General features: G+C 33.5%; 1 protein-coding gene across 2 annotated transcripts; it reads right to left on the reverse strand.

Moving 5' to 3' along the window:
• Window positions 1-16334: 16334 nt before the first annotated feature.
• LOC110113551 (protein PIN-LIKES 6) lies at window positions 16335-78486 on the reverse strand. 2 transcript variants are annotated; one of them, XM_020846187.2, is made up of 11 exons: window positions 78247-78486; window positions 77537-77794; window positions 76163-76242; window positions 75603-75727; window positions 73754-73875; window positions 71950-72201; window positions 60735-60794; window positions 43103-43203; window positions 23867-23919; window positions 17325-17519; window positions 16335-16597 (listed from the first exon to the last, which is right to left on the reverse strand). In XM_020846187.2, the coding sequence occupies exons 2-11, from the start codon at window positions 77723-77725 to the stop codon at window positions 16476-16478; spliced, it is 1299 nt and encodes a 432-aa protein (XP_020701846.1). In that variant the 5' UTR covers window positions 77726-77794; window positions 78247-78486; the 3' UTR covers window positions 16335-16475. The 2 variants fall into 2 exon arrangements, with proteins under 2 accessions (XP_020701846.1, XP_020701845.1); XM_020846186.2 differs by having other exon boundaries at window positions 77537-77859.
• Between the last annotated feature and the right edge of the window lie 27718 nt (window positions 78487-106204).

The raw sequence follows: 106204 nt of genomic DNA on the forward strand, positions 1-106204 counted from the left end.
TTAGTAAAAAATAAAATAAATTAAAATTTAAAAAATAATTTTAAATTTAAATCTTTTTACTTAAATTAAGGAAATATTTAATATTATTTTAAAAAAAATTTATTAAATCATTTAAATAGTTAAAATTTTAATCATTTTAATTAAATTATTTAAAAGCCGCCATAAAACAGGAAAAGCTGTCGGAAAGAAACCATTGGAAAAGTTATGTCATTGTCTTTCATCATAAAATCGCTGGAAAGCCGCCGTAAAATTAACTGTCGGAAAGCCGCCGTAAAATTAACTGTCGGAAAGCCACCGAAAAATTCCGCCGGTAATGCGTGATTTTCATGTAGTGAAAATAAGTAATTTTTAAGGCATGAAATTTAAATAAGACAATCAAGCCACAAAAATATATAAATCAAATATAAGAGCACATGTAGCCAATGTTGCTTAATTATAACCCAAGGTTTGCAAAAATTAAAAGTGATCGGGGACTGATCCACTGACAACAACCCAAATTATAATCCTACTGAATGACGCAAGTTTTAAAATGTGATATTTTTCTTGTCTCCACTTCTTCAGCTCTTTTCTTCGAGCTCTTTGGATCTAACGGGTCTAGACCTTCAAATGAAAAGATCTCCTCCCTGAATGGGTGTTTATTTTCTTTGTTAATTTTAAGTCATCCTAATATAGTTCTTCAAATAGGGGGAACTCCTCCCCAAAGGGGTTTCTCATTCCTCTTTAGATTCCAATTTGGATATTAAAATATCCTACTTTAAATTACTTTTACAAATCTTTCGTATTTAAATTTACATATGAAAATTTACAATATTTCTAATACAACTGACATGTTATCCTAAGCAGTTTATATATAAAATCATCAAAAATCTCAAGCATATATATATATATCATTGCTCGAATTTGATCCAACACATTCACTTGGCCATACTTTTCATTTTTAGGGAACAAGGTATTTAAAATATCTATAAAAAATTATATTTTGCCCCCTTTTTATACCCTGTATTAGCATGGTCACCTGCATAAAATTTTATTAGCATCGAGAACAATCACAGCTTAGGAAAATATTGCACCCATCATATGTCACAGTACATGTAGCATGTTAAAAGAAACATCACATCATATGCAACATAGATCAAAACAAATCACAACAAAAAAAATTGTATTTATAAAAGGATATGATAGTGGCCTAGCCTAAAATTTGGATTTGTTGTCCTATCAAGTCATTTACATTGTTTGAGTAATGATGTGTGGTTTTGATGTATTCTAAATGGAATATTATTTTAAGTTTTCTAATATATTTTTTTGTTTATTTTAGGTTGAAATAAGACTTAGTTTGAGTTTATGTTTGATTTTTTAATATTCATTTTAGGATAAATTTTAGATCTTAGAGTTGGCTAATTATTAGTTCTCTAAAGTCTTAAACTCAAATAAGGTGTTTTAGTCCTTAAGCCTTAAAATTTAATACCCTTATGCTCTACAAAATGGAATCTACATAAGGTATGAAGGCTTTCATTTGTTAGTGATTTATTATTAATTATTTATATTGAACATTAACTACCTTTATTTTAACCAGGGTCGTGAGGTTTATTTCACCATACATGGGGCTAACTTAATAGTTTTGTTGTCTCGGGTTACCCAATAGTTTATATACTTTGGGTTTAGGTTTGATTTAGTTTATTGATTAAATTATCTAATTTTGTAATCATGTTGTTTATGACTTATGAAGCTTGTGATTTATGGTTTGCATTCCAACAAATTCATTAGTGGTGATGTTACAATGGGCATGAGGACCTAGGGCCTCCTTAGGACACTTAGCCCCATAGCTCATTGTAGTCTATCAGAAAAAACTTCATTAATGGAATGTTGGTTATTCATTTGAATATATAATCCAATTTGATTGATTGGATTAGTGATTTATTGAAAATTTGATTATTTTTTATTTTTTATATTTTTTGGAATATTTTAATGCATTAAAGAAGAGTCAATTCCTTAACTTTTTAATTTATTTTAAGTTATGGAGTTTTTATAATTTTAATAAATATTAGTCCCTAAGATGATTAAAATGCCATTGAGTTTATTGGATTTGAATTTTTATATAAATAGTTAAAATTTTTCAAATTGGGTGTTTTATTGAATTAAGGTTGACCAAAGTGTTGAATTTTTAATTTTTACTGAATTCTAGAAATTAGACATTATTCATAAATATTAGACCCAAGGATAAGTACAACTTCTTTGAGTTTGTTGAATTTAAACTTTTTAATGATTATTTATGAATTTTTTAAATTTGTATGTTTAATAGAATTATTTGGTTGAATAGTTAGAAGGATTTTCTTAATTTTGTACCAAACTAATTTCAAATCACTTAAAATTTTCCCCAAATGATAGGAATGACTTATGTGAATGATTCAAGTGTTTAAAATTTATTATTATTATTTATTATATTTCATTTTTTATTTAAATAATTATTTAACTTCATCGATTATTAAATTATGATCAAACTTGAAGGTTTGGCATAAGGCTTTTATTTTTCTTAGATAGGGTTTCAATTATGAACATTTTAAGACCTGAATTGTATTTTTTTTTATTTAAGTTGAATTTATTATATTTTTTTAAGTTTTAGGACCCTTAAAGGGCCTAATTTTATTTTACTTAATTTGATGGTCAAATCAACTCAAACATAAATGAAATTAAAACATGTGGTTTATGATGTCACTAAACTCAATAGAATTTCCTAAGATTTATCAAAATTTTCTTGAAAAACCCCTTAATTATTTTACCATGGTATCACTCACTACAGAAAATTCAGACATTACTGGTGGTTCATGATAGATTTCTAACGGATATGTAAAAAACCAGCGGCTTTCCGGTGGTTCAAAACCACCAGTAAGGAAATTATTTTCGAAGGCCTATTTTTGACAGTTTTAATTACTGGCGGCTGAGACAGCTGGTAATTTTTGGCGGTCATAACACCGATGACTATCTGTTAATTACCGGTGACATACCGGCTGTCCAAATCATCGGTGTTACTGGCAGTCAAACCACAGATTATCACTGGTTGACTGTCGGTGACTGCTGGTAAATTATCGGTTAATCACCGGTGGCTTACTGGCTGTAAGAACTGCAGGAAGAATCGGCGGCTAAATAGCTAGATTATCGTTGGATAATCGCCAGCAATCATCGATAAACCATCGGTAAATACCGACAGCTTTAGTAATTTTCTAGCGACGATAATTATGTTGAACACCATATTCTAAAAATTTAGACTCTTATAACATTAAAAAATTAATAATTATTGGAAAGTCAGAAAGTCACAATAGTACATCATCACCTCTCTTGTTGAATTGTGATATCTCTTAACTTGACTTTCAAAATTTAGCTATTCGGCTCTCAATTTTCATCAAGCTAGTCCATTATTGTTGGGTTATTAGACCTACAAGATTGTCATATAAACTCAACTCATTCTCTAAGAGAGTCTAGATAACTACCATAGGACAAGACTTTAACAAACTCATGCTCAATCTTAATTAACCTACTTAAAATCTAGGTTGAACCTCTAACTTAGCATTTAGAAAACCTCATAGTTGATCTAACTTCATGTGACCTTAATGAAATTACACTAATATTATTGGATTAACACTACTCATCTCAAGTTAAGACTCATTATAGTCCTATTTTGAGCTATCATAAACTAACCATATGCCCTTTAAAGACTCATCTTGGGTCATTTAGTTCAACGGACACTCAACATTACTCTCAATGTTAGTAGCCCCTAAAAACATATCAATCGCCATTAGCTTGACCTGTTAACATGAGACAAACCCAAGTTGACATGACACTTAATTTATCATTAATCAAGTCAAATATGCTTGTATGATTGATAGTTAATATAGGGACTTACCCATATATCTCAATAAAAAAAAATCAACATTAGCTTACCCATTGATCTTTATTGTATTAATTTTACTAGGCCTTAAATAAATTAAATTTGTTTGGAATATCTTTGATTTATAAATATGATCCCCTTTAACCCCTAACCAAATATAGGTCAAATTAAAATGTCCCAAACCTAACCTTAAATAAGCCAATTTATTCCATGCTAACGATAATTCATCTCAATAATCATTCTCATAATATGCTCAATTTAATAAGCTAAAAATTAATACAATTGTTTAATTTGTTAAACATTCTAATAACACATTTACATGAATCTTACAAGGCAATTAGCATGAGGTGTTGAGTTTATTTTGCATATGCTAAGAAAAACAAGCATTATGGTGCATAAGGGAGCATTCCTACCCATATTAAGAAAGATATGCTTAAGTGTAACATTGCATCTCAGATAAAATCAACCTATATATGCCAATAAAGATGTGAACAGGCCTTCATGGGAGCCATTATAGTGACGTTAAGAAAGGCAGGCATAGGGTCTTTAAATGTGCATTTTTTGCAAGTAAAATACAAAAAAAATGGGAGGCATCTCTAGCAAGCTATAAGGGCATCCATGGTTGATAATTGATGGTCTTAGCTTAGTAAGAGAGCAAAATACATATCCTAATAACCAATGTTCAATAAAATTAAGAGAAACATGGATAAAAAAGTGCATTACTTTGTTTAATAAATAACCCTAATAAGAGGTATACACCACAAAATTTTTCATGGTTTACCCTTGTCATCAATTTCATAACTTTTAAAATGTTATTTTAACTTTCCTCACCCTATCTTTTGCAATCCACAATCTAGAGTCCTTTTTTCATGAAATTTTAACAAAAAAGTCTTAGTTTTGGTTTCATTTTCTTTATTTGTATTATGTTTCAAACCCAACCATACATTTCATTAATCATTACATGTAAGCATGGCTAAAATTATCAATTTTAGAGATTTTTTTAAGGGACTAGTTTATGATCTTTTATCAACACAGAGAGACTTTTAACATATGCAATGACTTAATTGACCCATAAAAAATCTAAAGGGCCTAAATGTTGACCCGTTTATAGAACCACAAATTACATCAACCTACCAAAATTTAATCTTGCTCCATTTGTCATAAAGTAGATATAAAATTAATGCCAACAATAAAAAAATAAAGTTATTTTAAATGAAGCCTTAAAGAGGACTACTAAAAATGATTTGATGATGGTTTATTCACATAAACCTTAAATTAAATCCTTATTTAAAAAAAAAAGATATATAATAATTTAATAATAACTAATTTATAATATTTTGAATAACAAATATCTCAAAACTCTTAAATTGAGAGAAAATTTTCCTAAAAAGTGAGAGAAAACTAAGGGGATGGTCTTCATTTTTAATTATATATATATATATATATATATTATGCTTTTACGTTAGGTAGTCGACAGTCAGCATAAAACTTATCGAATAATCATAACATGAAATATTTAATACATTTTTTTAATATTAGGTCTTTCTCTGGAAGTAACACATTGTATGATTTGAATACAATGATAAATGTGTAGGGCCACTACACTAGTGCTCAGTTGCAGTATTAAATAGGCAAGGATTCCCATAATATGGATGGATATATATGGGAAAAAAATCTAGTCCATGAAACTAAAAATTATGAATTGAACTTGAAATATAGGTCATTTATAGGAAAATTAATGGAATTAATATATATTATGATTCATAGGAGGATAAATATTCTTTACATTCCAATGGATGATCATATATAAACTTTGAAATTAAGATGGTTTCATAGAGAGTGTGTCCATCACTAAGATGTCTAACATAAGGAGAGAAAACATCTAACCTTGAGGGAGAGAAAATTGAATGATCATGTAGGAAGGAAGCATTCCTTCTTATGAAGGATCAGATTTGATGTTTGAAATTAGGATGGTGCCACATAAGGTGTGCTCCATCACTAATAGATTTGAACATGAATGGGGAATTTATTCTCAAACAAGGAAATTAGGACGGTGCCATGGGGCATCCTCCATCACTAGTAGGTATAATCTTAAGGCAAAAAAGTATGTTAAAGGTAACATTTTTTTTGTAGGGAAGGTAACATTTTTTTCCGGCAAGATAAATGGCTTGGTAATGATTCCATTGATTCTTTTTTGAATCCTTCATCTTCTGCCTCTGTTAAAGTTAACTATTCCTTTAATAATAATTGTTGGGATTATGATAAGCTTTCTAGTATCCTCCCTGAATACCTTGACAATCGTATTTTAAATCTTCCTATTAATGCCTCGGCTAAAGAGATTATTTTGTGTAATTTATCTAATGATGATGGTTTTTATCTTAAGAAGGCTTGGCATTCTTTTAGAGAGAAAGGCATCAGTGATAAGATATTTAATATGATCTAGCATTAGAGCATTCCTACAATGGTTTCTGTTTTTATTTGGAGAGTTTTACAAAGATTTATTCCTACGGAAGATAACCTCATCAAAAAGGGTTTCAATTTAGCTTCTACGTGCCAATGTTGTTATCACAGGAAAAATATGCATCATCTTTTTGTTTCTGGTCTTGTGGCCGTCAGAACTTAGGTTTATTTTGATGATTTATTGCAACTTAATTGCTTTAATGCTCATATTTCTCTTTTCTCTTTACTTAAATTTTGGTTTATTGGTACTAAAGGCCACATTCAAAATATTATTCCTTCCCTCATTCTTTGGTTTCTTTGGTTGGAGAGGAATAGCTCTGTTTTTAATGGAGTGAAAATGAACCACCTTAATGTTATTCAAAGGGTGAAGGATAAGATTTTAGCTTTGGTGGCTGTTAATTTGATTACCATTAAGAGTTTTAAGAATTGTTATAATGCTAGTATTTTTTAAGGATCAGTTGGGATCGATTTCCCTCTGCTATTAATGTTGTTTATTGGTGTAAACCGCTATCTAATTTCTTTAAATTGAACGTTTCTTTTGTTAATTCTGATGTCGTGGATGGTTGTGGTGGCCTTATAAGGGATTCTTATGGCAATCTTTTGGTTGCCTTTGCAGGACCGATTCAAAAAGGTATTGCTCAAACGAATATTTTAAAGGATATTATTTATGGATTGTAGTTTTGCCTTCCTCTTAATTTAATGAACTTGTACAATGAAGTTAACTCTAGCATCCATATTTCTCCTTTGGAAGATGTGGAGGAAGTGGGTTGCTCCCCTATTGACTTTTATCTTGTTAGGGAAATTAGAAGGCTTTTGCTGCATACTAATTTTCATCTTTCCCAGGTTAGTAGGGTGGGTAACTCTTGTGCTTCTTGGCTTGCTACGTGGGGGTGTAATTTAAACTGTTTTAATGATTTCATTCCTACTATAATTCCAAGCAATCTTAAAGGTTTGCTTTATCTGGATGAATGTGGTGCCCATTATGTTAGCTATTAGTTCTGATGGCAGGTTGGCGGTTTTGGTTGTTTCTCTGGTTTTTTGTGATTGCCGCACTTCTTGGTTGTCTTGGTCTTATTGTAAGTTGTTGTTCTTTGGGGGTTTGTTATTGATTTTTTGTGGTAATCATGGTGGCATTGGTTACTATAGATTGATCCTCTTGAGGTTCTGTTTTGGCTGGAGTTAAATTATGTTTTTGCTACTGGTATAATTTGCTGGATGGACTCTAATTCTCTGTTAGTTGTGCCTTTCCTTATTATGCTCGGTCTGTATTTTGTCTATGATTATCTCCTCTATGATGGTAGTTACAACTGCTGCTTTTTTCTTATTTGGGATTTAGATGGCAGCAATTTTTGAGTTTTTCCTTGTTTAGCTTTAGTCATTGGGATTTTGGACTGGAGCTATGATTTTTTTTATTTTTCTGCTGAAGCTCAGTGCCACTGTTTCTCTCCTATCAGGGCTGGGGGTAATGGTTGGGTTGTGGTTGGGCTGTCTTCCTTTAATGAGGGGTGTGCCAGTTGTTGCCTCTTTTATTATTCTGATCAGATCTCTTTTCCATGGCTTTATATGAATTTCCTACCTTTTTCTGATGGGTTGTTGATGGGGGTTACTCTGTCCAGATTTTTATTGATTGGTGGTGGCCTAACCTGCTTGTATCGATGTGGTGTTTTGTTTCTCTGTTCTTTGTTGGGGCTAATGTTATCATGTCCTTTGATGTCTTTCTTTGGAGGATCAAGTGGAGCCAATTTTTTGTGGGTAATTGGGCTTACCCCCCTTGTAGGATTGAGTGGCTTGTAGACTTTGTTAATGAAGCTAGATTCTTTGAGAGTATTTTCAGCTCTAATAGTCTGAATCTTGTGACCTGCTTAACTTGGAAAATTTTGGTTATTTTGTCTCTTTTGTTTTTCACATACCCTTTTTATTATCTTTTTGTTTCTAATATCATTTGTTTGTGTAGCTTGTTCTTTTGCAGTTTTACATTTTTGCAGGTGAGAATGTTTTTTAAGGCTTCTCAAAATTTTGTAAGATGGAAGGGGCTTAACTATAATCATTTTTTCCGTCTTTTTTGGATGCTTGCCTATAACATCAGTAGAATGTTACTAGGTGTTCTTGTACTTTTTTGTAGTGGAGAAAATTGGCTCTTAGGTTTTCTTTTGTAGTTCTTTCGAGCAGTAGCGAGCTGATTTTCTCTTTAAGGATCTTGTAACCTATTTTTTATATCAACGCGTAGGCCCCTTTATGGGTTTTAATTAAAAAAAAAATTATGTTGACACACATCTAACCTTAAAGAAAAAAGGCTTGAAGATTTTATGCAGATCATTAAATTTGAACTTTAAACTAGGATGGTGTCGCATAGGGCATTATCCACCACTAGGATATCTAATCCTAAGGAAAGAAAGCATGATAACTTATATTTGTCCTTAAAGAAAAAAAAAATGTAAGATCTTGTAGGAAGGAAGCATTGCTTCCCACAGGGGATCAAATTTGAAATTTCAAACTATGATAGTGTTATAAAGGGAGTTATCCATCACTAGTGGGTGATTTTATAGAGAGGAAACTTGCTTTATACAAGAAGATCAAATTTGGATTTTGAAACTAGGATGGTCCCATAGAGGTTGTGCTCCACTACTAGTATATCTAATTCTAAGGTAAGAAAGCACGATGACTCACATCTAACCTTACAAAAAAGAAGAATATGGATTCTGGAATTTGAGATAACAAACAAAATTGAGTAGAGTTGATTCAAAACTAGAAAATATATTGACTTGAAGATAGAGCTACATCAAGCATAGTATTTTTTGAGGAAGCGCCCATTGACTAGCAACATTGGGCCATTTCCTTTACATTTAACTAGCTGATACAAGCCCCCTATGTAGACTAGTTCTATGAGGAATTGTCCTTCCCAGGTTGATTCAAACCTCCCACCGATCTTTTGGTGAGCTAAGATTGGCCTCCAAAGAACTAGGACAAGGTCGTCTACTTAGAAGGTGATAGGTTGCACTAACTTATTGTGAGTTTGAACCATTCAATCTTTATACAACTCTAAGTTTTGTTGAGCTTAAATATGGTATTCTTCAAGGCCCTCGAACTTTTCTAACCAGAGTTGTGCTTTTTGTTCTGTTGTGATTTGGTTCTTGATTGCAATTTTGAGTGAAGTAATTTAAACTTCTAAAGGGAGTATGGCCTCAGACCTGTATACTAGTGTGAATGGTGTGGATTGGGTCAGGGTTCTATAAGTGGTCTGGTAAGCCCATAAAGCTTCAACTAACTTCTCATCCAACTAATATTTATTATCATCTAGGGTCTTTTTGATGAATTGAACCAAGATTTCATTAAAGGCCTCAACCAATCCATTAGCCCATGGGTAATATATTATTAAGTACCTCCAATCGATACCATGGAAAATTATAAAATGATTAATTTTTATAGACTTAAAAGTAAACTCATTACCAGATATAATTCTACAAGGCATGCCAAATCAATATATGATATGGTCATGAAAGAACTTTATTACATGGTGTGATGTTATGTTATGTAGGGGAACTGCTTCTGCCCACTTTGAAAAGTAATCAATTTCTCCTAAAATGAAGTGATGACCCTGCGTAAAGGGAGGGTCAATTGGCCCAATAACGGTTGTGCCCCAACTCTCGAAGGGCCATGAGGCTATCATGGGATGCAACACATTAGGCGGCTGATGTAAAACCACACAATGTACCTAGAATTGATGATAACATTTTGCAACTTTTATGCAATCTTCAATCATCATAGGCTAGTAGTAACTAAGTCCTTTAATTTTTATTTTCATCTTTGAACCTGATTGATGATCATCGCATAGTCTGGCATGGACCTCATTAATAATCTCAAAGGCCTCTCATTTGTTAAAATAATAGAGACACATCTAATAAAATGATCAACAGTATAATGTATTATTGACTATTGTATATGATAGGGAACATTTCTTAATTTGATTGGTAAGTGATCTGTCATGGGGGAGAATGCCTTTTTAAATTTATTCAATCAACAGTTGTCTCCAATTGCTTTCTTCATTGGTTGCTAAAGAGGTAGAAAGGACCTAAGGAGATTTTTTATTGATGTGCTCCAAATCTACAGGGGACAGGACTTGATGACCCTGAACCTCTATAGGAATGGAGTCTTTTTCTAGACAGGTAATTTCCTTTGCAAGCTTTTCTAGGGCATCCGTTGAAGAATTTCTTCCATGGGGAATCCAATATAGTTATAATAGGAATTTGCTCGAGTAAGTGACTAGTGTACTGGTTGAACTTCAAGAGTTTAGCATTCTAAATCTTATAGGTCCCTATAATCTTATTGATTTCCAATTGAGAGTCACAAAAAATTTTAATCTTTTTAATCTCAATTAGGATTACAAGTTCCAGGACAGTTATCAGAGCTTCGTACTCAGCCTCATTTTTTGTGCAAGTCTTTGATAAGTGGTAGGAAAAGTGAATCATTCCCTTATCTGGTGTTATTAAAATTAGGCCAATCTTATCTTTTTCTAAAATAGTATATTAATGTGCATTGCCTTGTCGGGAGGATGCTGCACCATCAAAATACATTTCCCAGAGTCAATTGTTGGATTCCTTGAAACTCATGATTTGATCGTCAGCTAAATCATCATTTAAAGGAGATTCCTTTGGCAGTGGGTGTGTCGCAAGGAAGTTGGCAATGGCTTTTCCTTCCACGGCATGCAGGGGAATGAAAGTGATTTCAAATTGAAGTAATGACATAGAGCACCATGCTAAACTTCCTGAAAATGTAGGCCAAGTCACAAGTTATTTTAGGGGATTGACACTTTGGTCTCCATTCTTTTTTTCCCTCTTTTTTTTTTTTTTTTTAAGCCAGATATCCTAACCGGACTAGACGACAATGGAGGATGAAAGAATATTAATGTATTAATGTGGCCAATCTTATCTTTTTTCTAAAATAGTATATTAATGTGCATTACCTTGTTGGGAGGATGCTGCACCATCAAAATACATTTCCCAGAGTCAATTGCTGGATTCCTTGAAACTCATGATTTGATCGTCAGCTAAATCATCATTTAAAGGAGATTCCTCTGGCAGTGGGTGTGTCGCAAGGAAGTTGGCAATGGCATTTCCTTTCCACGGCATGCAGGGGAATGAAAGTGATTTCAAATTGAAGTAATGACATAGAGCACCATGCTAAAAATCCTGAAAATGTAGGCCAAGTCACAAGGTATTTTAGGGGATTGACACTGGAAATCAAATTGACTTGATGAGAAAGTATGTAATACCTTAGTTTTTGTACTGCAAAGACTAACGCAAGGTAATGTTTCTCGATTGAAGGGTATCAAATTTTCATTAGAAGAAGTCTCCAACTTAGGTAATAGAGGGCAATCTCTTTCCCTTTGTCATTGACTTGAGCTAGGAGGGCCCCGAGATACTTGTAAAGGGTCACAGTGTAAAGGATTAAAGGTTTCTTCGGAATAAGGGTTGCCAAGACTAGAAAATTTTTAAGATATTATTTGATGTTTTCAAAGGTAGATTAACATTTCTCATCTCATATTAATTTAGCATCCTTTTTAGCCAGGACAAAAATGGTTGATATCTTCCATAGAAGTTAGAAATGAAACTTCTTATATACGCTAGCCTTCCCTAAAGAGACCGTAGTTAAGTAACTCTTGGGATGAGGCTTATTTAAGATAGCTTCAATTTTGGCAGGATCAATTTCAACTCCACAGTACCTCACTAAGAAACCTAGAAATTTCCCTGATGTCATGCCGAAAGTGCACTTCAAGGGATTCAACTTAAGGTCCTAGTGGCGCAATCGATCAAAAATGATTCTTAAGTCAAAAAGATGAGCCTCTATAACTTTACTCTTGACAACTAAATAGTTAATGTAGTACTTGACTTGATTATATATTAAGTTATCAATGATTCGAGTCATGGCCCTTTGGTAGATTACACTAGCATTTTTAAGGCCAAATGGCATTACTTTATAATAAAAATGCCCATAGGGGTTCTAAATGCATTATTTCTCACATACTTTGGGGTCATCTAGATTTGATAATAACCAGACGAGCCATAAAGGAGAAAAAACCATGAAAAGAAATAATGTCCACCATAAGGTCTGGTATGAGTAATGAAAATTCATCTTTGAGATATGCCTTATTCAGATCCCAATAGTCAATAAAGACTCGGATTTGACTATTCTTCTTTCGAATCAGAATGCTCGATATCTATTTTATTTGCTGACATTATTGTTGTTGAAGTTTCATATTGACTTTGAGCTACTGGCTTTTATGATGATTGGTTTTCCTTTATTATATTAAACTTTTATTTTCTCTCTGATTTTGTTGTCTATTTCATTCGGATAATACTTACTAAGTTTAAATTCTTTATTGTAAAATTTGCAAGTGTTAAAATTCATTTACTATTAATGTTTTTATTTGAAAAATCTAATGAAAATTATTCCAAAATTAATTACGATAAGTTATTGATTGAAAATAGTATAGGCTATTAGTGTTATATTTCTCTGGACTTGTGGCTCTTGCACTTGCTTCAGTTTTGCTCTAGGTGCTGCCTAGATTTCTGATAGTGATTTGATGCTTTCTGGTTTCTATTTTCTATCTTTTGTTGATGGTGTTAATAGATTTAGAGAGCATTTAGAGTATTATTAAGCTCATAATCACGTGAAAGTTTATCTAATAAATTATTCTTATCTATCTTAATTCTATTATTATCTATCTTAATTCAATTTATTTTAATTCAATTATAATAGAAGTATAAATCATCTATATGTATAAATCAACTATATTTATACAAATTTTATATTTAATATTGATATATAATTTAATATCTTAGATATAGCATATCATAAATTTTTTTATTTTGTTATATATTTTTATTTTTTAAAATTTTTTTCATGCGCTCTATGTACACGTGCATTTATATTAATTTCATTAAAAAGAATGACAATAATAGATTATATATATATATATATATATATATTAATGTTTTGATTGATAATTTTATTTTCACTAGTATTTATATTGACCAAAGAAATTAAGAAGTCATGATTGTTGCACATTAAAAAATAAAAAAATAATTCCACCAAATTAAATTCTGGAGTATCACAAGTGATGACTTTTATTAGGTCCGATGTAAGGACGTAGAGAACGTCCGGTCGGAAGCAAAATCCCGCCAAAAAACTCGGTATTTGCTCGGTATTGCTAAGTATTATTTGATAATAACGAGGAATACCGCTCTATGAAGATCAATACCGAGTTATACCGAGCAATACCGAGTTATACAAAAGTTGTACCGAGTTTTTCCTAGAAAAAACTCGGTACAACTCGGTATTGCTCGGTATAGCTCGGTATAACTCGGTATTGGGTCTTCATGTGATGGTATTTCTCGTTATTGTTTGGTATTGCTCGATATTTCTCATTTTTTGGTGCGATTTGGCCTCCGACCGGACGTTCCTCTACGTCCGGTCGGAAGACGTAATAATTGTTCCTCCAACCCACAACAAATGTCAACTTCCATAGCCGCTAGTAGCCTTTTTTCATCTTAATGTTGTTGAAGTAAATAACTATGGAAACATTTTTATCCTCTCATACTAAAGCTTTCAAATCAACATCAAGCCACTACACGATAGTAACCTAATGAAACATCGACGATCACACCTTCCTTCGGGGATGCAATATAACGCTTTCGAGCTTCACTTACCCAACACTTTTTCCAGTTCAGCTCGTTGTTATTCTATTGGCACTAATGCAGCAATCCACCCCTTCCTTTAGGAGTGTCAAAAAAATAACCCAATCCAAAAATTCAAATTTGGATTGACCTATTTAATAAATGAGTCATATTCAAGCTGACCTTCCAACCATTTTTAATAAAAATGACCCACTTAATTTTTTTTTTTTAATTTCTTCGTATAATATCTTATTTTTTTATTAATTAATTTAAAATCTTTTGTTAAAAATGTATATATAAAAAGGAATTTTTTAAAATCAAAATGTATTATCAATTTGAGTCATTTGTGTAACTAGCGAGTCATGTTCGGATCCATATTTTTTACTCTTTCACTGAACAGGTTGGGCTCATGTTGATCGAATTCAGGTCTAATCAATTTCAAGTTGAACTCAAACCCGACCAATTGACTTATTTTAATACTCATACTTCCCTTCCTTTATGTTTCACCTTTTCTCCCATTCTACTCATCTCTCCGCCTCTTCCTCCCTCTCTCAATCATGCCTCTTTTTTTTCTTTTTTATACCAAAAAAGAAGAAATTTCAAATAATAATAATAACACGCAGGTTTCAATTCTCGCAAATCTCATCCCTTGCTTAAAAATGCAAGAAAAATGACACCAAAATTTAAATAACTGTGCACATTGTCCAATGCAATAGTAAAAATACAAAATAAGTACTCGTATATGTTGTTATAATGCAGCAAGGAAATCTTGCATATAATTTAGTGCACGTATTGAAGGCATATGCACAATTTTTAAGTGTAGTGGGTTAGAAGACTACCTGAACATGGTATCTCACAACAACAAACATTCATACTTTTCAGGCGTAGTGGAAAAACATAGCACTCCTCATCCGTGCTCTTATATGAGGGAGACATCAGGAGACTATCAAAATTTACAATAACCAAACTTGCAAATAACACAAAAAAAATGGCCTTTTTGACATAAATTTGACAAAAGGAAACAAACAAACTGCAAATTAAGGGCAAAATAAATACTTAAAATATCATGCAAGTCACATTGAACAGATAAATTTGAACAAAAAATGAACTTATAGGGAATTCTCCAGGAACTGGGACTCACCTACGAGCAACAAAAAATTTTCTAACTTCAATTAAACACTCAAGACCATAAATGGACCGAAGCCTCCGGTCCTATCTAATGGAGGAAAATTAATTCCTTGTGGGGGCTCACCTCACTAAATTATAAAGTATGTATAGCAAAAAAAAATTTAAATTTTAAATCAAGTGGCAAAATTTTAATTTGTGCCATTTGCCACCAGATCTATAACATACAGATGGGCGAACAAAAAGCAATATTTAAAATCTCAAAATAAAACATTGCATGCACTATAATGACCAAACATTCATGCAAACAACAAAATCAAGATGCTCCAAGTCACACACACGTGTCATGAGTTATCTTAAAGCTTTTAAAATGCCTTAAGTGTATAAATGCATACTGTAAACTCCTTGAAAAACTTGTATGTGCATCTTGCAAATGCACTAAAATGCATGGAAAGATCCTGTGCACCATGCATGTTCACAGTGTAAGAAATTATGACAAGTAAAAAACACATTTCGCCACTAAATGAGACCATAGATAAAATGTTATGACAAAAACCCTTTGACCGAATAGTTTTGCTACAAAATCACTCTATTATATTACGGCTACTAGCATAACTTTGATGTTCCCTAACGACTCCAATCCTGTAAAGTTGTGAATCATCGGGTGCACTATATCAAGCATAAGGCCCTCTATTAACTAATATCAACTTAAAATTATCCATTGAGATAATATTCACCGTAGGTCTATAAGATCCCTTTGGACGAAATAATTCATGACCGTCAATAATGATCCTACGATCCGATTAAGTTAGCTACCTCATTTGACTGAGTAGATCAAGGTCCACAAAAACTAAAAAAGACATAATCATGAGATCTTGATCTGGTTTATTGTCATTCCCCCACCGTCCTCTTCTGAAACCAAAATTTATTGTTACTATACACTAGACAATTAACCTCTAATGATCAACCTTAATCGGAAATTTTCTCTCTATCACTAGAGAGGTAATTAATCATACGAGCTTGTGCCTATGAGAAGCTTGAAACAATGTCTTAAAATACTCATAAAATGAGAACAAAATCATTGGGTAATGTACTATCTTCAATCTAATCAGTCATTCGAAAATTTAACCTTGAACTTAACCATCCCAAAAGAGCCGAATAAGAAAATTTAGAGCCGACAAATATATTATCCATCAATAAAACTAAACTATTAGATGATATGACTAAATTTAAAAGACAAATACAATTAAACTATTCTGAAAGATTTTTTTTCTTTTCAACATAATGAATCTGTGTGTGAGAATTCTATTTTGGAACAAAGGCTATACCAAAATCTAAAATAGTATAGCCAAATATAGAACAATCCATCCAGCCATAGAGAAAACTGCAAATATATGAACCCAGAACAGAACAGCAGCAGCTTCCTTCCCACATCCTCGCAAGTTCGCAACAGCACCTGCAACATAGCAACATATGTGTTGGATTCTATTTGTACAATAATATAGTAAAAATACGATTAAAAAATGTGTACAAACAAAAGATACCAACATGGAAATATACTTGTATATATAATCTTCATTTTAAGGTTTGCGAACAAAAGTGTGGAAACTTATGTGCTATATATGATAAATATATAAAAGCATAATTAATAAGAAGTTTAAGTTAGACAATAAAAGAAACTAAGTAAATAATGTTTAAAACAAGAGTCCAAAAAGTGGAAATTTTAATTTAAATCATCTTAGTTTTAAAGTCTATATAATTAGCTAATAGATGATAGAATACAGATTAGAAATCTGTACTAATTGAATTGAAGTGAAAGTTTCAGATAAAAACATTATTTTAACCAAAATCTGTTCTTGATATGTCAGAGTAGACTAAAAAAGAATATTTTTCAAAATTCTGTTATGAGGAATAAAGTAAATTTTTTTTTAAATCCATATGTACATGTATTTTACAGTATAGTATGCAAATTTGCAAACTGAGTCAGAAAACAATAAACAATAAAAACATGCAATTTGAGTCTAAATGTAAAATTCTCAGTAGAATTGTGAGTGACTTAATTCCTGCAAAGACGGGGACTCTGAACAAGGGGCATGTTTTTTTTCACAATAATGACAGACTCTTCATTGGAAAGGTCACAAATTTGAATCTAATAAGGCAAACTAGAATAAAAAATGCTTTACCCGAGAGGACAGAAGTGGGCATAGAATGCTGCAGCAGGAGAACGAATTTAAACATTTTGTCACCCTTTGGGATAAACCCAAGTTTGTCCGCGAAAGTGACAATGGCAAGGCCTGCTGGAGGAACAAGGACCAACCGTGCAAATACTATGGAAACCATTGTGCGGAGACCAAGCCTTTTACTTCCGACACCCGGACCTGTTGAAACCAAGTACTAAGTGCATTACGGGCCTATTGTCAATATATTATTTAAGAACTATATAAAAAAATTATTTAATAATGCATCTCTCAACACCTTCTATGACCACTCAAAATGGCACTTATAAATAAACAGCAAAAAAGTTGTCACAAACAAAGTCTTAGTAAATGATTACAATAATTTGCACATATTGATGATAGAAGAAACGTTGATTAATGAGAATGAATACAATATGTATCCAAACATGAAGAAACTTAACCCATGAAATTGAATGGATTACAACGGTAATTATGGATAAAAAAAAAATTTAGATGGCATTGAATTTTTTTTGTTTCATGCACCCAACTAAATATTTCTTTGTTGTGGTCAATATATTATCTACCGCAACATGAACTTAAAATTATTAGATAAGTGCCTGACCCTTGGAATGCCTAAAGAGATTATGGGCAGATGCTTTTACCAGTTTCGATTTTAATATAAGTTTAGCTGCTCGATGTTGATAAGTAGCATTGAATGCCGAACAGAAGCACAAAGAAAACGTGAACAGATTATAGCCTTATTTAATACCTGCCTTCTATTCTAACATTATAGATCTTACCCATATGCAATGAAAAGCTTCTTGAAACTATGATCATGTAATCTAATGATCAAGGTACCTTCTATTGTGGATAAATTTGTACGAGAGGACAAACTCATTAGATGAGATTGTCTAGGGACTACTGTTGGAAATGGAAAATAATCATGTCTCTTAAGGAGTCCTTTAGTAGCATGTCAAATTTAAGAAGATCAAAGCACCAGCCATTACAATAATGCAAAACGTAACTGATATTTAATAAACATAAGACGAGTTCTTGATGCCCACCTAGACCACAAAATTGGTTCATTGTCTCTTTTCCTTTTTTTTTATTTTTATCTCTTATGTTAATTGATGATTATTTATTTATTTGTGCTACAGTGGAGAGAGAGGAGGTGTGATGCGGAGCATTATAAGGAAAGCAAGACATTATACCACTAATATCACCTTTCTGTTACTTCCACTATGTTCTATTACAGCTTTTTGTCCCTTTACATTTATATTATTATTCTCTCGCTTTACCATTGTATGGACAAATATAGTAACAGTTTGATAGAAGAATATATACAATGGTAGAACAAAGGAAGGGAGATAGATAATATTTTGATACAATTATACACCTTTCTGCTTGTTATTTCTGTTTCTTACTTTCTCCTTTTCCCATTTTCCTGTTAGCTGCTACTGTTTGTTGCTACTACGACATAGTGGTATCAAAGTTTCAACGGGGTGAAATGGCTGAAAGGGAACCTGTGGACGACTCTTGATGAGATCGTAGCCTAGAGGCATTGTGTACGGTGCAATCAAATGTTGTCAAACAGCTTGAAGAACTTTCATCGGAATTTCTCTGGTTTGCTATGGAAGTGAAACATGAGTTACGGATGTTACCAACAGGTGTTGTCACCAATCCAGTGCACAGGTGACCAGCTCGAACTCATTCTCCTACAGCTCCGTAGCATAACTTCGGTGCTTGTGAAACCAAACTGCATGCAGGGGCAATCCCAGAAGTTTCTGACTCAGAGGGAGAATTAGAACCCTTACACTGCTTCGCACACTCTGATTCAGAGGATGACAATCCCGTCCTCTATAATACTAACTGCGGGCCTCAAGACTAATTCTACATAACTCAGAGAGATGTTCAAATCAAACTTGACATTCCCTTCTACAATGGAAAACTACATATTGAAGATTACCTCAATTGAGAACGAGTAGTAGAAACTTGCTTTTAATACATGAAAATCATGCCAAAGAAACAAGTGAAGTATGTGGCATGCAAACTTAAAGGTGCTAGTGCTTGGTAGTTGCAATTGTTACAAACCTGACCGCGGTAAGGAAGGGGAGCTATTCACAACTAATATTGCATGAAACAATTGCTTCGAGGACATTTTTACAGACTGATTTTGAATAAATGATCTATATGAAATATCAACATTGTTCACAAGGGAGTCGCACAAACAATGAATTTATCAAAAAATTCTATAGGCTGAGTGCACATAACAATCTTAATGAGACCAACAATCAGTTGGTTGCTCGTTACAATGGAGAGCTGAAGGAAGCAATTTAGGATAGGTTAGATTTGAATTCAGTTTGGTTCTTGTCGCAAACTGTCAATTTTTGCTCTCAAGGATGAGTTAGAACTCAACAGACACACTGGAAGCTACCCATTTTAACGACAATATGAGGAATTGACATCCAACTCTAAGACTCAACTTGTCTTTCTAGGCAAGCATAGCACAACAATTACTCCACCTGGACCAAGTAATGCCCCAACAGTTGAAGTGAAAGCACCTACTCGAGAGAATCTATATGCCAAACCTTCCAATTTAAAGTGTTTTCACTACTTTCAATCTGAACATAAATCAAATGAATGCCCAAGTCGTCAACAATTACATATTATTGAAGGTGAAGCTAAGGAAAACATGTCCTAACATGAAGAAACCAAAATGAAGACCTAGCAACTAACGAAGGGGAAAATGTGGTATGCATCCTAGAAAAAAAAAATCTCTTGGCCCCTCAACGCATCTCAACACCCTATAATTCTTAAGGAAATGCTATTTTTCGCACTCTTTGTACCATCAATGAAATTTTTTGTGATTTTGGGTGTATTGAGAATGTTGTTTCCTGATCTCTTGTCCAAGCTCTACAGTTAAAAACCACGAAGAACCCTCACCCAGACAAAGTCAATTGGGTTAAACAAGGTATTGACATTTTAGTCTCTGAAATGTGTCGGATTACGTTTTCTATTGGCAAAAATTACATGTGCTGTCCTGTGTGATGTTATTGACATGGATGTCTGCCACATCATCCTTGGTTGGCCCTAGCAATTTGATATGGGAGCTCTATATGATTGTCAACAGAATACATATTCCTTTGAATTGAAAAATAGAAAGCTGAGGTTATTACCCAATGCAAATGAGATTTCTACTAAGGGGAAAAAGACCAATACAACACTGCGTCTTGTGTCCGGTCTAAATTTAATGAGTGCTGGGCAGGATTTCAAAACCATGTTTTCTTTGCAAGTTACAGAATAGATAGTTCAAGACAAGCTCGTGACACTTCCAAAGTAGGTTCAGGATTTGTTAGATCAATACAAAGAAATTGCTCCAAAAGAATTGCCTTCTCAACTACCACCCCTTCATGCATTACATCACCACATAGACTTCACTTTGGGAGCATCTTTACCCAACTTACCACATTATAAGCTGAGTCCAAAAGAACATGGTATTTTGTAGGAATTAGTGAAAGAATTATTACATAAACAGTTAATCCAACCCAGCTTGAGTCCATGTGTTGTACCTGCCTTATTAGTTCCAAAAAAAAGATGGAAAATGACATATGTGCATTGACAGTAGAGTCATAAACAAAATCACAAAAAAATACTGCTTCCCCGAACAACGAATTGAAGATCTGTTATATAAACTAATTGGTTCAGTTGTCTTTTGAAAGTTAGATCTGCGCAATGGCTATCATCAAATTCTCATTAGACCCGGCGATGAATGAAAAACTACCTCTCGCCGAGGACTTTATGAATGGAAGGTGATGTCACTTGGCCTTCTATAATGCTCCATCCATTTTTATGCGGCTCATGAATGAGGGTCTTAACCCTTTTTTACAAAAATGTTGCGTCTTTTATTTTCAAGATATTTAATTTTCAGCACTTCTTTAGATCATTCAACATCTGATGCAAATTTTTGAGACCTTCCGAAGCCGTAATTTGTATATAAACCTTGCTAAGTCTCAATTTGTAGTAAACCGTGTAAATATTTTGGGTTTTATTCTTTCTGTCGAAGGCATACATGTCGACCCAAACAAGGTTTCCTCCATTATGGAATGGCCCATGCTCAACTCTCTTTCTGAAGTCCGTAGTTTTCATGGCCTTGCAAACTTTTATAGGCGATTCATTCAAGGATTTAATGTCTTAAGGGCACCATTGACCGATTGTTTGAAATGCAAAGCCTTTGAATGGTCTACATAGAAGTAAAGAAGTATTGAAACTATCAACTCGCTTTAAGCTCGGCTTCCATCTTTGCTTTTCCCGATTTTGAAAAACCCTTTCAAGTTCACAATGATGTGTCTGCTGTTGGAATTGGTGTTGTTTTATCTCAACAAGATTGCCCCGTGGAATATTTCAGCGATAAGTTAAGTGTGTCATGATAGAAATGAATCGTATATAAACAAAAATTATATACCGTTATATGTGCATTAAAACATTGGGAGCTCTTTCTTTTACATCAAGATTTTGTCTTGTGTAGTAACCATCGTACACTTCAGTTTATAAATAGTCAATAAAACATTAACCGGAGGCACGCCCGATGGATATTGTATTTGTAGAAATTTATTTTTGCCTTCTAGCATAAGTATGGGTCTCAAAAACACGTCGCCGACACGCTTACCCCAAGGTTTGCCTTGCTCATTCAGCTCCAAACCGAAATTATAGACATGAATGACTTAAGATGCTTCATACATCTAACAAAGACTTCTTTGAAATCTAGAATAAATGCTTAACAACAAAACCTCCAGCTGACTACTCAATTCGAGACGGGTTTTTGTTCAAGGGAAGCGCACTCTATGTTCCATACTCTTCTTAAAGATAGCAATTGATCAAGGAAACACATGCAGTTTGGTTAGCAGATCATTTGGGTCATGAAAAAACAAACTTCCAGCTAAAAGAACGATTCTTCCGGCCTCGTACCTAGCAAGGTGCTTCTAGTTATGTTGAGAGGTGTTCAATTTGCTAGCAATTCAAATGCACCAGCCAAAACACTGGCCTCTATATACCATTACCGGTTCTAGATTATACATGGGAAGATTTAAGTTCAAACTTTGTATTGGAGTTGCCTAGAACACAAAAAGGCACTAATTCAATTATGGTTGTGATCGTCAGATTCTTCAAAATGGCTCATTTTATTTCCTGTAAAAAAACATTTGATGCTCTTCATATTTCTCCTCTGTTTTTTCACGAGATTGTTAGCCTTCATGGAGTACCTTGCAGCCTTGCTTTCAATCGTGAAATCAAATTTATCAAATAACTTTTGGCAAAAATTGTGGAAGCAATTACACAAAAAAAATTAACTTAAGCACCGCATGCCACCCACAATCTGATGGACAAACGGAAGTAGTGAATCGCACACTTGGAAATATGTTACGTTGTCTCGTGCAAAATCATCCTAAAACTTGGGACAATGTACTTGACGAAGTAGAATTTGCATATAACTCAATGCTCAATCGCTCCATCGGAAGAACTCCATTCAATATTGTCTACAAACCACACACTTGATGTTGCTATTTTGCCTAAATGTAAAAATGCTTATGTGGCACGCTTCGCCAACCAGCATCACTCCATCCTAGATGTGGTTCGAAACAAACTCACTATTTCCAATGAACAATACAAATTCAATGTTGATATTCACAAGCAATGCAAAGTTTTTTCTCTCGACGATCTAGTGATGGTAAGACTGCGCAAAGAATGATTTCCACAAGAACATATTCAAAATTGAGCCCTCGCAAGATTGGTCATATTTAGATCCTCCAGCACATCAACAATAATGCCTATATCGTAGAGCTCTCGCCTCATATGAATACGCCTTCAACTTTTAACATTTCTGATATATACGTTTACCACGACCTGATGAACTCTTCAGCACCACTACTACAACGTGCACCAACTCTTTCGTTGCAGGGGAGGACTGATGCAGAGCTTTATAAGGAAAGCAAAACAATATACCACTAATATCACCTTTTTGTTACTTCCACTAGTTTCTATTACAGCTTTTCGTCCCATTATAGTTATATTATTATTCTCTCGCTTTAGAATTGTATGGAAAAATATGGTAACAAATTGATAGAAGAGTATGTACACAGGTAGAACAAAGGAAGGGAGATGGATAGTTTTTTTATATAATTATACACCTTTCTGCTCGTTATTTCTGTTTCTCCTTTTCACATTTTCCTGTTAGCTGCTACTGCTTTGTGCAACTATGCCAAGGTGGGAGGTTGCCTACTCAAACAACACAAATTTCTACCTTTCTCAAGCAATTTTACCAGAGTTATCTCCTTAGTACCCTATAGAATCTTCTAGCACAAGCCAAAGACCACTGTCAACTAAAGTAAGAGCAGAGTAGACAGGTCAGAAAGATCCATAAAGTGATAGTGATGATAACAACACCACCAACAACAATAACAACAACAATAATAATAATAATAATAATTATTATTATTATTATTATTATTATTATAAGAATAATAATAATAACTTGAGGAAAGATCTTCACATACCATCAACAAGATTACCACCCAAAGCGAGTAAAATGCAAGGAATCATGGCTTCCCTGCAATTAAAACACCATACAATTAAGTAGCTGGAACTAATGAAATTCGGTTCATGGCTTCTTGAAATTAAAATTCCATACAATTAAGAAGTTGGAAATAATGCGATTCTGTCAATATTTGGAATTGACCATAATAAAAATTTAAGTACATTTGATTTCAACACTTAACTTTTGATTAAATAAAACAAAAGAGAAAAAATAATATAACTAAAGGCTTATTTAACTTTACAAAACTGACTTGAAGTTACCGGAGCTGAGTTTTAAAAGCAAAGTTTCAGAGGTGTCTATTTGCTTTGCTTGAACTAATAACATCTCTCAAACTCAATTTTTGTGTAGTGTCAAAGAACATAGGCTAAACTAATACTTTAAACATTGATTAACCAAATTATTCTAATAATAACTTAATTATTTAATATGCAATAGTTAAAATACTTTAATATCCAAATAATTAGTATAGTGATCAATAGACAATTCATTCTATTTCTTAATAATTATATGACTAGTAAGTTAATTCTCTTATCCTAATAAAAATTTAAAGACTAAATCGATTAATTAAACAGGATAATTTTTATAATATTATCATCAAATCGATACAAGCTAGATTAGACTAGATTAATTAATTTTCAAACAATTGATGTATTACTAAAAAGAATTATTCATTATCTTACTGATTAATTAATATTACTTAGCCACACATTTGTTTTATATATAATTACTATTATTATTACTATATTATTATAATTACTACTACTATTATTATTATTATTATTATTATTATTATTATTATTATTATTATTATTAAAGTAGGAATTCATTCTAATTCACATTCTAGCAAGTAAATAATTGAACTCAATTTCATAATGGAGATCAAACCAGTTATATTAAAACGAACTAGCCCTTAACGTACATCCTAATTTTAATTTGAGGATAAAATATCCATTTTCTAATGCAAGAACATTAATAGGTATATATACTAAGGTTATATTAACTGAACTTGTCAAATTCAAAAATCTTGACATTCTAGTGGAACCCTATACGAAAGAACTCAATATTGTTTGAAAAACAGAGGAAAACCATAGCAATATTATGTTTTCCAATTTTAATGGTTGTAGTTTGAGGATTTTTTTATCTACCAATACAAGATATGTTAATTTTCCTTTTAAAACTCGCAATTCGGCAAACCGCTTTTCGTTTTTTACTATAATTGAGCATGTAAAGACCAAAATCTATGATCACTAGCTAAAATAACAAATTTCATGCAAGGCAGAGTATAAGTATAATGGCTATTCACAAATGTAGCACTGATCTTATAGCATTTTAGCAATGCAACAGATATGTTGACCTCCGTAACTGATCCACAATGCTACTCGACCAAATACAACAAAAACGATGGACAATGGACACGACGTCACAAAAATACAATTCAAAATATTGTGGGCTCCAAAAATTCACACTCCGACCTCCCCTGACCTTTGGGGGGAGTTTTAACGAATTAAGTTCTGGGGTAAATTTTCATAAGACAAATTGGGTTTGAAGATAAAAAACTACCCAAAGATTTTGTCCTCATTTTGTGAGGACTTTATGACCTGAGTTCTGGTTTACTATAGGTGCAATTCCCTATAGTTAATTAACCCTCCCAATAATGAGAGAGAACTTTCGATCAAGGCTAGTCGTCAATCAGATACATAGGGAATACGTGTTACTGGCATATTGTAGCAGCATGAGCATAAAAATGTGGAAATTGGAAGGTTGAAAGATTTGAAATTTAAAAAATTGAAAATTGCATCATCTTGCACTTAAAGCGGATGGTTGGGGAATGGATGATGGACCCGATCAAGATCTCATGGTTCCGTCGTCCCGGACCATCGTAGTCCCTGATCTATTTAGTCAGAGAAGGTAGTCGACCCAACCTGACAGAAGGATCCTTGTCGGCAGCCATGGGTTGCTTCGTCCAAGGGTACCTTGTAGACCTAGGGTGGATATTTGCCTAAGAGGACAAATTTGAATCCACCTTAGCTAACATAGGGCTTTGTGCCCTATCGATCATATCTTACTGATTCATATCTCAAGGATTTGAGGCCACTAAAGAGCGTATTGGCTCTAGCCATAACCAGAATTTCATGGTGCCATTTGACAGCAAAAAACACTCAATTCAGAGGGCCCCCGGTCATAACCATTTATCTTGCGGTTCCATTTGGCGGTAAAACCGCCGGTTAGAGGACATGTACCACGTCCTTATTGGAAGGAGATTGTTTGAAAATGGATCCAGCGATATTTTCGACTAGGCACTAGCTCTATGTGAGCTGAAATAAATTTTAATTCGTCCACTCCTGCAAACTATTGTGGAGGGTGGATGGATTTTGCTTTAAATGGTTGATAGTGTTGTTTCAATTTTAAATATTTTGGATTTTGAGATTTTTAGATTTTTTTGGATTTTCGAATTTTGTGGATATTTAGGTGGAGCTTGGAAGGCATTTGAAAGTATTTGTGAACCTCTCCGATTGAGATAAACATTCAACACGGCCATCATCAGGGTGTTTGGGGTTATTTCCATTTATGGCTTGAACCTTATCGATTCTATTGAGTTATTGATAGAGGATCGGGTTTCATAGGCTTTATATATTTATTAGCAAATTCTAATTGTTATAGGCATTGAAGGCCTAATATGAATGTATTAAAACAAATATACCGGTCACCACAACCGTATATTTATTTAATGATTCAAACCCTGTCGACTCCTATTGATCCATATAGAAGGATAAGGTTCAAACTTGAATCCACTTATTGACCCACGCAGCATCCCTAAACGTCATGTGTATATCCATAACACGCTCGTCGGGGCCCATACGGGTGTTTGGGGGCATTTTATAATTATACCATGTCAATTCTTTTTTACCTATTTAGGAGGATCGGGTTCAAATTTGTTGATCCGCACAACATCCCTAGACGTCACGTGTGTACCAATAACACGCTCGCCGGGGCCCATGAGGATTTGGTAATTATATACCCCTTTTTATGTACCTATGCGTATACAAATTACAGTGCATGTGCGGGGGGGTATTCTTTGAATATTTATAACGCCTTCTTTCTGCTTGCATAGATGTTGCAGGTCCGGTGGCATTACGTAGCAGCTTTTGAATAAAATTGTTCGTTGTTTTACATAGGTAGACTATCCTGCACTACTTGTTGCTTTATGTAGATGGATTATAGTGCACTAACTAATCTTCTGCTTTGGTTATAGATGCTTGTAGATGGATCAATGTATGCATGATGGACCTTTTATAGTCACTTGTGGGCACACTATAATTTCTCTAACATCTACGATCTTTCATCACTGTCTGCACATAGATGTAGTAAGAGCTATCATGTTTTCTTGTATGAAGATTGATGTCAATCCCATTTTCTTTATTAGTAAGGCTGAATATATCTGTTTGTACTTTAATGTTGCTTGTGGAGCATTTTTATAGAAATTTGCACTTCGTTCTTATGTCATGGATGATAGATGCATTCATAATCAGCATCACTTGCAAGAAGGCTATCATGCTATTTACAAGTTACTTGATGTCGACCAAAGGATGTTGTATTCATTGCACACCTTCCTATACCCGTAGGAGTTTCCACATATATTTATAAGATGGCTAATTAAAGGGACATCATCACACTTATAGCTCAACTATTGTCGTATGGTTCAACTATCATTGTTATTTGTAAACATAATATCACATTTCTACCATTCTTATTGGATGCCAATTATAGATGAATCATGTTTTCTATGATTCCATGCTCGATTATTGTCTTCCAAAATTACATCTGAAAATTCTTCATCCTCCAAGGTAGGTTGCGACATACATATACATGATTAACTTGACACCGTTAATCCTTAATATTTGACATCCAATTGAAATGAAGATTCTTGTTGATTGTCATTTGGGGATGAGGTATGTCCAACATTGAGAGTGGGTTGTCATGATCTAAAAGCCTCATACTATGACTCAATGATCGAGCTCTTTCTCCCATAACCTTCTTCAATTAAAGATCTCATTATACTTGCAATATGTATGATGAACTTGACACTATTAATATTCTTAATTTGATTGAAGTGATAATATCTTGAATCTAAAAGAAAACTTCCACTTAAAATTTTGCATTCAAAGTGAAATGATGAATCCATTGAAATTTTTCATCTTTCAAGAAATCATTCCCCTCAATTATATTCAAACCTGACTCAAGCTTAAATTCAAGTTTTTTTTTATTTTGTCATTTTGTACAAATCAAGCTCCCTTATGACTTTGTTCAAGTTTAGGTTATTCGAGTTCAAGTTCACAAGTGCAAGATGAGTCCAAATCCAAACTGTGTTCTTTGTGGTCTTCTTGAGTTCAAACTCAATTCAAGTTCAAATCTTTTGTGGTTCGGTTCGAGTTCAAAGAAAGTCCTCCATATGTTCAAATAAAGTTCAGGCTCAATATGAGCCTCTTCCGTTCATTCAAGTCCCCTGTAGTTCAATCAAGTTCAATATGAGTCCGAGCTATCTTGCTTTTTGTTTGAGCTCAAGTTCGTCAATTTTAGGTTCACTGTCGTTCATTTAAGTTCCCTTGTAGCTCATCCAAATTTGAGCTCAATATTGACAAATTCAATTAATGTTCATATAGAATTAAAGCTCTTTTCATTTGTCTGAATTCAAGCCCAATTCCCTTGTCGTCCACTGAAAAATTCAGCAGCCTCCCGGCATTTTCCCTGTTTAGGGGAAAAACCAAGAAAAGAAGACAACCCTAAGGGGAGAGTCTTCCTCTATTTGATTATAATTGCTTAGGATAACTCTACAGATAGTTGAGTCTAGATTTTATTTTTAATTCAAATGTAATTTAATCTATTTGAGTTATAAATATCAAGTGATTTGAGATGGGATATTTATATCCAACTTGGATTCCAAAGAGAAGAAGACATCCCTAAGGGGAGAGACTTCCTCCATTTGGAAGAGCAAGTTAGGATATCTTTAAAATATCCAAAGAGAAAACATAACACACCTTCCGAAGGGGAGTTTCTTTTCATTTGGATATGGACCCAACGATCCAACAAGCCCTGCAGAAGGACAAAGAAGTGAAGAACGAGAAGAATCCCAATTCTCAAAATCACTTGAGTCTTATGATTAGAAATCCGAGCTTGTTGTCATTGGCACCAGACCACTTTACTTTCTTGCAATTCTGGGATATAATATTACAAGGCATTTGGCTATAGACATTAACTTTTAATTGATTTGTTTATTAATATTAATTGTTTGATGTTGATTGTGATATAGGAATACCTGCTTTTAGTAATTTTTTTTACGATTCTTGCATGCCGATTTTGATTTAGCCTGGAACGCGATCGGAGGCTCGTGAGGGATCGTTAAAACTTTATCTACCTTAATTAAATTTAAAATATTTAAGCTCAAATAGAAACTCTAACGCTTTTAAGAAGTAAGCCCGGACCACCAGGAGTTCTTCATATATACATATTGAACTTTCTCAATCTTGTTAGGCACCTCTCCGCTTGCGAGTTCTGACAGACCACTTGACCTATGAGGGTGCATATCTGTCAAGGGGAACCTATGCATTTTTTAGGGAGAAATTATTTTTAAGCCTGATTTTAAAACTTTTTTATTTCAAATTTAAGTATTTGAACGAGTCGATATGCATGCAATGCATTAGTAAACAAATTAAATGGAGTCTAAAACATTAATGCATTCTTACTTAAGCATCAAATATCGAACATATGTCAAATGGGCCAATTAGGATATGTTCTAGATATCGACCCCATACCTGTTAACGGCGAATGGCGCACCATGGCGCAAAGGTCCCTTTGGAGCCATGGCGCATAGCGCACGGCGCGGCGCGCGCCATTTTGAATATGACGCAAACTATATAAAAATTATAAAATAATAAGCATGAATATGAAATATTATTAAAAATGAAAGACAATCATAACATATATAAGTTTGACTAAATAACATCCAAATATCTCATAATTCAAATATTATAATCTTTTTTAAAAGATCAAATAAAAATTTAATCTACTCTTCTTGGGAATCATCGTCATCAGCAAATGTTAAAAAAGTTTCATTATCTTCATCAACATTATCTCCTACTTCATAATCCTCTTCATCACCCTCCTCGTCATCATTCTCAATAGCAACATCATGCCTAATTGAAGATTCCTTCTCTTTTCCTTTAGATCTTTTCCGAATATTATAGCTTTTATCATAAACATCAATAGCCTTAGCAACACTTGTCCAAGCTAAATCTTCCTCTCCAACAATAAAGTCATTTTCTTCATTAGACCATCATCTAATTTTCCTGTTAGCCATTCAGTTGCATCATCTATCTCAGTCAAATAAATATGATCAATGACATCATGATGATTGAATCTCTGAATCAGTGTTCTATTATATTTCACATAAACTAAATCTTTTAAGCGACTATGATCCAATTTGTTTCTTCGTTTGCTATGAAGCTGCAATTAAAATATTATTACATTAACATATTATGAACATATATAAAAAATCAACACATACATCGTAAAATACTTATATGTTCAAAAATACTCCAATTGAGTTCGCATCCAGATGAACTACATGTTAGACTTAGGACTTTGATAGCAAAGCTTTGTAAATTGGGATCTCCTTGTCCATATGCCAACCACCAATCACCTGGAAGAAATGAATTTTTTTTTAATATTATATAGCAAATTAGTCTTAATTTTTTTGTAAATAATGATACCTGGAGATCAGATAGTTCTTTGTCTTACAGCTGGAGGAATACCAAATAGTCCTTCACCCCTAATGTATAAACTTAATTCATTACGGATTTTATATTCTTCAACTACATCTTGAGATAATCTTCCAATACATTGGTAAAGACCATCAGCTATTTTCTTATCCTTGGCAATATCAGGGTTTTTGAAGAAATATTCAGGATTTAAAAAATGACTCGTTGCATGTAGAGGCCTATGTAATTGCACTTTCCATCTTTTATCAATCATTTTAAAAATTTGATCATACTTATCACTTTTATTGAAGCTTGCAGCAATTGCCTCTTTTGCTCTATCAATTGCTTTATATATGTAAACCATTGGGAGCTTCTTCTCTCCATCAACTAATCTAAGAATCTTTAATAAAGGACCAGCTATTTTAAGGCATACACTATAGTGTTTCAAAATGATTGCTGTAAGATTATATGTTGAGATTATTTTGTTTTAGCCTCTTTCGTATAAGGACCCAAGATAAATTCCTCACAAGTAAACATTTTCTTCAAGTTCAGTTATTGTTGATGAAAACGTTGTAAAGTTAAGAAAGCTGTTGCAAAACGAGTCTTTGCAGGTTTGACAAATGCTCTTTGATTTGTGCACTTTCTCATTAACTCAAGTAAGCAAGGCCTAGAATATATAAAACTGTGTACTGCTACTTCTTTCTCAAAGCATCGCCTTAGCTTTTGAATTTTGAAAACGTCCTCCATTATTAAATCCAAACAGTGAGCAGCACAAGGAGTCCAATAAATGTGAGGACATTTGTCCATCAATAATTTTTCTATTATGTCATTATAATTTAAGTTAAGATATATATAAATTCTTCATGAAATAACACAACTTTAGAATAAAAGTTGTGACAAACCTGCAAGAACAATTTCGGATGCATTATCAGTGACCACTTGGATCACATTATATGGTCCAATAACCTCGATGTACTTGCAAAAAAGATCAAACATTTTCACAACATTTTTGGAGAAAGAACTAGCATCAATTGATTCTATGAATGCACTACCTCTTGGACAATTAACAAGAAAATTGATTAAGTTTTTCCCATTCCTCGACGTCCATCCATCTACCATTAGAGAGCAACCATATCGTACACAATCTTCTTGATGGCGTTGCAATAGCTCATGTATATGTCCAACCTTTTTCTTCAAACAAGTAACTCGTACCTCATGATAACTATGAGATTTTATACCGGGTCCAAACTGCCCAAGTGCCTCCACCATAGCAGGGAAACTGTCATAGTTCACAGCATTAAATGGAATCCCAGCATCGTACATCCATCTACTGAACACTTGAATAGCATTTCCCCTCATTTCTTTTTTAGTTATATCCGTTTATTTGTTAAACTGACCTTTTCTATGCTTTACTATATCTTCAGGATTTGGTGTAAGGAAAGTATCTAATGTACCGTTAGGTCGTGATGTTTTCAATATAGATGTAGATGTCGATCATTGACTAGATGTGTTAGATTTATTTGTCCACAATATTTTGGATGGTTTAGTAACTAAAATATCATCTGTCATCACATCAAAGTCTTCTCCTTCTCCTTCAGCAAGGTTGACATTTGATATGTCATTAAATTATTCCTTTAAATCCTTTTTTTTCAACATGGATGCCTTAATTTCAGATTTCACGTGCTCGGGACAGTTAGAGCAAGGCATTGCATTCCTAAAACCCTCAACGATATGTTGTTTGTGGCGTGTAATTCCTCTTTTTGTTATTTTACCACAAAAAATACATGTCACTGTGTTGTTATCGGATTCATTTGTTAGTATAGCATATTTCCATGCTTGATCTTTTTTTTAAAGAATGAACTGAATCTAACATTTTATGATCAACTAAAAGCAAACAAATTTAGATAAAAGAAATATAATATTGTCCAAGAAACATAATATGCGGGCTGCCGGGGGGTCCAAGGGGGCGCTGCCCCCTGGCGGGGTTCGACCTGAAGTTCGTTTGTATGGAAAGATATCGAGCGGTACTGAGTGTGTACCTAGTTGTACCGAGCGGTACCGAGCATGTACATAACGGTACTGAGCGGTATCGAGCATGTACCTGTATACCTAGCGGTACCGAGCGTGTACCGAGCGGTACCGAGCATGTACCGAGCAGTACCTAGCATTTACATAGCGGTACCGAGCGGTATCGGGCATATACCTAGCTACCTAGTGGTACCGAGCATGTACCTAGCGGTACCAAGCAAGTACATAGCGGTACCGAGCGGTATCCAGCATATACATAGCAGTACCGAGCATTTATTTAGCGGTACCGAGCATATACCTAGAAATATCAAGCATACCTGTTAAGTTGTAAATTCTTGTAAGAAATAGCCATGCAAAACAACAGAGTTGTTCGGAATAGATGGATGTTGCAAATCGTAGTCAGCTAGAAAGATTTTTTATTGGAACAGATGAAGGAGGGGGCGGATTTGGCGGAAGCACCGCTCTGCGGGACGATTCGAAGGAAACAGCGACTTCAACTTCGAGACAGATTCGGCTGGATTTGGCGGAAGGAGCGAATGCAGCAAATAGAAAACAGAAAACTTTCGACTTCGGGACAGATTCAGCGACTTCGACTTAGGGACTACGGGATGTGTTCGGCGGATGCAGCAAACAGAAAATCTTTCGTAAAATTAGAGCAGCGAATAGTCGTTTATCTTAAAATATAGATATGTTTTTAAATATAAAAAATATTGATAAGTATACTGAAATTTAAAAATAATTTGGCGCGCTATTTTGAACCATGTGCAATGCGACATGGCTCACATATGGTGCAAATAGCGCGTGATATTTTAAGCACATGCGCCTCGCCATGAACATGGCGCCGTAGGTGCGCCGCGTCGCGCCGTAGGTGCGCCGCGTCGCGCCGTAGGTGCGCCGCGTCGCGCCGTGCGCCATGACGCGCACTATTTTGCGATATTGACAACTATGGTCGACCTCGCTTTCCTTAAACTCAATCTAATGAATATCATTAACCATTCTTTCATTAATGACCGGACATATGATTTTAAAGAGACTAGGTGGTTTAGCTGGCTCTCCAATCTAGGTTGCCGTAAGTCAAGATCCTGCATTGCATTAGCTAGGTTCGGGTTACTGATTTTCAGTAATCAATTTAGACTTAGGTTCTGAGGCAAGCTCATGATATAAGCCCTCAACCTTCGGGAATTGAATCCCAATTTTTTAACAAAATTGATCATTCAAACAAAATCTCTTTCAATCAAATTCAAGCCCAACACTTAGGATAGGTTGGAGTGTTTCTCAAGTAAGTCAGAATCTCAAAACACCTCCTACCCTTCTTCGTTTGACTCCAGAAATAAATGCTCCAGTTTGATCTAAATCCCTATTGAAATTCCAACCCTTACCTCCTTTGAAATTAAACTCTGAATTCTTAAATAAATTCGTACTGCTATTTTAATCGAGAGTGTTCGTAAGAAATTTCGGTTTTCCTACGATGTAATTAACTATGAGAGCTTATGCTAGTAGGAGATTTAGAAACTCGTATCTAATTTTTCAAAAATTATTTTTTTTTCAAAAACTTCAATTAATTCTCTTTGGGAAAATCAAATATGAGATCATTATCATCATTTTTAAATGATTAATAATAAACGATATCTTCTTTCTCCATAAAGATATGTCATTATATTATTATGATTTTGATTATGAAATTAATGATCCTCCTATCCGGATCATTATCGTCAAACACTCGAATTTAATTTTGACCCTCTGGGTCATATATAATTCTTCCCTGAGTTTGACTACGATGATCAGGAAGAATTTAAACTTTTGTAATTTGAACCTATTATGGAATGATATGTTCACCTTTCGAGGTGATATATCATTCATAATGACGCTTTCAATTTTAAAATTCAAGAAATTAATTTTTTCTAAAGAAAATTAATATTTTTCAAAACTACACTTTTTAAAATCAAACATGTACCTATGTGGATACAAATTACGGTGCATATGTGAGGGGATTTTTTGTAATATTTTGACGCTGATCAGTTGTGAGAGTGACCGCCATTTGAATGCAGTGTTCTATTTGGATACTCGTATATGCCTTCTATCCGCTTGTAAGGATGTTGCAGATATGATGGTATGGCGATGCAGTTTGTAGATGTCTTTTGTCTGCTTGTATAAGTATTACAGATCTGGCCCGTGGTTCTTACTACTGATTCCCTGCTTTTGTTTAAAGGTGAATCGTAGCGCTATCACCCAATTTTCGTGAGATATCTCATTGTTCTGATATAAACTCCATTTTCTCATTCATCGGGAGGTTTTTCTAAGGCTAATATAGGGATTAATAAGCAACCCTTCCATTATGCCATCATCATCATTTTATGTTATTGGCTTGAATAAAAAATTAATCATTCCAACCTTAGATGATTGTATTCTTCCTGGTGCCCTATATTTTAAAATCAGCGGCCGCTGCCTTAAAAATAATCCTTTCAGGATCTATAGTATTGTAGATTTCTACAAGATGTAGCCTCCATAGTTAGGTAGTTGGCCTCTAAGAAAAGTTGAGATATCTGGGTGCTCTTATCGTTCATGTCTTCTTCAATAAGAATAATAGTCTGATCGTCATGAAAGTATTGAAAGAATTTGTATTTCTTAAAGGAACTTTGGAACACCAGAAAATTTAATTCGAATTTGCTCAAACATCTCTTCCATTCTTACAGGAGGTGTCATTCTCATGGGAGGATTCTATCCAAGAAATCAGTAGGTACTTGTATTCTTTGATTGAACAGCATTGATAGAGGCGATACCGTAGCAATATCAGTGTGCATGATATAATATATTGCAATGCAAACTTCGAACATCATTTGCACTTCTAAGGCCTATAGATATTAGAGATGTTTTCTCTCAGACAAAAGGCAAAGAAGAAACTTTGGAACATCAAGAAGTTTAGTTCGAATTTGCTTAAACATCTCTTCCAATCTTCCAAGAAGAAGGATGCCCTACTCATACAAGAGTTCTCTTCGAAGAGTTAGCCAATGCTAGCATTTGTCATATGTTGTTGTATACTTTTGTGTCCACAGAGGTCTTCCATAGTGTACCCACTGTTGTTATCCGCAAATGGATCATGTTAATTTACAGGGACCGGTCATATTCAATATGATCTCCTAGAAGTGTTCGTAGAAGAGTCGTTGTTCTTACATCATATCCACCTTTCACCAATCTCAGGTGGTCATTGATTATACTTATTTGCAAGGACAGGTCTTCTACTATCAATTGTCAGTGTTGTCATCTCAATCTACAGGCAATGTTGCTTGTGTTGGAGATTCCAATAACACATATAGGAGACACCTATGTATTCTGCAACTATTTGTTGTCCTTGTAAGTACAGTGCATTTGACCTAGTAGGGACTGTTGTAGGAGTTAACTGTCTATCATGAATAAACCAGCATCATTCATTGTGTACTTATGTATTCAAGTATTGATGATTGGTCTTTGTTTGTGATTGTTTAAATGTTGTGAAATGTCTATCTCTTATTGTTTATGTGTACCAAGGTCTTGTTTGTCACTCGATAGTATGTCATTTCACCCCACATATTGACTATTGCTTACATAGCAAGTTCTTCATTATTGCATGTGGGTGATATTTGTGCATTTGTAGTTGACCGATGTTACATGAAAGTACATTGTATTTAGCCTCATGGGAACTATTTATTATAAGAGTTTGTTACTTTTGTCAGCATCAGCTGTTGTGTACCATACATTCAGGTGTCGACGATTGATATTTGTTTGTGACTATTCAGATGCCGTGAATTGAGTATTGTTTGTTTGTATGCATCGAGGTCTTATTCAGCACGAGTCCATTGCTTGTTTGCTTGGATTCATTTGAATAAATTAAATTGTTATTTGACATTTGTATTTTATCTTGATTATGCATTTTAGGATTCGGGGTTCAATTTCTTGCAGTTCAAGTCATGTTCTCTGCTATACATAGTTGTTTCCCCGTATGCACTAAGGTACATGCATAAAAATGTCATAGTTGTTTCCCCGTATGCACTAAGGTACAAACGGGTACTTAAAGTTATCTCCATCACGCTAAGAAAAGCGTTTACAGGGCTTACCTGCCTCGTCACATGATTCGCATCTGGCTCCCTTCTACCACGCTAAGAAAAGCGTGTATAGATGGTTAACTAATTCATCACACACATCGAGGACAGGATTTTGGAGTCGAGGGCTTCTTACCTGTCTCAAAGTTTGTGTTGCACCGAGTTCCCTCCTATTAAGCTAAGAAAAATGTGTATAGGTGGTTTACCTGCTCGTCACATGCATAGAGGACAGGATTTTGGAGTCGATGGCTGCTTACCTACCTCGTCGCATGTGTCGCACCGGGTTCCCTCCAACCATGCTAAAAAAAACGTGATAGGTGGTTGACCGACTCGTCCCATGCATCGAGCAAGCATCTTAATTTATAATTAATCATAAATTATCTATAATTAATTATACTTAATACATAATTAATTATATTTAATTTGTAACTAATTATAAATTAAATGAATTTAATTTGTAATTAATAATAAATTAAAAATGTTTAATTATATTAATGTATAATTAATAATGTTTAATTTAAAACTAATTATAAATTAATTGGATTTAATTTATAATTATTAAAAAACTAATTATAATTAGTTATATTTTAGTATATAATTAAATTAATTATAAATAAATTATGTCTAGTTTATAATTAATTATAAATTAATTATAATTAATTTAATTACAACACAATTAATGCAGGATTTGATGTGGATTTACACGAGATTTGAACAGAATTTATGCAAACAGAGTTTGAAAAGGATTTAGGTAGGATTAGGGAGCTATTAAATCTCACAAAGATGTAAACCTCTCTGTTTCCCTCTATTAGAGGCAAGGATTTACGGGATCTAGCAGAAGAAGTGCGTGGGAAGGGAGAAATCACCTTCAAAGTGAGGGAGCTCCCGTCTTTATGGGCTCCAGAAATTCGGCCTCGGCCTCCCCGCCGCGCTATTTGCTTTTTCTTCTAGCGAGGGGAGTTTTAACGGAATATGTTCCGGGGTAAATTTTGGAAGGCAGATGGGTTCGTAGATAAGACACTACCCAGAGATTTCGCCCTCATTTTGCGAGGACTTTATGATATGAGTTCTGGTTTCCTATAGACGCAAGCCACTATAGTTAATTACCCCTCCCGATCACGAGAGAGAACTTTCGATTAAGGCTAGTCGTCAATCAGATACGTGGAGAATACGTGTTATCTGGCATATAGTAGCAACATAGGTTTCAGATGTTGGAAAATGGTTGGAAATTGAAGAGTTTGTAGGTTTGATATTTAAAATAGAAAATTCACCATCTTTCACTTAAAGCGGATGGTGGGGGAATAGATGATGGACCCAATCAAGATCCCATGGTTCCGTCATCCCGGGTCATCGTGGACCCTGGTCTACTTAGTCAGAGGAGATAATTGACCCAACCTGACAGAAGGATCCTTGTCGGCAGTCATGGGTTGCTTTGTCCAAGGAGACCTTGTAGACCCTGGGGGGAATATTTTCCTAAGGGGACAAATTTGAATCCACCTTAGCTAACAAAGGACTTTGTGCCCTATCGATCATATCTTATTGATCATGTCTCAAGGATTTGATGCCACTAAGGAACGTATTGGCTCTTGCCATAACCGCTATCTTTTGTGCCATTTGGCGGCAAAACCACTAAGTTCAGAGGGCCCCGAGTCATAACCGTTTATCCTGCGGTGCCACTTGGCGGCAGACCGTCGGATAGAAGACACGTACCACGTCCTTACTGGCAGGAAATTTGTTTGAGAATGGATCCTAGTGATATTTTCGACTAGGCATCTGGCTCTTTGTGAGCTGAAGTTAATTTTAATTTGTCCACCTGGACAAATTGTTGCGGAGGGTGGATGGATTTTGCTTTAAGTGATTGATGGATTTATTTCAATTTTAAATATGTTGGATTTTTTTAGATTTTAAGATTTTTTTGGATTTTTGGATATTTGGAACGGCATTTGAAAGTATTTGTGAATCCCTCCAGTTGAGATAAGCAATCAACACGACTATCATCGGGGTGTTTGGGGTCATTTTTCTTTATGGATTGAATCTTGTCAACTCTGTATATTGGTCGACGGAAGATCAGGTTCCATGGGTTTTATGCCTTTGTTAGTGATTTTTTTTTATTATAGGCCTTGAAGACCTAATATAAATGTATTAAAACAAATATTCTGGTCGCCACGGCCACATATTTGTTTGTTGGTTCGAACCTTGTCGACACCTATTAATCTGTATAGAAGGATTGGGTTCGAACTTAAATTCACTTATTGACCTGCGCAGTATCCCTAGAAGTCACGTGTGTACCAATAACACGCTCGCTGGGGCCCATGCGGGTGTTTGGGGGCATTTTATAATTATACCCTGTCTACTCCTTTTCATCTACTTAGGAGGATCGGGTTCAAATTTAATAACCCACGCAGCATCCCTAGATGTCTCGTGTGTATCAATAACATGCTCGTCGGGGCCAATGCGGGTTCTTGATTGCTTTTACCCCTTTTGGTGTACCTATGTGTATACAATCTACGGTGCACGTGCGGGGGTATTTTTGGAATATTTATAGACGCCTTCTGTCCACTTGCATGGATGTTGCGGATTCGGTGGCGTGGCGTAGCAGCTTCTGAATAGAGTTGTTCGCTACTTTGTACAGGTAGACTGTCGTGTACTACTCGTTGCTTTATGTAGGTGGATCGTAGTGCACAAACTAATCTCCTGCCTTTGTTACAAATGATGACGACCGCTGGAAGTCTTCTATATTAATTAGGTGATGGCATGTATAACAAGTATCATACGACAGCCTATAGGTGATTGCATTTGTTGAATGTGTCCCACCTCTTCTTGTAGCGGGCCAGTGTGTTAACCTCAACTATATGGTTGTTGGCTACAAAGAGACTTTAGCCTTTACTATTCGTTATAGATCATCACCCGTAGGAGCATTCTTATGTATGTGGTGACTCCCTCATTATTAATAATGATCATTCGTATTTGTCACCATCTTCTATCTCTTATTTGTAGAAGATCTCCCATACTATTGATGCATAATACACAGCGTATGTAGCTATACATGCAAAGAAGGGTGATAGACTTATTGGACGTTGAATGGTGATTGATTATAGGAGTACTATGACATCCACATCTATTGATAATCACCCGCCTATGTATATTATTGTGCATGAGATGCATTTTCCATTACAGATAGTAGATCCTTGTATTCACCACGATCTTTTATCTTTTTCCTATAAAGGATACACCACACTAGTGATGCCTTCACTATCATTGTTATAGATAGAATCATTATAAGAGCGAAGAGTTCCCCTGTAGTAGCTTGTAGGAATTTACACTTTAATGTGGTCATCTCATATTCGTAGGTATTTGCACTTGATGTGCCAATCAACCACCTTATGCATGCAAGGGATATATGTGTTTGTATGGTAACTTAATTGCATTCATTCACTTCTTCATGCATGTTGATTGTCGTTGCTTGCAGGTTTGATTGCATGATTGACATAGATGTCATTTGCATGAAGTTCAACTTTGGAGTTTTGCTCATCACCAATGATATTCAGCATTTTACTGATGCTACTTACAAACCTCTATTTGCACTTTGACATTCATCTATCCAATGTCAATTTCTCAATTATTTGATCCTTGCTCATTTCAAATTTCATGTCATTATGAGTTTAGCTCTTTAAAGTTCATTCAAGCTCAAGTCCTATATTTATAAGTTTGATTGATATTCAATTCGAGTGAAGGTTCTTCATGTTTGCTCAAATTATAGTCCAAGTTTGAGTACAAGTTCTAGTTCTTTGTTCAACTCATTTGAGTGCAAGTAGTCCCCTGCTGTCTTGTAGAGTTCAAGTCCGAGTTCAACATGAGTTCAATCAAGTTCTCTTGGGTCCATGTCTTGTTCAAGTTCAATGTCCACAAGTTTTGAGTTCAATGTCAAAGTTCACCTAGCAAGTTCGAGTTCATATAGGTCGGGTCATTGTTGAAGTTCAAATGAGAGTCCAAGTTATGTGCTCTTTGAATTCAATCAATTTCTTTTATATTATTCAAGTTCATTTTAAGTAGATTAAATCAAGTCCACAAGTTCCATTTTGCTCCAAGTCCCCGTCGCCTCCCCCATTTAGGGGAAAAACCAAGAGGCCGCCTACCGGCCACGTCAACAAAGACGTGCACGGTTGATGTTTATGAGACACCGCGGCGGTGATTTTGTTTTTCTCCCACCACGCCAACAAAGGCGTGCATGAGGTTTTAAAAAACATTTTTTGAAAAAGCAGTTTGTTTTCCCCCCGCTCGGGGGTACTTATGAGTGACCCCGCCTCGCCGTAGGTGCCGCACCGGGGTTCCATCACACCACGCGCAACAAAGGCGTGCATGGGGCAGTTTTCCGGTCCGCCACGAACTTTGAAGTAGATTTTTTTTTAGGTGATTACCCGCCTCGTCGTAGGCGCCGCACCGGGGTCCCATCCCACCACGCGCAACAAAGGCGTGCATGGCGATTTTCCGGTCCGCCACGAACATTGAAGTAGGGTTTTGAGTTTAGAAAACTTCATACCTTCGAGGGGTTGTCGTGGTTGGCACGTGGATCGAGGGGTCACTCACCTACCTCGTCGTAGGTTTCGTACCGAGGTCCCATCCCACCACGCGCACTAAAGATATGCTTGGGGCGATTTTCTGGTCCGACACAAACATCGAGGTAAGAGAGGGATTTGTATTTCCTCCACTTTATTAATTATATTCACAAAATTATAATTATGTTTAATTAATTATAATTAATTATGAGTAATTATAATTAATTATAAATAGCCTTAATTAATTATAAATAATTATTATTGATTAATTTTAATTTAAAAATAATAATTAATCAGTATTAACCTTAATTAAGATTAATCTTAATTAATTAAAATTAATTATGATTAATTACTTACAATTAATCATAATTAATTCTAATAATTATAATTAAATTAATAATTATAGTTAATTAAAGTTAATTATCTCTCTCTCTCTCTCTCTCTCTCTCTCTCCCTCCCTCCCTCCCTCCCTCTCGGCTTGGAGTTCGGCGGGTAAGAGCAGGTCGGCACAAAGAAGGGAAAGGGAATGAAAGGTGGGGGTCGATCGTCTGCTTGGGCTCGGTCGGCTTTGACAGACGGACAAGGATGGGGCTCGCAGCTTGGAGGAGGAGATCGGAGGAGTAGGGGTTTCTGCGTGTGTGGAGCCGAAGGGAGAAGCAGCCGAAAGCCATGGGGTTGATTCAGTATTTAAAGGCGACTTGGGCTCTCGATCGAGGTGAGATTGCAGATTTTGAGCAGGGTTTCACGGGGAAGCGACGCGAACGGCTCCGAATCAACGCAATTTCGGCAGGGATCGTGGATCCATCGGGCAATGTATGATTTTGAGCTTCCCCCTTTTTTGTTTCCTTTGGATATAGCATGCAGGTCAACAGTCTTTTACTTCCGATCCGATAAACAGACGTCGCCCAAGGAGCGAAGTCGATCAACAACGAAGGAGGCTGAGAGCTTCGGCGGATTTTAGGGATCTGGACTAAGAAGCGCGCGAATGGGAGAGAGTTACCTTCACAGTGAGCGGAGCTCCCGTTGTTGCTTCAAATCAAATGTCATAAATTCCAATCCAACTGGACGAGAACGTCGTCGAAGGGGGCGGAGCCAACCAACAACGAAGTAGCGAAGAAACGCACAAGAGGGAATGCGTAAGGAGAGTGTTAAAGCCCTTCCTCTCTCGGGTATTTAACGACGTGAGGTCGTGCGATGTGGGAGGAGTGTCATGGACGTGCCTTCGACGTGCAAAGTCGTGCGGACGTCTAGGCAAGTATGGGATTTTAAAAAAAAAAAATTCTCTTTGCATACGGTGTCCAGGTCAACATATATATATATAGCATACGGTGTCCAGGTCAACAAGGAGCATATATATTGTAATACTTTTTTTAAAATGATCTCATTGAGGCATAGCCTCAAACACCTCAAGGCGCATACCTCAAACAAAAAATGTATAAGCCTCGCCGTTGACAATGAAGCTTAAGCCTCGAGGCATTTTTTTATACCTCAATTCAAGACGCATCTCAAGGCATTCACCTCGAACGGTTTTTATACAATGATTTCTTCCATGAAAAATCATTTTTTTTTCCTTGGCCTTCTCATTCTACATCATGTAGACTCGTGGCCTAGCCAACAATATTGCATCATATGGGGCTTATAAGATGATCTCGCCTTCATTCACACCCAAACTTAGAAGGATTACATGGACACATTCAGCATGTCACCAATCTAGAGCATTTAAGCCAAAATAATAAATGGGAAAAGTTCAGTAAAAGAGAAGAAAGGATTTGCAGCATACCCAAGGATGAGGCAACTGTCAGTGAAAAAAAAGAAGGGCGCATCATCTTTCAGGATTAGGCTCTTTAAAAATGGTATGATACCACAGACAATTGCCAAAACCTGAGGCAAAAGCATGCAGATAAATTATTTTTTAAAGAAATAAACTCAAAGAAGCAATTCATGAAACCAAGGCATTGGATAAATCCGGTCTACAATTTTGGTGAAGAAAAAAAAAACATATTAGCGAACCTTTTCATACAATTATAATCGTTCTTAATATCTTTAAATAAGAATATTTTAGAAAAGGATAAATAATGAAAGTGCTATTTACCATGCAATACAGAGAAGATGTTATGGTTGCCAAATTCAACTAGAGTAAAAAGAACAAGCAGCCTTAGATTGTCAAGATAAAAATTAAACGAGTTACAATCCGACTAGGAAGATTGGATCCTTAATCGTACTTGCAATGCCATTATCCAATATAGTTATGCAAGAACATAAGCCCAATCGATGAAATCAATCAAGTTTCTAATAGACCTATGGCAAAGCAGTGGGCATGTACAACAGACAGACACGGGGCCAAACCTTCGTATGTTGTAAAAGCTATATTGGAACTTTCTTAAAAAGAAAAATCAAATAAGATATGAACGAATTTATCCAAACTTTGATTGTCTATTTTATCGAAAGTTTGTGGGCAGCAAGCTGTCAATATGCACAATATACATGCCAGTTGTTGCTGACTCTATACGATTTATGTTGATTTTGATGTTACAAGTATTCATGTGTATTTGAGCTGATCTCTTACGTTTTAGTTTATTAAAAATTCATTTTTAGTATAGTATGTATGTTGATTGAGTATATCTGTACACATGCACTTGAATTAGTTGTGGGTGACATGTCTTTGTACTCTTGCTTGTTAGGATTAGCCAGAAATTATGATCCATGCAACCATTCCATATGTAACTTCTTGTAATAGGTAATTTTACTATATGATGCTGCTATGTCCAATTCTATCATACGGTGATTTGTAGTATATTATTCATATAATCATAACTGCTTATATGCTAATACACATGACAAACATATCAATCTGCATGCATGTGCATATTTATATATATAGTTAAGTGTCATACAAACTAGAAAGGAAAATACAATTATCAGATATGTTTGAGAAAATGTCATATTAGATGATAGGTGGGTGGGGCAATCCCACTCTGATGGATAGTGTGGCTCAATAAAGTCAGTGCAATTTCAGTATGATATAAAGCTTATGGTTATAATATGAAGCCTACGGGTGATAGAGGAAGTACAACCTTCGAAGCCTACGGGCTATAGAAATAGACCTGAGCATCTAGACATGACACATTCTGAGGCGAAAAAAGGGAATTATGATATGAATTGAAATCTTTTTATGATTACCAATAGTAATGTATAATGTACATATTGGAAGGCAACTAATAATGTAGGATTTACAGGTAATATATAGTTTCCATATTGAATGCAACTAACCTAATGAAATTATATTAATATAACATTTCGCATAACTCTTACATGTAGCAGCATTTTCACCTCTTATATTATAACATATTGTTCATAATTTCTATTAAACGATTATATACAATTTTCTTACATTCACTTGTTAATGTGTATATAAGTGTTACTTCTTCTATACTTGACTACTATATTAAAGTTGCATATATTTGTCGGCGTTGTAGCTCATCAGATGGTTATTCTAGCTGTTGCAAGAAAGGAGAAAGATAAGTTTAAACCATAAGTGCCAGGTTTAGTTTTTATTTTAGGTTTATTTTGTCGATATAAGAAAGATTTGTTTACTTGACTATTTGTTTTGATGTTAGTAGTCTATTAATGTTATAGTCGATTGATGTTTTAGATTATGATCTCTTTCAAAATTGTTTTGCATTTAGATCACAAGAATTATATTGAAATGCAATATGGTAAAGTGATTGATGGCCAAAGTAGGGTCAGCGTCGAGCATGACACGTCATATGTAGATCCTCCTTATCTCTCTATACTTCTCCATCAAACCTCTAAATAAATGTATAGCTTTTATATAGGGGTGTCAATATTTGACACGACCCGAAAACCCGACTCGAACCCGACCAGAAAATTTCAAATTAGGGTCAACCCGAACCCGAAACGGGTTGGGTTGGGTTCGGGTTCAACATTTCGATTCGTTTCAAAAATCGGGTTGGGTTTGGGTTGAGCCTTTTGACCCGAAATCGACCCGTTTTTTACCTGAAAATCCAATTTTGACCCATCAACCCGAGATTGACCCGTTTTTGACCTATTTTTTACCAGAAAAGCGGAGATTGACCTGTTTTTGGACCCAAAAACTAGCATTTTTTTATTGGAAATGAGTCATTCGGATTGTATCAGGTTGACCCGGACCCAAAGCGGGTCGGGTTCGGGTTGACCCGAATAGTGCCAGGTCAATTTCGGGTTCGATTCGAACCGACCCGTGACCCGAAATTGACATCCCTACTTTCATAGTAGACCTACCCGACATGAATCCAAATTAATTAAGAGAAACATTACTATCATGTCATAACCTATGCTCAATTACTCTGTCATAGAGTTTTATCTTAATTTCTCTATAATCCGCACACTATTGTACATCACCTTTATTCTTAAAAATATGAACCAACACACTCTTTCTCCACTCATTTAAAAATTTTTTAGTCTTCAAAATAATATTTAAAAGTTTAATAAGCCAAAAAAATTCTTTCATCTTTTAAGCATTTCCATAACTCTATTGAAATATCATCAGGTTAAACTACTTTTTCATATTTCATTTCCTTTAAAGTCTCTCTAATTTCAGTTTTACTAATACTATGATAAAAAATTAAATCTCTACTTTTATTTAGAGTAGTAAGGTCACTAAAGTCAATCTTATTCTCATAATTTTCATTAAAAATATTATCAAAATATCTCATCCACCTTTGTTAAATACTCTCTTCTAATAAATTTACTTTTTGATATTCATCCTTAATACAATTCAATTAAACTAAATATTTACTTCTCTCATCTCTTTATTTGGCTAACTTATACATACATCTTTTACCCTCCTTAATATATGTCTATTATATAAACCACTAAAAACTAAATTCTTTGCATTGCATATTATTTCTTAGATTTCTTACAAGCTTCTATATATCTTTCTCAATTTTTTAAGCTTTTACATCTAAATCAATTGTTATAACAAAACTTTTTACTTTTTTTCTTTTCTATATATTTTGATTCAACCACCAACTATTTTTATTATAAGGAGTTTTTTCTTTTGATACTCTAAGCACATAATTTACAACATTTTTAATATTACTACTAATTTTTTTACATAACATTAGCATTCTTTAAATGCCCCCACATTTAATCCTAGGATAAGATTTCACTTTATTTTTCATATTTCCTCCTTCATATTAAAATCCAAAATTAATAAGCGATATTAAGTGCATAAACTTTTACTCGGAATGACTTTATAATATTTGTAATTTAAATGATATATTTTTCTTATAAGAAAATAATTAACCTAAATTTTACTATATCCATTCTTATAAATGATTAGATACTCATTTATTTTCTTACATAAAATATTAGCAATTACAAAATTATAAGGTAGACTAAAATGTAATATGATTCTATTGTCTTCATTAGTCTCTCTAAACTATTAGCCACCATGAATTTTTTTAAAATCATCTATCACTATACCAGCATATTCATTTAGATCTCTTTATATAAAAAAAAATTCTTTAAGAGGTATTCTATGTATTAATTTTTTCTAATCATTCCAAAATTTTAATTTTGAACATATATCCAAATCTATTTAAGAAGCATAAACACTGATAATATTAATAATTTTAGCATCAACAATAATTTTTAAAGCTATAATTTTATCACCAATTTTATTAATTTCTACAATATTATCCTTCAAACTCTTCTCCAAAATCACACCTACATTATTTTCAGTTCGACTTCTGCTTAAATACTATAGTTTAAATCCAAAATCGACTTCTACTTACATACTATAGTTTAAATCCAAAACTATGAATTTCCTTAGCCTTCTCACCAACCTTTTTAGTTTTTTTATTGCAAAGAATATTTATCTTCATATAAATCATAATATCTATTAATTCTATTAATTTATATGTAAGATAACATATATTCCAAGTTCCTATCATAGGCTATGTTATCCCCAAAAAAAGAACAAACTCATAGACTTAGGGTGAAAACTTATCGAATGGGACAATTTTAATCCATCCTCGACAAACAAAAGGCTTCATGCCATATTAGGCACTCCTTATTGCTCTCAACTAATAATCTTAGACATTGGAACATAAAGACTCATGCCATAATTGTAATATAGTGGTGTTTTCATAATCAACTGTCAAGTTAACCAATCAATCATAGGACATGCGTCATGACCTTACTAGCATAAGATTTTAATGTGATCAAATGGATACAGATATTAATGTTTTGTAAACTATGATAAAATTTAAAATTTTCATCCCTAATTAACTAATGTTGATGAGTGGTGGTGGACTCAAAGTACAAAACGCTCAGTTATTGCTTGACTTTTTAGTTTCCTATTTTTTTTACACATAGCTTTTATTAGAGGGGAATTATATAAATGAAATTCCCTCAAAAGTTATGGTTTCATCTTAATTACAGCCCTAACCAAAAAAATAGATAAATATAATTTTTTAGAATTTTGAGAGGTCATTTTTAGAATGAGAATAACACTATCTGGTTATGATATTCTAGCAACATAAACAATATTCACATGTACTTTTATTTTTAGATGTAGAATAATATGCAATGAGCCATATTGACCCTAGTATTTATTCACAAAAGACATGCCTCAAAATATTGTAAGCTTGTTAGCATTGTCAACTTTGTATGCTAGCTTGCTAAGGTTCAGGACCAAGCAAATATAGTTATATATTATAAACCCTATCAACTCTACCTCCTATATAATGGATCAAATCTAAAATTAGAACTTATGGTCATGCAATTATAAGCAGGGTAGCCCGTAAGAGTTTTTTTTTTTATGAATTTTCATTACATAAGACCTTAAAGTCCTATTCAAATGCATTACAAAAAATACTTTGGTGAGATTTGATGTGGAATCCGTCGTGGATATTCAACCAGGCTTGACTTTTGTAGAAGAACCTGAGAGGATCATAGATTATAGTGTGAAACAGCTACGAAGCAGAAAGATCCCTTATGTTAAAGTTCTATGAAAGTATGGATCTGAAAAGGATGCAACTTGGGAGAAAGAGTCAAAAATGAGGGAAAGTTATCCTCATCTATTTGACTAAGGTACGATTTTAATTTATTGTATTATGATGAAATTTTTACTAGGAAGGGAGAATTGTAAAACCCGAAATCGCTGATCTTAAGCGTTGCAAGCATTTTGATGCGCCCGGACGAGATTTAAGTGCATTTTCAAAGTTGTCGATTTCAACTAAAATAATTTTATAAAATTCTAAGTGAAATTTCAAGCAAATCGATATAAAGGGCCAATATGGAATTTCGATTAGTTTGGGAATTAAAAATCGGAAAAGTTTTTAAAACTTTCCATTATGACTAAATAGCCCTTAAAGGGGTCTTAAGGAAACTATTTCATGCAAGGTCAATTAAGTCATTTGGATATCCCTAACTCCCTAAAGCATGAAGAGGCCGAATCCCTCCCCATTCTTGCGATTGTTTTGTTCGGCCAAACCGAAGGGAGGAGGCGGACGAGAGAGGGGCAACGAGAGACTTCGTGGGCGACTCCAGCGATGGATTCCGACAACTTTCTTTGAAGGAAAGTGTAGAGAACACTAAGAGAAGGTTAAGGTAAGTTGTAATGAAGAAATTTCTCAAATTTTGGTAAAGTTTTCTTTAAATTAAATTTCTAGGGTTTTGCTAAAACATAGAATTTCTTTGGGAAATTTATGGGGAATGTTAGGGGAAGTATTTTAATCGTAAAAATGAAGTTTTCACCAAAACTTTTTGAGATTGGAAAGTTAGGGTTTTTCATAACTTATGATTTTTTTAGAAAATCCTTCATGATTTTTGTTCATAATGACATTAGGAGAGTTGTAATTGTGGAAATTTAAATTTTTAACAAAATTTTATTTTTTTTAATTTTTATAATAAAATAATCCAAAAATATAAAACACTAATTATTAAAGTAATAAGGGGGAGTTTTGGAATGCATTTGGAATGGAATTAGTGAATTTTAGGTTTATAAAAATTGGGATTTTTAATAAATTCGAAATTAGAATTTAATTAATGTGATTATTGAAAATGTTTTATGATTAATGTTTAGTATGTTTGTATTTACATTTATCCGTAGGTGTCGATTGTAAGGGGAGGCCTCGAACATAAGCGACGTCATTTACGTTTACGGTACTGGTGAGATAGATACTTATATTTAAAGTAAATTCATATTTCTAAATTTTGTTTTATGTTAAATAAAACATGTATTTAGTTTATAATTTTACTTTTCATGCAAATCTTCTCATTTTAAAATTAAATGCATTTTTATTATTCATAGAATCTTAAATAGTTTTACTTATACTTATTGTCACATTAGATGTTAAATAAAGTAAAGTGAAATGGCGTGTCCTTTAACTCAAATCAAGATAAACATGAGGACATTCGAAACACATAAATTTCTGAATGACTTAATCCCTATGATATATATTATAATTGCATGTGCATGATGATCCGGTATATCAAATATTAAAATGCCTCTTCGGAGCCAATAGTAAAGGAGCTCTTCAGAGTTAATGGTAAAGGGGCACTTCGAAACAAATGATAAATGAATGACCAAATCTGACTGTGTACATGATCAGTACAAAACACTGATACTTTCGGAACGAGTGTATTATATTATAATTAAGTATTTTATGTATTTAAAGAAAGATTATAATGAAAGAAACGTTTATGAAGAATGAAAAAGTTTAAGGAAAATGTTAAAGAAAATTGTATATGGAAAAAGGTTATATAGTATATCCATATCAAATGTCAAGTTTCATTTTTTATTTTCTCAAATTCTTCTGAATAAAAATTTCATGCATAACATCCTGTTTCTATTGTTTCATGAATTTATGATAAATATCTATTACCTGTTGAGCGTTAGCTCTTCCTGCTTGTGGAAATATTTTTCAGGAGAGATTGCTAGGAACGATAGCTGAAAGATCGATTACCAACGGTCGTAGAGGATCCCAGGATGACAGGTTTTTATGATCATGTTATGTAATGCGTTGGTTGATGTATCGTGAACTACTGTAATGCTTTCAGTTTTTGTTTTAAGAGATCTCATGTTTTGATATATTAGAGATATTTCAGTTTGAAAGTTTAGTGGCTCTTTCTTTCACTATTTTGTTATTGGATAATTATTGTGTTATGAAATGAAAGTTAAAGGTGTTCTCCATACGACCGTCTGTTCCCGCCCCGTTAATTCGGGTTAGCCGGGCCGAGTTTGACAAGAGTGGTATCAGAAAAAATGTTTAAGAGTACTAATTAATATGAAAGAACTTTTAGGATAATTGTATGTGTCATACACTACAGGAAAATCACCCATTTTCGGCGGCCTTTTCCGGCGGTAATTGAACCTTTTCCGGCGGTTTTCCGGCGGTTTAATTACCGCCGGTAAAAACGGCATAGGAAAATGAATTCCGGCGGTTTTTTCCGGCGGCAATTTAAAAATAATATTTAATAAAAAATAAAAAATAACTAACTAATTAATTTTAAGATGAAAATTAAGTTAATAGTTATTTTAACTTTTAATAATTTTTTGTTAAATCATTTAAATGTTTAAAATTTTATTCATTTTTTTATTAAATTTTTAAAAGCCGCCGGAAATGTTAAAAAGCCGCCGGAAAAGCCGTCGGAAATGTGACCGCGGAAAGCCGCCGGAAAGCCGCCGGTAATCCGTCGGAAAGCCGCCGGAAATAACTTTTAATAATTTTTTGTTAAATCATTTAAAACCGCCGGAAAGCCGCCGGAAAAGTCCGCGGAAAAATTTTGCGAGAAATTAGCCGTCGCAAAATTTTGCGGGGAAATTAGCCGTCGGAAAGCCGCCGGTAATCCGTCGGAAAGCCGCCGGAAAATTTTGTAGGAAATAAGCCGTCAAAAACCGCCGGAAAGCTGACCGCCGGAAAATTCCGCCGGTAATAAGTGGTTTTCCTGTAGTGATAGAACGTATAGGATGTGTGTTGTATGAAATTTATGAATTTTCGATGTTGTGTTTCATCATGAGATATGGATCCTGAGCAGAATGCCATTGATGGCATTGGGAATGAAGAAGGGATGGAGCTACCAGCTGTGAACCCTGAGCCTACTGCCACTGATGGTAATGTAAGTGAAGCAGTGAGGGTGCTACCTATAGTAGCAAATCCTCCAGGAGGTAGCAACAACGCCACAATAGAGTCATTTGCTCAGATAATGGCAACGATGACTCAGATAATCAAGAACTCACAGACTCAGGCTAGTGGTAGTAGGAGTACACCCATTGATAAAAACCTAAAATTGTTCCAAGGTAAGAAGTCTCCTTTGTTTTCAAGTGGTGGACCCTTAGAGGTAGAAAATTGGCTGATGAGAATAGAAAAGATTTTGGAGAGTATGTCTTGATCTAAGGATAGGAAGGTTGCCCTTGCTGCCTATGCTTTTGATGGTGAGGTAGAAATATAGTGGCGAAGTTAGTTACAAGAGACATTTGGAGGGCGAGCTAGTAGTCAAATCTACTAGCGAGAATTTGTGAAGGTATTCAGAGATTGGTTTGTGCCCAAGTCAGCCATGAGACAAATGCAAGACAAGTTCAACAAGCTGGTTCAAGGGGGGTCATTACATTTCACACTATGAAGCAGAATTTATTATGCTATCCAGATATGCCACTCACATGATACCAAATGCTGAAGAGAAGTGTCACCGCTTTCTATCTGGACTGAAGGATATTATAACGCAGCCTCTAATACCTTTTGGGATTGAAGACTATTCTACTTTTGAGAAAAGAGCCAGAAGGATTGAAATGGACTTATAAGCGACTTAGAGGAGAAGGTACTTCCATAAAAGAAAGATTGAGGGCAGGCTAAAGCCCACTCAATCTAATCAGTCTTCTCTATTTAGTGTATCTACTTGGAAAAAACTCAGACCAAGCAATTCTGACAGTAGTGCTTCAGCTACTACAATATGTAATAAGTGTGGAAGGATGTATAAGGGAGAGTGCATTTCTGGCACTAACACTTGCTGCTAGGACATATGGCAAAGTATTGCCCTCTTCTGGGATAGAAATCTGCTATAGAGGCTAGGACAAGAAATAATACTCAGAGGACAGCTGGCAGACTAAGAACTGTTGAGTCAACAGCATTTGTTTCATCTCAAGGTCAGACTCATCGGAATGTTCAGCCCCGAGTCTATGGATTATCCCAACAAGAAGCTAAGAGATCTCCCGATGTTGTTAAAGGTATGTGATTTAATTAATTATCAATGAAAATTTTATATGATATGGATGAAAAATGAATGTTATATTTTATGATGAATATTATGACTTTTATGTGATTAGGGACAATCTTAATGTGTAACAAACTTGTTAAAGTATTATTTGATAGTAAAGCGTCACACTCCTATATTTCAGACAGGTTTATTAGATCCATCAATTTGTTTTCTACACTCATGTTGGAACCATTGTCAGTTTTAATGCCAAATGAAAACCAATAGGAGATGTCATGTGGATTTGAGAATAGATCATGAAAATTTAAATGCCTATTTGATTATTTTTCCATTGTCTAAATTTGATACAATCTTAGGCATAGATTGATTATCTTGTCATTTTGTGACTATAGATTGTAACAAGAAGGATATTAGATTTCAAATGTCAGGAGTGAAGGAATTTAAATTTCAGGGGATAGAGGAATAACTGTTATTATGTTTTCATCCTTAAAAGATTATCTTATGTTGAGTAAAGGACATGAAGACTTTTTGGCCTATTTTAAGAAGAAGAAGAAGACAGAAAAGAAGCTGAAGGATATTCCAGTTGTACAGGAATATACAGAAGTGTTTGCAGATGATTTACTTGGCTTACCTCCAAGTACTGAAATAGACTTTTCTATTGAATTGGTGACATGAGTTGAACTTGTTGCTAAAGCTCCTTACAGAAAGAAAATAAAAAAATTAAAGGAGTTGAAAGAACAATTGCAAGAGGTGTTGGATAAGAGATTCATCAGGCCTAGTACCTCCCCTTGGGGTGCTCCTATACTGTTCGTAAAAAAGAAGAATGAAAGCTTAAGGCTCTGTATAGATTACATAGAATTAAACAAGCTGACAGTGAAGAAGAAATATCCTCTCCCAAAGGATAGATGATTTGTTTGATCAATTGAAAGATGATTCAGTATTTTCTAAAATTGATTTGAGGTCAGAGTATCATCAACTCTGAATTTGAGAAGAAGATATAGCAAAGACAGCCTTCAATACCAGATATGAGCATTATACATTTGTGATGATGCCTTTTGGTCTTACAAATACCCCTTTTGTGTTTATGGACCTCATGAATAGAATCCTTAAGTCATTTTTAGATCTATTTGTAATTGTGTTCATAGATGATATTCTAGTATACTCTCTAGATCAAGAGATGCATGCAAATCATTTAAGGGCTGTATTACAGGCATTTAGAGGAAATGAATTGTATGTTAAATTCTAAAAGTGTGAGTTTTGGCTGAAAAGTGTGAACTTTCTAGGGCATGTGACAAGTAATGGAATGATTTTTATGGATCAACATAAAATACAAGCTATAGCAGATTGGCCTCAATCTGCTATAGTGACAGATGTCAGGAGCTTTTTGGGTTTAATTGGATATTACAGAAGATTTATTGAGGGGTTTTCACAGATTGCTATGCCACTATCCAGACTGACTCAAAAAGCAGTGAATTTTGAATGGACAGCTTAGTGTGAAAATGCTTTTTAGAGATTAAAGCAGTGTTTGATAACGACTCCAGTGCTGACTATTCCTTAAGGGTCAGATGGATTTCAGCTCTATAGTAATGCCTCGCATAAAGGATTGAGTTGTGTATTGATGCAAAATGGAAGTGTCATTGCCTATGCTTCTAGATAATTGAAAAATTATGTAAGAAATTATCCAACCATGATCTCCGAGTTAGCTGTAGTGATTTTTGCCTTAAAGATCTGGAGGCATTACTTGTAAGGGGTAAGGAATGAAGTTTTTACTGATCACCAGAGTTTGAAGTATATTTTCACAAATAAAGAATTGAATTTAAGGCAGAGGGGATGGCTAGAACTCATTTAAGGATTATGAGTTGGACATTCAATATCATACAGGTAAAGCAAATGTAGTTGTAGATGCCTTGAGCAGAAAAAATTCTAGTAGTGCAAACAGCATGAACTGATAAAAGATTTGGATAAGTTAGAATTTCAGTGGTTCAGCCCAATGGTGTAGAAATTCTGATATTAAGTCAAATGATTATCCAATCAATGTTGAACGACAGGATACGAGAAGCTTTGCCACAGGATGCAGATTTTAAGAAGATACTGGATATGGTTAACGTAGGACACATTGACGAATTTGAGCTTGATGGCGAAGGATTGTTATGATAAAGGAGCAGATTATGTGTTCCAAATGTTGAAGACTTAAGGAAGGAAATTCTTCATGAAGCTCATTATTTAAAATATACAATTCATTTAGGCCGTAAAAAAAATGTATCAGGATTTAAAGGGAATGTTTTGGTGGCCAAGAATCAAGAAGAATGTGACAGAAGTAGTGGCTAAATGTACTTCTTGCCAAATGGTCAAGGTAGAACATCTAAAATCAGGAGGATTATTACATCCCTTACCTATACCTGAATGAAAATGAGAAGATATTGCTATAAGTTTTATAGTTGGTTTATCTAGGTCCAGAAGAGGATGTGATGTTTTATAGATAATAATTAATAGGTTAACTAAGTTTGCACACTTCTTACCTATCACACAATCTGATGGAGTTAAAAAAATTGGCAAGCATGTATGTTAATGAAATGGTCAGATTACATGGGGTACCGAAGTCTATAGTATCAGATCGGGATGGAAGATTCACCTCCAGACTGTCGAGGAAGGTTCAGGAAGCAATGGATACCAGACTTACATTCAGTACAGCTTTTCACCCTCAAATAGATTGTCAATCAGAAAGAACCATTCAGACTTTAGAAGATTTGTTCGGATTGTGTGTACTTGATTTTGGTGGTAAGTGGGAGACACATATACCACTAATTGAGTTTGCCTATAACAACAATTTTCAATCAAGTATAGGTACGGCTTCCTATGGAGCTTTCTATGGGAAAAAATGTTGAACTCATTTATGCTACAGAAAAGATAAGGCTGATCCGTGATAGATTGAAAGCTGTGTAGGATAGACATAAGAAATACTATGATGTCAAGCATAAATCAGTGGAATTTGAAGTTGGGGAATTTGTATTTCTCAAAGTTAATCCAATGAGTGTGAAGAGATTTGGCAAAGCAGGAAAATTGAGTCCAAGGTATGTAGGTCCTTTTGAAATTTCAAAAAGAATTGGAAAGGTGGCCTACAGGTTGATTCTGCCAAGTCACGTGACTGGAGTACATAATGTATTTCACATCTCTTCTTTGAGGAAGTACATTTCAGATGAAGCTCAGCAGATCAGTACTGAATCAGTGGATATTCACCCAGACTAGACTTTTTTAGAAGAACCTGAGAGGATCATAAATTATAGTGTGAAACAACTACGAAGCAGATAGATCCCTTATGTTAAAGTTCTATGGAAGCATGGATCTGAAAAGGATGCAACTTGAGAGAAAGAGTCAAAATTGAGGGAAAGTTATCCTCATCTATTTAACTACGGTATGATTTTATTTTGTTGCTTTTAAATTTCGATGAAAAAATTTTTATTAGGAGGGGAGAATTGTAAAACCCAAAATGGTCGATCTTAAGCGTTGCACGCATTTCGATACGCCACAACGAGATTTAAGTGAATTTTTTAAGTCGTCGGATCTCGATGAAAATAATTTTATAAAATTCTAAGCGAAATTTTGAGTAAATCGAAATAAAGAGCCTATATGGAATTTTGATTAGTTTGGGAATTAAAAATCGAAGAAGTTTTTAAAACTTTCAAATATGACTAAATAACCCTTAAAGGGGTCTTAAGGAAACTATTTCATGCAAGGGCAATTAAGTCATTTGGATATCCCGAACACCCTAAAGCATGAAGAGGCCGAATCCCTCCCCATTTTTGTGATTGTTTTGTTCGGCCGAATCGAAGGGAGAAGGCGGACGAGAGAGGGGCGACTGGGAGACTTCGTGGGCGACTCCGGCGACGAATTCCGACGAATTTCTTTGAAGGAAAGTGTAGAGAACATTAAGAGAAGGTTAAGGTAAGTTGTAATGAAGAAATTTCTCAAATTTTGGTAAAGGTTTCTTTAAAGGAAATTTTTAGGGTTTTGCTAAAACTTATAATTTCTTTGGGAAACTTATGGGGAATGTTAGGAGAAGTGTTTTAATCATAAAAACGAAGTTTTCCCCAAAACTTTTTGAGATTGGAAAGTTAGGATTTTTCATAACTTGTGAGTTTTTTTAGAAAACCCTTCACAATTTTTGTTCCTAAAGACATTAGAAGAGTTATAATGGCGGAAATTTAAGTTTTTAGCAAAATTTTATTTTTTTCTAATTTTTATAATAAAATAATCCAAAAATATTAAACCCTAATTATTAAAGTAATATGGGGGAGTTTTGGAATGCATTTAGAATGGAATTAGTGAATTTTAGGTTTCTAAAAATTGGGATTTTTAGTAAATCCGAAAATAGAATTTAATTAATGTGATTATTGAAAATGTTTTATGATTAATGTTTAGTATGTTTGTATTTCCATTTATCCTTAGTTGTCGATTGTAAGGGGACACCTAGAACATAAGTGACATAGTTTAAGTTTACGTACTGGTGAGGTAGGTACTTGTATTTAAAGTAAATTCATGTTTCTAAATTTTGTTTTATGTTAAATAAAACATGTGTTTAGTTTATAATTTTCCTTTTCATGCAAATCTTCTCATGTTAGTATTAAATGTTTTTTTATTATTCATAGAATGTTAAATAGTTTTACTTATACTTATTGTCACATTAAATGTTCAATAAAGTTAAGTGAAATGACATGTCCTTTAACTAAAATAAAGATAAACATGAGGACATTCGAAACACATAAATTTCACAATGACTTAATCCCTATGATATATATAATGATTGCATGTGCATGATGATCCGGAGTACAAAATGGTAAAGTGGCTCTTCAGAGCCAATGGTAAAGGGGCTCTTCGAAGTCAATGGTAAATGGGCTCTTTGGAGAAAATGATAAAAGAATGGCCAAATTTGACTATGTACCTGATCAGTATAAAACACTGGTACTTCTAGGACGGTGTATTATATTATGACTAAGCATTTTATGCATTTAAAGAAAGGTTATGATGAAAGAAAAAGTTTATGAGAATAAAAAAGTTCAAGGAAAAAGCTAAAGAAAATTGTGTATGAAAAAATGTTATACAGTATATGCATATCAAATGTCAAGTGTGATTTTTTATTCTCAATTTCTTCTAAATGAAAATTTCATAAATAATGTCATGTTTTTATTATTTCATGAATTTATGATAAATACATGTTATCTGCTGAGCGTTAGCTCACCCTGCTTGGGGGAATATTTTTCAGGAGAGACTGCTAGAGAGTAATGGATGAAAGATCGATTACCTACCGTACCGTCGTAAAGGATCTCAGGATGACAGGTTTTTATGATCATGTTATGTAATGTGTTTGTAGATATATCATGGGCTACTGTAATATTTTCAATTTATGTTTTAAGAGATTTCATATTTTGATGTATTAGAGATATTTCAATTTTGAAGTTTAGTGACTCTTTAATTCACTGGTATGTTATTGGATGATTATTGTGTGTTATGTCATTAATGAAATGAAAGTTAAAGGTGTTCTCCGTACGACCATCTATTCCCACCCCGTTAATTCAGGATAGCCGGGCTAGGACGTGACACAAGCCCAATGCATTCTTCCACTTCAACCATTCAACTTGAATTCTGTTAATAATATCCCCATCTATTTCACCATCACTCTGAACAATCGATCGAAGATATCTAAAACATATACTCTTATTAATGACTTGATCGCCCAAAGTCACAATCCCCTCACTAGGCCTATTAATAGTAAAATTACACTCCATATATTCAGTTTTAGATCTACTCAAGTGAAAGCCTTTAAATTCTAATGTTGACCTCCATAATTCAAATTTACCTTCAACTCCCTCTCTAGTTTTATCAAGAAGAAGAATATCGTCAGCAAAAAGCATACACCAAGGTACATCCTATCGCAAATGTTTAGTTAGAACATCCATGACTAAAGCAGAAAGATATGGGCTTAAGGCTTATCCCGAATATAATCCAACCGAAATAAGAAAATATTTGGTCAAACTACCTTGTGTTTGAACACAAGTAATAGCTCCTGCATACATATATTTAATGATTTGAATATAAGCATTATTAACTCTTTTCTTTTTAAGAACTCTCCATAGCACTTCTCTTGGAACTTTATTATATGCTTTCACTGAATCAATAAATATCATATGTAGATCCTCCTTATTTTCTCTATGTTTCTCCATCAAACCTCTCAATAAATGTATGGCTTCCATAGTAGACCTACCCAGCATAAATCCAAATTGATTTTGAGAAATATTTGTATCACGCCACAACCAATGCTCCATAACTTGCGCCGTACCGGATCCTGACTCTAATATTTATTGGGTTGTATCCTATCAACTTTAACTTTATATGCACCCCAGGATAAGGAATTAAACCGTCCTTCGAACAAGGAAACTAACAGTGGATTTTTCTCAAGACAAATTAAGTCAAAACCAGCTTACAAGACACAGACACATACCTGAGCGAACCCCATATTTTTCTCAAGGTTTCCATACTTTTTAGCATTTTTTTTGGACTATTGGATGGTGGCTTTTAAATTTTTTGATAGAGAAAAATAAGGGTTGTAAGTCTCAAAATGAGTATGAGATGGTCCAAAAACATTCAAAATATCTTAACTTTTTTTCCATATTTTTGTTTAAAAGCAATTATTAAGCATTCTAACATTTTCAGCCCGCACCGCTTTGGGGTGTCTTGATAATTTACATTTTATCTATGTGAAATTTATTTTACATTTTTTTTCAAAACAACCAATTTAATATTTTGCTTGTTACATTTGTTTGTTTCATTGCACCAACACTCTTATATTTTAGTTCACACCTTCCTTGGAGTGTTGATCTTATGCTCGTTGCATTTATTTAAATAAAAATTTTTGGACATTCTAATATTTTCAACCTGCACCACTTCCGGGTGCTGTCGGCTCCGAAAATTCGGCCCCGGCCTTCGCTCGCTGCTTTTCTTTTTGTTTTGGCGAGGGAGTTTTAACGGATTAAGTTCCGGGGTAAATTTTGGAAGGCAAATGGGTTTGTAGATAAGACACTACCCAGAGATTTCGCCCTCATTTGGTGAGGACTTTATGATCTGAGTTCTGGTTTCCTATAGGCAATAGTTAATTATCCCTCCCACTAACGAGAGAGAACTTTCGATTAAGGCTAGTCGTCAATCAGATACGTAGAACATACGTGTTATCTGGCATATAGTAGCAACATGGGTTTTGAATTGAAAGTTTGAAGGTTTGGAAAATTTGATATTTAAAATAGAAATTTCACCATCTTTCACTTAAAGCGGATGGTGGGGGAATGGATGATAGACCTGATCAAGATCACATGGTTTCGTCGTCCCGGGCTATCATGGTCCCTGGTCTACTTAGTCAGAGGAGGTAGTCGACCCAACCTGACAGAAGGATCCTTGTCAGCAGCCATGGGTTGCTTCGTCCAAGAATACCTTGTAGACCTGGGTTGTCTCTCTCTCTCTCTCTCTCTCTCTCTCTCTCTATTTAATGGATCGAAAGAAGCAAGGGGTCGTGAGGGAGATCGTGAATGGGAAGGAAGATTCAGCGATCGGAGAGGAAGAAGGATTGTGGAATGGAAGTGTGGAGCCGAAGGGAGAAGCAGCGAAAGGCTTCGTTTGGGTCGGTATTTAACGACGAGAATGGGGAAGCGATCGAGAGTCGATTTCACGCAGGAAGTGCGGAGAAGTGATCGTTCGTGGCGCCGATTCAGCGGGATTCGTGGATCCGACGGAATACAAGGTATTTTTTGTCGTTATTTTTGTCTTCCTTCGGGTATTATACGAAGGTCAACAGGTGCATTGATAATTTACATTTTATTTATGTGAAATTTATTTTTCAAAGTTTTTCAAAACACCCAATTTACCACGCAGGTATTTACCATGAGCAATTATTAGTGAACTAGATCTTAACGATGTAAAACATAGAAAAGTTCTTGGGTAAGCCAGTATTGTTTTATAAAAAAGAAGCTAATAATGAAAAACAACGCTATAATGTAGCACTACAGTTATAAAGGTCAAATTCCATGAAAAGGATCGAGGTTTGACACGAGAATGCAATTACATATTATTTGAATTTACAAATTTATTCAGGGAAATCAGTAGATGACCTCCAAATGCATTGTTATGCATAAAGGACAAACACTTACAGAGGCAAGTATCGGTGGCTGTTTTAACTTCTGCATGACAAAGAGTATTTTAGAAATGACCTGCACCATTAATAGTGACAGTAAGGGACTCCAGCAATCACATAAATCACACTTTTGAGAAAATGTCAATTTGATTTCTAAATTAGAAAGAAATTATCCATATGTCAATATGGGTTATGCATTGCCATGAGAACTGCAATATAGAAAAAACACTGCACTAAACATTCAGACAAGTATATGAATAAATCGTTGGCAGAAACCAAGCGATTAGTAATAGAGTAACACTGAAATGTAAAAATCTTTCTTCGTGGATATTTGGGCAACAATCTTAAAAAGCAGTGTAATTTCTAAATAAACTAAAAAAAATTGCAGGGAAAAAAAGAGTTTTCTATAAAATGTGCAATCTTTTGGCAGCCACGTTGGTTGTTTCCACAAAAAAAGGTCCCTATGGACATTTCCATTAAAATTCCTGTCAATTAAAACTTGAAATTTGTCTTAAGGCATTTCTTAATTCATTAGGACTCATTATGAAAAAAATAAAGGATACTGACCTATATAGGCTAGTTCTTGGTGATCCAAGCCTCACCACTGATGTTAAACAGAAGCAATAAATTCCAAAAAAATCACCAAATGGCAAAGCCAATAAAATTACAAACTGAACATGATCCTCCTCTCTCTCACACACCCCATATATAAATTCCTTATAGGGTATAGCGAACTTCACAGTATTTACACGAGACTGCATGACATATTCTTTCCTTATTTTTATATCCAAATGAAGTAAAGATTGATGCCTCAAATATTCCAACAAATTCTGACCCCCACCAACCCCTCTTTCACCATTTAAGTTCCTCATGGGTTTGCCTTATTTAACACTTATCTCTGTCCACTATAAAAAATTTCCCGCATCTTGCAATATTCAACAAATACAGCGACCTGTTTTCATCTTTTAAATTTGATGTCCCATGAAATGACTTTGGGCTCCAAAAATTTGTGCGCCGGCCTCTCCGCAACACTCTTTTTTTGTATCGTCGAGGAGAGTTATGTAAAACCCGAAAATGTCAATTTTAGACATCGCATGCTTTTCAATGTACCACGACATATAATGTGAATTTTTAAAGTCGTCGGATTTCGACAAAAATATTTTTTTAAAATAGTACATTAAATTTCGATCAAAACAATATAAGGGACTTATAGTAAATCGTGCACGAATTTTGAATTAAAAATCGCCGAAGTTTTATATTAAAATGATTATTTACTTAATAACCCTTCAATTCTTTATGAAACTAAATCATGCAAGGGGCAAATTTGTCAATTGGTTTTCCCCCACCGACGTCCTAGTAAAAAGGGACACAAGCGTTCGGTCCCTTCTATTCTCAAACGCCTGTTTCGTTTCGGTCGAAGGAAGAAAGGGAGAGGGAGGCGACGGGCAAGGCTTCAGGCGGCGATGGTAGGATGGTTTCCGGAATTTTTGGGAGAAAACAAAGAGAGAAGTCAAGGGAAGTCTAAGGTATGTTCCTAAACCTATCAATCTTCTTTGCCCCTTATATATTTGGAGGAGAAAATTTTAGGATTTCTCCAAAACTTAACTTTTTTAAAAAAGTACGTTAGGGAAGATTTAAAAACATTTTCTAATTATGAAATTTGTATGTTACCCAAAATTTTTCAAGTTTCAAAATTTAGGATTTTTGTCGAATGTTGATTTTTATGAAAAGTTCTTAACAAGTATTATTCCAAATGATCGTAGAAGGGTTTTTAAAGGTAAAAAATAGGATTTTCCATAAAATATTATTTTCCTAATTTTTAATTAAATTAAATTCAAAAATAGAAATGCTTAAATGTTAATTTAATAATGAAAAGGTTTTGACATGAAAATATAATGAAAATCATGTTTTCAAAGTTAGGGTTTTCGAATAAATCCGAAAATTAGGTTTATTTTAAATTAATTTAGGCGTTGGTAATAGGTTAATTTGGGTAAATAGTGAAATATATATATATATATATATATATAGAGAGAGAGAGAGAGAGAGACTAGAATAATTTTAAAAGAGAAGAAGAATTTAGTTTAAAGTTACTAAATTAGCTTATGAACGAGAAATGATTTTCCTTTAGGTGTTAATCTTGTGACCTCGAAGGAAAGAGTACGAGCGAAGAAATCAAAACCCTTGAATCAAGTGAGTAAACATGTTTTTATGTTATGGTAATTGTATTGTTTTTAAATTTCATTTAATTGTTATTGCAAGTTAATTACTTTACTGTATTGCAAATGATTCATCTCTCGCATATTAAATAATTTACTATATATTACTGCATAAAGCCTAAATTAAAGCAAAGTATTATGATATAAGAATGATATGATTGTTATAGGATGCTTGCATGTGCATGTTGAATTGATGAACCTCACCCTGTTATGGTACTAGCTAGGGATGCTGTACTCATGCACGTTAAAAAGAAAAGGTTATGGAAAAGGAAAAGGAAAAGATAAACAAGTACTTTCATTGGTACTAAATTAGATGGTGGCTCCTGTGACGGTTGTACTATATATAAAAATGAGAAATATATGAATACAGTATGACGAATGTAAATTGAATATGATATGATATGATTTTTATGATTTATGCATATGTATAAATGAAATAACATATTTTGTCTATTGTCTTAAATTACTGTTGTTTAGAAGCATGTGTTACTCGCTAAGCTTTGGCTTATTGTTGTTGCTTTAACTTTTCTTTCAAGTAAATTTAATATAATCAAATGAGTAGAAGAAACGAAAATGTGTATCGTAGATGTGAGGCACCAAAAGAAAGGTATTTAGATTATTTTATATCAGTTTATATATTTTTGAAGTTTAGTGGCTCTTTTAATGAACTGGAAATATATTTAAAATATGATTTTATCGTCCGACCGTCTGTTCTTGCCTCGTTAATTTAAGTCCCGGGCCGGGTCGTGATAAATTAAGTTAGTGGGTTTAAGTGGGGAGAGGTGCTTAAAGAATTTTTTTTTATTTAGGAAACTTTTCTCTCTTTCTTTTAGTCCTCTCTTTATTATTATTTATAAATATATAAAATTTTTAAATTATTCTTCAACTCGTTCACCACATCATCGTTGTCATCGTTTATGCATGTCTGCACCTCAATTCGTGCGCATGAAATTTAAATTTTAGTCGATCGATGACCCAATCAATATGGGTGTTGATCTTAGCAATTTTCGTTGCTATAGACGCACTGGAGCTTTCCGTTCGCGAACTGAGGCCATTTCAATGACTTAGGTTTATGGTTGACGCATGTCGGGTGAGTTATGCAGGATGTCGACCTCTTTTACTTTCAAAATTCACCGTGTGCAGTCGACCTGACCCAGACACTAGTATTAAGGTCAATAATAACAATGAGGGCTAAACATTTGTAGAATATTTATGCTTGATTTAGCAATGTTATTCAGAAAATCCTCCATTCGTTTGGTAGAAATGATTTTGAATGATTCCCAAACACTTTAAAGCAATTTTCTAGCATCTAGTTTGTCTATGAGGACAACTTGTTAGGCTAATGGATGCAAATAAAAATCTATACTAGAGATACATAAATGAAAGAACCACGCCTGGTTGCTCGCTAGATGCTAGAACTGGGCATTGGACAAAGTCATCATACAAAATATCTACTAAAACCATTTAGGGATGAATCCGTCTAAAATAGGAATAAAGGATTCTATGATGCAATACACGCAATGCATAAAAACTAACACATGATTATGTTTAGAATAAGCTAGTATTTTAAAGTTAAATCTTATTACACTTAATTATTAGAATTGTCTTTATTTGAAAATTAGATGAATGAATTTCTAAGGAATATTTATCTAGATTTGAATTACAGTTAATTTGATTTTATATTGTAACTCAATTATTTCAATAAAAACTAGTGGTTAACTAGATGCTATTTGGATCATTGAATGTCAAAGTTTGAAAAGATTCTCCCTTTTTTCTTTTTCCTTTCCTAAGATTCCTTTCTACAACCAGCTTCTCAAGGGATTCACTCTCCCCTTAAACAATATCCTTTCTCTTTTTCTCTCTCCAATCAAAAATCAACTCCTCGCAACATCTATAGGAAACCACACCCCACAACAATGCTTCCCCTATATTTCTTCTTCATACATGATTTTTCAAGGAAAGTTTTGATTCCAAAGGCAAATTAAAGGAGGAAGAGGAAAGAAAAAAAATATGCTGGAGAAATTTTTAAAAGAGTCATCATTAATTTGACATCAAAATCATTTTTTTAATTACTTTGCAAGAATTCAATACTTGGACCTACACTTTCAACATTAAAGGTAGTGCCACTTAACCATTATGGCGTCACATTTCAAATTTTAAAAAAAAAACATTATGGATCAAAATCAACTATTATTTATATCAAAGACGAATTTCTTAAAGATTGTTGACCTCTATATATATTTTAAAATTAATTGAGTACATTGATGAAGACGACTAACATATATGTCATTTATTAAAGCATCGGGACACCTCAATCGCATTCCAAATGGCTCAAAGCTTTATCCAATCGTGAAATAGATCACAATAATGCACTTAGAACACCGCATTTGCTAGGAAGAGTTATTCATGCGTAACTCAATCGAAAATGATGACAAGCATGACTGTTGGCAAGCATGATGCTACATAAAATTAATCAAATAACCTCTGATCATCAAAGGGACTATGTCGATGCGATAAGAGCATCATATTTACTTAAGAGGGGACCCCTCACAGTTAAATTGACTAAAGGCAGTTGAAATCGACAGACTACAGATGAAATATTGTGCGACCTTGCACAAATATCGTTAGTTTGCTAAACGGACTTAATCCTTGTGCCCATAACATCAAAATCATATAGATAATGCTATAATATTGCTCGTGCCATCAAAGATGATCAAAATCGACGAACTACGGATGAAATATTGCGCGGCGTTACCCGAACACCGTTTGTTCGCAAGACGGATTTCGTCGTTGTGTCTGAAACATCAAAATCATATAAAAATGGCTGAAATATGCTCATGACATCAAAGATGATCAAAATCAATGGGCTACAGATAGAATATTACTCGAAGGTGCCCAAACATCATCCGTTCGAAAAATGGACTTCACCATTGTGTCTAGAATATTAAAATCATACATAAATTACAGCAATATTATCTAGGTTCTTATACGATGTGAAAGTGAAAAGTTTGCAAAACTTTCGAGATATTGACAAAAATTTCGAGGTGCACAGATAGAGAGAAATTGAGCAAGGAAATCAGTTCACACTTCTCTTACTATTTTAAATGAATTTGTATGAAATTATATATTTATATATTATCATATATATAATTCTATCCCATATCCTTACCAAATCCTATCCAAAGCTAATCAAATCTCCAATTCCTCTGCCCAAGTCTGCTACAGTCGTCTATTCCGTCAAGTTGTAGAAATAAAAAAACAAAGAGGGGAGGGAAGCACGATTTCTCTCTGTATATTACACTCACAAACCTCTAGCTAACAAAAAAAAATTTTGATGATGGCCGTGTTGACAGGAAATCTCAATTGAGAGGGACCCCAAATTTTTAAAATGTTTCCCAAATTCCTATAAAATACAAGCATTTATGTTGACTTCAATGTCACCCCGATAATGATCTTGTTGAATGCAAATCTCAACCAGAGCAGTAAATGATTAAAGATTTATCAAAGATCTAAAGCTCCATATTTCCTAATAATACTAATACTTAAAATTGAAATAAACCGTCAAAACACTTAAAGCAAAATATCTATCCACCCTCTGCAACAGTTTGTCAAGATAGACAAGTTAGAAAATCACTTTAACTCACAAATAGTAAATATTTAGTCGAGAATATCACTAAGATTCGTTCTCAAATCATCTCTTGCCGGTAAGGACATGGCACGTGCCTTCTAACCGGTGGTTTCATCATCAAATGGCACACAGGTAAACGGTTATGACATCATTAAATTATAATCATGGTCAGAGCCCATATGTCCCCCAACAACATTAAATCTTTTAAGTAATGAATCAATAAGAAATGACCAATAGAGTACAAAGCTCTCTGTTAGTTAAGATGGATTCAAATCTATCCCCTTAAGCAAATTCCACCCCAGGTCTATAAGGTACCAATATATTGCCTTGTAGACAATTCCATTATGGGTGTTAATAAATAACTCGACACAAACTTAACAAGAAAAATTTGTGTTTGAGTTATCCCGATTAAATTTTGGATTAAATGTGGGTTAAAAATTTTGACGTGATTAAATTTTAGGTCAAGTTCAGGTTAACTCGAAAACTCAAACTTAACCAAATTATTATTCATGTTCGTGTTAAGCAAGTCATATTGGGTTAATTAGTTTTGTTTATCCAAAAAATTGTATGATCCAAATAATAAATGGGTCGATGAGCTGGTCAAGTTCTAATTGACTCGGGTTGGATCAAACAATTTGACCCATATAAACAATATGTTAGGTTCAAGTCAAGCAAATTTGGATCAGGTCAACTTCGGGACATATATGTACCAGACAAGTCAACCCGAATTGACAATCCTAAATTCCAGTACCTAGTTATGATCGTAACAAAGGATATCAATATGTGGGTTATAATGCCTTCAACAACTCTCTAGAAAAAATGTCTTCTCACACTGCTCATTAAAGTAGGTTATGATCAAAGTGAGCCTAAAAAATTATATATTATACTAATTAGTGTTAGGAAATGTATGATTCTTATTGTAAAAAAAAGTATGACTCTTTGAAAATAGGAGGATTATATGTATAGAGAGTGTATTTAAGACATTCAAATGTATTATACAAGTGAAAGAAGAAACATGTGAGCTTTTAAACATGCAAATGCCGTCGTGCAAATGTGCCCTGATTCATTCAAGTGTTTGTGCAAATGTATCTAAGAACATGCAACTGCATTATGAAAATGCATCCAGATTCGTGTAAGTGCATCACGCAAGCACACTAACATATACAAGTATACTGCACAAATGCATCGAGATTCATGCAAGTGCATTGCACAAGCACACTATGAAACATACAAGTGCATTGTGTAAGAGCATCATGAAACCTGCAAATATGTGGTGCAAATAAATAAAAAAACAAGTAAATGCAATAAAATTTCACAAGCATTCTTAAATTTCAAGACTATTTAAAAAAAAAACAAATCTTCACATGTGCTCCAACAAGCGCAATGAATATGCATGCATGATGCCCAAGAATATTGGACATACTAGAAAATAATAAAAGAATTTTTAAAATTGTCGCTCTGAAAAGCATGCAAACATATTATGCAAGAGCACTAGATCGTTTGCAAGTGCATCGTGTCAATGCACTGAAATGCATACGAATACGATCAAAGTATGTAAATGTGTTGTACAAATGCATTAAAAAGAATTTAAGTGCATCGTGCAAACAAGGAAAAGCACACGCTTCATTAAAAAAGAAGTTCATCACAGGCAAAGCCCGTATGTTCCCTAACGACGTCAAACCCGTAAGTAATGAATCATAGGGTATATTCGATAGTAATAAAGTCCTTTATTTGCTAAGGTGAATTCAGATATATCCCTTTAGACAAACACCACGCCAATTCTACAAGATATTCTTGGAAAAAGCAACCCATGGCTGCCAATAAGGTACCTTCTGTCAGGTTGGATTGATTATCTCCTTTAACTAAGTAGACCAGGGATCATGATAGCCTGGGATAACGGAACCATGGGATTTTAATCAGGCTCGTCTTAATTCCCCCAACCACCAGTTTTAAGTTTATGGTGATAACTTCTAAATCATAAAGTCAAATTCAAATCTTAAAATTGTTGCTATTATACACTGGATTTACAACCTATGCGACCTCTTTAACAACTAGCCTTAATCGAACGTTCTCTTGTTATCGGGAGGGATAATTAACTATAGGGGCTTGCGACTATAGGAAACCAGATTTCAGATCATAAAGTCCTCAAAAAATGAGGGCGAAATCTCTACGTGGTGTCTTATCTAAAACCAAATCTGCCTTCTAAAAATTCACCCAGAAACTAAATCCGTTAAAAATCTCCGCCTCCACACAAAAAAAGAGACTAGCATGAAGAGGCTGGGGTGTGACGAATTTTCAGAGCCCATAATATAAGCCTCGATCTTCTGGGTAACTCACAAGTAAAGCAATAATTCTCAATTTTCAAATCAAGTTGTTTTTAAATATCAAACATAAATCAATAATCTCAAACATAAATCACACTTAATGGGACTTATAATGGATGTAAGCCTCATCCCGATAATTTGGGCAAGCAAAAAGTTAACAAACAAATCAAATCAAACATTAGGCCTTCCAAAGGATATAATCCACAATCCAACTTAAATTGAGCTAGCTCTTTAACTAATAAACCCGTCAATTAAAATAAATTTCACCAATTTAAACCATAAAACCAAAAATCCTACATGCATCATTTATGTCTTTCAATCAAGCTCAAAGTCATAAATAATTAATATTCATCTCATGACTCTCAAGTTCTTATGGATCATGTCTAGTTCCTCTCAACTCCAAGTGATTATGCGTTATACCTTTGAATAATTCAAAAAAATTGATATGACCATCCTACTAGTAAATGAATCGAAGCTAATCTTGAATGTTTCTTTGACACATGCATTTTCACTAAAATATGCCCGAGCATCCAAGAGGAGATCCAACACATGATTGTCAATCAGGTTCGCTAGACAATACAACTTATAACCTTCTAACATTAATAAATTGGGTCTATTAGTAAACCCAAGATAACATAACAATGGGATCTTGTTCAAATTTATTTCCATCTCCATATCAACAATCATTTCCCATTAATTAACTTAGAATCTAAATACCAATCCAAGCCTAAAATTGAGCTTAAGATATCTCCTTAATTGAAGATATTCTCCAGAAAGCTAGAGGGATAATTAATTATAAGAGCCTATATCCATAAAAATTCTTGGCCTTATATTGAAATAAATCCTAGTCTAACATTAGAAGGAATGTGATGGGAAGTGGATGCAATTTTAGTAAAATCAAAGAACGACAAAAAAATTTTAGGAAGAACACGCCTAACTCTTCTTATTACAAAATATATGAAAGAAAACAACAAGATACATTTGGATCTTCAATTGGAGAGGAAGATTCGGCTCTCCCAAATCTCTAACTGGCGGCTACAACCCTCACAATCTAAGAAATTCTAATTTCAGCAAACTCCAAACATAATTTTGAAATCATCCTATTGTTAGCCTTATTTAGGCTCCCATAATTCCTTCCCAAATCAGCCTCCTTTTTCCTAAATAATTCTCTCTCAAATTTGTATTCAAGTTTGATTTATTTCCCGAATTAATTTCTTCCTAATTATAATTAGGACTTTCCTAAATAATCCTCTTAAATCCTCCTCTTCCCTAAATAATTTCCTCTTAGAATTTAAATTCCAATTAGATCTCTTGTCCTAGAGAATCCTTCCCAATTATAATTAAAACATTTCTAAACAATCCCTCTTTGATTAAGAACCTTCCTAAATAGCTCTCTATTAGGAAACTTCCTAATTCTCTATCAATCAAATCAGCCGGTCCATTAATACTCCCCTCCCAAAGTCTCACCTTATCCTCAAGATGGAACGAAGAAAACTACTGCTAAAGCACTTGACGAATAGCACTGGACTGAAAAATGAACTAGCATTGGGTTGAACGATCCCTGCCTCGAGCATCTCCTTGACTAATCTCTCAATCTCTTCATTTTGGATTTGGGGATGACAATACAAACAAATACTGATAAGTGAGATTCCTTCCTTCAAGATGTAGCTTGCTTGCGTTCCTGCGGAGGAGGCAACCCCATAACTGACTGGAACACCCCCTCGATAGTACTGTAGGGGTGGTTGAACCATGTCTGGTGCTTCTATCTTCTCCCCATCTTTTTTCTCCTTCCAAACTTTGCACCTCCTCTTCTTCCCCTAACATTTCAACCTCCTTATTTTTCCCTCTCCTTATCGAATTAGGGTAGCAGCTTCCTAATCATCTCCTCCATGATGACAAACTTCCCATCGATCTTCTCATGGATGGCTAAAAATTACTTTTCGAAATCTGAAATCTTTACAAAATCATATTTCAATTGTCTGATCTCCCTTTCCAACATTTCTTTCAGCCATAGGTACCTGAATCATGCTCTGATACCAATTTGATCGGAAGTGATTGCAATTTCCGTAAAATCAAATAACGATACAAAAAATTTAGGAAGTACACGCCAAACTGTTTTTATTACAAGCTATATGAAAGAAAACAACAAGATACAGTTAGATTGGAGAGGAAGATCTAGCTCTCCCAAATCCCTAGCCGACAGTTAGAGCTCACACAACCTAAGAAATTCTAATTTCAGCAAACTCCAAACATAATCATGAAATCATCCTATTATTAGCCTTAAATATGCTCTCATAATTCCCTCCCAAATCAACCCCTTTTTCTAAATAATTCCCTCTCAATTTTAATTCAAATTTGATTTATTTCCCGAATTAATTCCATCTCAATTATCATTAAAACTTTCCTAAACAATCTCCCTTGATTCCTCCCTTCCCTAAATAATTCTCTCTTAGATTTTGAATTCAAATTAGATCTCTTGCACTAAATAATTCCTTGTCAATTATAATTAAAATATTCCTAAACAATTACGCTTTGATTAAGAACCTTCCAAAACAGCTCTCTCTTGATTAGGTGTGTGTGTGTATATATATATATATATATATATATATATATATATATATATTCTATCTCAAGAAAAATAACTCATAAGTCATCTCTTACACACTAAGAAGGGTTGAGGGTGACATGTGGTTTTTCTTGAGTGATTGCACTCCAATCTGCTTCTCAAGGGATTCCCTCTCTTCATACAATACGCTTTCTCTCTCTCCAATCAAAAATCAACTACTAATAGTATCTACAGAAAAGTGCACCCCACACCAATACTTCCTCTTGTTTCTTCTCCTTGCGTGATTCCTGAAGGCTCAATTTGATTCACAAGACAAATTTTAAGGACGAAAAAGAAAGAAACTAAAATGTTAGCAATCAACATTACAGGCCCATCATCAAAATGGCATCAAAATCAGTATTATCCATGTCATTCTACCATTTTATTATTAAAATATTGTTTAAAATCTAATTGAAATGGCTTACTAAGTTAAAAAATATTTAAATGTATCTTATTACCCTCTCTGTTGTTGAAAATCCCGCTTTAAACTCCTTTGAATCTATCAAGGGCACTTGTTCAGGTTTGGCATCTTCACCAGAAACCTTAGTGTATATTTTCTCTACTTTTGTGACAGTAGCCTTACATGGCAGCTTCTCTTCAGTAACAGGGTCCTGGATCGGAAGTTTTTCCTCTTCACCACTATCAAAGGTTTCTCCATATGGTGGAGAAAGCATCTGAAATACATACGTGTACAAAATAATGGCACCAACCTGTATAAAAGGCAAAATAACAATTAAAAGCAAAAAGGTGTGTATAGGACTCGCTATATTAAAAAAATGATGAGGTCAAACAAGTACACGTCCAGGTTGTACAAATTAATACGTGATTTGAAGTATCAGGGATATACACATTCAAACATATGGCAAAGAGATTCAATTTATTAAGGGATGTTATTAACAAGTTATGCTACAGAGAAGTCAGAAATTACTAGTTATGCATATCATCTACATAATTCCTTAAAAATAAAACATATAAAAATAACAAAAAAAACATACATAACTCCTTAATTATAAAGCAATTCACGGACAACTGCACACATCAGAAAAGCATATCTCGATTTTGTTAAACACGGATAAGCATTAGAAAATGCGCTAAGAAAAAATACAAATTGCAATAAAGAAAGAGAAAGTTGCAAACAAAGCCAAATGAAGAGGAATCTTGTATTAGAAGCACTCCAAAAACGTCACTAAGGCACGAGCACACAAGGTGGAGATAGTGAGAGACTAGGAGTAGGGGCTGAAGTGGATCGGTAGAGAAGTAAATTAGTCATTTTCATTCCTCCAAGGCACCACTTTAGTTTGTTCGTCAAATTGTTATAATTTTTTTGAAGAGTCCTAAGTTGATTCAGAGGGTGGTAAGAAATTAAACTTGATGAGATTTGGGAGAGTGGACAAGATAATCAAATCTATAAAAAGGTCTGAATTTTTTTATGAAAAATGAACGCCAATATAAAAGTAAGTGAAGGTACAATTTTAAAGAAAAACAGATCAGATTAAATTAGGAAATTATAATGTGGTGGTGCATCTGGAACCTTCTTCCACATATGTTGAGCCTCCAAAAAAATCAGTGCATATTTAACTAAATTAATAGCCCAAGAGACTTTGGATGCTCATAGAAATAGATAGGAAAGTCACAACCATAAGGAAATAGTATCATAAAAGGGATGCAAGAACAGTATCGCTAATAATAATATCCCCAACTTAGATAATCGCATGCATATATGTTTCTTGAAACTACTATGAAGTATGAAGGGAATAATGTATGCAAGATGCATAACTTTGAATAACAATAAAGGTATGCAGAAAATGACCATCGTAATATTTAAGCTCCAACAATAACATTTATATAATCAGAAATTCAACTTAATCAAGCTGTTCTTTACAGATGAATTCATCATATTTCAGTCAAAAGCATTCTTACAGCTTAAGAAAAGGGATATGAACTAATCAAGGATAACAAATTCAATAATAACTTGGAGAAAACAAAAAAAAAGAACAACGATCTTCCAAATAGAAAATATAAGAGTAGCAATAGTGCAGCAGTGCATCAAACGGAACTTATTTAGAAAAAATGAATATACTATAACAGAAATGCGCAACTATAAAATGAGAGTTAACAGTTTGCATAAGAAATAACAAATTTATTGGGGCCCCTCTCGGTTTAGTGATGAGAAAAAATGAAGTAATTTAGTTAGTGTCAAAAATGAATACATATAAGAGAATCATGATTCATAAGTAATAGCATGGAAAAGCAACCACATACCCACTGACCAAACGAAATATAAGCATTTCCAGATTCATGACATTTGTTAGGGTCGCCAAATGGATTGGATTCGTCTCGGCATAAAGCAGCAATCAAAACCAATGGTATATTCCCAATATTTCCTATAATAAGGATTAATCGAGTCAAACATCAAAACTATTTATTAGAGATGAAGTACTAAAATGTACAAAACAAATTTCGTGGTTAAGACACAACAATAAAAGTAGAGAAAAAAAAAATTGTGCAGATATAACGAAAAACCACAAGAGTATGGAATAAATGATATTTTACTGCAATGCATCGATGCTAAAAGAACCAACCCTGGTGAAGGCTTAATAGGCATTTAAGTGAGCAGGATATTCATGATAAGAAAAAAAAAATCAGAGTAACAGAAAATCTTGAGCTTATCTGACTTTTAATGATCAAAAACTGTACATATATAAAACAAGGCCATTCATATTTATCTATACATAAAATCAACATAGGAACAACTAAATCAGATTTAGCGTAGTGAACTTTGCAGAAATAAGATGAAATGGAGAATATGTACTGCCCTTCTCCTAAATACCAATTTAATCCATTTTTTATCTTTTATTTCACTGCAAATGCATGATCAAATTAAAATCATGAAATCACATTACACAATCTAGAATGTTCATTTGAGAGCTAACTTTTTATGTTCGAAGCATAACAAAACCATTGTATAAGCTCATCAAATTTGAAGTCTTATTTCTTCCTTGTTGGTAGATTAAGATAGTTGATCTCAATTTGACACTGGCGAAATTTTTAAAACAATCATCAGCTACTAAAGTGCATGGTAGACTTGGGTTTTTTTTTTTTTTTTGTGTTCTGAAATAAAAAGTAAGCAAACGGATTTATGATGACCCAACGGTTAGAGAGATTGTTTGGAGAAGTCATGAGTTTGAACTTTGAATCATACATTTTGCAATATTTTGCTCATTATTCCCCAGAACAATAATCATATTTTTTAATAAATATATTCAGGCATAGCAAAAATTTTTAAGTATAAATAATGAGCATAATTTATGTTTAAAATCTTTTTTTCATTTTTTAAATAATTAAATTTTCATATAATTTTGTTTTCCAAATTAACGAAATAATATATTTTTACTTTTTTAGCACATAATATGTTGAAATTTTTATTAGCTTTAGAAAAAATGTAAAAAAATAATATAAATTGTTAAAAATAAATTTAGCAAGGTTAACACGGTTTAGATGAGCTAATAATTCAAAATAATTAGTTTATGTAGTTTTTTATTAATTTTAAAAATATATTATTTAATTAATATATAAAAAATTTAAAATAAAAGATCCTCATAAAAATTTAAAAATTAATTTCTGATAATTTTACAAAATCTTTTTTTTTTTTTTTTTTTTTTTTTTTTTTTTGAATGGCGAGCAAAAAATCATAATAAGTGTGACTTGAACCTATGATATCTACAAAAACAACCTCCCCAACTACCAGGCCATAGATCACTCTACATTTTTTAAAATAATATTTAAAAACAACATATATGCTACCATATTAGCACCGATTTTAGTCTAAATCCTAGCTTTTGGAAATATTTCAGATGCAATGTCAGCATCTATCCTTGGACTCACTTAATCTAGTTTTCCATAAAACCTTTCTCGCTTAAGAAAAAGGAAAATTTGAGAATAAAATCACACAAAAGTAGGTAAGATAATCTATATATGGAAAACACACAAAGTGCAAAGACAATCTGATAAAAGATAAATTCTAACCAAATTCACCAAAGGAATACCTGCTAATAAATACTACCTTAAAGGACAAAGAAAAATGACTGCACCTTTGGATTTTGAATATTACCTATACCAATATGTATGATGGTGAACTTGAAATATGGATATGGAGGTCTAATGACAGATGCAACAATGAGGCCAATCAGAGAACCTGAAATTGTACCCATGATAATGTTGACAGGAATATACCACCTGAAAAAACAACACTCTCAATATAAGTTTCTCAATAGAAATGTATTCTTTATAAATATTTCAAAGTTATTTAACAGTATGTGCTGCATTCTATTATGATTAAGCAAGTGCAAGAGCTCATAACTCCCATTTGAGTGGCTCTTGTTACATGTTTCTTAATGATATTAAAAAGTATTCATTTGAAAGAAGTCCTGGCCATGAATGTCTGCATAGTCCCACATCGAATAGTTGAAAAATGATTCAACGAGAAATATGAGCAGTTGATTATTGCCAGTAGGCTTAAAAATTTGTTTGGATTGAAAAATGGTTTGACTAATGCTATATCTAACCCAATTTTAATTCCTCTTTGGTCACTCAATCCCAAATACAAACAGGGGCAAACGATGAAAAAAGTATCACGTAACAAAAATTAGCAGGAAAGAAATAAAATCTCACCAATCTAGCAATTTCTGCAATGTAATTGCTCGACCAAGTTGTGAAAAAATTAGACAGGGAAGTAGAAGAGAGAAGACAAGCTACAACAACAAGTAAGAATATGTTAGCCTTTTTTAAATAGAATCTAGCAAATCTGCAAAAAAGCTGGATATCTCAAATACATGCAAATCTTAAACTGGCAAAATAGGCCAATTGATACTTTTTGAATTCAAAAATGTTTAGACATGGCAAGGCTAACTAAATTTCTTGCAAAACATAATGATGTCACATGAGATCCCAATGCGGCTTAATGAAGATAAAAACATCTTCCCGTAAACCTGGAGTGCCTTGGAACCAAGACAATGCCCAATCTACAAGTTTTTGTAAGTTGTAAAACTTGATTGTCAGGATTCACATGTTGATAAATAATGAAAATCAGAACAAAAGCTTCATTTGCATAACCAAACATGTCTGCAGAATTATAATCCACAAGGATTGTTGACTGATGGGATTTAGAAAACTTTCAAGTGATCACAAAAGAGTTCGAATAGAAACTTCACCAATTCAGACGAGGCTACATTCAAAGGAGACACATTATGAGTTCTTGCTACAAGAGATTGCTTTGACAAGAATCACAACCTTATAGCTACAAAAGATACGTAGTTACATTAAAATATTAAAAGATAATCATATAGAATATAGAACTTTAAGAAATTCCACAAGAAAATAGGTGATCTTTCGTATTAATTCCAATATCAAGTGCAAATCCGGTAAATTTAAACATGATTCAATCAGAGAGGTAATAAATCATACGCAATCCTTAATGATTCTAAATTTCCCTCAATTAAAAAGTTAAGGCAAACTGTATCTAAGTCAATGGGACGCTTTTTAGTTGAATTTCCTCCCTACATTTTCACGCATCATCTCCTCAGACAGAATAATGAATGTTTAAGCAAACCAATATTTCGTTTTTCCTAGTCCAAAAAAGTCTCTGCAGCTAAACTGACAAAACTTTTATATGCTAGCACTAAAATCATAAGAAAATCAGAATATTCCAAACGTCCCTAACAAACACCAGTACTCTCCTCCTCCAGCCGATCCACCTTCTCACCAAATTATGAGTAGAGAATTTTACAGGCTATATATTAGAAGAAGATGTCAGATGAAGATTCCTCTTTTCACATCATGTAAGAATCTTTGTAGCACAAACATGAAGAAAGGTTGATCAGTCAAAGAAAATCAAGACGCAAAAGCTATTTTTTCGCAAGCATAAGTAGTCATTTTTTTGTAAAGCTTAAGAATATTCTAGTTGTTAACTCTCGCGTTTCTGAATATGCATGAATGTCCTAAAAGAGAATCTAAAAGGTTATATCAAGGTCAAATAGCTTCCCTTACCCCATTAAGGATCTTACGGCAATTTGCAGGAAGAATGTTTACATATTTGGAGGCCATGAGAAAACCCATGGAGCACATCGTGAAAACCTTTGCAATAGGCAGCACTGCAAACTTTATCGTGTAGAAAACGGATTCTCCCCGAGCAGCTTGACCATCTAATACGATGGCAAGCAGAGACCTTTCCATCATGCTTTCACGCAGAAACCTCAATATCAATAGAGAACCAGCCTCCGCTAAAAAAAGCCCTGCAACTCAATTCTTAGCAACAGAGAAGAAGCAACCTTCAGTGAATCTTCTCAAGCTCAAAAATCAAGTTTATATTCCTAAAAAAAATCACAAAAAGAGAATGGATCAAAACTTAAAACACAAAAAACAAAAACAGATTTCCATTATTCAAATGAAACGCAGCAATAATATCAATCAAAAATAAAACGTAAAATAAACTGCATTCACGATAAAATATAACTTTTTCCAACCGGAAACAAATTTGATTATAATAAAAATTACTTCCACGTAAATTTAATTACGTCAACCCGAAGCACCCTCACCATCTAACACACTAAAAACCTTATACGCAACCAACAGACCCCTTATCGCTTCCATTGTTCACAACGAAACCGAAATAACAAACAGCAGCAAGCACGCCAAATCCCTTAATTTTAAAATCCTTCTTAAAAACCGAAAACAGGACTGTTTCCCTCGAGTAGCACCTGCTTGTCTTCAGCCAGAACTCATGAACAAAAGCCAAGAAGCTGCATTGCCGAGAAACCCTAGAAATCCAAAGTACAAGGAAGTCGAGAGATTTGAAAGGCACGCGAAGTTTCCAGCACAACATCGTCGACTCCCTCCTCCTGGCGCCCAGCTTTTTGGTCTCAGCGATTTTACAATAATATAGAATAATCTACGTTAGCATGCTCCACGTAAGCGAAAAGCCATGGATTGCATGGCAATTTACATGCCCGAGCAAATGGTCGATGTAAGGTGGAGCTTAAAATTTATTCAACCCCCGATTAATTCTTATCCGATCTTATTAATTAAATGGGTTAAAAAAATTAACTCGAATTCACAACTAGAAAATCTAATGACTCTAATCTGACCTATTAATTTGCTTTGACTAAAAAAATTATAACTTATTATTTATAAAAAAAATAAGAATATTATAGGTACAATGAAAAAAATTAAGGAAAAAAATATTAAAAGAGTAATTTTCGGGTCAAAAGTAGGTTGTATGTCAGCTCGAATCAAACTCATTTCATCAAAGGATCAAAAAATCCAACCCTAATCTGGATTTCTTGGGCTTGGGTTCAAGTCGGGCTAGTAGGTCAATCATTTTCAGGGCAAATTATTGCATCTGGTCACCGGACGCGGAGATAGGTCCGGATATTAATAAAATATTATTTTAAATTAAGCGCGTCAAAAGCGCGGGTAAAGTGCAGGTAAAGTGCAGGTCAAAGCGCAGTCAAAAACGCAGGTAAAGCGCAGTCAAAAGCGCATGTAAAGCGCAGGCAATGCGTAACTAAAACGCAAGTCAAAAGCGCATGTGACGTGACAAATTTTTATTGGATGTCCGAATCTACTCTCCGCGTCCAGTGACCAGATGCAATAATTTGCCCATTTTCAGACACTCCCAACCCGGGAGAAATTTTGGAACACGGCTTTAGTTTATATTTGGGTTTTATTTTAAAAACTTTTATAATTTTACTTAGTTATTTTATTTTGACTTTAAAAAAAATATTTATAATGAAAAATATATTTTTACAATCAAATAGATTAGAGTGCCTAATTATAAAAAAGTGGTTATAAGAAAAGTATGGAACAAATTTGGTCTCAATTGTTTAATTATTAGATAATTAAAGTGATTCTTTGATAAATTATCAGTTATAGAATCAATAGATTTTGAGCAATTCATTTTTATGTCATTAAAGTGGAGAACTGAATCAATAATTCGATTTCTTTATCGTTAATCAATCACTGATTGCTACAGATAATTCTATTTTCTCATTTAAGATTGTGATAAAATTAAAATAGAATTATTTTAGAAAAGTGTTTTCTTTATTTTTATGAGTATTATAAATTTTCAACTTTCTAAGAACTCACATTAATTTTTTTGCAACTATCAAATTCTAATATATTTGATATAGTACCTTAATGAATATTGTGATAATAACATTGACTATAGTGACCTTAGTAATCTAAATGAAAATAAAGATTTATGTTTTTATCGGCGTATTAGTAAAACTGAAGTTAGAGAGGCTTTAAAGAAAATGAAGGGTGGAAAAACTGTTGGACCTGATGATATTCCAATAGAGGTGTGGAAATGCTTAGGAGATGAAGGAATTTCATGGCTTACTAAACTTTTTAATACTATTTTGAAGACTAAGAAGATGCCAGATGAGTGGAGAATGAGTGTGTTAATTCCTATTTTAAGAATAAAGGTGATGCACAAGATTGTGCGAATTATAGAGGTATTAAGTTAACGTGTCATACTTTAAAACTATGGGAGCGAGTTTTGGAGCATAGGTTGCAGCGTGATACTAATGTTTCTCAAAATCAATTTGGATTCATGCCGGGTAGGTCGACTAAGGAAAGCATACATTTATTAAGAGGTTTGATGGAGAAATATAGAGAAAATAAGGAGGATCTACATATGATATTTATTGATTTAGAAAAAGCATATGATAAAGTTCCAAGAGAAGTGCTATGGAGAGTTCTTGAAAAGAAAGGAGTCAATAATACTTATATTCAAATCATTAAAGATATGTATGCAGGAGCTATTACTTGTGTTCAAACACAAGGTGGATTGACCAAGTATTTCCCTATTTCGATTGGGTTACATCAAGGATCAGCCTTAAGCCCATATCTTTTTGCTTTAGTCATGGATGTTCTCACTAGACATTTGCAAGAGGATGTACCTTGGTGTATGCTTTTTGCTGATGATATTCTTCTTGTTGATAAGACTAGAGAGTGAAAAGGTTGGAGTAGTTCCAGTAGAAGATAAGATTAGAGAAAGTCGCCTTAGATGGTTTTGGTCACATAAAACGGCGGCCTTGTGATGACCCGGTTAGGAGAGTAGAGGTATTAGATTTGACTTATGTTAAGAAAGGTAGGGGTAGACCTAAAAAGACTTGGTTAGAAAATATTAGGAATGACCTTTCTTTATTAGATACGAGAATTTGACTTTTAATAGGACACAATGGAGAAAAAGGATTCATGTAGCCGACCCCACGTAGTGGGATAAAGGCTTGATGTTGTTGATGTTGTTGTATCAAATTCTAATATATTTGATTATAAAAAATTACTTCTTCTTTTTTTTTCAAAAATATTAAAAAAATAATCAAAGATCTGAAAAATAATAATTCATTTACAATTAAGCTTTTTTTAGGTAAGTGAATATTCTAATTTAAATCAAATAAGTATTATATTAAATTTATCTCAACAGAAAGTTATAATAGCTAGAAACTCATTTTGCATAAAATTAAGGCTTCATTTAGGACAGCTTTCTTAATACTTTGTTAAGCTATATTTTCGCTTAAAAATATGTCGAAAGCAGGAAAAAGTAGTGATCTGGAGCTGTCCCAAAGGAAGCCTAAGGCTCATTTAGGATGACTTTTTTATTACTTTTTAAAATAGCTTTTTAGTATAAAAAACAAAATGTTTGTACAAGAAAGCTGCTTTAAGAAGCAGTAAAAAAATTGTCTCAATTGAAACTTAAGTCAGAATATTTTTAACGAACCTAGTTTTTATATATTAGTTGATCTCATTACTTTGAATATATATAGGTTTGTTATACATGACTTTTTCTAATATTAAATAATTTATATATGTATTATTGTATTTATACACTTTAATTGGCCATTATATGTTGTAAAGTTATGATACATAAGTATTATAAGGTGTAATAATATAACACTCACTGGAAATCAATATTTTTGCTCATCTAAGATCTAGTGTTGTGGGTACATATATTTAAAGTTGTTAGGCAAAATTTCCCATTTGAAAAACTTTTTGTATACCAGACCTTGAATAATGAATGAGTGCTAGGCTTCGTTTGAGATAGTTTTCTTATTACTTTTTAAAATAGCTTTTTTTACAAAAAATTTTGAAAGCCGCAAAAAGCAGTGGCCAAAAGAGGTACCAATTAAAAGAAGCCTAAGGCTTCATTTGATACAACTTTCTTAAAAGCATCATAAAAACAAAGGCCTTAATTAACTTTATGTGCTCAATAGTTGAAAGATTTTATGCAATATGGTTCATGAGAGATCATTGAAAATCAAAATTTATTCTTGAATATTGAAATGACCCCTATGATAGCAAACTTTATTCACATGTGCATTATCTCTATTGAATACCATAATTGTCATTCATACAAATCTTATTTTTATTAGGAAATTAGCACTTTGTCTGATTAACTTTAAAATAGAAATCCATCAAAATACCCTTTCTAGAGGTTTCCATGACGCCCAAAATTATTTCGAGTTATGTAATTAATAGTAGATGAATTTTTACCGGAAATACTTTTTTACTATTGAAAGATTTATAATAATGGGATGTTTCTAGTAATACATATATAAAAAACATTAAGTATTGTACGCTAACAACAATATTAAGCCTTTATCACACTACGTGGGGTTGGCTACATAAATCCTTTTTCTCCATTTGTGTCTTGTTAAGAGTTAAAATTCTCATTTAAATCTAATAAAGAAATGTCATTTATAATATTTTCTAACCAAGTCTTTCTTGGTCTACCTCTATCTTTCTTAACATAAGCAAAATCTCATATATATACTTTCAGGTCATCGGAAGGCCACCATTTTATGTGACCAAACCATCTAAGGAGACTCTCTCTAATAATATATTCCAGTAAAGCTACTCCAACATTTTCACGTATATGCTCACTTCTTATCTTGTCATTAAGAGTAAAGTCACTCATCCACCAAAGCATCCTCATCTCTGCAACACTTAACTTTTAATGGCCAACATTCTGCACCATAAAACATTATAGGTCTCACCACCATCTTATAGAATTTTCCCTTATGTTTGAGGGGTACTTTTCTATCAAACAACAAGCCTAATGCAATCCTCCACTTCAACTACCCAACTTAAATTCTACTAATAATATCACCATCTATTTCACCATCACTCAAAATAATACACCCAAAATAACTTAAATGCGTACTCTTATTAATGACTTGATTGCCCAAAGTCTCAATCCCCCCACTAGATATATTACTACTAAAATTACACTCCATATATTCTATTTTAAATATACTCAAACGAAAACCCTTAGACTCTAAGGTTGATCTCCATAATTTAAGTTTACCTTCAACTCCCTCTCTAGTCTTATCAACAAGAAGAATATCATCAATAAAAAGCATACACCATGGTACAACCTCTTCATCGAAAAATGTTTATAGATTTGCGACGAAAAATTTTGTCGAAAACTTTGTGGCATATTTGCATCCCTTGTTCCACAAATTTGATGAAAACTAACATATATAATTGATCGGTTTTGCATATGTTTCATTTGCTCGTTTTGATCTCCAACTTTTCTCCTATACCCTTTCTTCCTTTTCATCTTTCGTATTGCTCTTCAACTTCGCCTCCATCGCTTGATTGCTAGGGTTTCTCTTTCATTGTTCATCAACTATTCGTTGTTATTCGACTTGCGTTATTTTTAATGAGTCGCTAAATAACTTCTTTGCATCCTTCAACAATGTTCCTTTCCGTCGCATTCAAAGTCACACCTCCTCGCTGTTCTTTTGTTGGATCAGAAGGAACAAGGATGACAGGTGCTTGGTCATTGCGAAGGTATCGATCTTTCTTCCTTTTGCACTCTTCTTCATCCAAATCCTACAAATTCATCGAACTCCCAAATTTAGTAAATCCAGGATTTACCACAAAAAGAGGGAAATAGAGAATGCTTTAATCATTTATTAGTCTACTTAAGGAGACCAATCCAACAGTTAATAAAATTCTAATAGATTTATACCAAACTAAAAAATTAGTTTTTAAACTTGGTTTGATAACTATAAAAATAGATTGTTGTGTTAGTAGATGCATGTTATAATATGGGGATAATTTGTCAAAGATTGCATGCCATCTTTATAACATGCCAAGGTTTAAACCAAATTATGAAAAAAAAAAAAAACAACAACAACAATAAAAGGATGTGTCATTTATTCAGTTATTTTACTTACCCATCATTCCTAAATTACAATGTTTATATGCATCAATGAGCTCTATTGAACACATTATATAACATAACGAACCTATCTCGCAAGCAGGTGTTTAGACATATCTGTCAGAAGTAGAGGCCATGAAAAATTTTAACCGTGTACAACCTACCTTCACTACTTAATCAAGAAATATAATATCAAGTTTATAGGTAAATGATTTTACTCCATTTGGCAAATCTGCCTCACATTACCCATGATACTCACCCCTTATAATTTTCTCCAGAGTTGTGTATGACTACACCCTAACTATTTTTGACACTTAACATTTTATACCCACATAATCCAAAAGCAAAGAAAAATGTGTTCTTGAAACCTTTAAATAATGAAGATTATTATGGAATGAAGAAGTTATTACATATGATATATTCAACAAATAAAATTTATATTGAGGGCATCATTACTTTGGATAATTGGTGATTTCCCAACATATAATATGCTCTCTGGTTGTAGCACTACAAGTAAGCTAGCATGCCCATATTGCATGAAAAATACTAAATCGTTAACTTTAAATATGGGGCAAGGACACCTGATTTGACTTTCACCGTATATTCTTACATATAAATCCTCCATTCAAGCAAAAAAATGATGTTTTCATTAAAAATAAATGGGAGATGACACAGCCTCTACCAAGGTTAATTAGTAAGCAAAGATTTGAAAGATTAAATTTCATATACATGAGAATTGATTCCCCAACATTAGTTGTTTATAAAGTGCCTGGGTATGGAGTTACTCACAATTGAACAAAGAAGAGAAGTTTATGGTATTTATCATATTGGGGAATAAAATTAATCAGACATAATTTAGATATGATGCATATAGAGAAGAATGTTTTTAACAATGTGTTCATTATGGTGATGGACATCAATGGAAAATTTAAAGATAATGTAAAAGCTATGATAGACTTGAAGGTATTTGTAGGAGGAAAACACTTGAGGTTAAGAAAGATGGAAATAAGAAACTTCTAAAGCCGAAAGCCCCATTCACCTTCACTTTAAAGCCAAGTTGAGAGATTTGTAAATGGGTATAGAGTCTAAAACAATTTTATGCATACATTTCCAATATTAGTAGATGTGCTAATATGAGATCAAGAAGAATGTTTGGATTGAAAAATCATGATTTTCACATCTTTATGGAATATTTGTTATCCAATGCTTTTAGTTATCTTCCAAATTCAAATTTAAATTCCTTCTACTTATCCCTATCCACCATATATTATGTCATTCTACTACCCAACACCTTCTCAACCCTCTACAGTTGGACCATCGACTTAGATTGCAGCTAAACCTTTCACCCAGGCTGCAGCAGAACCGACCACAAATGGGCGCATGTTGATTAAGCCCGAGGATGACACAAATGTAATGCACATTTTATATTACTTAGGTATTTGAGAAGTAATATTTTCAACTAATATTTTGTACAAGTTTTATCCATCAAAAAAGCCCATGCATAAGATAGGAGACATCATATGGAGTAAGTTAGATATTCCATATATTTTTTGAAAAAAAATCTCAAAGGAAGTATGTGACAATGATAAGTGTAAATCATTTTATATTTTATGTGTTAATTTGTCTATGAAAGCATATTATTTTAGTTGTGTTTGTGCAGGAAAATAAAGAAAATGTGCAAAAAATTTTAAGTATGGTATAATGTCGTGGTGTCAAATACTTTACCTTTGAGACACCATCATTGACATTATCAGAGTGCCCAAACAAGGACATGACGGTGCCTAGTCTCTATTTGATAGTACTGTAGCAACGGAGGAGTCAACACCATAAAGACCAGTCTTTGTTTGATATCATTACAACATCAAAGGAGTCAGCACTGCAAAGCCCACTCTCTGTATATATAGTGTTGTGATGCCAAATTCCAATGCTGCCAAGTCAATGCGAGTGCCATGTGGTCATTACAATGCTCAACTATCAATTGTGTCACAATGCTACACTTGTAATCATGTAGGCCATGATCTGCCAATAAAGCGATGTGTTGATTTATTAAATAGTGCATTCATGACAGCAAGAGTTGCAACGGAGGAAGCCCTTCAGCACTACGATGTTAATTCATTTTATGAGCACCATGGCACAAGTGTCTCGAGCATTGCAGTGCCAAAATCTTTTTTTTATTATTATTTTTCTATAAATAGTCCATTTGTATTGTAAGTATGAGAATTCAATCACTTGTTTAATTTTAGTCTTTATAATACTTCTCTAATTTTTTCTATTGAGTGACAATTGAAATAATTTAGAGAAGTACTGGATATATTCTTTTAGAGTGTTTGGCTTGTGTTTGTGAAAGCAATTATGCAAGTTCAAGAAGGAGTGTAAAATTGAACTCATCTGGTGATATATTTTCTTTTGTATTTTCTTTATTTTGTGTAATTAATGAAAATGAATTTGCTTCACATGTTCTTCATGTTTGGCTAAATTCTCTAATTTTGAATTGATGGTGTAAATATACTGTGGTGTACTAATAAATTCTCTTAATTAATAATTTTATAATGTTTTCGATATATCAGGTCTTTATTTAATTCATATAGTGTCATATATGTAGTTAATAGTAGGTGTAATATGGAGCTTAGGAATAGGAAAGTGGACACAATCAGATATGTTTGATTGGTACGATGCAAGCATAGGCATAGTGCTTGTCATGTATCAAATTTATAGAGATGAATTATTATTAGGGAGTTTTAACAATATATGTTTTACTTACTCTTCTAATATTTTCATAGGATGACAGATTATGAGAGTTTAGAATGGTATTTAGGTTGAAAGATTTGATCTGTCATTTGTCTCTTCATGCTTGACTGAGCAGTCGAGGATGCATATGCTTTGAATAACATCAATATAAAAGAGAATCATTATGAAATATATTATATTTACATTCTATTAATCTAAAATAATTTATCTAAATAGTGTTTTATTTAATTATTTTTTATTTTAAATTAAGTGAATAAATATCTACCAAAAATTATTTTTATTGTGTAGAATAATTGTTGTAGTTGAAGTAGACAATACTAGTATTTATAAGTAAACATTCTTTCTCATGAGATCAATGCTCTATTATATCATTATATTACTTAGTCTGGTACATATACTTGTGTATATTAAGTGAAGTTTTTTTATAATTTTTATATTAAAGAAAACCTAAGCATTATTTAAGGATTAATAGAGCTATAAATTATTTCATATTTATTTAGGTTAGTGGTTTAGAGAGTTTGAGGTTAGTAGTTACAGTATTGATAACATCTATTTATCTTTTATTAAATAAACAAAAAAATAATATTTGTTATAATTGTTATATATAATGAGATTTCTACTGATTTGCAAAGCATGGTAAACATGTGAAAATAGTCCTTTTTAGAAAAGCATAATAACTTGTATGCGAGACATGTTCGCACATATTAGGAGGACTGTCAAGTGACCCCTCAAGACTGGAGAGAATGTATGGGTCGACCTCAACATTACTTTGGGCAAGAAGGAGCACAATAAATAGAATTGAGCTTTTGACGTTAGGGACCTGGGTAGCTCCATCTATGTTAAGGGTTCAGTTCCATACACTAAACACAAACAACAATTGATAAGAATTTTAATAGATTTAATTTTTTATTTATTTATGCATGCTAATATAAGTAGATTATAGAAGAAGTTACTGTGTAAAAAAATCTAATGTTGTTGAGTTATACAATCACACCTACAAGTGCCAGGAGGGATAACAGTAGGTGGACAAATGAGTGAGGAGGGCCTATGTAAGTATATAAGGTTACAATACTTAGAGAAATATTATAAGTGAGAATTATATGATGATTAATCTTATGTTATATTTTATAGGATGAGTATACATGACTTTGATAGAGCCAGGCTATAACTAGTGAGGGATCCTCTAGGGGTTCGGAAGATACTTCTAACTACCACGTATGATGGCAAGGTGTAGTCAGAATGCAGAAGGGGCAAATTTATGGATTAAGCTCGTAGGCCTACTCATATGAGGGATAATCTTTTTATGATATTTATTGAGCATGTAGCATAGGTTACAACATGATACTAATGTTTCTCAAAATCAATTTCGATTCATGCTGGGTAGGTCTATAATGGAAGCCATACATTTATTGAGAGGTTCGATGGAAAAGTATAGAGTGAAAAAGAAGATCTTCATATGATATTTATTGGTTTAGAGAAAGCATCTGATAAAGTTCAAGAGAAGATATATGGAGAGTTCTAAAAAAGAAAGGGATTAATAATGTGTATATTCAAGTTGTTATGTATATTCATTCTAGAGCTGTTACTTGTGTTTAAACACAAGGTGGTTTGACTTAGTATTTTAAAATTTTGGTTGGATTACATCAAGAATCAACCTTAAGCCCGTGTCATTTTGCATTAGTCATGGATGGTTTTACATGAGATTTACAAGAGGATATTCATTGGTACGCTTTTTGCTATTAATATTCTTCTTGTTGATAAGTCTAAAAAGGGACTTGAAGGTAAACTTGAATTATGTAGGTCAACCTTTGAGTCTAAAGGTTTTTGTTTGAGTATATCTAAAACCAAATACATGGAGTGTAATTTTAGTAGTAATAGATCTATTGGGGAGTTGTGACTTTGAGTGATCAAGTCATTAATAAGAGTACATGTTTTAGATATATTGGGTATATTATTCATAGTCATGGAGAAATAGATGAGGATATTATTAGTAGAATTCAAGTTGTATGGATGAAGTGGAGGAATGCATCATGCTTGTTGTGTGATAGAAAAGTACCACTCAACCTTAAGTAAAAAGTCTATTAGATGGTGGTTAGACCTATAATACTTTATGGCTCAGAATGTTGGCCATTAAAAGAGAAGCATAATATTAAGTTGAGTGTTGCAGAGATGATGATGCTCAGGTGGATGAGTGGCTTTACTCTAATTAGAGACATGATACGAAATGCGCATATACGTGAAAAGGTTGGAGTAGCTCCAGTGATAGATAAGATTAGAGAGAGTCGGCTTAGATAGGTTGGTCACAAAAAATGACAACCTTGCGAAGACCCGATTAGGAAAGTATATGTATTAAATTTAATATATGTTAAGAAAGGTAGAGGTAGACCAAAAAAGTCTCGGTTAAAAAATAATAAAAATGGTCTTTCTTTATTAGTTCTAAATGAGAATTTGACTCTTAAATGGACACAACAGAGAAAAATGATTCATATAGTCGAACCTGAGTAGTGGGATAAAGGCTTAATGTTGTTGTTGTTGTAATAAATGAATAATAAAGATTTGTTTTCAATATCACCCAAAACAAATAAAATTAATTAAAATAAATAAAGAATTTTTAATTTTCAATCATTTATAAACATAATAAAATAAAAAAGAGATTTGGTTATAGAGAGTAGCATCACAAAGGTGGTAATGGATCGTCGTGCCGCCAGTGGCCCTGTCAAATAATAGATATTATGTTAAATTTAGGTTTTTATTAGTTTTTACCACCTTAGGTGTGTTTCATTTCATGATTTAAAGGTGATGCGGATATTCTTGCCAATGATTCACAACTCACAAGCTACAAATGATCTATATAGTTTTTATTGATGCCTGAATAATAAATCTATATCTATATCACCAAGCTTGTTCATACTTTGTTCTGATCTGCTATCAAAAGCTCTCAATGAACACAGGAGTCAATTGGGAATGAGAATTACAATGAATTCTGAGAAAATAACACATTTACTGTTTTCTAACTATGTCTTAGTGACTGCTGAAGCTTTTAGTAAGAATGTGAAAAGGCTGAAGAAAATTCTCAAAGATTATTGCAATTGGACATGCCAAGCCATCAATTCTCAGAAACCAATGATATTATATGGCAGGAAAGTTGCTAAGAGGAGAAGAAAGAAACTGAATAAAATTATGGGTTACAAAGAGGTCAAAGAATTCTATTACCTGGGTATTAAGTTGGCTGTTAGAAGGATGAAGGCGGAAGACTACAACAGCACAATTGAGAAAGCAATGTGTAGACTCAATTCTTGAGGAGCGAGGTGGTTATCTCTGGCTGGCAGATTATTACTTATCAAAACAGCCTACTCAAACATGATCTCCTACCATGTAGCCCACTCACCCATTCCTAAAAGCATTTTGATGAAAATTGACAAATTATGTAGGAATTTTCTATGGCACAAAGAAAATGACAAACAAAGCTTGCACTATATTGCTTGGGATACGCTTTGTCTTCCAACTAGTTTGGGGGGATTTGGTATCCATGGTGCTGTAGGGAGACAGGGCCCGCTAAGAGCAAGAATTGCATGGATGTTTCTACAGAACAAGAAGTCTCTTCTCTACAAAATTCTTCGTAACAGATTTGGTGACAAAATTTAGGAAGATGGAGAGAAAAGAGGAGCTACAACAGCATGGAAAATTATTAAAGATGGTATTAATTACTTAAAACCAATTATTAGATGGCAAGTAAATAATGGTCAGAGCATAAATATAACTGCTGATAATTGGATTTTGGATAGATGCATTAATAAGTGGCCTGCTACGTGTAATACATCTGAAATTGCTGATAAGAAAGTTTCCTTTCTTATGGATGAGGATGGGAAGTGGAAGTTAGAAACTTTAGCTGAATTCTTTTCCACAGATATGATTGAGCTGATTCAACAAATGGAGAAAGGGGTGAATAATAGAGAAGATAATTTGGAATTGATTCGCACGAACACTGGGAAAACGATTGCAGCTCTCTGTGCAGAAGCTTATAACGTTCAGAATGATAGTAAATACAGTAAACATATATGGCTGAGGAAACTTAAATTGAATCAGAAAGTATATCTTTTTTGGTGGAGGGCTTTGAATGGAGCTTTACCAACAAACTAGTGGCTATGTTATAGAAGACTAGCTAATAATTCCATCTGTCCAAGAGGTTGTCAGTTGAATGAAGATTCAGACCATGTGATTACTAAGTGCAGTAAACTGATGGATTTATTGCAGAATCTGAGATGTTGTGGATTCAATGTCCCTTCATTTCAAAGTGTAGATAACTGCAATGAGGAATTGAAACAGAATGCTGATAAGGGATTGGCTAAAATCTATGCACTGGCGGTTTATTACAGCTGTAGATCAAGGAATTTGGTTAAGCACGGCAAAGCAGAAATTCCTATTAATTACACAGCTACGGAAATTATCTCCCATGCTTCTTACATTCATTCAAATCCAATCGAGAAGAACTAGAACACTAATCAGCCTATGCTGTCTAAAGCTTGGTGTCCCCCTCCCGATGGTTGGATAAAACTGAATGTCGATGCAGCTCTTGCTGAAAACAATAGGGCGGGAATTGCAGGTGTGTTGAGAGACTGCAAAGGAAGATTGATTTGCGCTTACGGGAGGAAGCTAATTCACTGGGATATTGCATACTTGGAACTCAAAGCAATTCTTTCTTTTCAAAGCTATATTCAAGATTATTTTTGTGAATACAAAGGAATAATCATTGAAGGAGACAATGTGAATATCATCAATTTGCTCCAAGATACAATCAATATGAAGACCAATAAAGGTACAAAGCCGGACCTCTCTTTCTTACAAGTTTTCAATAATGTCATTTTTCTTTTTACTCCTAGAACGTGTAATAGCACGGCTGATTTTTGTGCTAAGTTTGCTTTGTTAGGAAATTTATTTTGGGACTCTTTTGTTGAAAATGAACTTCCTACAAGTTTGTTCACTTGTTTAGGAAGGATAGCCTGTTGTAAGTTCTATTTTTTTTCCGTTAAATGCATTTTGCATCCTTATTAAAAAAAAAAGGAATAATAAATCTATATTTAACTTCTAAGAAAGTTGATATATCATCAAACAATTATCTTGTTCATACACAAATCTCGAGGCAAAATCAAATTGGAAACTTCCAAAATTAAAATTAGAACCATATGAAATCCGATTTCAACAAACTTATAGTCAAACTGAATGTCTCGAAAAGACAAACCCAACGACACCAAATTCGATTCAATCCTATCCCAAATGGGTCCAAATTGAAGACTTAAAGCATCTTTGGAAGGTTCAAACCATAAATTGGATGACCAAACAATTTTCAAATGTGACATGCTTATATTCAAATCTAGCGGCTCGACAAGTTGAATCCAACGAGCCCAAGATCGTTGAATTATGCTATCATTAAGATATTCAAATGCCCAATAAACAATCTACAATTAAGGGGATCGATATCAGCTGTTCATTTAAATCACTCCCAACTTACTCTTGATCTCCCTCCTATTTATTGATCATGTCACACTCAGAAAACTATAAATAAACTCATCATTCCTCATGGAATAAGGGACTCAAGCAAGGAAGAGACAGATACTAGAGTTCTCTTTCCACTAGCCTCCTCGACCACCGTTGAACCATTGACCGTCTCCCAACTGATGCCAAACTTCGGCTCGGTCATCAACTGAGGCTGAACTTCCGCCTAGCCACCGACTGAGGTCGGACTTCCGCTTAGCTTCTAATTATTGTTGGACTTCTGCACGATCACCGACTAACGCCGGACTTCCGCCCAGACACCTAATGACTCCTGACTTCCGCCCAGCTACCAACTAACGTTGGATGTACACCCGACCACTAACTATCTACGGTCCTTCCGACCTTCGTCACCTGACTACAGTTTTTATGACCATTGTCACCCGCTGACTATGATATTTCCGACCTCCGTCTCTAGACAACAATCTTTCTGATCAGTCGCCCACCAACTATGGTCCTTCCGACTTCGTCACCTGGTTATGGTTCTTTTGACCACCGTCACCCGATTACGATCTTTTCGACCTCCTCACCCACCGACTATGGTCCTGCCGACTAAACGAACATGTTAGTATTGATTCTTCCAATTATAAGTTTTATAGTTTATGTTTTTATAAAAATACTTTAAGTAAGAAAATATTTAAGTTGTCAAAATTGGTCTAAGCATGAATAAAAAAATTCTAAAAATATTTTTAAAATAGACAATTTGTATCTCCTTTATAAAACACTAATCAATTTGTCCTCTGTAAATTTTTTTTGCTCCGCATTCTGCACACGTAAACACTTTAATTTTATCAAATTTTTAATTATTATTATTATTTTAGCATATTTTTTTGCATATTACAAATAAATTATTGGAATTTATTTTAAGCGAAAAATATAAATTCAGATTTTATTATAAATTTTGATATTTTAGTGATAATTAAAAAAATAAAATAGAAGAATATTAATTTATAATTAATTACTATTTTTAATTTAAAAAAATCCCAAATTGAATCCAAGTTTGCAAGGGGCTACAACTACAAGTCCACTCCTTTTATATATATATATATATATATATATATTAGGAATTAGATCAAACACTTGGTGGTCAAGTGCCCAGTTCGTTTTCTCTTTTAGCAGCATCCTTTTTTCTGTTTACATTATGTCTCTTCTTGTTTACAAAACTATCCATTGAAACCTTTACAATGTAATTGAAATTATTTTGTCAATCAAAAGTAACACCAATTTAGACTTCATTTGAGAAAATTTTTTTAATGTTTACTAAAGCAATTTCTTAGTTGATATTTTTTTTAGCTATTAATTTTTGTACTTAAAAAAATATTTTATAAAACAATAAAAAATCTGTTCCAAACGAAATCATATTTCCTTTTATTTTCAGAAGTAGCCTTATAATATAAAAATTTTCAGTTCAAAAAATTTTTATACTAAATAGTTTATTTAAAAAGTACTAAGAAGACGGTCCCAAACGAAACCTTAATCCAAAGAAAATTTTTGTTTGTTTTGAAAAAAAAAAGAAGATCAGACAATGTGGAAACTTAAAATACCTTTATTTCTAGAGATAGACGATTCTAGCTCTTGAACTTTTCTTTCATATCTTATTATCTCCTCATATGCTCGTCGGTATATTTTATATGAAGAGAAAGGAATGAGAGGAAATTTGGTGGAAATTCAGTATCTTCTACTTCCTTAACTCTGAAAATTAAAGCTGCAGTTTTCTCTAGAATTATAAAATGGAAATCGAGAGACTTGTTGATGGATTTGTTGTGAGCTCTTCTTGCTGCTACAGTTTGGTTTCTGACAGTTGGTTGCTTTGACGGTATTTTTGGATTACTGGACAGCTTGGTGGAGCTGTCGTTCTTCATTTCTGTGTTTTCAACGAATATTTTTCTACAGGTAGAAGGGCAATGATGATTGGATTGCCTTTTTCTCCCTTGGAGGGCAGGATTTTGGTAACTTTTTTGCAACCAGGTTGAGAGAGGGGCAATTCCTGAGCCGGGGGCTTGTTTGCCTCCCTCTTCCTGCGGTTTTTTTCTCTGTTTTTTTCTGTTTCCTTACTTCTGTAGGTTCTTTTGAGTTGGGGAGTTTTGTTTTTTTCCCTGATTAGCTGGCCTAAGCTTTTGCTTGGGTCTTCTTTTTTCCTTATAGTTCTTACCTGTAACTAGTTCATTTTAATGAAACGGACACAATGTCCATAATTTTCCCAAAAAAAAAAAAAAAATTTCATAGGTGGCATGGGGCTAATGCTCACCTGCACCTACACTTTGATCCAACTTCTCATATTGTTGCCCAAGAGAGGAGAATAAGATTTATTACGATTTTTGTGTTTTTTAAATAAAGGAGATTTATACTAAATCTATCTTTGAAATGTGAAAGTTTAAATAAATGATACTCATACATATACATTTTCCTTTTAGTACATTACTTTCATTACCTTATTTTATTCTTTTAGTTATATCTGTACATAGATGAATTTAATCACATTTAAAGTATATTATACTCTACTAAAAGCCATTTGATTCTCCCTTGCTATACAAAATTTCATCACTTCTGTTTTGAAGGTCAAATCTCCCACTTCCATATTCCTTAAATTTTTGGTTGGTACTTTCTTAGCGCACAATCTAGCCATCATATGCATGACTAAGTCAAGTTATTTATTTATTTTAGGAATATATTTATATTACTTTTTTCTAATTAAATTAACAATAATAAAGTTAAATCTTAACTAAAATTTAAAGAGCATTCTTGCTTGCTTTCTATCCTTCTCGGTTTTTCTCTATCCAGATAAACATCAAAGATGTCAAACAACGTTGAAGACAATGTCAGATGTCTTGAGCATCGCTGAAGGCAATGTCGAAAGCATTGAACGTCGTTGAAGGCATCATCGAAAGCATTGAATGCCGTCAATGACAATGTTCAAGGCATCCAATTATTAAATCACATTTCTAATTATTTTTTGCATTCTATTCTATCTTAAAGAGACAAAGTGACATATGAATGAATTTCCTTGATTAGTTTCATGTATTCTTCATTTTCATTGAATCTAGATTGCACAGATGAATCCATCTTCTTCGTTTCTCTTGAATGCAATGATTCAGATTATTTCAATCGAATTGAAATTATAAACCTCTCTTTTGTTGCTACGCAAAACATAGATTTCACTTGAGCTTCGTTTGGACTGTTTTACTGTTTTTTAAAACAGCTTTGTAGTATGATAATTTCTTGAATTAGAATTTTCTGTACTAAAAAACTTCTTTAAAAATCAATAGAAAAGCTGTCCCAAATGAATCTTTAATCTACATCTCTTCTTCCTTGCTTCCAATTATGAAGAACTAGATCTTTTTTTCTCTTTTCTCGATTCCAAATTCATTGACCAATGCCTTCGATTCTAGTAACAAGTCGCACGAATACCTCTCTTATGATCACAATTGCTCAAAAGGATGCACGACTCACCTTCTTTATCACTGTTCAACATGCCTTCTTCTTTTCTCTTAATTATTTCAAACGCTCGCACCCCAACACCCTTATATTCCTCTCTGTCCCCTGTCTCTGGTTCTAACAAATAGATGGCAATGACCTCCTCTTCTTCTCCTTTGTCTCTGTCGAACAAGACTGAAGAGGTCGCAAGAATGGCCACACCCTCTCCTTCCATCTCTTTGATTATATCCACTGAGACCGACGTTTTCTCTCCATCTCTAATTCCTGTGAATGCACGCACTTTTGTTCTTCTTCCAGGTTCATATGAACTCCTTTTTGCCTTCTCTGCTTGAAGCCGTTATAACTCCATTGTACTTGAACTCCCTCGTTCTCCTATCTTCAACTTCATCAAATAAAAGGGATCTAATCAAACAGGAGATGCGACTATTCGCGCAAGCAAAATGGGTTTTAGTAAACAGTTCGGTTGAACCGATTGAACTGGATCAGTTCAACCAGCTCTTACAATATGATTGAAAAACTAACTGATTATTGTTCTTATTGAGTATTGTAGTAAATGTTAACCTTTCATAACATAAATTTTTTTTGTATAATTAAGCTCATTGTTGCCATCCTGCCTATAATTCATTAATTTTCAATATGAAATTGTAGTCGCACCTTGGAAAGCAACCAAATTGCAAGATGGTATTTTCCACCCGAGGTGGATTACAGGCTCTCTTTGATGCCTCCAGAAACCAAAGGCCTTGTTTTTTGGATTATTGATGACAAGGTAGATTTCTTCCCTTCTATAATCATCCCTTTTAACCTGTTTTTATTTTATATATGTCTATCAAAGGATATTAACTCTTTTTATGCTTTGGTTTCTCTTATATACACTTTAAAGGTTTTATCAAAAGCAGAACTGCAATTCCTTGCATTGCTGCCTACATTTCACCCTAAGTTAAAGTCATTGCAGAGTGTGGCAACTGGTAATTCAGTTAGGTATGTATCCTCATTTTTTAACTTATTGATTTCAATTTTCCATGATTTTTTCAACGGACATTTATTTGCTTAAAATTTTCAAATGCAGGATAAATTTTGTATGGCGACCACTTAAGGAAATCCCTGGCCTTTCATTTGGTGAAGAAGAAGCTACTATTTAGCTTCAAGGTTTTCTCTTTTGTGACCAACTATTCACCTTTTCCTTTTTTTCTCTATTTCACTAATTCTTGTGAAGTCTCTTGAAACTTCATATCATAGTGTTTGCTAGGAAAAGTTATTATGAATTTGACACTTATTGTTGATGGCAAATAGTATAGTTTAAATGTAAAAATTCATCCAACTATTTAAGCAAACAACTTTAGAAGAATAGAACTACTTAAAGCTGTAATTTGTAAAATTTCTTAATGCATCATGCTATTTAAGCTTTTTTGTGTTCTGGTGAATGGTTCAAGACTTCCTTGGATGAAAAGTGCCATTTTTAGTGTTGTTGTATTTATATATTATATAATATTATAAAAATGAATAAATCTCTTTTGCTCCTTCTATAACATAGATCTTAAGAAAAAAGTTCATATATTATTGAAAAGCATATTTATGCTTGAAAATTTTGTTAGTTGTTTTAGCTTAGTTAGCCCTCTTGGTTCATGAGTTGAGCTTGATGGAAAGATGAGACAAGCTTTAGCCAACCCTAATTAAAAGTTATCATCTTGGCTATGAAAGAAGAGCGATGAAGAGAACAAGTAGAACAGAAAAATATAAGTATGAAGAATTGATTGGATAGAACGGTGAAGGTACTTATATAAAGAAGTTGAATTGGAGAAGACTTCTAGTTGTTAGCATAAAGTCTGCTTGGGCATATAATTAGGATTGGAAGTAATTAGTATACATTTTGTAGAGATGGAGCGGAATGCATGGCTGGTTTAATAAGAATAATCCATATTTTCATTCATCAACCATTAATTAAACTTTAAGCCTCCTAAATATCATAAGAGAGAGATGGGCTTTCACATTTGGAACCTTATATTAATTCAAATAATATAATAAATCTTGAGAAAGTTACAACTTCCAGAATCGTAAGAACATGCCAACATTAAGATAATGTTAAATATATGGATATTGACATGACATCACAGATATGAAAATCAAAGTGAGCATATGTTGGCATTTTTTTTTCAATCTTCTAGAGGCTTCTTAGCTCATTCTCTATCTTTTGGCACTCAGACAATAGAGCCTCATTATTGGCACATTGCCCAAATTAGGACCTTAATCTTTTTAGGCCTCCTTATCAACATAGTTTAATGGGCATACCAATCTCCCCATAGAGGGAAAGAAGAATATTTCTAAGCTTGACTAAAAACAAAGCCATAAACTAGTGGCTCAAAGCTTAGTATAACTCTTTACTGGTTGATTTTAGGCCATACACTCTATCTTGTACCTTTTCTTAGCCTTTATTTAAACATTGAAAAACTAATAGACTAAAAGTCCTCTGATAAACTTCATGAAAATCCTATGTGCTCAGAAATCAATCCATTTACTCCTTGATATAATTTTAGGGGTCTTCTCCTATTAACACTACCTATTACCACCACCCTCATAGTAGCTCTAGCCTTGGCAATCATTGCTTAATGCCATTATATTGACCTTCAACTTTTTGTAGATCATGATACATATGGTGTGTGTTTTTGATAACTTTTAAATATTTATAGAATATCAATAAGAGACAATTTGATAGTGCTTTGTAGAACGAGCTAATAAAACTATTTGAAAAAAAAAATTTAATGGTTCATACTCAAACAATAGAGGAATTGCAAAAGAAAAATTTTCTCCTCAAGGTTCTCAATATTTTTAGCAGCCTTTCCTAAGAATTTTAGATAATTAACTTTATGATTTTAGAAAAATATATTTATAGGATGTCTTGATTTGAAACACTAAAAAAATAACTTATTAAAAATTTTTGTGTGTTCAATATACTAATCCTACAAAATGATTAGATGTAGGATTAGTATAATTGGTTGATTCTAACAAAAGTTTATCTAAATTTATTCAAATTGTACTATTGCTATATGACAATCTGATTAGTACATTTAGTAAATTCTAGAAAAATCTCTCTGTTTGATCAACCTATACGATTGGTATTGTACAATTTGAATTTTTTATGAATTTGAATTTTAATGTGCTCCTTGATTCACAAATTTTAATTAGCCAATTATTTTGGTAATCATATAATATGACTTGTACCACATAGTATGTTTAATTCAAATTGAAATTTGACTATTTAAGTAAAAACGTTTTATTGTTACTTAATTTTGATTATATTGATCATACTGTAAGATTGTCCTAACATAATATGAGTACTGCTAATCTAATATGACTTGATCTTTTAAGAATTATAAAAAATATCTCACACATCGTACAATATGATCTAAATTATATAACATGATTTACAATACATCAAGTTGTCTTAATTAATCATTTTATGAAAATTTTAATGAATTCATTTATCTAAAATTTAGTTCATGTGTGTGCTTGATAGTTTCATACAAATCATATACCCAATACATGTAAGAAGATTTGATACATATAAAAATAGAGATTTTGATTTTTCATCATTCTTTTTTCTCCTCGATGGCTATAGATCCTTCACAAACATCTCTTGTTTAGCTTAGGCTAAGTGCACTTTCATAAACTTATGATTAGCACTTAGGTTATGTCTCTATTAATATATTCCTCTATTAATACTAAACCAAATAAAAAACATAGTGAGAATAGTGAGACAAAATTTTTAGTTAATTTTCTTTTAATAAAACAAAACAAGTACAAATAACAAATACTAACTACACATACTCAACACAAATACAAGTACCCAACTTAAATAAACATAAACAACACAACTAAACACTTACTCATTTTGGCATCTAAAAAAGGGCAAGTGAACAATAAAAAAATACATGAACCAAATCACACATAAAAAATAAAATACTAAGTATTTGGACTATCCCTAATCTAGTGGTGGTGGAGGTTTAAAATATTGGTGTATTTGCTCCAATTAATTTGGAAACACAACTCAATACTCATCATGTTAATGCTATAGTTGAGCCCAGTATATGTTTTCTTATTGGATGTTCTTGTAAACCTTGATCTCACTACAGAATAATGATAGATTTTTGGTGGACCTTACTGTCAAAAATTTACCATTTTCCATTGAAAATGTTGATTTCCTACGAATTTACAATATAGTTTTCCCACCAGTAAGGCACGCATAAAAATGTTTATCATAAAAAAATTTTCATTGAAATTTTTTGATGGATTTTTTTATAAGAAATTGAACTTGAAATCGATGAACAAAATTCCATCAAAAAGTTCTAGATATATGAATTTTCTGGAGAAAAACTCCATCGAAAATATCACTAGAAAAATCGGTGAAAAATTATGCAAGAAATTTTTGTTAAAAATTATGAGTTTTTCTACTAGAAAGATCATCGTCTACTTTATATCATAGATTTTTGATGGGAAATCCTTTGGAAACTATAGTAAATACTTAAAAAAACTCTTGACATTCTATTTGCATGGAAACCAACTGTAATTCACAACATATCACTGTAGCACATTATGTCAAACTGATGAAACTCAAACTAACATTCTAAGCTAACAATAATTAAAAAACCATTCATTAAAGAAAATTTTACTAACAAACATTAGATTACACAATTCTTTGATTTTTTTTTATCAAATTTTACATTGAGTTCATCACATATTATAATACACCTAATCGTATTTAGTCTCTTCACTCTCCTCAGGCTCAGGCTCCTGTTGTTACAATCTATGAATCCTAGTCTAAGAATTTGATGTTGATAAATAATGTTGATTGAATTATCTTATTCTTCATTAAATAGTTTGATGTTACTCTTGTCTATGAGTATTAACATTTCAGGGATATCACACACTGCTCAAGATAACAGAAGACTCGAGACTGTGTAGAATAGGATGTGAAGGAGTCTGTAACTTTGTATTTTTTTATTTTTTTATTTCTTGAGTCTGACCATAAAAGTGTAGGCAAACTGAGTAATCATGCACACACATAGGAGGAGAGTTTTTTTTTTAAGGAAAAAATTATTTTTTATGTAAATCATACTGTATGCTTTTAAATCATATTGTACGATACATTATAACTCAACATCTATCTTCTGTGAACTAATCGTACTGTACGATAATGATCGTACTGTATGATTCATCTCCAACCTGAAACCCTAGCCGCTAGATTAATTTAAGCAAGTTTTTAATATTTAAATTTTAAACTAATCGTACTATACGATCCAATCATATTGTATGAATATTTGAATACTTCCTAAAATTAACCCCCGTGATTAAGTCAAGGCTTAATTAATGATTGGTGATTGTACTGTACAACCCAGTTCATACCGTATGATGAACCATAACTATTTTTGGTCATCCAAAAGATCGTACCGGACAAAACCTTGATTTTTGAACTACTCATACTATACGATGTATACATCATACTGGATGACCTGTATAATTTAACTGATCATATTGTACGAGTTGGATCGTACCAAATGATAAATAGAGATGAATTTTAGTCATCCCAGCACTTGTCCTATACGAACAGAAGAAATTAAGTATATTGTACTGGACGATATTTGTATCGTACAGTACGATGTATTGAATAATTGTTGCATGTTTGTACTCCTTTGTACCAGGACAAAAGTTATTTTAAACTGATCATACTGTATAATAGTGATCATAATATACAAACATAAACAACTAAATTAAATTTTTAGGATTTCTTGAAGCTTGATTTATATTCAATGCTTTTGTCTTTTGAAAGGGAGAGAGAGAGACATGACAAAGGAAGGGAACTCTTGAGAGGGAGCTTCTTGAAGAGATTTAGGGCTTGTGAGAGGAAGGAGAAGGTGATTTTGTGAGGGGATCACACGGTTGCACCATGCCTACTGCATGCTTGCTCCTCCTGTGGCTCGGGTAAGTCTCATGGGAGCTCTCTAGGGGAGAGCCTTCAAAGTCAATATCCTCAAAGGTCCTCTGCCTTCTCCAGGAGGGAGAAATATGAGAAGATACGCTGTCATCATCGGGAATGTGATATAGCTTCCGACACTTTGCCACACTGGAGAAGGTAGAAATGAGTTTGTGTAAAGGCTTCTCCGCCTTAGTGTGGGAGCAAAAATATAATTACTTTTGAGTAGTGCAAATCCCGGAGTTGAGGACTTTGGGGAGTGGTTGTAGGTTAAGTGACCGAACTACTATAAATCTTCAGGTGTACTTTTCCCATTTACCGCATTTTAATTTTTTTCTTGCATTTAATATTGTTATAACTGCTTGATGAGAATTTGATTGTAGTACTTCATTATGTGATTTTAAATTTAATCACCAGTGTTGCAATCGTCTTTTAATCAGCTTACGTTTCTAATTAGTTAAGTTATTTTTGAAATTAAAAAAAAAAAAAGATAGGACTCCTATTTTGGCTTTGATCTTTATTTCAAAAATATCAATTCACCCCCTCTTGGTGCATCTCGTACTTTTAATTTGTATCAGAGCGGGGTTTCAAAAATAGTGTTTTAGAAAACCATTTTTCTAATAGAGAAGTTTTTTTTTGCTATAGGTTTTCAGCAGATTTCAGACGAATAATCCGTTAGAAATAGTTATAAGATGAAATGGTATCGAATTTTTTGTGAAAAATTTATACTGGTATTTCCAGTGAATTATCAGCTAGATGTTTCCATCGGTAACTCTCTAGTGAAACCATCTGACAGATTATCCACCGCTATTTAAGGCGAAAACTTTATGCTGAAATTTGGTTGATAAAACGTTGGAATTCCATCCAAGAAAACAATGTCTTTGTTTTGGTTTTTTTGCCAGTAAGTCCGTCAAAAATATTTTTGGCAAATTTTTTTGACAAAATAAACTCTTTGACGTGCACATTTTAATTTGACAACTTTTCTCCAAAAATTCTCCGAGAATGGTATTTTACTTGCGGAATTACATGGTTACCAACAGATTTTGTCTATTGATAACGGGCTATTTTCCAGTAGTGGAGTTCCTACATTTCATTCCTAATATTTTTAATAGAACTATGTGTGATTTATATTGGGCAGAGCCAAAATGTCTTTATATATTTTTTTTCGTAGTGTTGAACCCAACTTCTTCATGGACATCACTTATATTTTCATGAATATATGCATATTTTATAATTGCTTGTATGTGTATTTGTAGAATATTGCATCTCTTTTTTGAGGATTTTTATATTAGATTATAATTTATTTTGATTAATATAATTTGTCTCTTATCATTTGAACCTTCTATCATAAAATGTAAGCTACTAAAAAACAATCATATGAAGTGATTTTTTATAATTAATGTAATACTTCTCTCTACATCAATTTTTTCAAAATAATACCTCGAGCTCTATAGATGTATGGCTAATTTTGGATTGGCTATCTTATCAATAAAGATAAGCTTGATAGAAAACAACAACAACATTATCAAGCCTTTAACCAATTAAGGGGATCGACAAAATTAATTCTTTTTCTCTATTGTGCCATGCTATACAAACCTTACGAATCATGCACATATAATAAAAGATTGGCTATCTTGGTTTTGCTCTAGTGGCAAGGTTTTTATGTCCCACTTATTAATTACCAAACAAACCCCATCTTAAATTTTTATTGAGATCTTGGAGTTGTCAGATGTATGCTTCGTTTGGGACAACTTTCTTACTGCTTTGCTTTTCGAAGCGCAACCATAATTTCTATTTGGTTTCTACTTTTTTGTTGCTTTTAATTTTATTTTATTTTTGCATTAGAATGTTACTTTTTATAACAACTTTAAAAAGTTAGTTTTTTTACGATAGCTTTATAAAGTTGTAAAAAGGCTACCCAAATGAAGCCTTAAGATAACTTAGGTGAGTTTTTTGGATTGTCCATTATAGGTGGGATTGTAAGGATAATGTTTTGCTTTCTTAATATTATTGAAGTTTTAAGTTGTATGTCTCATTTAGGTTTGAGGTTAATGTTCGCTATTGAATCATCATAGGTCCTCAGCTTGGGCATTTTTATAAGGGCAACGTCGCCATTGTTGAAGAATAATAAGCCATACTTTATCATAATATGATTAACATTAATGCATATTTTCTTTTTTCATCCTTTGAAATATAAAGCCCAATATAAGGACATACTTGTTGGTCATCATAAGCCTTTCATAGTCATATGCGTCTAATTTATTCTCCATTGGATTTACTACAAAAAATAAGTCATTACCGTTGGATTTTTTGGCAGTTAAATATACATCGGAAAAAGCTATGATAAAACTGGCGGAATATTCCCCGGTAATATTACGGTAGAATTTCTTATGGAATTACCGCCGCTAAAATACCAGCGCAAAATCCGCCGGATTTTCTCCAGCATTTTTAATATTTCGGCACATCTTCCGTCGGTAAATACCAGCGAAAATACTGGCGTACGTATTTTATGCCGACTTACTTAAACTCGACGAAATAATATCGGCATATTATCTTCCGGTAAAATTATCGATGGATTAACCTTCGGAAAAAACATCGGTAATTGTCCTATTTCGAGCGGCTCGCTCCTGGCTACTCATTTCCTTTGCTCTCTACTTCTTTCAGCTCATTCCTTATCATTGTTTGACTTCTCTCCTTTGACGATGTTCCCTTCATATTGGATCTAAAGTTAAGAAATTTTTTTATTGGAAGTTAAAATAGGAGCTCGCTTGCTGTGAAGGTAACTTTCTCCCTTCGCATGTTCGATCCTTCGATGACGTTCCCTTCATGGTGGATCAAAAGTTACGATTTTTTCAATGGAAGCAAGAGCTCGCTTGCTGTGAATGTAACTTTCTCTCTTTCTTGAGTCAGTCCGTTGATGACATTCCCTTCCTGTTGGATCGAAAGTTACGCCGATTGGAACCAACAACGGGATCTCGGTTGCTGTGAAGATAACTTTCTCCCTTTTGCCTGTCATTATTGGACTTCGCTCCTTTTGACGATGTTCCCTTCATGTTGGATAGGAAGTTACATCATTTTTTTGATTGGAAGCAGTAACAGGAGCTCGCTTGCTGTGAAGGTAACTTTCTCCCCTTCGTGCGTGGCTATTCGAGTTCGCTCCTTCGACTACGTTCCCTTCCTGGAGGATCAGAAGTTACGATTTTTTGATTGGAAGCAACAACGAGAGCTCGCTTATTGTGAAGGTAACTTTCTCCCTTTCACCCAATGTTGTTCAACTTCACTCCTTTTGATGACGTTCCCTTTTTGATAGGAAATTATGACATTTTTTTATTGGAAGCAACAACGAGAGCTCGCTTACTGTGAAGGTAACTTTCTCCCATTCGCTTGAATGACAGGGTTATAAAAACTCTTTCCTATATATCACTCATATTATATCTTATATTTTGAAGATTGGGCATCAAGGTTTCATACAACTTTGTTATTGAAGTTGGTCATCATTTCGGGGTTGGATTGTAAGTCTAAGCGATGGATATTTTTAATTCATGGTTGGTTATGAGTTAGAAGCTCTATCATTGTGTCTGTATTGGATTAGGTCATGGATTATATCTTATTGATACGTTTACTCCTATTTAGAGGGAATTTTTCGTCAACCATAGCTTTTATTTACTATGAGATTTGGTTTTTCATTTTTGGTCGTTTGGTTGGATTTAGCTCAAATCCGCTTCAATTATAATATTTTTATTGTAATTGATAATAGTAGAGAGGGAGTTGAAGGTAAACCTGAATTATTGACATGATATGAAATTAGCATATATGTGAGAAGGTTGGAGTAGCTCTAGTGGAAGATAAGATTTGAGAGAGTCGTGTTGGTTGGTTTGGTCACTTGAAACGATGGCCTTCCGAGTAGTCTAAGACTTTTTGTGTTTTTCTTCAATAAATGTTATAATATTATCTAATATATCTATATTATATGTATGTTATATTATGGATATCAGAACTCAAAGAAGTTGGATGTATAATCGATTGACGTAAGGACGAAAGACATTAACGGATGAGTTCATTAGAGGGGTGAATATTTTCATTCAGACAGCTTCTCAACTTCCTATCTTCATCTCAGATGGAATGTTTCGTTGCCCATATTCTAAACATAAAAAAATTAGGTGCACCTAAGCCTAGTTGACGTAACTGTTTATTTATAATGTCAAGGCTTCATGCCAAAATATTAGTATTGAACTTCTCATAGTGAGTATGAATCACATTTTGATTCACGATGTGGCCCATCGACAAGTGCTACTATAGATGACGAAGAAAATATCTGACCTAAACTTGAGAACTTCATTCATGATGCAAGTGGAGCATAATTTGAACAATATACATAAGCTAATCTTGAGTCACCTAATAAAGAAGCATAAAATTTTATGATTTATTGCATGCTTCCCAACAACCAATATGGAATGGGTGCACCACTCACTCAGAGTTATCTATTGTTGTTAAGATGTTAAGCATTAAGGAAGAATATAATGTCTCCCGTGAAAGTTTTAATCAATTCATTGTACTACTCAAAGAAACCAATCCGGCAGATTTGAACTATTCTCACATTGAAATTTTAAATTTGTTTATCGTTTCTATATGTATAACATAATATATCTTTAATTGAGAGTTTTCATATGATTTATGCACTTTATGATTTAATTAATTGTTAGATCTTGCTTTTTAGGGGGACTTGAACTTATAAGTAAATAAATTTCATCTATATATATATATATATATATATATATATATATATATA

The sequence above is a fragment of the Dendrobium catenatum genome, unplaced genomic scaffold (genome assembly GCF_001605985.2).
Source record: "Dendrobium catenatum unplaced genomic scaffold, ASM160598v2 fragScaff_scaffold_1557, whole genome shotgun sequence".
NCBI classification, from domain to species: Eukaryota; Viridiplantae; Streptophyta; class Magnoliopsida; order Asparagales; family Orchidaceae; genus Dendrobium; species Dendrobium catenatum.

What these genes read in the sequence shown, in the direction of transcription:
- LOC110113551 (XM_020846187.2), bottom strand. Translation starts at nt 77,725, where the DNA reads ATGATGGAAAGGTCTCTGCTTGCCATCGTATTAGATGGTCAAGCTGCT. An exon ending in CATCATACATATTGGTATAG is followed by an intron (nt 73,876 to 75,602) that starts GTAATATTCAAA and finishes TCCTTATTATAG; the next exon opens with GAAATATTGGGAATATACCA. An exon ending in GACAGTTGCCTCATCCTTGG is followed by an intron (nt 23,920 to 43,102) that starts GTATGCTGCAAA and finishes TTTTAATTGCAG; the next exon opens with GGAAGCCATGATTCCTTGCA.